The sequence below is a fragment of the Perognathus longimembris genome, chromosome 28 (genome assembly GCF_023159225.1).
Source record: "Perognathus longimembris pacificus isolate PPM17 chromosome 28, ASM2315922v1, whole genome shotgun sequence".
In the NCBI taxonomy this organism is placed as follows: Eukaryota; Metazoa; Chordata; class Mammalia; order Rodentia; family Heteromyidae; genus Perognathus; species Perognathus longimembris.
Window position 1 is genome coordinate 14,544,376 of NC_063188.1, and position 144,179 is coordinate 14,688,554.

The 144,179-nt window shown below is 44.0% G+C and overlaps 1 protein-coding gene and 2 long non-coding RNA genes across 3 annotated transcripts; 1 reads left to right on the forward strand and 2 right to left on the reverse strand.

Moving 5' to 3' along the window:
• Window positions 1–293: 293 nt before the first annotated feature.
• LOC125344143 lies at window positions 294–22,894 on the reverse strand. Its single transcript, XR_007209415.1, has 3 exons — window positions 22,017–22,894; window positions 17,330–17,333; window positions 294–303 (listed from the first exon to the last, which is right to left on the reverse strand). It is a non-coding gene; the product is annotated as an uncharacterized LOC125344143 (long non-coding RNA).
• Window positions 1,651–115,890, forward strand: Gpc4 (glypican 4). The gene is made up of 9 exons (XM_048336749.1): window positions 1,651–2,414; window positions 69,426–69,584; window positions 90,214–90,605; window positions 103,242–103,407; window positions 110,365–110,495; window positions 110,594–110,740; window positions 112,517–112,653; window positions 113,130–113,305; window positions 113,801–115,890. The coding sequence occupies exons 1-9, from the start codon at window positions 2,255–2,257 to the stop codon at window positions 114,001–114,003; spliced, it is 1,671 nt and encodes a 556-aa protein (XP_048192706.1). The 5' UTR covers window positions 1,651–2,254; the 3' UTR covers window positions 114,004–115,890.
• LOC125344144 lies at window positions 61,821–89,727 on the reverse strand. The gene is made up of 3 exons (XR_007209416.1): window positions 89,684–89,727; window positions 81,313–81,323; window positions 61,821–62,082 (listed from the first exon to the last, which is right to left on the reverse strand). It is a non-coding gene; the product is annotated as an uncharacterized LOC125344144 (long non-coding RNA).
• Window positions 115,891–144,179: the final 28,289 nt, after the last annotated feature.

Here is a 144,179-nt window from a genome sequence, read left to right on the forward strand (position 1 = left end):
TGCTTCTTCATGTTGGTTTCATCATGGATCTAGTCTCCTTGGGGAAGAGGATGTGGAAGTCAATGAAGTGATGATATTTCAAAGGCTGGGCTCAGCCTTTGCTACACCATCAGGACCTCCTGATTCATCAGCAGTTTAGGGCCAACGTGGGCTATTTGAAGGTTCCTTGAAAGATGGCAGGGAATTCAGTGGCCGTTGAGTTTTCCTATGGAGAAACACTGCTGTCTTTGTGTCTGAATTCTATGCTTTGCCAATGCCACCGAAATGGGCAGCGCTGGTTCTAAGCAGGTCGCCATCCATCTGCTTGTGGTCTGCTGCTGATCTTCAAGCAGCTAGACAATGCTGAGGGGTCTGTGAGCATTCAGAACAACAGCTGCTGGTTTGTACAGTTCCTCAGCGCCACCCCCAAGTCAATGTCATTTACAAACAACAGTGGAGGAAGTCTCAACAAACCCTCAGAGGGTGATAATTGTAATGATGCTTCATATCTTCTCCCTATGTAATTTTATGGGAATTGACAGTCTAGCCAAATAATAAGTTCCAGTCCTTTTCATCTGCCCAGTTCCCAGCACACTGCGAGGTGTCTGAGGCCCTTGTCTCTCACCCTAAACTCTCAAAGTCCATCTTAACACTAACAGTCGTAAAGAGAAAATTCCTAATGGGCACTGTGGCCTTCATTGAAGAAGCTCTTGGAACCTTCCAAACAGTCGCTAATGGAATGTGACAAAGCTTGCAAGGAAAGTTGCCCATTCCTAGTTTTGGGGTGGCTAAGTGGACTGTGGGTCTCAGAGGGGTATCCATGTGTCTGAGGACACTTGAGGAAGAAGGGGGGTTGATTGTCCAGTGTTACCCCATGGCTATCTCTGCGAGGCACAGTTCTTGCAAACCATTGCCAGGGCCTCTCCTCCTCAATCCTCCTGGAGGTTGGGGGTGTTTGTCTTGCTTGGGGGCTCGGTGGGACTTGTTGCAGCATAGGATCGAAATGTGGTGAGTGAGTTCCATGGAGGGGGGCGGGGAATCGGGGAGAAGTTGGTGCAGCCCCCTCTCTGATGGGAAGAGCAGGTGTTAGACAAGGCAGGTGAGACTTGTGGGTTGCACAGGTGAGTAATGTGGGTGCCGATCCCCGGGTGCGGGGTGGCAGCGGTGGCTGGAGGGGTGGGGGGAGGGAGAGATCTTGGCAAGAGCACTAGACGTGGCTTTGGATGGTGGACAGCAGATCAGGTGTCTGCATGTAGGCTTTAAGGACTAAGTCGTGGGCCCAAGGACAAGTCCCAGGCTGCCTGCTTTCCTCGGGGACTTGGGCCCTGAAGCCCAGAAAAACTGGCCTCGCTTCCCTAGGTGCAGGGGGGGGGGGGAGCGGGAGGCGGGCCGCTTGCCCGCCTCCCAGGAGGAGGGGGGGAGGGAGGAGCCCGACAGGGCGTGTCCCACGAGGGAGCGCCCAGCGCCCCGGTGCGGAGAGCCCCCCCCCACCCCCTAGGAAGTGGATTTGGCTGTTCCGGATCCAAACCCAGCTTCCAGGTTTTCTCCCGGGCCCGGGGCCTGCGTGCTCCCGCCTGTCTTCAACCCTCCCCCCTCCTCCCCGGCCGCCCGCCCCCCTCCGCCTCCCCCCCCCCCCCACCCCCTGTGCCGCGCCGCTTGGCCAAGTTTGTGGAGCGTCGCCGCGCAAGCCGGCCAGTCAATCAGCGGCGGAGCTGAGAAGGGCACAGCCCCGGGGCTGAGGGCAGCAGACTCCAGCCGAGCCCTGCTGAGTCCGGCGGAGCCGAGCTGAGTGCGCCGCAGGGGGAAGCAGCGCCCAAGGGGGCAACCGGAGCAGCCACGCCAACCCGAGCGCCCACCGGACATCACCCACACCGCTCCGCGAGCTTGCGGGGCGCGCCTGCCACCTTCCCTGCCCTCTTCGCGTGCCTGCCCGCAGCCGGGCAAGCCAGCTGGCCGCGATCGATCGCTGCCCCGTGGAACCCCGAGGTCAGCGCGGCCAGTGCGCGGCTCTGCTCCGTTGGGCTTCCGCGCTGCTTCCACGCCGACCTCCTCCCTTCCAGCCGGGCGCCTTGGCACCCAAGGACCGTTGCCTGATCAAGGCCCAGCTGTACTTCCCCCCCCCCCCCCCCATCTTCTCCAGCCAGTCCAATTCTGATCTCGAGAGCCATTCCTTGGCCCGCTCCGGAGCGTCGCTTCCTAAATCACCCGCCCCCCCGACTCCCCGAGTGATCGCGTCCCAAAGGTGGGAGCGCGTCCGTCCGCCCCGGCCCGCACCATGGCACGGTTCGCCTTGCCCGCGCTTCTTTGCACCCTCGCGGTGCTGAGCGCCACGCTCCTGGCTGCCGAGCTCAAGTCGAAAAGTTGCTCGGAAGTGCGACGTCTCTATGTGGCCAAGGGCTTCAACAAGAACGATGCCCCCCTCCACGAGATCAACGGTAGGTTTGGGGGGGGGACCCCCTCTCCCGGCTGCTAGGCAGGGACATGACCAAGCTCTTGGCGCCCCTGCATGGGACCAGGTACCTCAGAGGCACAAATAGGCAAGAGAAAGAAAGCGATCAAGAAGCAGTCCCAACTGGGGGGTGGGGGGGAGTGCCGCGCGGCCCTGGGGAGTGTGAGGAAGAGGGGGTGCTGCGACTTGCCGGGGTTCCCCAGTGCCACTCCCGTGCTCTAGTCCCCTCCATCCCCCTTGCGATCGCCGGACTCTGGGCCCTCCAAGTAAGTGCTTGTCACCAAGCTGCCTTGCCTTTTCCGGGTTGAACTTAACTGGGCGCCCCGCTTTGTTGTAGTATGGGTGACTGAAGAGAGAGGGTAACGGTGGGAGAGCGGGATTGGGGGGGGTCCTGCAAAATGTACAATTGGAATGGATGCCTCCTTGATGTTCTTTTAATACACTCTTCCCTCCTCTCCCTTGCCCCTCTTACCGCGTACCAGGATTAAGAGTTTGAGTAGCTGCAAGGGCTTTAGAAGTCGCCTTTTAAAACACTGAACGCCTCCCCTTGCTTCCCCTCACCAAAGCCTGACTTTTTGGAAACTCTTGCTTTCCAGGACGGTGGGACCAGAAGGGGATCCCCCCCCCACCCCGCCACTCTTTCTTTTTTTTTTTTCTCACCTCATTTTAAGGGTTAATTGCACATTCAATTACAGACCTTTGAAAGAACTGATTACGGGAAACCTGACTCTCACTTTGGAGATGGTAGTGTAAATGAAGAGGGCTTTGCCTCTGAAAAAGTTTTTTTTTGGAGGAAGGGGGATTTGTATGCCGGGAGGTGACTTGGGGGTGTTTGTGAATGCCCTTCTTGCAGCTTTGGGGTGTGGAGAGCACACCTAGATGTGGAAGCTGGAACCATTGGGACGAAGCCACTCGGGCTTCGTTGGCTTCTTTGCTGTGGCCAACTGTTGAGCTGCAGCTCGGGACACCAGGCTGCACCCCCCCCCACCCCCAGACCATTCAGGTAGCCTGTTGGCCCCCAGGGGCTCAAAAACAGCCTGGATCTGGCCTGGCGGGTAGCCAGCACACCCTAATGGGGGAGTGAAAGTTTCAAGCTCCTGAGGCCAAGCCTCCATTCCACACCTTTCATGGAAGAGAGCAAGCTGAGCAAGCGGAGTCTTTGCTTGGCGTTGCTGGTTGCCGGGGTGGGGTAGGGAGCCCCCCCCAAGAAAATATTGTAATTTTAACCAAGCACTTCCAAAGCCTTAGGAAGACTTGGAGGAGGGAGGGGAGCACGTTTTTTTTTTTTTTGGGGGGGGAAGGACTATGGATAACGTGAGAGATTAAGTGCAGTCATCAATTCTGTGGAAATCACAAAGGTAATTGAGGGAAGTTGCTGGTCTCTTTCGGAGTGTAACTGGCATGTATCTAGAAATAGAAGTGAAGAAATTGCTGGAGTAGTCCGGGCCTCCATTGCACCTTGCCAGTTATCAAATAACTCGCACACTACTGATTAAAGTCTGTTTGCCCTTCAGCTGCCTGTCTTTGGGGAACTCAACTATGTCCTCACAGCTGCAGAGGTTTATTGGTTGTAGAGCCCTGAAAAGCCCTTTCTTTTCCTCTCTTCCTCTCACCCAGCCAGAAAAAAATGAAGGGAACCCTCAGCTACTGAAGCTTGGGGGCTTTAGCAGGCCAGATTGGGTGTGTGTGTATGGAGGGGGGGGTCTTTGTGCCTTCACAGTTTGGGCCTGGGTACCCTAGAGGTGATTGGCGTGAAGGTTACCATTGTCATTCCCACATTTTGAAGCGATCTATACAGCTAGGCACTTAACTGGGAAAAATGACAAGTTTTCATCTTCTGCTCATGCAAACAATTTATGCCTTTGACATAGACAGAAAGCATTCAGGCAGTGAGCTGGGAAAGGCCGCCCCCTCTCCCCCCAACTACCACCCACTCTCTCTAACTTTGCTCCTTGCCTTCCCTAGAAATGGCAGGACATCTTTAAGGTGTCGCTTCTGAACATCTCAGCGCGCCCAGGAAAGAGGGAAAGCTGCTCAGTCAGGGATCCCACACTCTAGGTGTTCCCGTTGTCATCACCCCCCCCCCCGGAAAAAAAACACCTGAGAGGCCAATTTGCATACACGTCAATCATCTAGGCCCCTTCCCCAAAGATGGGGGGGTCTTTATTAGTGACCAGCCACAGGAAATGGAAGCTAATGTGCTCACACCCAAAACATTTGATTCTTTTTGTCTTGTCCTTCATCTCCGTCCCAGGGCTGCTGCTTTTATTTCCCCCTTTCAATGACCTACTGGACAGCATTCTCCTGAAGAACAAAGGAAGTGCCTTTTTAGCTGCAGTCCCTGCAAGACCACCAGGGATTGGAGCTCATGCAGTGCAATTTCGCACCACTTTCAACAATCACAAAAATGCATGACTCCATGGCTCAAAAATGTGGGGTGTTAGAGGCATTTATTGGACGGTAGGATGCCGTCACAACACCATAGACCCAATCAAATACCTTTAGATGCCAGTAGAGAGCCAGAGGTGATCTTTACCATTGAGCCGCTCACCACAGGCCTGAAGCAGCCCCACTCAAATTTTGGTCATTTGGGGGAGCACGGTCAACCTAGTCACTGTTTGCAGTGTTGATCTGAATGAATTAGTTGCCAGGCACTTTTCCTGAGGAGGGGGTTATTATATGTTATGTATGTGTATTTATTATAATACAGTGTATGCAAATACTTGCATATATTATAAAAATATATACCTGCATTATATACTATATGTTATATACGCATACGTTATGCATTGATGTGCTAATATATAGTAAAACTGTGTATGTTATATATTAGAATATAATGTATATTGTAACATAACATGTATGTATATTTGTATACACACATAAAGTATGTGTATATTTCTCAATACAAAAACATCAAGGATTGATATTTTTTTTAAGGCAAAGAGTCACAATGTCTGAGTGCCTAGTTCATTGAGCCCTAGGCATAGTCCAAGTTTAAGATTTTATTCTTTTTGTGTGCATGTCTTTGTGTGTGTGTGTCGGTCCTGGAGCTTGAACTCAAGGCCCAGGCTCTGTCCATGAGCTCTTTTGCTCACGGCTAGCACTCTACCACTTTGACCCATCCTACTTGCAGTTTAATAGTGGTTCACGGGAGGTATGAGTCTCATGGACTTGCCTGCCTAGGGTAGCTTCAAACTCAGATCCTCAGCTTCCTGAGTAGTTTAGGATCACAGGTGTGAGCCACTGGTGCCCAGCATAAAGTTTTATTCATTTATTTATTTCAAAAAACAACCCAACAATCTCATTTCGATTTCCTGGAATTCATTTTGGTAAATATTCTTTTAGAGAATCAGAAGCACAGAGGCATTGAGCCTTTGTGCTTTTTCCTCCCCTAAGAGTAGCTTGCCAAGTTTTTCTTCTTGATGGTCTTTGTAGACCGGCTTTGTAGAGGTCTGAACAGGCTTCAGGAAGACTTCACAGTCAGAAGTCTCATTCCTAGATTGGAATTAGGATTATCCATGATGTGACATGGTAATATGTATATCAGGCAGACAGCATTTGTAAATGAGGTCTTGCATTGCCTGTTACTTGACTCCTGTACTTCTCAAATAATCGGGAGTCCAAAGACTTTAACGGGAAGCATACATTTTTCTCTAACTTTCATTAACTATATATTTTTGGAGTGCCTACTATATACATATTCCTTCTTCTGCATCATTGAGGCAGCAAGAACAAGAGGAGCCTCCCCCACCAGGCCCTTGCCTGGTGGTAGGGAGATAAGGCATGCAGATTGGAATACACCACAGGGTGTGATAAATGCCGTAAGAGATGGGGGGCCCTGAGAGCACTATATTGTGAAGTCCACTAGAGCAGGCAGGAGGCCCTGGCTTCAATCTCTGGTACAAGAAAACCCCCAAAACACAAGGGGCAAAGATATTTTAGACTAGACTCTTGGGGAAGGCGATAGTAGTTCAGTAATTCATAATCTGTTTTCCTTGAGGATAAAAAAATATGCAACAATTTCCTGTGTGTGTGTGTGCGTGTGCATGTGCGTGTGTGCACATGCGCATGCGCGTACGCATCTTGTGGCTTGAACTCAGGGCCTGGGTGCTGTCCCTGAGCTTTTTCAGTCAAGGCTAGTGCTTAAGCTCACTTCCAGCTTTCTGTTGGTTAATGGGAGATAAGAGTCACATGGGCTTTCCTGCCTAGCCTGGCTTTGAACTGTGATCCTCAGATTGCAATCTCCTGAGTAGTTAGGATTACAGGGATGAGCCACTGGGGCCCAACTTGAGTTTTTGTTTCTTATTTTCATTTATAAGCTATGTACCTGTGAGTGTTTTTCTTTTCTTTTTTTTTTTTTTTTGCCAGTCCTGGGCCTTGAACTCAGGGCCTGAGCACTGTCCCTGGCTTCTTTTTGCTCAAGGCTAGCACTCTGCCACTTGAGCCACAGCGCCACTTCTGGCCGTTTTCTATATATGTGGTGCTGGGGAATTGAACTTCATGTATACGAGGCAAGCACTCTTGCCACTAGGCCATATCCCCAGCCTCCTGTGAGTGTTTTTCTGTGTATACATACACCTATATACATGTGTATTCCTCAGAGAGCTCTGGGACTCACATACAAGCTATGTTGTTAGGATGTCATGGGGAAGGGAGATGGAGGAGTAATGATATTTTCCTCCAATATTGTGCCATATGTTTGCAAGTTTTATAGTCCCCTCTCTTCCACTTTTGTTAGCTGGGTCGGATTATCCTATTGGAATAGAGCATTTGAGTCTACCTTAAAAAGTTATTATTTTGTTTATGTGATACTGAGGAATCGAACCCAGGGCCTCATGCATGCTAGGCAAGCTCTCTACCACTAAGCCACATTCCCAGCCTCTGCTTTTTTTTTTCCTATTTGGAACAGATCATAGATGTCTGTGATCTATTCTACTGCAGTCATCTGTTTGACTTCCTGTGAGAGTCTAATTGAGTCCCACGACGTACCACTTTAGAAATGGTCTCAAGTGTTTTAGGAGCTGCCTCCTGGACATGCCCAAAAAAGAACTTAGTAAACGTGCTGGCTTATGCAGTTTAGTCTCTAGTTCGAGCATACAAATATAAAATGTTTGATTCGGAATAATCACTATTTTCCTTTTTATATTTGTTTCACATCGGGTTGCATGCAATTTCGGGATTAGCTGGAGACGTGACTGAGGAATGAAAAGGAAGTATGTTGTTATCTGTACAAGAGACACAACACCACTGTGAATCCGAGACAGTTGGAAATGCCTCTTGTTAGCTGCCTGGTAACATTCCTTGTTTTAGCACTATGGCCTGTTTTCATAAGGTTTATCAAAAGTGCATTTTTTGGCTTTATGATCAGAGTTGGTTATGGTTCTGAGCACATATTAAAGATTTTGTGTTGTTTAAAGCCCCCAACTATCATAGCATCATTCTTATTTTATAGACAAAGAAACAGAGAGTCAAAGGAATGAAATATATTCACAGCCCTATAGCTAGGGATAGAGGTAAGATTTGAACCCAGGTCTTAACTTGACCCAGAATTATCATTTGTGCTATGTCCTACAGATGGGAAGACAAGGTCCCTTCTCTGCTGTTATAGAGGTCTTAGTAAGTTTTGGCCTAGCTTTCAAGTAACTAGTAAACACCATCTTCTCGGTAGTAGAGAAGAGCCAGTCATATCGTCTACAGGAACATATAGTGTAAATAGTAGAAGGAATGTAAATCCTATTTCCTGGACCCTGGGGAGCCAATGAGGGTTTCAGAGGAGGAAAATGTCATTAGTCAGGTTGTTTCAAGAAAGATTATTGACAGATCTGTTAGGAGGCAGACTTAACTCATTTTTACTGATCTACTTGCTTCCTGTCTAGTGGCTGGTCATTCCATTCTGAGTGTTGCCAGCTTCATTTCCTTACGTGTGTGTGTGTGTGTGTGTGTGTGTGTGTGTGTGTGTGTGTGTGTGTGTGTGTGTGTCAGTACTAGGGCTTGAACTCAGGGCCTGGGCACAGTCACTGAGCTTTTTCCACTCAAGTCTAGCACTCTGCCCCTTGAGCCACAGCTCCACTTCAGCTTTTTGATGATTCATTGGGGATAAGCTCGGATTACAGGCCTCAGCCACTATCACCTACCTAATGTCCTGAGCTTTTGGTAAGGTTAACATTCTGCTGCTCGATCCACAGTTCCACTTCTGACTTTTTTTAGTTAATTGGAGATTACAGATTCAGGGACTTTTTTGCCCAGGCCGGCTACAAACTGTGATTCTCTCATCTCAGCCTTCTGAGTAGCTGGGATTATGGTGTAAGCCACCAGTGTCCAGCTACTCGGAGACTATTACCTCCAACTAACTATCAAAAAGCCAGAAATGGAGCTGTGACTCAAGTGGTAGAGTCAACCTTGACTAGAGGGACAGCACTTAGGCCTTGGCTTCAAGCCCCACTATAGACATTTTTTTTTTTTTTGCCAGTCCTGGGGCTTGGACTCGGGCCTGAGCACTGTCCCTGGCTTCTTTTTGCTCAAGGCTAGCACTCTGCCACTTGAGCCACAGCACCACTTCTGGCCATTTTCTGTATATGTGGTGCTGGGGAATTGAACCCAGGGCTTCAGGTATACGAGGCAAGCACTCTTTGCCACTAGGCTATATCCCCAGCCCCACTATAGACATTTTTTAAAAATAAAGATTCTTTTTTCAGGGAAGTTCAGAATTCTATTTTACTTTATATATTGAGATAAACTTCTCAATATGTAAGGAACAGACGGAATTAGGCAATTTAGAGTACAGTTTTTTGTGGGTTTTTTTGCCAGTCTTGGGGCCTGAACTCAGGGCCTGAGCACTGTCCCTGGCTTCTTTTTGCTCAAGGCTAGCACTCTACCACTTGAGCAACAGTACCACTTCTGGCTTTTTCTATGTATGTGGTACTGAGGAGTCGAACCCAGGGCTTCATGTATACAAGGCAAGCACTCTTGCCATTAGGCCATATCCCCAGCCCTAGAGTACAGTTTGAAGAATAATTTTCTATATTCTCTGCACACGGATGACCTTTTTTCCAGAAGGAAAACCTTAAATTTTCTCTTTACCAAATGTTAAGGATATTTCCCAAGTATTAAGTATTTTTGAATCAAAGATATCAGAATATTTTATAGAAATAAGCAGACAGACTAAAATTCCAACAAGGTAAGAACTCTCATTTTCAATTGCATTTGCTTAAACATTTGCTGCTTACCAGAATTCATGAAGTGATTTCATCTGAGAGGTAATTTGAAATATCCTATTTCACTTCTGTTGCTTTTAATTCAGCAATGTGGTAGGAGAGGGGAAAATATCAAAGAAATCCATCAGCCAGGTATTCAAGTTTTGCAAAAGAAACTCTAACAAATGTTAGAAATTAGGAAAAACATGGAATGCAAATGTTAAAGAAAAAGTCAAGAACCTTGAGGAAGCCTGGAAACTATGTAAAAACATCTTATTGGGAGTTCAGATAAATGTGTGCTAGACATCAAAAAGACCAGCTGCTCAGAGGGAGAAAACATGACCCCAGCGTGAGTAAATGGCAGAGTCAAAGAGGCTGTTTCAGGGGAAAAGACACCTTTCATGAAAGGCAGGTACAAACTCCAAATTAAACACACTGAAAAAAAGCAACCAATGTGTGAGAGGTTTGAAAGAACCAGCTAGATGCCTGGTGCTTCACACCGCTACTCCTAGCTACTCAGGAAGCTGAGATCTATGGATCTCATTTTGAAGCCAGCCCAGGCAGGAAAGTCCATGAATGAGCCTCTTATCTCCAGTGAACCACCTAGAAATTGGAAGTCCACCTGTGGCTCAAGTGGTAGGGTGCTAGCTAAGGGACAGTGCCCAGGTCCTGAGTTCAAGCCCCAGGACCAAGACAAAAGAAAACGCATGTATATGTAAGGGAATAGACATAACCTGGTCTGTTTTGTTTTTTTTTTTTTTTTCCTCTCTTTAAAATCATGCAGTGGGATTCCAAGGCAAAAACTATTTAGAAAATGCATTTCCTTTGGAGTATGTAGGAATGTTGGCCTGCTGTTATTGAGGATTGAAAAATTACTAAGAGCGAGAAGGAAGAAAGTCCACTGCTTTAGATGATGTAATTACACAGAAAAGAAAAGGACATGATTTCTTGGAATGAATCGTTCGGGCTTCATTGTGGGACAAGCTAGTTGGCTGATTTTTTTTTCTTGGAACTAGTCTGGGGCTTGAGCACAGGGCCTGGGTGCTGTTCTTTATTTAGCTTTTTCTCTCAAGACTGGCACTCTACCACTTGAGCCAAATCTCCACTTTCCACTTCCGGCTTTTTTGGGGGTATAGTTTTAGTGGCGATTACTCTCAGAATTTCCTGCCCAGGCTGGCTTCAAACTACAATCCTTAGAGCTTAGCCTCCTGAGTAGCTAGGATAACACCTGGCTCGTTTAGTACTTTTGATGAAGTTCTCCCAACTTGGCAAATGAGGTTGAGGACGGTGTTAAGAATGCTGGATTATAGAACGTGGTTCACTGTTTGGGTAGTGAACATGTTAATACTGGGGTAGCACCCCAAATCAATGAATCCATACCTTCTGAGAGGGTAGCAGTAGGTAGGAGGTGATAGTATTTCTTTCAAAGCTCCCAAGTGGAGCTGAAGCTTTGCCACCATTGACAATCCTTGCCCTAGCTGTTGTCTTCATCCCTGTGATTCTGTTATTCGAAATTTCCACGAAATCCATCACAAAAACATTGGCTCAGATAGGAGTTCTCATTTAGACAGCATGAATGTTTGTTGCAATTTTGGCTAACTTGGGTTTAAGAGAAGATCCATCAAACAGGAGGAAAGATATTTTTAAATCAAGATACAAGTCTAAACCCCAAGCAGCAATCCAAGTCCTTTGAAGAGAATTAGGATAGAACCCAGCCTGGCTGTCATTTATTGATTAAATGTCAGCAAATTTAGTGATCCTTCTTTTTCTCTTTATTGGGGAAAAAAAAATTTAAATCTCTTTATCCCTTACCTTAATGTGCTCTTTGCCATGTGTTTATTCTCTTCAAGTATCTTATCAGGAAATAGAAGTACAGCAAATCCCTAGGCTTCTGCTCAGCGCAACCATGCAGAACACAGCTGGGAATGTGGAAGCCGGTGGAAAAACTAAATGATGGACACAGCTGCCCTAAGCCTTCTGCATTCTATTGGAAGAGAAGGCCTATGGAAAGTCTTCTGGCAGCCATCATGGAGGAGGGCTGTAGGTTGGGTGTTGGACATTGCAAAAGGTGTAAAGCAGGATTCAAGTCTTGAGTGTTTGTATTCAAATTAGGTAGCTAGCAAGTGTTGGGAGGGGATGGGGAGGAGGAGGCGATAAAGGGCTTTGGTTATCTGGCTTTGCAGTCCTTGGCTGATTAGTAGTGGCAAGTGGTGTGGGCTGGGGGGTGGGGGAGGGGCCGAGTGGCCCAGTGAGAGACCAGAAGGGATAGTTTTGGGTGGTTTGTGGGTTTTTTTTGGTAGCAAGTAAGACTTCTGGCTGAAATGATAGAGGAGGGTGAAATGGTGGGTCGCTGAGACGCAGCTCATCTGCAACCTGCTGATCCTTGAGCTATTGCTTTGAGGATTGGGTGAAGGCATCGAGGTGCTTTGGCAACATTTATGGGCATTGGTGGATTCCAGGGCAGATTCGGTATTGTGACATAAACGTTCTGGAAGCGTGTTTGAGCAAGAGTCCCATGGGAGCTCTTTGGAATAGGAAAGACAATTCTTACCAAGGGAAAGGTTCCGTTCATTTTGACTTTTACCTGTTGAGAGCATCTACTTTCCCAACAGTACTGAATCAATAAGGGCTCATTCAGTGTGTCAGTTTGTCGTGTGTGTGTGTGTGTGTGTGTGTGTGTGTGTGTGTGTGTGTGTGTGTGTGTGACTGATGCTGAAGTCAGAGTTTTGTGTATGTTAGGCAGACTTCCACCATGGATTCAGGTCTCTCTAGCTGCCTTCCTACTCCTCTTCTTCCTCCTTCTTTTCTTTGTGGTCCTCCTCCCCCTCCTTCCTCCTCTTTCGCCTATTCCTTCTCCCCCTCCTCCTCTTCCCCATCCTCCTTCTCTTCCTCCTCCTCCTCTTCCCCCTCTTCTTTCTTTTGACTCAAGATGTCCTTTTCTAGCCCAGGTTGGCCTCAAACTCAAATTTCTGACCATTCTTCCTCAGCATCAGTGCTCAGATGGCAAGGGGGTCACGTCACCCTGCCCAGCTGACTCGATGTTTGATTAAAAAAACTGATGTTGGGCTGGGGATATGGCCTAGTGGCAAGAGTGCCTGCCTCATATACATGAGGCCCTGGGTTCGATTCCCCAGCACCACATATACAGAAAATGGCCAGAAGTGGCGCTGTGGCTCAAGTGGCAGAGTGCTAGCCTTGAGCAAAAAGAAGCCAGGGACAGTGCTCAGGCCCTGAGTCCAAGCCCCAGGACTGGCAAAAAAAAAAAACAAAAAACTGATGTTGAGCCAGGCATTGGTGGCTCATACCTATAATATTAGCTCTTCAAGAGGCTGAGATCTGAAGATCATGGTTTGAGGCCAGCTCAGGCAGGGAAGTCCAGGAGACTCCTATGACCATTTAATGATGAGAAAGTCAGTAGTGGAGCTGTAGCTCAAGGGGTCGAATGCTAGCCTGGATTGGACAAAGCTCAGGAACAGCTGCCAGGCCTTGAGTTGAAGCCTTAGGACCAGCGCAAAGATAGATAGATAGATAGATAGATAGATAGATAGATAGATAGATAGATAGATAGATGATAGATCATCTATGTTAAAAGGCTGGGATGTATCCCAGTGGTAAATTGCTAGCCCAGCAGTACAAGGCTGTGAGTTCCATCCCCAGCTCCACCCTCAAGTAGATTAAAGACTGTATATGATTAATGTAGTGGATTATTCACTTGAGAGCTTTTGGCTTACGATTTTGTTCCTCTTCACTTTTTCTTCTAAGCCCTTTGGAACATTCTAGTTAGGAGATTTGTCTGCTGTGCTCAGCTTGGCAAGCTGACATTTTAACCTAGAATCATAAGAGAGCCAACTCTTGAGGGGGGGAAGGGAAGGGGAAGGTGACAGGTTTACATATTGGATATTGGTTTCATTTACGAAACAAAGTAAATGTATAATGATAAGAAATGTTAGAGCAAGAGCTGGTAATCCTAGTTACTCAGGAGGCTGAGATCTGAGGATCGAGGTTCAAAGCCAGAAAAGTCTGTGAGACTCTTATCTCCAATGAACCACTACAAAGCTGGAGGTGAATCTGTGGCTCCAGTGGTAAAGTAGCTCAGGGACAGTGCCCAGGCCCAGAGTTCAAGCCCCATGATTGACCAAAAAAATTAAAAAGCTAATATTAGAATCTAAAGCTAGTCTCTGAGCAGGTAGCAACCACCTTTGCCTTTGCTGGGTCTGATCTGAGAGATGATATATCCAATTCCTGCCACACTGTGCATGGTAGGTGACATGGAAGGTAATCCTTGAAAACAATTTTTTTTTTTGCCAGTCCTGCATCTTGGGACTCAGGGCCTGAGCACTGTCCCTGGCTTCTTTTTGCTCAAGGCTAGCACTCTGCCACTTGAGCCACAGCGCCCCTTCCTCTAAGAATCATTTTTGAAGCCAAGTGCCACTTTCTTTCCCCTTTAATCCTAGCTACTGAGGAGGCTGAGATCTATAGAATCCATGCTTTCAGACCAGCCTAGGCAGAAAAGTTCACTTGACGCCATCTCCAAAATAATGACCACAAGGCTAGACTCGAATGATGATTCAAGTAGCAGAGTGCCAGTCTAACAATCATGAGGCCCTGAATGCAAAACTTAGGGCTGAAAAAAATTCTTTTGACTTTCTGTTCATATATCCTTCCTTCCTTCCTTCCTTCCTTCCTTCCTTCCTTCCTTCCTTCCTTCCTTCCTTCCTCCCTCCCTCCTTTCCTCCCTCCCTTCCTTTCTCCCTTCTTCCCTTCCTTCTTTCCTTCCTTCCCTCCCCTCCCTCCCACCCTTCCTTTGTGCTTTGCAGTGTTGAGGGTGAAAATCCAGGCTTTCATGCCCATTAGGCAAGATTTCCTGCAGCTTGTACTGTAGGAATGGACATTTTTACTCTTTCTTGCTGTAGTCTGAATATTTCTATCTCCTTCCCAGTTCCTATGTTGAACTCCCTGCACCCAGTATGCTGATGGGCGTCTGGGAAGCGAGCCTGTGAATAGGATTAGTGCCTTGTGAAAGAAGTCCCAGGAAGCTCTCTTGACCTTTGTGCCACGTGCAAGGAACAATGAGGAGACTGCTCTGAGTAAACGGGACAGAATCTGCCCAGCACCTGATCCAGAACAGGGAGGAAAATATTTCCACCATTTCCAAACCATTCAGCCTGTGGGAGCAGCCTGAAGTAGCTAACATTTTCAATTTAAGCTATTTTCTTTAAAAAACAAAAAGAAAGAAAGAAAGAAAGAAAAACAACTTTAATTTCCACTAAATCTAGACCTCGATGCCTAAATTAAAAAAAAAAAAAAGAGAAGGAAAGTATGGTTTTGTTCACCTAGAACACAGCAGATTTCTTGGCTTGCTGGGAGTGAGTGTTCTATGTGGTCTGTTTTAATCCAGGTAGATTTCATGTGTGTATATGTGTGCATGTGTGTGTGTGTGTGTGTGTGTGTGTGCACGCGCACCAGCCAGTCTTGGGTCTTAAACTCAGGGTCTGGATGCTGTCCCTGAGCTCTTTGTGTTCAAGGCTAGTACTCTACCACTTTGAGCCACAGCGCCACTTCCAATTTTCTGGTGTTTCATTGGAGATGAGAGTCTCATGGACTTTCTTGCCCTGGCTGGCTTCAAACCGCCATCCTCAGATCTCAGCCTCCTGAGGAGCTAGGATTGCAGGCGTGAGCTGTTTCAGACATTAACCAGAACTCAGCTGTGCCACAACAGCCCTGACAAACACAGGTACTTTGGTACCAGCACACATCTATCCTTTTATTTTCTCATGAACACTTGGCTGAGGCCTGGGTCTCCATTGCAGCCTAGCCATTCTTTTCCTGCCAGTCCTCTGCTTCCAGCTACTTTTGTCAGTTTGTCTTTTCAAGCCTCTTAAAGCCTAGCTTCATCCTTAAAGGCCTGGCTCCTGTCTCCAGGAGCCCCTGGAAGTGTTTTCTTTTGCACTGCTGAGATTTCCTTCGTTCATTAAACCCTTGATGTTGGCTGCTCAGCAAGCATTAAGCCTTCTGAAGAGTTGTTGTTGTTGTTATTTTTTTTTCCTCCTTTAGTTATTGTTTCTCTCCCACCACGCATTTGTCTCCATTGAGTTTGCAGTCTGGTGTTTGGTTAGAGATGAAAACAAAGCACTATGTCCTCGCAGACGACAGCGCAAAGCATGTGGTTAGCAGTTACTACTTGCAATGGTCCAGTGTGGTCGGAGTATCATTTTTCTTGGCAGTCACTTCACACACAGGCTTGTTTTTTTGGTGCCAAAATAAGCAGTCATTACATTCCTTACAATTTATAGTCAAATTATTATCTACTATTGTCAAAATTGCTTTAATTATAGAATATTTCCCCATGCGAACATTTTAAAGAAATGCCAAACAAGCCGGGTGCCTGGTGGCTCACGCCTGGTATCCTAGCTACTCAGGAGGCTGAGATCTGAGGATCACGGTTCGAGGCCAGCCCAGACAGGAAAATCTGTGAGACTTGTATCTTCCAGTTAACCATCAGAAAACTGAAAGTAGAGCTGTGGCTCAAAGTGATAGAGTGCTAGCCTTGAGCAAAAGAGCTCTGGGACAGGGCTCTAGGCCCTGAGTTCAAGCCCCACAACTGATGAGAGAGAGAGAGAGAGGAGGGAGGGAGGGAGGGAGAGAAAGAGGAGGGAGGGAGGCAGGGAGGGAGGGAGAGAGAGGAGGGGGGGAAGGGAGGGAGAGAGGAAGGAAGGAAGGAAGGAAGGAAGGAAGGAAGGAAGGAAGGAAGGCAAACAAGTCAAAAGCCAACAAGACAGCTTTTCAACAAGTGTGCTTTAGAAATAGTCCTTCAAAATTGTCTTTCCCCATGATATTGGAGGCTATGATGAGGATATTTGTTCTTGTTTAAGGAGTTCAACTGTGAGTGTATGTATATGTGTGTGTGAAAGTAAGTATTGGGGCTGAACTCCATGCTTTGAACTGCAGTACTCAAGTCTTGCTTGGCTTTTCCTTCCTGCTTACAACTTTTTCTGTCATAGCTGGCACTCTACTTACTACTGGAGCTATACCTCTCCTTCCTGATTTTTGCTAGTTAATTGAGGAGAAAAGTCTGGAGGATTTTTCTGCCTAGACTGGCTTTAAAATGCCACAACCTCTCTGTACATCAGTTTGATAATAAAAATTTGAAAAAAAATTAGAGAGAGAGAGAGAAAAAAAATAAAATGCCATTCTCAGATCTCAGCCTCTCCTGAGTAGCTAGGATGATAAGATGAGAGCCACTAAGGCCTGGCTAAAACAAAGTGACTTTAAAATGAGTTTAAGGGGTTGGTAATGTAAGCCCTGGGTTCAATTCCTCTGCACCACATATATAGAAAAGGCCAGAGAGAAGTGGCGCTGTGGCTCAAGTGGCAGAGTGCTAGCCTTGAGCAAAAGAAGCCAGGGTCAGTGCTCAGGCCCTGAGTTCAAGCCCCAGGACTGGCAAAAAAAAAAGAGTTTAGGGCTGGGGATATAGCCTAGTGGCAAGAGTGCCTGCCTCGGATACACGAGGCTCTAGGTTCGATTCCCCAGCACCACATATACAGAAAACGGCCAGAAGCGGCGCTGTGGCTCAAGTGGCAGAGTGCTAGCCTTGAGCGGGAAGAAGCCAGGGACAGTGCTCAGGCCCTGAGTCCAAGGCCCAGGACTGGCCAAAAAAAAAAAAAAAAGAGTTTAAATAAAATACTCCCTCCACCCCCCAATCTACCTGGCTGTTTGGTTAATATTATGCCTGGATATTTTCCCCGACTTTGGAACTCTCTTTGCTCTGCCTATTCAGGTCCAGTGATTCTTGTTGAACGCTGGGAGGCTCTTGTGGTGGACGGGCAATTGATCATTAAGCAGTGCGATAATCTGAGACCATGTCCTATCTTCAGGTTCAAGGGCAAAGGGAAAACCAACAGCCTTCCAAAATAAGGGCCTCTGCATCTGTTTTCTGGGATCTGAGCACAGATCGGATGTCCTTCAGCTTAGCCGGTCTTCAGTCATCTCTGCCTTTGGGTCATGCTTTCTAGATGTCCCTAGACCGTGCCCTTTCCTTAAGCACTCAACAGCTGCCATCCTCATCTCCGTGCCCAACACCTCTTAACTCGGCTTGATACACTTGCCTATAAGCAGCCTCCCCCGCTCTGCCTCTCTGGCTCTTGTTCTCAGCACAGCAGCCAGTGTGATCATATTCCAATGGCTCTCAACTACCCAGAATGCAATGCAGAGCTTTTGAGGCCTGCCAGGACCCGTCCACTGGCTCTGTCTCTTGATTTCCCTCTCTTCTCTCATGTCCCTAACTGACTTCACTGTAGCCACAGTGTCTTTTTCTTCCAGGCACGGTTCAGGGCCTTTGCGCTTCCTCTCCCAGGCCCTCAGAAGGGCTGGACATAGGAGCTCTATCAACATCTACCCTTCTTATTCTCAGCACCTAAAACCAAACACCCTGCTGCCACTCACAGCAGGCCCTGTAGCTTCCTTCCTTATGTGAGTCGAGACTTGGATTACTTCTCACTTTCCTAGAGAAGCGTCTTTTGATTTCTGTATAAAATAGAACACCTCCCAGACACATCCTCTCCCTACCCCCCACCCCCAGCCTGGCCAGGGACTTTGGTCCCTCTGTTTCAGGCCCTCAGGCCCCCATACGCCATGTCTAGCACATTGTCCGACACTGGCACTGGGTATGTGTTAAATGAAGGCATGAATGGGGGCCCTCCTGGCAAATAGATTGCTCTTCAGAGAAAACGTTCAGAAATCCTAGTTGATTCTAGGACAAATGAGTCTCAGACCACACCTGTGAGTTCCCATCTGTACAACACAGGTACCTAGACTAAAGAGTCTGTCATGCAGGAAATTTTGAGTGTCTGTTCATTTCCAGCCACTGAGGTTAAAGCAGTGACAAGGTGTCCTATTCAGAATGCTCAAAGACGCATCCTGCAAGTCAGTATGTAGTTGGAGTTGTGATCATGGCTTCCAAGAACAATCTTTTGCAATTGGATATAGAGTGGGGATACAGGATCAGGGCAAGGCACAGCTTTTTTTTTTTGGTGCTAGTCCTGAGGCTTGAACTCAGGGCGTAGGCACTGTCCCTGAGCTCTCCCCCCCCCCCCCAATGCTAGTGCTCTACCATGTGAGCCACAATTCCACTTCTGCATTTTTTGGGTGACTAATTGAAGATAAAAGTCTCACAGATTTTCCTCCCTGGGCAGGCTTCCAATCTTGATCCTTAGATCTCAGCCTCCTGAGTAGCTAGGATTAAAACTGGTGAGCCAGCAGTGCCTGGCTTCTTTACTTTAGACTAGAAACTTGCTGTCTTTTGCTGTAACTGTATCCTTCATGTGTATGAGTTCCTATTTCTCTGTCTCCTTATAAGTACCAATCAATATCCTGTTGACGGCAATAATAATCTGTACAATGGCTAGAATTCCAGAAGGAGCTGCACATAGGAACATAAAGCTACTTTATAGCTCTCTCTCTCTCTCTCTCTCTCTCTCTCTCTCTCTCTCTCTCTCTCTCTCTCTCTCTCATCCTATAATTTCTTTTTTCTTTTGCAGGGCTGGGGATGGAATTGAGAAGGGCCTCATGCATGCTAGGCAAGTGCTCTACCACTCTCATACACCCCGACCTTGTTACTTGCGATCTTGGCAGTGAAATAATTTGGGGGATTCAGGCAGCATCTTTGCTTCCTCTGCTCTCCCTCCCCCCTCCTTTCCTTGATTAATAATTATGCTCTCAGTCAGGACTTTGTACCTAGCACTTAGAGTTGTCACCGTGCTGTTTGGCCTCTGGAGATTATGGTTTATGGTAAGTCAGATGTGTTCCAATTGAACAGATGATAAAATACCAACTGTAAAGTGTTTTTTGAAAAAAATATATGTATACATACACACATTTTCATATCAAGGTCCAATTCCTGTTCAGATACATAAGAAAAAAGGGGAAAATGTGAATGAAAGGGAATTTTGCATGGTTTAAATTACAGTATATACATTTGGTACATCTACTATTTTTAACATAAGGCTATAAAAACAGTTCTATGGTTCTGTACAGGTGAAAATTCAAATGACTATAAATAATGTTCTTTTAAGTGTTCACTATTAAATGGATTCTTTTTTTTTCTGGAAGTGGAATGCAGAGTCTCTTTATATTCTGAGCAAGTGGCCTGCCACTGAGCTCCAACCCAGGTCTTTGGTTTTAAGCTAGAATCCAGCAACAGTCATCTGCATTGCTGCATATATGGCTTTTCTTAATAATTTCCTCAATTTCAAGTTTGCAGTATATAAATTTCTTCTTTTTTACTTTTTTTCCCCCTAATCCTGGGGCTTGAACTTGGCCTGGCTGCTGTCCTTGAGCCTTTCTGTGCTCAAGGCTAGTACTCTACCACTTGAGCCACAGCACCACTTCCAGCTTTTTTTTTCCTGAGTACTTTATTGGAGACAAGAGTCTTTTCTGCCCTGGCTGACTTTGAACCAGGATTCTCAGATCTCAGCCTCCTGAGTAGGTAGTTTTATAGGCAGGAGCTACCAGTGCCCTGTTCCTACAGGATCTTATTTCCACTTAACCAGCCGAAAGGCAGAAGTGGGGGCATGGCTCACGTGGTAGAGCATCACCCTTGAGAAAAAAAATGCCAAGCAAGATTTTGAGGCCCTGAGTTCAAGCCTTAGCACTAGCACAACAAACAAATCGTTTGAAGGGATGGAACCGCATTCTCTGGTTCTTCTGTCCTTTGGAAAACAGCTTCTCACATGTCTTGTGCCTTACATTTACACAGGAGGGGTGGAACGAAAACTTTCTACCACATTTGTCAGGAACACAACTTCCTAGAAAGCAGTGCTATTGTTCCTTAAAAAAGGGGCTCATCATAATCTTCCACCCTTGGACCTCTTCTATTTTTTTTTCTTTTTTAACAATGCAATGATTCTCTATTAGTTGTGAAATGGCCTAAGTCAACTTTGCATTCTTTGTTCCAAATAACTTTGCTCTGCCTCATGTCAGTGTCTGGTCAAAGGGCGTTTCCTGTGTCCTTGGCTTCCACTGTTTGTCTTAGTTCAGCTTTGAGATCCAGAGGGTACAGTCTTGCCTTTTAAATCATCTACTGCATCTTTTATCTTTCAACAGGTCCTGGAAAGAAATCATCGAATGACTTCTTTCCAGCATCAGGTTTTGAAAGATCCGAGGCTGGCTTTATTTTGACAGGTGGCTGGTGAAAGAGTTGCTTACAGGGGAGGAAGGGAGGAAGGGCAGATGTGTAGAAGGGAGAGCAAAGACGGTAGCCATTTTTCTTTGGGATTGTCCAGCAAATAGGGGGTGATTTAGTTGCTCTTCTTTTCCTTCCTGGACCCTTAAGGATTTGCTAGTTACAGCCCAGGAAAGCTATTGGAAGACAGCTGTGTCATTTAAGGACCATATTTAGATCTGTTCCTTAGGAGGCTAGGAGACTTCCTGTGGAAACAGAATCAAGATGTACAAGATGCACCTGTACACATGAGTGTTCCTCTAATGAGCAAAGAGTGGTAAGCCCTGTTCTTATCAGTAGGTGTGGATGGGTTGGGGAGTGTAGGCCAGCATGCTGTCTCTGGTCAGCCCCGATGGAACCTTGGGTTGAGGGATTGCTCCCAGTGGCCTGATTTGCTGTAGCCATGTCTTATTTACTTTACACCATAGCTGGGGATAGCAAATTGTCTGTTCACTGCCTCCTCGATGAGCTAGTGCTTTTCTTTGTTGAAGTTGACTAGAATTCCTCACTTCTTTTAACCTTTGATGGTTGTCTTCTTCCCTAGATTGTCCCTGGATTATTGGCACTTCTGTGGTTACTGGGCCTTGGTGGCACTGTAAACAGGAGAGCCATGTTTGTCTCTTTCAATCTTCTCTCCTCTCTCGTCATTCCCAGCCTCCATCATTCCACCTTGCCTGGCTGAGCCTTCAGTATAGTTTGTATCTTTCTTCATCCACCCAGTGCAGAATTATATAATGATATTCTAGGTGGTTTGCAGAAAAGTAGGAGCCATTTGTTTTTCTGCTTTCCATGCCCCCTTCTGCTGCTCATAAAACACTTTTTTTTTTTGAGTACTGTGGACTCCAGTACATTTAACAGATTAGAGCTTGTTAATAATTAAGAACAATATGTAAGGTTCAAATTGATTTAAAGAATTAACCAGCAGAAACCAGTGAAGCTACAACAATAAAGAACTAAAAGGATTTGGGATCCAGACAATTCTTTGCCAGACGCTCTATTTTTTTTTTTTCTTGGTCCATTCCCAGTTCCGGCTTTCTGAGTGGTCTCTTGGAACTAAAGGAAGCAGTCAGGAAGGGTAGAAATGGGAAGCAGAAAGCAAGTCTACATTGGTGTTGTTGTTGTTTTTTGTATTAGAACTGTGGCAACAAAGCCTTTTTTTTTTCCTTCCAAGAACGGCCAAGAGCGTGTTCTGTCAGGAAGCCTGTTTTCAAAATTCACTGTCACTTATAGACCTCTTGCTCTTAAATGAAGACGGATGACACCAACTAAATTGAGAATGAAAAAGTCTCAACATTTGACCACATGCATTCTCTTTCCTGACCTTTTCATAAGTTCTAAGATTATACCTTCTTGTTTGAGGTTATCAAGTTTCAGTGTTTACCTTTGACTCTAGGACCTTTTTTTCCCCATACGGCTAAGTGGACACAAACTCTAACATCAGCATGACATCATATCACTTAGCAGGTATAAGAAAGAGCCCTTGCATGGAGAATCAGGAAGCTACCGTGCTATTCTTTGCCTAGCCATTGGCTGCCTGGAGGATGGGCGTGCCACAGGGTGTCCTATCAGGGCCTTCTTCCTGGTGCTCATGAAATGGGAATTGAAGTCAGTGCTTATGAAGATCCTTGGCAGCTATGGTATTTTTCTTGTCTCGCTGCATGTGTGTTGAGAGCTGATGAGCTGATGTGGAAAGATAGGGGGGAATAAGAGGGAAACCTCCTCATTGCATATGGATTCTTGAATACAACAAAACCTTGAAATGAACTGTTCTGGGTAACTGAGCTTTCTGAATAGTTTTTGTCCCTTTCCCTGCTGTCAGCTGTCATTCTGTACTGCTGTTAGCATGCTTGCTTTTAGCAACTCCTGGCTCTCCCTTTTTGGCTGCTTTGCTTGTCTTTGGAACCATAGCAATAGCTCATCAAAATTCTGTGGCAAGTGGAGAAGAGGGGTCTTCTTTCATGAGTTCAGCTCGTGGACTTTAGTGATGTGCTACTATGGCCCTATTATAGGCTAGACGTTGGTGTCACTTATTAGGGACTTAAAAAGGCAGAAGACAAATGTAATCCTCGTTACTCAGGAGGCTGAGATCTGAGGATCATGGGTCAAAGCCAGCCCGGGCAGGAAAGTCCAGGATACTCTTATCTCCAATGAGCCACTAGAATACTGGAAGTGGAGCTGTGGCTCAAAGTGATAGAGCACTAGCCTTGAGCAAAAAGTGCTCAGGGACAGCTCCCAGGCCCCGTGTTCAAACCCTAAGACTGGAAAAAAAAAAAAAAAAAGCAAAAATTGGCTGCTGGTTTTACTATCTCTACAGGTGCATGAACTCTTTAAAGTGGGGTACTTTGACTTGTTAACTTTACAATCCCCCATCATGCCTTGCATGTAATAGGACTTAGTGAATGTTGATTAACTTGGTTTGAGGAATGCTCAGTTTGTTTTGCATTAAATTAAAAAAAAGGTTTATGAAACCAAGCATCATCTTTGCTCTAGTGCTTTGATCTAGGAGCATTGGGAACGACAGGCCTTTTAGGCTTTGAAGCCCATTGTCCCCTCCCTGTAAAGTGGACTGAAAACACCCAGGGTTATAACCTGTCACTGGCAGGTACAGGAAAGGTTTCTCTCTCTCTCTGAAGCTTCAAAAGTAAGGACTTCTGATCATTGCTGCTCTCAGGTAAGTGCCTCTGTCTTGTGCTGGGCAGAGTTGTTTCAGCAACAAACTTGTTGAGTGTATTGGCAAGATTTGATACTATCTCTAGCAGAAGAGTTGGCTCCAGAAGGATAAACACAGGACTGTTTGGGAAAATGTCTTCTGATCATGAGGCTCTTAGGTTCACATCTGGAAGGAAATTAGGGATGGTTTGGACTGGGTCTAAATGGTAGACCCTCAAGAACTCAGTTCAAGCGGGAACTCAACAGACGCATTTAAGCCTTTATGTATCAGTCTGTACTAGACTGAGTAAGATAAGAAGCGATAGCTTCACAGAGGCGATGTATGTGTGATTAATAATCAACACACACTTTGAAGTATGATTATAAAATTAAATGCAAGCTCTCGTCTACAGGAAACCCTGCCTCTAGTACAAATTATAGACTTAATAGGTTTTTCTGGCAATGCCTGTCTTTTAAGTGCAGTATAATTATTCCTAAACCTTTCAGGAAAGAATTCGAGAATAATATTTTTCACCCGTAAGCTATAATTCCCTAACAAGGTGGAAATCCCATTTTGTCTTCTGTGTACTTCCTTTCTTCTTTTCTGTCCCTCCCTCCCTCCCTTCTTCCCTCCCTCCATCCCTCCCTCCCTTCCTTCCTTCCTTCCTTCCTTCTTTCCTTCCACTTCTCCCCTCGTTCTTCCTCTCCCTATTTCTCTCTCCTCCTTCCTTCCGTTTCTCTCTTCCTCCCCTCCTTTCCTTGCTGGTTTCTTCCCCTCCCTCCTGTCCTCTCTATGTTCTGTTCTTTCTCTTCTCTTTTGTGATTGTTTCCTTCCGTCCCTCCTTTCCACTCCATTAATTAAAATTAATTATTGTCCCAGTCCTGGGGCTTGAACTCAGGGCCTAAGCATTGTCTCTGAGCTTCTTTGCTCAAGGCTAGTGCTCTACCATTTGAGCCACTTCCAGCTTATTTTTTGGTAGTTTAGTGGAGATCAGTGTCTCACAGTCTTTTCCTGCCCAGGCTGGCTTTGAACCGTGATCTTCCAATTCCTTTCCTTCCTTCCTGCATCGCTGCAGTAAAAGGGAATTAAACACTAGGAGAGCAAAGTAGAATCCCTGAGCCCATCGCAAGGACAACTGCTAGCCTTGCTTCACAAAGCTACTTTGCTTCTAACCCACGTGTGCCATAGCCAAGTAAGATTTAGAAGCTAGGTGAACAGAGGAACCTGTCAGAGCCCAGCAGATGAGAACTGAGTGTACACTGAAACACCTGCTCCGTACCCGCACAAATCCCTCCCACATGTTCTCATGGAGATTGCATACAATTCCCTAATTCACCCCTCAACAAGAAGGCTGGCATGGGGGAGGGGTGTTATAACAGAACCAGGTCCCTAATGGCCCCAAGAATTTGCTTGGGGATCCAAAAACACCAGGTGGATTTAACGTGTGTGTGTGTGTGTGTGTGTGTGTGTGTGTGTGTGTGTGTGTGTTTTCCTTCCCCTAAAATCTAATTCTGTATAAAATCGGTGCTGGTCTGGAAAACAAACTTAAAGGGGTTGGAAATTGGGGGTGGGGTGAAAGTCTTTTGTACTCAGAGAATAGGTACTTTTCCTTCAAGTGTGTCAGAGAGAATTAGGACTATTAGTGCCTTAAGAGCACACTGCAAGTTATTGAGCCAGTCCTTAAAACAAGGGAGGCTGAGGGGGAATCTCAATGGACAGATCTCTGATTTAATAGCCACTTCTCAGGTTGTTCTTTAGTCTCTGAGAATATGCACCTGCCTCTCATTTCCATTACTGTCAGTAGGAGCTGCTTGCCTTATGTAATACAGGATCATCGAGGTCTTTATGGCTGCTCTTTGAAAGGGAATAAAATCATGTCCCTTTCATTCTCTCAGACACATTACTTATTAAAATTAAGAGCCCTTGTGTGTTGCCCAATTACTTTCCAGATCAAGTTTTCCCCGATAATGCGCCAAGTGTAATTTTAATTTAAACAAGCAAATACATAGTCTTTGTTTAAATAAATTTTTTTTGGGTTCATTTGTGTCCCTTGTGGAATCATTTGAAAGGACAGCTTAAAAGTTGGAACAAAAGAGTTTAAGGGCCTCCAGTGTTCTTACAACTGTTTAAGACACCCCTCCCACTAATGCCCTCACATTGAAAATCTTCTGAGCCTAAATCCCCGTGTCACCCCAAAGAGGGTCTAGAGAATGTCCTTTCATTACCTAACAAGACGCATAGATGTATAAAGCACCAACTAATGAAACTTTTTTTGGTGCCATCCTGGGGCTTGAACGCAGAGCCTGGGTACTGTCCCTGAGTTGTTTTTTTTCTCTTAAGCCTAGTGCACTACAACTTGAGCCACAGTTCCACTTGGGGCCTGTTAGTAGGTTATTGGAGATAAGAGTCTCACAAACTTTGATGCCTGGGCTGACTTTGAATTGTGAATCTCATATCTCAGCCTGAGTAGCTGGGATTACAGGCGTGAGCCACCAGGGCCTGGTTCACTTTGGTATTTTAATGTGGACAGCAGACAGAACCTAGCAGTTCTGTATTGCACTTTTTACTGGAGTGTGTGTTCTGCCTTCGCCTTAAAATCAGAAACACTTAAGTACTGTAAGAGTTGTGGGGCGGTGGGTTCTTGTAATCAGTACTTCCCAGCAAGGTTAAGCATTATGTAACGAGGGTCTGAATTTGCCAGGGTTTCCCAGCCTCACCACCAGCATAGATGTTGTTATTTTCATTAGAGCTTGTAGCCGATCACAGTGGGAATTGCCAGCTGCTAAGAAAGTGGCAGGGCCCATGATGCAAAGATCTGTGCTCGATTTCTCTTTCCTGTTTCTTCTGAGGTTCCCTGGATGACAACTCTGTGTAGTCTGTCAGGTCCCAGGTTGTACCTGCAGCTTTACAATCCAGTGCCCGGAGCCTGGCTTTAGCTGAGGCTCTCACTCCTACTCAGGTTATTGTACATTCTTGTGTAACCTTTCAAACCCAACTCATCCATTTAGAGCAAGCCGAAGTTCCCCTCACCTGTCTCTTTTGTCCTTTCAAAGTTGGAGCTGTAAAGATCATGCACTGGTGGCTCACTGCTATAATCCTAGCTACTCAAGAGGCTGAGCTCTGAGGATCACGGTTCAAAGCCAGCCTCGGCAAGAAAGTTTGTGATACTCTTATCACCAATGAAGTACCCCAAAGCTGGAAGTGAAGCTGTGTGGCTCAAGTGGTAGAGTGGTAGTCTTGAGCAAAAAAAAAAAAAAGCTCAGGACCCTGAGTTCAAGCCACCAGAAGCAACACACACACACACACACACACACACCACACACACACCACACACACACACCACACACACACACACACACCACACACACACACACCACACACACACACACCACACACACACACCACACACACACACCACACACACACACACCACACACACACACACCACACACACACCACACACACACACACACACACACACACCACACACACACACACACACACACACACACACACGGAAAGAAAAAGAAATGATTTTTACTGCAGGTTTTAACAACAGGGTCTGGCCCCTCTCCTGTCTCTTCAATGGAAACATGTGGCTTTGTTTGGTGGAGATCCTTGAGACTTATTAACTCTTGAAAAATCGATAGCACTAGGCCTTCTAGGAAAGAAAAAGAGCGTGTGACTCCTTTTTATTGTCAGAATTAGTTAAGCCTTTTACATTTTATCTTGTGCATGGCCATTTGTTCAGGGTAGAGAGGATTGTCTAGTTCATTTAAACACATTAAAGGGTGTTTCTGTGTTCATTTGCAATTCCCCAAAGAAAATTCTCATGTTGCATTGTTATAATAACAAGCACAAATGATTTTGAAAAGGCTTTTGAACTTTGATTGAACAGTTAGTCTTAATATTTTTTTAAATAGACCTTATTGGAGAGCAGTTTTATGCTCACTTTTAAGTTGAGTGGAAAAGTCGAAAGTTCCCATAAATTCCTATGCCGTGTCTCTGCACAGCTTGTGCAATGCCCACATACCGGGTTATACCACACGAAGTTTATTGTTTACATGACAGATCTCTCTTTACAGTATAGATTCTATGAGTTGGGACAAATATATGACAGATATCTACCATTACAGTATCATAGAAAATACTTTCTATTTATTGATTGATTTGATGGGTTGATTGTGTGGGGGTTACTGGGGCTTGAACTTAGGACCTGGATACCGTCTCTTAACTGTTTTTATTCAAGGCTCTACCACTTGAGCCTCAGTTCTCCTCCTGTCTTTTTGGTGGTCAGTTGGAGATACAAATCTTACTGGCTTCGAACATCAATCCTCACATCTCAGTCCCTGAATAGCTAAGATTACAAGGCATGCGCTAGCAGCATCTGCCTTATGTTTTATTTTGTAAGAAACTTCCAAATTGTCTTTCAAATTTTTCTATTCCACTTGGCATTTCTCACGTGCAATGACAGCCTCTACTTTCTTACATCCTTTAGCATTTGGAGTTGTCATGTTTTACATTTTGGCCATTTTTTTTTTTTTTTTTTTGGCCAGTCCTGGGCTTTGGACTCAGGGCCTGAGCACTGTCCCTGGCTTCTTCCCGCTCAAGGCTAGCACTCTGCCACTTGAGCCACAGCGCCAACTCTGGCCATTTTCTATATATGTGGTGCTGAGGAATCGAACCCAGGGCTTCGTGTATACGAGGCAAGCACTCTTGCCACTAGGCCATATTCCCACCCCCATTTTGGCCATTTTAATAAAGGAACAATAGTATCTCATTGTTGCTTCAATTTGGAGTTCCTTAATGATATATGATGTTGAATAGTTTTGCTATTCAATATACTTAGACTTTTTGCCTGTTTTTTAATTGAGTTGTTGATTTCCTTAGTAGTTTTAATACTTTTCCCCCATCCTATGACAAATATCAACTTGGTCTTTATAACCAATACCTGAACATTTTGATTTTGGCTATATAGTTCACTTAGGCATGTAGGACTTAAGTCAGATTTTTCCTCGTATACGTTCCTCTGGTTGATAAAGTATTCACTTTTGTTAACAAGTCTTGTCAAAGGGAGAATATAGATGCCAGTGCACCTAATGAATGTATAGATCTTGCTGCAAAATAATCAACAGTATACTCAGAAAACCCAGGGGCTACTGGAGGTGTGGCTCAAGTGGTAGAGCACCAGGCTTGAGAGGGAAAAGCTAAGCAAGTAAGACCCTGATTACTGCAAGGAAAGAAGGGAGGGAGGGAGGGAGGGAAGTTTGAAGTTTTTTTTTTTTTTTTTTTTTTTTGGCCAGTCCTGGGCCCTGGACTCAGGGCCTGAGCACCGTCCCTGGCTTCTTCCCGCTCAAGGCTAGCACTCTGCCACTTGAGCCACAGCGCCGCTTCTGGCCGTTTTCTGTATATGTGGTGCTGGGGAATCGAACCTAGGGCCTCGTGTATCCGAGGCAGGCACTCTTGCCACTAGGCTATATCCCCAGCCTGAAGTTTTTTTTTTTTAAAGAGGCCAGATGTCAGTGGTTCACACCTATAATTCTAACTGCTCAGGATGCTGAGATCCGAGGATTACAGTTTGTGGCCAGTCAAGAAAAAGTCAGATTTATTATTATTATTATTTTTTTTTTTTGCCAGTCCTGGGCCTTGAACTCAGGGCCTGAGCACTGTCCCTGGCTTCTTTTTGCTCAAGGCTAGCACTCTGCCACTTGAGCCACAGCACCACTTCTGGCAGTTTTCTGTATATGTGGTGCTGGGGACTCGAACCCAGGGCTTCATGTATTAGAGGCAAGCACTCTTGCCACTAGGCCATATCCCCAGCCCAAAAGTCATATTTTTATTTTCAATTAACCACTAAAAAAAAAAGCTGGAGCCAGGCGCTGGTGGTTCACACTTATAATCCTAGCTACCCTGGAGCCTGAAATCTGAGGATTGAGGTTCAAAGCCAGCCCAGGCAAGAAAGTCTGTGAGACTCTTATCTCTAATTAACTACCAAAAAAAGGTGGAAGTTGGAGCTGTGGCTCACGTGGTAGAGCACTAGCCTTGAGTATGAAAATACTCAGGGCTAGCACCCAGGTCCTGAGTTCAAGCCCCAGGACACCCTCCCCCCCCCCAAAAAAAAGCCATCCAACATAATAAGGTCTACAATAACTGGCCATTTCCACTGGATTATTGGGGAATAGTGTAGGGTTATCTGGAGTCAGATGGGAAGATGCGGCTCTAACTGGACAGGATCAGCTCCCACTACACAGTGCACAAAGGCGCTGGTGGATATTGACTGTGTGCTTTGTGTTCTCTTCCATGGCTGAGTCCAGCTGGTTGCAGTTTTTTGCATTCACGTCATGTTTCTCACAGACACAATCCTGCATAAGCAAATGTGAAATTTGCATTATGCTCAAATTGTTCCCCAATACTTCAATTGCATTTAGACAAATTCACATTTTCAAACTCAATGTTAGAGCACAATGCACCAGAATTAATATCCTTTGCTGCATTCTTGAGCATGTGTGCCTTTCATTCTCATAGTAGCTTCTCACATAACCTCTTTTGTAAGCACCACTCAGAATTGTTAGTATTTAAGGTCCACTGAGTAGGGATTCATTTATTTCCTTCCTTCCTTCCTTCCTTCCTTCCTTCCTTCCTTCCTTCCTTCCTTCCTTCCTTCCTTCCTTCCTTCCTTCCTTCCTTCCTTCGCCCATCCTGGGGCTTGAACTCAGGGCCTGGGCACTGTCCCTGACCCTCTTTGTTTGCAAGGCTAGCACTCTACCACTTGAGCCATAGTGCCATAGAGCCATAGTGCTCTGGCTTTTCCTGAGTAGATTGTTGGAGATAAGAGTCTCACAGATTTTCCTGCCTGGGCTGTCTTCAAACTACAGTCTTCAAATCTCAGCCTCCTGAGTAGCTAGGATTATAGGCGTGAACCACCAGCACCCTGCTAGGGTTTCATTTCTTAACACTCTGTCCCTCTGGCCCTGGGCTTCTTGGGCTAATTGTTATGGCAGGAAGTATGTAAGGAACACACTAATGGTTTTACATTGAGGAAGAACTGAGTTGTTATAAAGGACTTAAAAGCATATTGGAAGTTGGGTGTTGGGAGTTCATGCCTATAATCCAAGCCACTCAGGAGGCTGAGATCTGAGGATCGTGGTTCAAAGCCAGTCCACACAGGACAGTCTGTGAGATTCTTATCTCCAATGAAGTGCCAAAATATCTGGAAATGAAGCTGGGGCTCAAGTGGCAGAGTGCTAGCCTGGAGCAAAATAGCTCCAGGTTAGTGTACCCAGTCCTTGAGTTCAAGTCCTAGGCCTGGCATTAAAAAAAAAAATGCCCACCATATTAGGGATGAGTTGATCCCTCACACCTGTAATCCTAGCTTTTTGGGAGATTGAGATGTGCGGATCATGGTTCAAAGCTAGCCCGGGCAGAAGTAACACATGAGCCTCTTACCTCCAATTAACTACCAGAAAGCTGGAAGATCAGCTGTAGTTCAAGCGATAGAGTGCCAACCTTGGGTAAAAAAGTTGTCCAGTACTGGCACATGCGCATGCGTGTGCACTGCCCGCCCCACCCATATAGGAAGCCAGTGTCCCCAGTCTTAGCAGGGCTGTGTCATTGTCTACATGTCCTTTCTATGTACTTTGCCCCTTACTGACTACAGAAACCGTTTCTTCTTCCTAGCATTCAGATATGCCGAAGACATGTTTTCAAAGGGAAAACACCACCTTGGGAGGGAGGCATTGATTTTCCAAAATAGATGCAAAATTCACATTGCATATAAATAATATAGGTAAGCGCTCCAGCAGCAACAAAATGTTGCCCTTCTGTTCAGGGACATAAATAGGATATTTTTAGTTTTTTGAGTTCTATACAATGATTTCCAGTTCAGAGAGATGGAGGCTTCTCAAAACGAGAATGTTCTGTTCCATGTATATACTTACTTCCTGTATTCCCCCTCACTCCAGATGCTTTGACAGTCTTGGGGCTTGAACTCAGGGCCTGAGCACTGTCCCTGGCTTCTTTTGCTCAAGGCTAGCACTCTACCACTTGAGCTACAACACTACTTTTGGCTTTTTCTCTGTATGTGGTGCTGAGGAATCGAACCCAGGGCTTCATGCATGCTAGGCAAGCACTCTTACCTCTAAGCCACATTCCCTGCCCCACTTTTTTGACTTTGGTTGTGGTGGGGCTTGAACTCAGGGCCTGGGTGCCGACCCTGAGCTTTTTTCTTAAAAGCTCAAAACTAGCACTCTACCACCTTAAGCCACAGCTTCACTTCTGGTTTTCTGAGTAGTTAATCGGAGATAGGAATCTTACAGACTGTCCGACCTGGTTAGCTTTGAACCATGATCCTAATATCTCTGCCTCCTGAGTAGGTGAGGTTCCAGCACCCTGCTTCATAGAATAGTTTTGAAGTACCAAAGGATCGATAATGTTTATGGAAATAAGTCGAATTCCTCTTAAAATTTTAAGTTGTTCCACCCTTTTGTCCAGGGAAATGACTGATGCAGGACATAGTCATGAAGGAATAATCAGGATAGTACCAGGAAATGAGGTTGTAGAGGACTGCGGGGCACACTGAAAGGCTAGAAAATGCCCAGTTAGTATTGCTATGGGGGAGGAAATTGTATTAAAAAGGCTGCTCAGCCCTTCCTGACAACAGATGTGGCCAAGTCCTAGGTAGACTCTGAGCTCCAGGGCCTCTGACCCCCTTGCCATTGTCTCTGCCTGCTCTGACCGCCAAGGATCCCACATTTGGTGCAGTGCTGCTGCACATTCGCATCCTTGGGTGTGGTTTTCTCCGGCTCCCACCTCCAGGGTGCGGGGGAACTCGAGGTAGGCGCTTCTGTGCGGATTGACCCTAGCAGCTATCCAAAGAGAAGTGGAGGGAAACACTGGGACTGGATGGAAGGGAGGAGGACTGGGAAAGAGAAGGAATACAAGATGGAGCTGTACCCCTTGCTCTCAGTCTGAAGGTGCTGCAAAGGAAGCCATCCCAAGCTTGTGTGTATTTGGGGGAGGCTCCAGGCAGTGAGTGAGTATGTCCTATTTGTGGGGAGATGGTAGAGGATAAAAGCACCTTTTCCTCTCCCGGGCTAGGGCCTAGATGAGACTGAACCCCACAAAGCACATGAAGAGACTGAAGGATACCAAGGGTGTTGAAATGCCCAGGCAATATGATCCCTACTTTGTGGATGTCGGTCCTGGGGCTTGAACTCAGGGTGTGGGTGCTGTCCATGAGCTCTTTGTACTCTCTAGTACTCTACCACTTTGAGCCAGAGCACCACTTCCAGTTTTCTGGTGGTTCATTGGAGATAAGTGTCTCCCAGACTTTCCTGTCTGGGCTGCCTTTGAACCACGATCCTCAGATCTCAGCCTCCTGAATGGCTAGGATTATAGGCGTGAGCCACCAGGCCTGGCCTGGCTCCTACTTTCTATCTATGGCATACTTTACTTGTTCTTTCTACATCTCGTTTCAGTAACTTGGTGCAGTCTGTGAGCTGGTTCTATTTTATAGCACCCCAGAGGTATCAGCATGTGAAGTCATTTGTCACCAAGAGACTCCTCACCCTCCATGTCTGCTTCTGTGAGGAAGTTTGTGTTGGATTCCATCCTGACAGCTCCAAGTACACACGTGTGCATACATGTGACTCCATAGTCATTGTCACACCGGGACATGAATTGCCTGATGTGTAGGGAGTGTGAAATCTTACTTGCCATGGTAGCAACTTGGTGATCCTCGCTGTACAAGGGAACCTGAAGGGTTTGTGTCCAGCCCCTCCCCACCCCCCTCCGCAGGCCACTGCCTGTCCATCAGTGCACTGGGCTCTTCTTGGCTTTGAGCCAGTGGCAGAGCTGGGAGCCTGTGACTTTGAGACTTGGCCCTTTTCAGTCCTCTTTGTTCCCACACACAAAAAAGTCGCATCCTAGCTCTCTCTTCACTGGCTGCTGAGGATTAAGAGAAAACCCAGGGAGACTTGGCTCTAGGACAACTCTCAAAGCACCACTGGGAAATTTGCAGAAGGTCTTGTCGCTCTGATTTCCACTTATATTCTTCTCTCCCTTCCTAAAGGAGTTTTGTTTTGTTTTGCAACTGTTAAACTCCTTGTGCCAATAATCCCCTCGTGTACTTGGGTAATTCTGCAGCTCTGGCAGGGTTGAGACCAATATCTCAACCAATCAAAGATGTTAAGGACCATTGGGATGGACATTATGAAGGAAAATTCAGATCATAAACGTTCACTTTTAACAGTTAACGCCCATTGTCACCACTTCTTGCTTCCTGGGTTGGCATTTTATAAACCAGGAGCTGGCAAAGGAAAAGAAGGCTTGCCTCTTCTGCAAAGAGCCTGAGAACTGGCCTATTCCATGGCAAAAGGCCTGTATTCCCAACTACAAGGAGTCCATTTGCAAAACAAAATGTGCCCCTACTTGTAGTTTCTTCAGTGTACCATCATTTACCAGTGGAAATTGCCAGAATTGTAAACTAGTTTGCTTGATTTTTTAGTGTTGATTCTAGATTTTTGTCTTTTAAAAATACTTGTTTTTTAAAAATGCTGGTCCTGGGGATTGTACTGTCCCTTAGCTTTTTCACTCAAGGCTGGAGTTCTACCTTGTAAGCCACAGCTTTGCTTCCAGCTTTTTGGTGGGTCATTGGAGATAGAGTCTCATGGACTTTTCTTCCTGGGTTGGCTTTAAAGAACTATGGATCCTTAGATCTCAGCCTCCTGAGCAGCCAAGATTACAAGTGTGAGCCACCTGTGCCCAGCTTCCGTGTGTGTGTGTGTGTGTGTGTGTGTGTGTGTGTGTGTGTGTGTGTGTGTGTGTAGGGTATTATGTAGGGAACTGTGGTTTAAACTCAGTGCCTGGATACTGTCTTAATGCATTTTTACTCAACACTAGCACTTTACCACTCGAGCCAAAGCTCCATTTTGGCCTGGAACCAGGATCTTGATCTTGGCCTCCTGATCAGCTAAGATTACAAGTGTAAGCCATTGGTGCCTGGTTGAAAATACTATATTCCAGAAGGTGTAAAAACTGGGAGAGAGTGAGAGAAGGGGTGATATTGTCCAAAAAAGAATAAACAAATTGATTTTGAGACTTTGGTTATATTACAACAAACAAGCTGATTATTGCAGTTTCCATACATTTATTTAAATCTACAAAAATGCCTTTCTTCATGCTGTTCCTGTATGTATGTTAGTACTTGGAGTAAATTTGACTGTGAACTGCTTCCATTCAATTATTTCCCTGAGTACATATTACCAAATCAAAAAGCTGTAGGCCAGTACTCCTTATCTACATACGGGCATAGTTCAGTTTCTATAATCTCACAAAACACAAATGTTAGCAGAATTTCAGTGATTGTATTATTCTGGTGAGCTACTTTGTCACAGTGATAGATGATATTTTACACATGGAGGTCTGATATGGTGAGAAGCTTTGAAGAAAGCTGGGCACTGGTGGCTCACACCTGTAATCCTAGCTATTCAGGAGGCTGACATATGAGGATCGCTGTTCAAAGCTAGCCCGGGCAGGAAAATCTACAAGACTCTTATCTCTGAAGAACCACCAGGAAACCGGAAGTGGTTCTGTGGCTCAAAGTAATAGAGCGCTTGAGTGAAAAAGCTCAGGGACAGTGCTTAGGCCCTGAGTTCAAGCCCTACAATGGAGCAAAAAGAAAAAAAAACAGCTTTGAAGATGCTTTCTTACACAGAATGTAGAAGTGTTTATATTATATTGCTTCTTTTTAGCCCACATTGACCAAATAGGCAACAACAACAAAATACACAGCAATCATAGTAAACTGCACTGATATCATTACAAACCCCAAGACTGCTAAGAAGTTTCTGTAGCCCAGAGCTACAAGGTTCTAAGTCTTAAAACCCCTGGAGACAACAAACGACAACAAAAACCTCTGGGTACAGATGGAGGCAGGCAAAAAACCTGGGAGAGGGCGAGGGAATGAGGAACATAGTTCAAAAAGAAATGTACCCCAAAAGAAATGTGCCCTTCACCTGACTCACGGAACTGTAACCTCTGTGTACCTCACCTTTACAATAACAATAAAATATATTTTAAAGCACACAAAAACCCCTGGAGCATTCTGGTGGCCATGCTGGGAAAGGGTAGTTCATTTAAATATCTTCCACAAAGGAGCTGACTGGCCTGCTTAGTGAACTTTGGTATTGGGGACTCCAAATGGAATCTGATAGGCTTGCTGTGCGGAGCTCCTGCTTCTTTAAAGCTTCCCTTGATTAATCAGAGAGGATTGGAGCATAATTGAGAATCATATTGCACTTGAAGACTGGGATGTAGCAGCCCCAAGAAGGGGTCACTCTGTTCTCAAGTTCATTGAGTCAGATTGCCTTACTAGGCCCCGTTTCCTTTCTTGTGTGCCAGGCTGGAGGTTGCTTGTGCCCTCCCCCTCCCAATTGAATACTTTGAAGTTTTTAAAGGCTTCCATAATTAAAGGCATTCTTGTTCACCCTGCCCATTCTCTTTGTGACTGCACACTTCCCATTTTTTCCCCCACCTACCTTCTACCTTGAGCTTGTTTTCCCTTCATGGACTTTTTCTTTTCCTTCCTTCCTTCCTTCCTTCCTTCCTTCCTTCCTTCCTTCCTTCCTTCCTTCCTTCCTTCCTTCCTTCCTTCCTTTCTTTTTCTTTTTCTTTCTTTTTGCTATCCTTCTATAGAACTTTCCTTTACAGTGTCTGTGAGTTTTAGAATAGCATGTGGTATTCTAGGGGACAAGCAATCACCCTACTGTATAAAGAAGAGGCCTTTTGCCAGGTGCTGGTGGCTCACACCTGTCATCCTAGCTACTCAGGAGGGTGAGATCTGAGGATCACGGTTCAAAGCCAGCCTGGGCAGGAAAGTCCATGAGGCTCCTATCTCCAATGGACCACCAAAAAAGAGCCAGAAGTGGAGCTGTAGCTCAAAATGGTAGTGCTCGTTTTGAGCAAAAGAACCTCACGGACAGCACCCAGGCCTTGAGTTCAAACCCCAGGACTAGCACCAAAAAATAAAATAAAATAAAAAAGACTTCTTTTATTCCTTTGGTGACTATGGGAGGGTTTTTTGTTTTCTCAAACTTTGGTCCCAACTACTTGTAACCACTGTAATAGAATGGATTGCAGTCATTTTGCTAGCATTATTTATGCACTGTAAATTTCCCCTAAGAGTCACATAGCTGTTTCTTGCTCACCTTAATAGGTCGGCTTGAGTTTTGCCTTTTCTCCCTCGTTAGCTTGATAGGTCATTAACAACATTAAAATACAGTACTGTGAGAGACAGATTTTCTCTGTACTTTCATTCCTACTCTAGAGACTTTGAAAAGGACTGTGGTCCTCCTGTAGTTCAACTCCTTTCTGATGTCTTTCCGCAGTACAGTTGCATTTGTGCTAGAGAATTACCTACCCTTTGCCTATGGTACCTGGAGAAATCCTAAGACCAGAGCAGGAATTTGGCTATCCTGTCATGGAGCCCAACACCTACCAGTTCAGCAGACCCTAACTATCCATCAACTAAGTGAACTTAGGAACTAAAAGTAGAAAGTAAACCTGGGCTCTGTGGCTCATGCCTGTGATCCTAGCTACTCAGAAAACAGATCTGAGGATCGTGGTTCAGTCACCCTGGCTAGGAAAGTCTGTAAGACTCTTACATCCAGTTAGCCACCAGAAAAGGCCAGAAGTGGGGCTGTGGCTCAAGTGCTAGAGTGCTAGCCTTGAGCAAAAAAAAGCTCAGGGACAGTGCTCAAACCCAAAGCTCAAGCTCCAGGACTGGCATAAAAAAAAGGAAAAAATTCCCTCAAGAGCAGAAATTTGAAAATTGCTTTGAACTTTCCAAGCTTGTGGCTATGTACAGAGCCCTGGCAACTTTCACAAAGCTTCTGATAAGCAGCAAGGGCAGCGGGTTGTGAGCAATGTGCTTGCTTTTAAGCAAATGTCTAAAATGCTCCTAATTTGTACCAGAGACCTTATCAAAGGGCTTTGCCAAACTTCCAGTTAGGCAATTATGAGTATTAGCTGAGCTTAACCTCGGAGCCACAGGGTGAGGAGGGGAAGGGGTGGTCCATTCTACTTTCAGTCATCATGGCAGACGACCATTTCAAGACTGGATGTCTGGTGAGTGGAAAAGGATGAGGAAAGCAGATCCTCAGCTGGTGGCTCACGCATGTCATCCAAGCTGCTCAGGAGGCTGCGACCTAACGATCACAGTTCCAAGCCAGCCCTGGCAGGAAAGTGCATGAGACACTTATCTCCAATGAACCACCAGGAAACCGGAAGTGGAGCTGTGGCTCAAAGTGATAGAGCATTAGCCTTGAGGGAAAAAGCACAGGAACAGCGCCCAGGCCCCCAGTTCAAGCCCCAGAACTGGCATAAAAACAAAAACAAGCAAACAAAAAAACCAAATTGCATTGCTTGTCATTCCTTAGGTGGTGGAACTTGCAGCTATCCCCCTGGTCCCTTTTATTTATTATTTTTAATGGTTCAGAAGAAAAAGTCCATATGTTGAGGTCAAGTGCACATATTTGAGTGTCTTGGCCTTTAAGCCAAAACCTGTTTTCATAGAAATGGGATGTGTATTTCTTCAGAAGTTCTTTTGTTTTGCCGGTTATAGGGCTCGAACTCAGGGCTTGAGCACTGTCCCTGGCTTCTTTTTGCTCAAGGCTAGCCACAGCGCCACTTCTGGCTTTTTCTATATATCTGGTGCTGAGCAATCAAACCCAGGGCTTCATGTATGGGAGGCAATCACTCTACCCCTAGGCCATATTCCCAGCCCTCTTGTTATTTAGTTTTAAACCAATAAATGGAGACCATAGCTGTTTTTCTCAAAAGTGTGGCAATGGAGTAAAGTAAAGCTAATTTTTACTATATTATCAACTATATATAAATATGTATTATAAGTTATATAAAGTATAATATGTTTATAAACTATAAGTGTGTGTGAGTGTGTGTATGTGTGTTTCTGTGGCTCAAAGTGGAAGAACACTAGCTCTGAGTGAAAGAGCTCAGTGACAGCACCCAAAGTCCTGAGTTCAACTTTGAGGACTGGCACCAAAAAACGGTGGGGGTGCAGGCTGCAAGCATATTTGATGAGCTTGTTTAGATGACAGAATTCAAGCCATGTTTTAGCATGTAGATGAGGATGCAGGCTGCTAATTATCTCCCTCCACCCAGAAGACGAGTGGTTTGAGACCAGTGGTTTGAGTAAAGCAAAAGGGCTTGTATCCTAACCCTGGAAGTAATAAACATCAGAAGGGAAAGGACTGTCTATTTGCCTTAAGAATATAGGATAGGCTGGGAATGTGGCTTAGTGGTAGAGTGCTTGCCTAGCATGCATGAAGCCTTGGGTTCGATTCCTCAGTACCATATAAACAGAAAAAGTGGGAAGTGGCGCTGTGGCTCAAGTGGTAGAGTGCTTGCCTTGAGCAAAAGAAGCTCAGGGACAGTGCTCAGGCCCTGAGTTCGAGCCCCAGGACTGGCAAAAAAGAAAGGTTATATGATAATAAATTGCTTTTTCATAATTTGTACTTCTACTCTTTCTTATTTTTTCCATTGGTTATGACAAACAGAAATATGAAGTGGTTTTAGGCCTAGAAAGTCAAGGACTTTCAGTTAATAATTTTAAACTTTGAGAGTTTCCAATTCCATTTATATTTGAATGAGAAGGCGGCTTAGGGCTCCTCTTAATTTCCTCATTGTCCTCATAGAACAATAGTGAATGGGAATTTGCTTAAAGACTAATTTCATATGTGTCTATATACACACAGGCAGAGTCATAGAGCAACTAAATTGGGGTGCTGTAGTGTGATGAATTTCTCAGCTATTTTAGCTTCTGGATCACTTATAAAACAAAAGCATTCAAGGATTGCTTGTCATAGCTAATAATTTGCTTGGCTCTCACTTAATTTTTCTGCTTCACTTCACAAAGTAATTGAAACTTCCTTTTTGCTACAAGCTCACTGCCCCCCCCCCAAAAGCTACAGTTTTAAAAGAACATCTCTTGGTTAGAAATTCTGTGGATTTTTTTTTTCTGAATGTAGAAATAGGTACTTAAATAGTTACTAAACTACTGTTTTTCAATCCTTAGTCGGGAAATCAGTTAAATCTGCCAGTGGCTTCTGAAAGCTAAAGAACATACAGGGAGGAAAACACAAAGGCTTATTCTAATTGGAGCATTTCAAGTATCACTTGTGTAAGATTAGAAATGTAACCCAGGTTGAAAAGGAGAAATGCTGGAACTGTCCTGCTAGGAGAAGAACAACAGGAAAAAAATGAGTTGTAGCTGGGTGCTGGTGGCTCACGCCTGTAATCCCAGCTACTCAGGAGGCTGAGATCTGAAGATAGTGGTTCAAAGCCAGCTGGGGCAGGAAAGGCCCTGAGACTCTTACCTCCAATTAATCACCAAAGAACCAGAAGTGGTGCTGTGACTCAAAGTGGTAGAGTGCTAGCCTTGAGCAAAAGAGCTCAGAGATAGTTCCCAGGCCGAGTTTAAACACACACACACACACACACACACACACACACACACACACACACACACACACACACACACACTCTTCTAACCCCAAAGTCAGCCCAACAAGAACCCAGAAGAATTCTAGGTACAGAACTTTGTCAGTAGAGGTAGATTAGCTAAAAGGATGCGGTTTTTCTGTGCTCTTTTATTCCAAGTGATTCTCGAAACCTCTTTTTCTCCATCAAATAACAGGACCTCAGAACCCTAAGCAACTCTTGCACAATAACTCTCCCTCCCTTCCTTCCCTCCAGCCATGTGTTATTTCTTGGGGTTAACTTTACCAGAAAATTTTGGGGGCAGATTTTTACTGTTGTTGCTTCTGACGTGAACAAAACCACACATTGGATATCTTCTATTCTCGGGGCAAAAAAAAAAAAAATCTTTATTTTTAGAGCGATGTGGGTGGGTTTTGAGGAGCTCTTCTGTTTTTGTTTTAAAGCATTTGGTAAGAAGACACTTGACTTTGAAATTTTATTTTCATATGTCCTGACTCGTGGGAGCTGACCTCTCCACCTCTATTCAATCTACCTTGTCAACTTCCATTTCTAACTAAGTCATCAGCTCGTTGACAGAACTTGCTTATTTTTAAAGCAATCATATGGGAGTGATTTAGCCTTCAGTGGTTTTTTTTATATCAAGTTGAGTGTTAATTATTTTGATATTTTTGGTTGTTAATAGTGATATGACTCACTATTAGACTGCAAGAGTTACAGCAGATTCCTTGCTTAGCTGTTTCATAGGCCTCGAAACAATTTTTGGATGAAAAAGATTACTTTAAACCTTGATTTTTAAACATTTTCAAATTTGTTACATTTTTTTCTGAATAATTACTTATTTATTGTCAAAGGGATGTACAGAGGGGTTACAGTTTCATACATAAGGCAGTGGGGACATTTCTTGTACAATTTGTTAAAATTTGTTACGTAATTTTGTGCCAGTCCTGGGCTTTGAACTCAGGCTTTGGGCACTGTCCCTGGGCTTTTTTTTTTGCTCAAGGCTCGTATGCTACCACTTAAACCACAGCTCTACTTCCAGCTTTTTTTGGGGGGTTGCTTAAATGGAGATTAAGAATGTCATGGCTTTTCCTGCCCGTGGTGGCTTCGAACCTTGTTCATTAAGATCTCAGCCTCCCGAGTGGCTAAGATTACAGGTGTGAGCCACTTGCACCCAGCTTAAAACCTCTTTCTTAACCTGTTGCTTCCCATAACCCCTTAGAATAATTCAGAGCCCTCTGCTGTACCTTTAATTGGTTCCTTGCTGTTCTCAAAAATCCTCACTTAAGGGGCTGGGGATATGGCCTAGTGGCAAGAGTGCTTGCCTCGTATACATGAAGCCCTGGGTTCAATTCCCCAGCACCACATATATAGAAAATGGCCAGAAGTGGCGCTGTGGCTCAAGTGGCAGAGTGCTAGCCTTGAGCAAAAAGAAGCCAGGGACAGTGCTCAGGCCCTGAGTCCAAGCCCAGGACTGGCAAAAAAAAAAAAATCCTCACTTAAACGATCATATATACACAAGCCATGATTTATCCTGGAAACAACGCTTTGTGAATACTACATTGTTTTATGACATTTAAATTCATTTGGAAGAGAATGATACTATGGCTACCTGATAATTTGCTGTGTGCATACAGTTGTTTAAGAAATATTTTGATACCTGTAACTTGGGTTTTCACATCACTCTATCAAATGCATTGTAATGTGATACTAGATTGCTTGGCTCATAGCAACGAATGGGGAAAAGCTCAGTGGCATTCAACGTTAACTTTAGTTATGTCATTTAAGTCATACATTATGGGACCAGGGTCAAAAGCCCCACAGGTCATATAAAGGTCATAACCTCTGAGAGATATATTAGGTGTTTTTTGTTTTTTGCTATTGTTCTTTTCCACCTGTCCCGGGGCTTGAACATAGGAGCCTGGGTCCTGTTCCTGAGCTTCTTTTTCTCACAGCTAGCACTCTACAGTGCCACTTCAGCTTTTTCTGCGTAGTTTATTGGAGATAAGAGTCTCCTAGACTTTCCTGCCTGGGCTGGCCTCAAACCACAATCCTCAGATCCTCAGATGTCAGCCTCCTATGTTGCTAGGATTAAAGGTGTGAGCCACCAGTACCTAGCTAAGGACACATTAGTTTTTTGTGTGATTTTTTTTTTTTGCCAGTGCTGGGCTTGAACTCAGGGCCTGAGCACTGTCTCTGGCTTCTCTTTGCTCAAGGCTAGCACTCTACCACTTGAGCCACAGCGCCACTTCTGGCCATTTTCTATATATGTGGTGCTGGGGAATCGAACCCAGCGCTTCATGTATATGAGGCAAGCACTCTTGCCACTAGGCCATATTCCCAGCCCCACACATTAGTTTTTAAAGGGTGCTTCAGTACATCAAAGAATGCAGTCACAAGATTTTAAAGCATACATATGCCATTAAGAAGGGTTAAATCAATTGTGTGTCCTACATTGGAAGAGATTAAAGGAATAATTTTATATTTAATTATTAATTTGAGGTAGAATAAGAGTATTTCCTTGCTCTTGTCACTACGTTTAAAAGGAGATCTATATACTTTGATATCTGAACAAAATTAAGAAGCCATGTCAATGAATGAACACGTCATTCACTCATTATTATATTGAAGTAATTTCCCCAGATTTTCTTAGTAAAATGACCATATACTTATAAAAAAAAATCTTAAAAAGAATGCAAATGGCCAGCCACCAGTAACCCTAGCTACTTAGGAGGCTGAGATGGGGATCACAATTCAACAAAGCCCATTGAGAGCCAGCCTGGACTCTTATCTCCAATGAACCACCAGAAGTGCCACTGTTGCTCCAAGTGGTTGGTAGAGAGCTAGCTAGCCTTGAACAAAAGAGCTTAGAGATGGTGCCCAGGTCCTGAGCTCAAGTCCCAGGACTGGCACAAAAATATAACATTTTTTCACAAATTGTACAAGAAATGTACCTACTGCCTTATGTATGAAACTGTAACCCCTGTGTACATCACTTTGACAATAAATAAGTCATAAGTAACTGGCTAGTCGGGGTGGACTCTGGGGGTCATGAGAAATGTGCTGTGGCACGGTGTACATGAGGGTGTCTTCTTGTAGGAGGCCAAATCCTAGTGAAAGTTCTAGATTGCTGCTCCTCATAACCAAGGTTCAATTAAACTAATAAACACAATCTCTGTTTCTGTCTGTCTGCTTGTCTGTCTGTCTGTGTCATACACACACAGACACACACACACACACACACACATCTGTCTCTTATACTGGTTAAAAGTGGTTCATATTTTGAAGAGAGATGGCATGGTATTTAACAGGTGTGCATGTTCTTTTATTACTCTTTTTTTTCAAGAGATTGCACCCAATAGGTAACTTCTTAAAAGGGTTAAGAATCTGCTGGGCAGGGCTGGGAATATGGCCTAGTGGTAAAGTGCTCGCCTCGAATACATGAAGCCCTGGGTTCGATTCCTCAGCACCACATATATAGAAAAAGCCAGAAGTGGCGCTGTGGCTCGTGGTAGAGTGCTAGCCTTGAGCAAAAAGAAACCAGGGACCAGTGCTCAGGCCCTGAGTTCAAGCCCCAGGACTGGCAACAAAAACAAAACAAATAAACCCCACAACCTACAGAAACAAAAAACAAACCAAGACAAAACAAAAACCCCATAGAAGGGGAGCTATGGCTCAAGTGGTAAAGCACAAAACCTCAGGGACAGAGTCCAGGTCTTGAATTCAAGCCCCAGAACCCACACAGAAAAAAAAAAAAAAAAAGAATCTGCTGGGTACTCGTGGCTCAGGAGGCTGAGATCTGAGAATCATGGTTCAAAGCCAGCCCAGGCAGGAAAGGCCATGAGATTCTTTTATCTCCAGTGAACCACCTTGGATGTGGTGTTGTGGCTCAAAGTGGTAGAGTGTTAGCCTTGAGCAAAAAGAGCTCAGGGACAGTGTCCAGTCCCTTTGTGCAAACTTCATGACCAACAACAACAAAGAAATGTGGAAATCCTTGTTTTCGTCTACCAGTCCTGGGGCTTCAACTCAGGGCCTGGGCAGTGTCCCTGCACTTTTTTACTCAAGGTTAACCCTCTACCTTTTGAGTCACAGGTTTATTTCCCATCTCTTTTGGGTAAGGGGAGACTTTCTTGCCTGGGCTACCTGGGAACCATGATCCTCAAGTCTCAGCCTTCTGAATAGCTAGGATTACACTGGTGCCTTGGCACAGGCCCCCCCTTTATTTTGATCAGTAGTGGGGCTTGAACTCAGGACCGAGGCTCCGTCACTAAGCTTCGTTTGCTCAAGGCTAGCGCTCTACCACTTTGAGCCACAGCACTACTTCCAGTTTTCTGGTGGTTCCTTGGAAATAAGAGTCTCACAGACCTTCCTGCCTGGGCTTGCTTTGGACCATGATCCTCAGATCTCAGCCTCCTGAGTAGCTAGGATTATAGGTATGAGCCCCCAGGGCCCAGCCTACAGCATCATTTTTAATACCACTTCCTTTCATACTCTGGGGTATCCTGGTTTGGATTATAACTTAGGATCAGGTCACCTTGAGAACATAAAATACAGTAAAAAGCATGGTCAGTGCCAAGAGAACTTTATACTGTTTTGCTCGGTTATTACTTTTAGCATAGGTTGAAGAATGAGATTGCTGAAGTTGTTTGACTCCCCTGGCTTTTGCAGTTTACAGATTGCTGGAGAGCAGGGCTAAGAAAGACCCATAGACACGTTGATTATCCCTAATGGGAAAATTCCAACAGCTCCAGAATTAGAAAAGTTTTGAGTGCCAGCATTACTCCACAAGTGGAAAAACATCACACCTCAGTTCATGCGACAGGCCATAGACAGACACTGTAGAAAGTCATTTTCAGGCTCTGTGTATAATAGGTATATAATGGAACAAGTGGATTTTGTGTTTAGGCTTTTTGTGTGTATACTTGGGTTTTATCCCTCCCTAGATACCTCATTATATACATAAAAATATTCCAAAATCTGAAAAATAAATCTATATATGAAACACTTCTAGTCCTATGCATTTCGTAAAAGGAAAATGCCACCAGTGGTCCAGTATCAGTGGCTCACATCTGTAGTCCTAACTAATCAGGAGGCTGAGCTCTGAGGATAGTGGTTCAAAGCCAGCCTGAGCAGGAAAGTTCGTGTAATTTTTTAAACACACACACACACACACACACACACACAGCTAGAAGTGAAGCTGTGGCTTAAGTGGTAGAACAAAAGCCTTCAATGAAAAAGCTCAGGAACAGTGCCCAGGCCCTGAGTTCAAGCCCCCTGGACTGGAACCAAAAATAAACCAAAAGACAGATTGGAACTGATTATGATTCTTTTTGTGGTTGTTGTTGTTGTTTTGTTTTTTGCTAGTCCTGGGCCTTGGACTCAGGGCCTGAGCACTGTCCCTGGCTTCTTTTTGCTCAAGGCTGGCACTCTGCCACTTGAGCCACAGCGCCACTTCTGGCTGTTTTCTGTATATGTGGTGCTGAGGAATTGAACCCAGGGCTTCATGTATACGAGGCGAGCACTTTACCACTAGGCTACATTCTCAGGCCCCTGATTATGATTCTTGTAGCGCCTGATTATTATGAACACCACTTATCACTGCCCTGGCTGTGCGGGCGGATGCAGTATAAGGTAGGGCCATTGGCCCAGGTATGTCCCTCCCTCCCTTAGTATCATTCTTAAGCATGCAAGGTGAATGCAGAGTGTGCAAATCCATTCCTTCAAGGCTTGTCAATAGTTCCGTGTGTTTGTCTTCTTATATAACTGATAAAGTGAATCGTGACTCTTTGTGAATCTCTTTCTAGGGAGCCACAAAGGCAACAAAGAAGCAGTCTTTTCTTTTCTATTGGTGCATTTTTTTTCAGACTTGGTACGGTGCTAAAGTATGGATTATGGGTTTATGTCCAGTGATCAAAGACCTTCAGCCTAGGGAACATTCTAATCCCTAGGCTGTAGAGAAGTGTCCAAACAGTGATTGGAGCTGAGATTTATGAGTTTATGATTATGGCATAGTGGCTTAGTGGACTCAAGCTCTAGCACTGATTCCTGGACTCAGTAGAATGAATGACCTTGGGTAAGTCACTTAATCCATCGGTGCCTTAGTTTCGCCCCCCCCTCCTTTTTTTTTTAACTTATGGAGGTTTAACAAAGCCACAAGAAATTTGCTCTTGGGTTAAAGAGAGATAGATTTAGTCCCTCCCCTAGCTTTGGGACTTGATAAGCTGGGAGAGGTCCTGGAAGGTTTTATTAGGGCCTTCAGCTCCAATCCTTGCCCCTGAGCATTCTGGGAGTGAGGATGTGGAGGGAGTTCTTTGGCAAGAATGTGCAATCTAAGTCTAGAGGGGAGGTAAGGCGCCTCAACTTTATCCTCCCACAGGGACTTGGCCAGCATGCTGGCCTGTGTGGGTTATTTTTAGATCCAGGGGCTTTCGGGTGGGTCTACTTCCTTTCCAGGGCAGTGTGCTACACTGCAGCATTGAATGCCAGGGGCTGCTGGGTAAGTGTTGAGTTGGGCCAGCATGGCAATCCAGGCAGCCCTGGCTTAGTATATTAAGGAAATCTTAGCCCTGTTTGCAGTTAAGCCAACTAGTAGAATATTACAGTCAACATAACTGAAACTTTTAGCAACTGGTCATTTTATTTTTAGTTATTTTGGTACTGGTCTTGAACTTGAACTCGGGCCTGGGCACTGTCCCTGAGCATGTTTTGCAAAAAGGCTAGCACTTTGCCACTTGGAGCCACAGGGCCACTTCTGGTTTTCTGGTGGTTCATTGGAGATAAGAATCTTCACGGGGCTGGGAACATGGCTTAGCGGTAGAGTGCTTGCCTTGCATGCATGAGCCCTGGGTTCGATTCCTTGGCACCACATAAACAGAAAAGGCCGGAAGTGGCGCTGTGGCTCAAGTGGTAGAGTGCTAGCCTTGAGCAAAAAAGAAGCCAGGGACAGTGCGCAGGCCCTGAGTCCACGCCCCAGGACTGGCACACACACAAAAAAAGTCTTCACAAATTTTCCTGCCCTGGCTGGCTTTGAACCATGATCCTCAGATCTCAGCCTCCTGAGTAGCTAGGATGACAGGCGTGAGCCACAAGACGTGAGCAATGTAAGTGGCAAAAAGGAAACCATCGCCAGGATGGTCATCATAGAAAGTTCTGAGTTGGTACCTGCGAGTTTCTGGAGCTCTAAGTGATCTACAAGCCGATGTGGGATTCGATATCCATCAGTGCTGCTTTCACACATGAGGTGTCTGAGAAACAGAAATCAGGGGAGCATTGATGCTCACAGCTCCTATGAATATCACCAATCAGTCATTTTCCACATGAGGTCATTGCAGTATATTTGGTTTGGTGTCTTATGGTGACCATTTCCGGAGGAGGCTTCACTGTCTTACACTATGAATTTAGGAATATTTCTTTAATACACACTAGCTCACAGAGGTTTCCAGGGCCGTTTTTCTGCTTTCCACAGTGTCACACCCTGTGTGGCCTGTGTGGTTGAGTCCTTGAAGAAGGCATGCGCAGTCATGTTCATTCTTGGCTGTAATGCATCCGCCCTTTTGCGGTCCGAAACCCATGGTGTTACCACATTGGTGAGATGGTATTCAGTGCGCAGAAAGCACTTGGCAGGCCTACAATCCACACACGGGTGGAAATACCACTACTGTCCAACTGCTAAGAACCAATGAAGTGACCCATTGAGAGTGTGCGTGCTGTTAGGCAACACGAACCTTTGAAATGTGATCTTGGAACTTGATAACTATGATGGTAAATGCTTGCATCCTTAAATCATCTCAGTATGTCCCTGCTTTGGGCTTGCACTCTTGACTAGTAAAATCCATCAGGCTCCTAAAGGCCATGAAAAGACTGTTGGTAGGGTGTACATTCTTGGCAACTGTTCTGCTACACTAGTTTGTGTTCTAGAAAGAACAGTTCCTGAGGACTTGATTACTATCCAGACATTTAACATGTCTGATCTTACTCTATAAAGCATACATCTTCCAGACTGGGCATTGGTGGCTTATACTTAGAATCCTAGGTTCTCAGGAGGCTGAGATTTGAGGATCGCCTTTCAAAGCCAGCTTGGGTAGGAAAGTCCATGAGACTTTTTATCTCCAACTAACCACCAGAAAACCGGAAGTGGCACTGTGGCTCAAAATGTTACAGTGCTAGCCTTGAGCCAAAGAGCTTAGGGACAGTGCCCAGGCCCTGAGTTAAAGCCCCAAGACAGACAGACAGACAGACACACACACACACACACACACACACACACACACACACACACACACACACACACACCATCTTCAGGTTTCTGTCCTCCTCTACTTCACACCCCTCCCCAAATCTATCATCAGTAGTAGGTTTGGATGATCATTGAAAATAAACTCACGCTAACTTCTGTTTATTTAAGGGAGATGGGACTTCCTAAGACTTTAGTGTTCTGAAGAGATTTCCCTGTATCCAGCATGAGAATGAAAATCAAATAATTTGGGTAGTATTGATTTGTCAAAGTAGTGGTACTCTCCAACCCCACAGGTTCCCAAACATGTAATGTTCTAGAAGCTTGAAAATGTTTCATCCTACCTAATATGGAAATGGGTGAAATGGACAGTTGGTAGAAAGAGCCCTAGAAGACACAAAGCTTCTTAAGCAATGTGCTCACTTTTACACTTAGCATTTGGCCCCGTGCCTCACATATTTTACTTAAGACAATAAATGCTTGTTGAGTGATTAGAGAACAGGAAAAAAAAAAAAGGCTGGTGGAGATGTGGGAAAAAAGGCATGTGTGGTAATGGTGAAACGTTGATGACATTCCAATAAAAAGATGAAATTTTAAAAAATGAGGTGGAAAGCACTCACCACTGCTACAGTTGAAACAAAAGTGAGAAGAAAGAGAGAAATTTGGGAAGTTGTTAAAAAAAACACCATAAAAACTGGCTTGGCTTTGGGGCTAAAATTCCATAGCTGTATTCAGGACAAATGCTCTGCCCAGCAGCCTCAGTAATAAATAAAAAGAATTTTTTTTAATGAAAAGGCATCAACAAGTTCTGTGACTTTCCTCAGAAGACTAATGGCTGCTTCCCACCATTTTTTTTTTTGGCCCCAGTCCTGAGGCTTGAACTCAGGGCCTGGGCACTGACCCTGAAGTCTTCTGTTCAAGGCTAGCAGTTTACCACTTGAACCACAGTGCCACTTTGGGTTTTCTGGTCGTTAACTGGATGTAAGAATCTCAGGGACTTTCCCTCCTGGTCTGGCTTTGAACTTCGATCCTCAGGTCTCAGCCTCCTAAGTAGCTAGGATTATAGGTGTGAGCTACTGTTTCCCAGCTCACTATCTTTTGACACTTGAGGACATTTACCCACTCATTCCAAGCTCCTAAAAATAAGTTGATAATGTTTGCAGTCACGGTATTAGTAAAACGTCTTGATCTAGACGGAGCCTGTCTTGAATTTCTGAGTTCCAGAGACGCACATTTTTTAACTGTGTTCAGGACTGTGGGTATTCTTAGATTTTTCAGGAAACATTCATGTCTAGATGTCTTTTAGGGGGTGAAATTTGGGTTCTGATCCTAAGAGGTGATTATGTGTTCCTTTTACCATTTTTGAAAGATATAATTCACAGGAAAGTTATTAAAGAAGGGAGGCTCCCTGATTCCTATTTACTATTTCATTCTGCTTTTATAATGATGTTTGTGTATTGAAGTTCAGTATGCCCTGTCTAAATTTTAGGTTGAAAACAGGAAGGAGTGACTAAATTTAAGTGTGTTTCCTCATTGGAGGAATTAAATCCCTTGTTTTGGAGTTTGTTTTGTTTTGCTCATCACTCCCAAATTTAAACAGCATTGTTCCTGGTGCCCTGAGCTGTAGCAAACAGCTTGTTCAGAGCAATATCTTGTGTTAAATCATTCCAGATAGAGTCCTTTGCTCCAAAATCCCTGTGGATAGCAACTTCTTGCAAAGCTCCATATAGATTTTACTCTGAAGAACTTTCTTGATCAACATACATTAAGTATTAGAATAAAAATAATATAATGCATATTGTAAACACGTTCATAGCAGCATAATGTATAGTCACTAAAAAGTAGAAGCAACCTGTATGTGTGTGTGTGTGTGTGTGTGTGTGAGCTGATAAAATGGCTCAATAAAATGACACTTCCATCGTGACAGAATATTATACAGCTCTAAAGAAGACTAAGGTGCAACTTGGATGACCCTTGAAAATATTAAGCTTTGGGGCAGAGCTGAGCCAGGTCAGGAAGACTATAATATATAATATATACAATATACACGATTACTTCTTTAAGAAATGTCCAGAATGGGCAAATCTAAAAAGGCAGAAAAGACTTAAGTGCTTGCCTGTGGCTGGTGTGTGTGTGTGTGTGTGTGTGTGTGTGTGTGTGTGTGTGTGTGTGTGTGTGTGTGTGTGTGTAGTGACAAACCTGGGATTAGCTAGTGAGGATGGGTATACAGCCCTGTGAGTGTATTAAATTTCACTGCCTTGTACACTTTCGTTGGGACAATTGGATGGTCAGTGCATTCAATTTGAGCACGTTGCTCTCCCCAAATGGCAGCTTTGAAATGTCTAGCCACGGGTCTGCCTGGCTGACCAGGGATGAAAAGTTCGTGGGTGGAACCATAGGATGTGACATTCTCCTATGACTCAAGAGACTCTCACCATGCAGTGCCAAACAATCTCATTACATTTGCACCATGGCTTCTTTCCTCCTCCTCCTCCTCCCCACCCCTCTCAGAAAAAAGTAGTGTTGAAATCTGAACTTCCTGCCATTGCATACTCAACAGCAAAATGACCATTGACTTACACACAAGCCTGCTTTCTGCCTCAGCATAGGAAAGTGATATTTGCGGGGGGGGGGCGGGGGGAGCGTATAGCCTCTCCCCAATTAAAGCATTGAGGATGCTTCAGGGAGGGCAAGGCATCAAGGACCGATGTCTTCACATGAAACAAACAAGTAAATAAGTAGAATAAATTAAATAAAATAAAAAAATCTTCCTGGCCTTGGTGAATAAGGACAGACACATGTGTATGGTTAATTCCTCTTACTGAACCAAACAGGGTATCAATAGTGAGTTATCTGTACTCCTCCACCCCAGTGCTATGTCATGATTCCTAACTAAACACTGCACACATTTGCCTTCATTTCACAACACCCCCCCCTTTTTTTTTTTGTCTTTTGTGGGGTTGAACTCAGGGCCTGGGAACTGCCCTTGACCTCTTTTTGCTTAAGGCTAGTGCTCTACCACTTTGAGCCACAGCTCCACTTCAGTTTTCCGGGGTTTATTGGAGATTAAAGTCTCATGGACTTTCCTGCCAGGGCTGGCTTTGAACCACGATCTTCAGATGTCAGCCTCCCAGGTGGCTAGAATGACAGGTGTGACCCGCTGGTGTCTGCTCCTTTGCCCATCCTGTCAATAAAGCCTGGGTTTCCTATTCTGGGTGGCTGTGTAGTGAGTCCTGTGAATCTTGTAGGGTGTAAGGACCCCTGTGAGGCTTCTGCCTGCACTTATTTACCCTGCACAGAGGAAACAAGGAGTTTACAAGCTTTCACTGAACAGTCATCATTGTGTGGATTTTCATGAAATCAATATTGTGTGCCATGACAGAGAGCTGTTGTGAAGACAGCTCGCAACAGTGGATGTTTGTTCCTTCCAGAAACGCTGGCAAGATGGGAAGCTTTTCATCCTTTCTTTAGCAAGGCATTTCTCCAGAGGGTTTAGCATCTGAGCCTGGCTAAAGAAGTAAGCAATGTGAAGAGGGCATTTTTCTAAAGAAATGATCTGCAAAGATCACTGCTAAGTGCCATCTTTGACCACACACATGTTCATTTATAAAATGCTTTACGAGACTGACAGTAGCGATGCCTTTATATCCGACGTTAATCTCCCAGTCAAGACCATTTAAAGTTGTAGAACTGGCTGTAATTGGTTCTTTGAGATGGAGACTGTTTCTATTGTGTTTATATTACATGTAGAGTACAGATATGGCACGTCGTCAATAGGACAGGTGGCATTGTAAAGTGGCCTGCTGGTTTCTTGCCTGCCAATACCTTTCTCTTTCCTGTCAATATTTTTTTTTTTAATGTGGGTCATGGGGTTTGAACTCAGGGCCTAGGCACTACCCCTGAGCTTTTGTGCTCAAAGCTACTGCTCTACTACTTTGAGCCATAGCCTGCACTTCTGGTTTTCTGGTGGCTCATTGGAGATAAGAGCCTCAGGGCATTTCCTACCCAGGCTGGCTTCGAACAGCAATCCTCAGATCTCAGCCTCTTGAGTAGCTAGGATGACAGGCGTGAGTGAAGTATCACTACCTGTCTTGCTGTCCATATTCATTCTAAGTATTTGTTGCCATGATTGTATTTAATTTGTTTTGGGGGAGTCATTTCCTTTCTCAAGATTCTGCCTTATTTTCCTCTTTTGAAGCAGAAGAGCAATTTTTATGATGGCGCACTCTAATGCAGAGGAAAATGAATAATGTAATTTATGCAACTCTTTTTTTTCCCCAGAGAACTGTTATTTCTGGTCTTCAATGTTATCCAGATTTTGTTCCATTTCTTTCCCCTGAAGCACTCAATGCATTTATGAGGAAACTAGCGACGGCGCTGCTGGGCTGTATACAGTGGGGTTTGTTCCTAAGGCATGTGGTTTGAGGGTTGACTGTACTTTAAGCATTGTATTTATTGTGTTCATTGTGGATATTTCAGATCACTTACATCCACCACACTCAAACTGTCTTCAGAGAAATGGATTTAGCCGGGCAATGTGTATTTAGCAGTGTCTTTCTTCTGTCCAGTTAAAAAAAAGGTGTTTAAAGAAATAAATGAACCTTTTCCAATAAATAAACATTCATTCATTATTCATCCATCTCCAGTATGGTACTTCAACTCAGGACTTCACCTTCTCCCTTGTCTATTTTGCTCAAGAGTTTTGTTCTACTACTATAGTCACACCTCTACTTTTAGCTTTTTATTCCAGTTAACTAGAGATTCGTGGGCTTTTCTGGTTTGGCCCCAAACGTGGATTCTCAAATCTTGGCCTCCTGAAAAGCTGGGATAATGCAAACATGAGCCCCCGGCAACTGGCAGTATTTTAATACACTTAACTCTTCTCAGTCTCCATTGAGCTCTTCATTTAACTTTTCTCAATCTTCCGGTATTAATATTTCTAGTAATAGGAGCCAGCTAAGTTGTTTGGCCTTTGAAAGGAATGTTTTATAAGTGCATACGAAACAATTTCCCTTAAAAAAATCTCCTCATAGGCTTATCTCTAAATACATTTAGAACTTTTCTGTACCTCTTGGCTTTTCCCAATAGTTGCCCAATAGTTACCCTTGTTTGTGCCTTTCAACATAATGTTTTGTTGGATGCCAGTGGCTCACGCCTGTAATCCTAGCTACTCAAGAGGCTGAGATCTGAAGATCACGGTTCAAAGCCAGTGCAGACAGAAAAGTCTGGGAGATTCTGTCTCTAATGAACTAACAAAAGGCTAGAAGTGGAGCTGTAGCTCAAGTGGTAGAGTGCTAGCACTGAGTAAAAAAAGAAAACAAAACATTCAAGGACAGCGAGGCCCTGGGTTCAAGCTGCCAAAAAGAAAAAAAAAAAAAAACTTCTTAGTTACCTTGCTCCATTTGAAAAGGAAATAATTTGAGTAAGAGATTTTTCCAGAAGAATTACCCTTTTACATACAAACTATTTTAACCATTTCAATGAAAAGATTTCTCAACTATTTATTCTTCTGCCGTATTCAACAAAAGGATGTATAGAAACAGCAATTAGTTGGAGAAGATTTAAGGTTGGCATTAGGAAAGTCATTTCATATCCTCCTTCCCCAAAAGCAGTCATGGCTTTAGAGCTCTTTGAAGGATGAAGAACTATTTGCTCCTAAGCTAAATGGCCTCAGACTGCTTTCCCTACAGTCAGTCGCCTCTGCCCTTCTTTTCAGTTGTCACTTCTGTTGTCATGGATTTGGGTTCACTCTTTGTTCCTTTTAAACTCTTGGGCAGAACTGACTGTAGAAATCATCCAGCAACCAGCGTTTGGTTAAATGGGCAACTGTAGTATTTGTGTGCAAAATTAAGGTTACCACGGACCGTCGAGAGGGTGTAAACTTCACAGGTTAAATGCTCCCTTTTTGTTTTCTTCTCGTTTTTCCTCTTGGGGAAGGCGGTAGGTCAAGATTTCCCTTGCTTATTGCATGGTCCCCACGCATGAAGCATTGCCTAAGCATGAGCTAGTGCTGTATTTCTGGGGTTGTTTATTGTGTAACTTTAATAGATCAGAGGTAACAGAAGGTGCTATTTCAAAGCCGCTTCATGTGGTTGGTTAAAAGACATAATATTCCACTCTCAACTTGAGTTTATTTTTTATTTATTTTGGGGGCTACTACTACTGGGGCCCTCTTGCTTGGCATTGTTTCTTGTTTTTTTTTTTTCCTCAAGGCTGGCACTCTTATCATTTGAGCCATACCATCATTTCTGGGTTTTTTTTGTGGGTTTTTTTTGGTGTTTAATTGGAAATAAGACTCTCACAGACTTTACTGCCTAGGTTGGCTTCAAACCCTGATTCTCAGATCTCAACCTCCTGAGTAGCTGCTATTACAGGTGTGAGCCACCAGATAGTGTTCTGTTCTTTGTGAGCCCATCCCTTCCACCTGGTTTTGTAATAGTTTCATACCCGAATGCAGGAAAACCTATGTAATCACTTTTGGCTGTTTCTTTTCCTCTCGCATTGTAATAAGATGATAAATCACAGAAGCCACATTTTGAAGGATTGAATCTTGGAGTCTTATTAGAAGGCTAGCAGTCTGCAAGCAGCCAATTGTTACGAAGGCCTGCAGCCCGCAGATACACTTTATACTGTTGGGAAACAGGCCAGAGAGGAAAGATAGAAAAAAACCATACCAACAAACCAATCCAGCTCCAATAGAGATCTGACATGGGATGCCATGGTGCTTGGAGACAGGATGTGAACACAGAGACATGTGGCATGGCATAGTGATACCAGACTCACAGGAAGCTCCCAGTCCTAAGCACTTGACTGACAGGTTCAGTAACCTATAGGCCAAGTGCCCACCCCTGTTTCCAGGGATTCGGGCACAGCCACCTCCTGGGGTGGGACTTCCCTTCCTCCACCATGGAGACAAGATGCCAGACCCAACCATCCACCATGTGGCCAAGATGGCACTGGCCAGACCTGACCTCCTTACTTCAATATCAATGTTGTTGAGTTTACCTGTGCTGTGATCACTATTGCATGTTTATTTATTCCATGCTTCCTTGGTGCTCTAAATTCTATGAATCTAGGTGGATGGGGTACTGTTTCTTCATCTTGCCTGTTAGCTTCCCCATCCACCAATGTCGAAAAGTACGTGTTGGAGATTCACTTGGCTTTTCTCCAAATCTTACCTGCTTGCGTGGCACTTAAGCACTATACTAGGGATATTTATTTTTCTCTCATTCACACCTTGAATCTGAGATCTGAGGAACATAGTTCAAAGCCAGCCTGGGCAGGAAAGTCATAAGGTTCATCTCTAAGGAACCTCCAAAAAATTGGAAGTGGCACTGTAACTCAAAGTGGTAGAACGCTAGCCTTGAGCACAAAAGCTCAGGGACAGTGCCTCAGCCCTGAGTTCAAACCCTAGGACTGGCACACAAAAATGTTGAGAAATAAGGGAGGGAAAATCTAGGTATCAGTGTAAACTGAATAGAGCAACAGCCCTACCCCATTTGAGAGAGCTAGTTAAAATATAAAGTAAGTATTAGGAGGTTGAGGGGGTGATAAACTGACAGACACTCTGGGGTCAATAGACTCCCATCAGCAACATCAAAAAAATCAGGGCTGTCATTGCCATCTTTGTTCTTTCTTCCTTTGATGTGCTAGGGACCAAACTCCCTTCATCTGATGGTAGATTTTTTTTCAAGTTTGTAGTTGACATATTTATCCTTAAACAAGTCTAACTTTCACAGCCTTCTGCCTTTATTTCACAGGCCAGAAGGATTGGCTACTAAGGAAGATCTGGATCCTTTGTTAAGACAAAGCAATAGTTTCCTCACAAAGACATGCTGAAGTCTATATGAAATGACGAATCATTTCATCTGTTTGACCTAAACGAATGGCAGTTGCCCAAGACTCAACCTTTACACTATATTGTCTGTCATGTCATCTCAAAGCTCCTAACAGCTGTTGAAAAACTAACGATTTTCTAGGCTGTAATCCTAAAGCAATATGATAGACGCTCACTTTCATCAAGGGACCATTTTGTTTTGGAGAAAGCTAGGTTGTCATTTGGTCTGTAATGGTCAGAAATGATCGCTTTCCTAAGACTAGTAATAGTGATGGTAATAATAGTGGCACTGAAAACCCAAAATACTTCCTTTGGCTAAATATAGCAGAGTCCTGAAGGACAGAATGGATATCCCTTTTTAGTAGATAAAGTACCCTCTTATGTGAATATTCATAATAATGGCCACTGCTTTGGGGCTGGTGTCAAATATGCTAAGAAAATGCTCTACCACGAAGCTACACCCCCCAGCCTATAGCTGCCAATGACTATAAGTTATATAGATGTAATGGTTCCAACAGCTGTATTCTTGTCCCCCTTTTACACAAGATAAAGTAGTTTCAGTGAAGACCAGAGACTTGGTCCAAAGTCACATCTGGTAAGCAGTAGAACAAAGCCACACTTAAGCCTTTATATTTTCCCTACAACATGGCCCCTCCCTGGCTTAAAGACATCAAACAGAAAGCCTGCAATCAGTGGCGCTTTGCCTACCTTATTTTAAATATGTAGACCTTGTGTAGTTAGGTAGCAAATTATGTTCCAGAGAAGCTTTTCTTTCTTTCTGAGTTTCTAGCTTGTTTTCTTTTTGTCAGTTGTGTGGCTTGAACTCAAGGCTTAAGCACTGTCCCTGAACTCTTCTTCAAGACTAGCGCTCTACCACTTTGAGCCACAGCCACTTCCGGTTTTCTGGTGGTTCAATGGAGATAAGAGTCTCACAGGCACTTTCTTGCCCAGGCTAGCTTTGAACTGTGATCCTCAGATCTCAGTCTTCTGAGTAGCTAGGATTAGAGGCCTGAGCCACCAGCACCTGGCTTGTCTTTGTTCTGCACTGGGCTCTTCAGATTGAGGGTTCTTGGTGATGTTAAGTGAATTCAAGCTGTTGATCCATACACAATCTGACTTTTCCTTTGTTGCTATTCATTGGTAGGATAAAAGCAAGTTTGGGTTCTATACTCTATCCTAAGGCTACAAATGTGGCAAGGCTTTTTAGAAGAGTTTTAACCATTCAGCAAAGTTCCTTGTGATTATATTTATTTGGTTTTTGATCCTGGAGACTAAATCCAGGGCTCTACACATGATAAGTCCACTGAGCTTAGATCCATGTGATAATGTTGTTTTTTTTTTTTTATCATAGGCTCATGTTCTAATCATCCCTGATAAGATTTCTTTGCTGTGAGAAATTATAAAATTATGAAAGTTCCTCTCATTATAATGAAATAGTGCCATTTTATAAGATGTACTTATTTACTCATACCTTTTCCTCTCGGGGTGTGTGTGTGTGTGTGTGTGTGTGTGTGTGTGTGTGTGTGTATACACACCTGTACATGCCTGTACTGGTGCTTGAATTCAAGGCATTGTCCAGGCTTAGGTTTTCAGCTCAACACTTGTGCCCTACCACCTGAGCCACAGCTCCACTCCTGGTTTTTTGGTGATTAATTGGAGACAAGAGTCTCATGGACTTTCCTGCCCCAGCTAGCTTTGAACTGTGATCCTCAGATCTCAGCCTCCTAAGTAGCTAGGATTATTACGGGCTGAAGGTATCAGTGCTTGGGTTGATTATGCTCTTTTGACTTATATTAAAACAGAAAATTAGGTAGACAAAAAAATAAGGACCACATAGTTTATGATCCCTTGTAGTGAATAAAGTCAGCTATTCTGTTCTTTCATACTTGTACTCCTCCCCACCCCCTTTTTTTGGAGCCAGTCCTGGGTCTTGAACTCAGGGTCTATGCTGTCTCTCTGCTTTGGGGCTCAAAGCTATGCTCTACCACTGGAGTCACAACTCCACTTCCAGCTTTTTGGTGGTTAATTGGTGATAAGAACCTCACACACCTTATGCCTAGGCTGGCTTTGAACCATGATCCTCAGACCTCAGCCTCCTGAGTAGCTAGAATTACAGGCACAAGCTGTCAGTGTCTGCCTTACTGATATTTTCTAAGATATACTATACTGTTTCCTAGTTCAAACAGATAAGCATGGCACTGCCAACAAGACCGCCATTTAATTCAGTTGTCAATTGGTCACAGGCTGAAAGCACTTTTTAAAAATTACCCCTTGTTGGTTACTATGAGGTCAGGGAAAAACTAGGAGCTTGTGTAAATATGAATGTTGTGTAAACATACTTGTGTCTGCAGGAGGTTACTTTATTTTTTATTTTCCTTTGAAGTCTCTTTAAGTGTACTCTCAAAATCAATCTTGAACTACATGCCATTATTCATCTTCCACATAGGATATAACATCTTCAAGGAAAACAGCCAATAGCAAGTACATTAAAGTGACTTATTATTATTATTATTACTATTCTGGCAGAAGGTCCTGGTACAAAATTGGATCCTTGAGTTTTCCAAATGAGGCTGTATTTATTGCCCTTCTTCCCTAAGAAGGGCCATTTTAATAATTTTTGTGATCACATCAAAGACTCTTCATGATAATTATAGTCAAAAATTGCTGTAGTAATGCTGTATGCCATCTGCAAACTCCATCCCTCTTGTGAGGAGTTGCCATGGTAACTGAGGCCCTGGTACCCAAGGCCCTGGTACCCATCCCCATGAGTATCCATTGTAAGTGGTCCTCCCACGAAGGCCACTTCCCTGTTCTCTCCCTTAGCCCATTTCTCCCCATTCTTTCACTCACTATTCAAGAGGCTAAGATAAGGATGATCATGATTTAAAGCTAGCTCAGGCAGAACAGTCTGGAAGAATGTTATCTCCAATGATGGGGAGCAATTCCAGAAAGGGAGGTATGGCTCAAGTGGTGGAGTTCCAGCTTAAAGCAAACAAGCCAAGCGAGAGCATAAGGCTGAGAATGGGGTTCCTTAAAGATTATTTAGAAATAACAAGAAAACCCACTCATGTTGGTCAGCCTCCTGAGGCAGGAAGCAGGAAAGGAGTGTCTTCCGGTGTCTACCAGATATCTTCTTTCTCTTTCTCTGAGGACATCTGTAATGGCACAGGATACGGTCACCAAATTGCCAAACAAGGCCAAGATGCTGGTAGCCAGGTTGTCGTCGTTCCCCCCGTCCCCCCATATTGAGAGTCCATTTTTGACCTATGAAAGAAGAATGGTTCAGGGCTTGGGGGCCCCTGGTCCACAAATACTAATGGGCACCAATGATATAGTGGTAGCCATTGGTGTTTCTTTGCTAGGTTGCTTTGTGTATGTGGTTGAATGTGTCATATAAAATGAAAACCTTCAGGGACGAGGAATAAAGAAGGAAGATGAAAACAACTAACAAGAAAGACAGAGGAGAATTGTAGAAATCTTCATTTCATGGACTCTATGTAAGAAAATGGCCTTGAAGCCTTTGTATTTTGCTTTTGCTCCCTCTTCAAAAGCTTGAAATTGACCTGTGGCTCCTTCAAATCCACTTGTAGGATTGTGAACCCCATAAAGGAATTTGAGATCATTTGTTCATCCACAGACATTCTGTGAAAAACGAGCCCGTTGAAAATGAGAAGATCATATTTGAGTGAAATTTAGAATGGATGCTACCAAGATTTGTGCACTGAAATCATTGCCTGCCCCAACCCATTCCGTAAGGACATACCCCGCCCATACAGTGCCAGGAGCCTTTTATGAATACTGACTCTTTAGCAATAGCAGCTTGAACATTTTTTTTTTTTTTTTTTTGCCAGTCTTGGGGCTTGGACTCAGGGCCTGAGCGCTGTCCCTGGCTTCTTTTTGCTCAAGGTTAGCGCTCTGCCACTTGAGCCACAGCGCCACTTCTGGCCTTTTCTACATGTGTGGTACTAAGGACTCGAACCCAGGGCTTCATGTCTATGAGGCAAGCACTCTTGCCACAAGGCCATATTCCCAGCTCCAGCTTGAGCAATTATCTACTGTTATGATTCCTGTCAAGTCTTGGGGGTAGTGATTGCAAGTGTGCAGAAGAGATGGGGAGATGTGATGGTAACATGGGGTCACCGAAAGCGAAATGCTCAGCTTAAGGTCAGCGAGATTGTGTATGTGCCTTCAAGCCCTGTTTGCCTCTGTTCAACTTGGTTTGCCTTTGGCATAGCATTGGTTTGGTGGGCCTTGCTTTTAGTCACTTCTTTTGGGGAGTGCAGTTAAAATAGGGGCCTAAGATGGTCTGAAATTGAGTTTATAATAATTCACTTATCTCCCCCACCCTCCCAGGTTGTGGGGCTTGAATTCAGGGTCTGATCATGTCCCTGAACTCTTTTGCTCAAGGCTAGTGCTCTACTACTTTGAGCCACAGCGCCACTTCCGGTTTGCTGGTTGTTCTTTGGAGGTAAGAGCCTCACTGACTTTCCTGCCTAGGATGTTTCCCAAGCACGCTCCTTAGATCTCAGCCTCTTGAGTAACTTGGATTCCAGGCGTGAGCCACCAGTACCAGGCTCACTTACTATTTTAAGAAGGAACAAGAAGCCTGGCCTGATTTCTGTCTGTGCCGTGCAAGGCAATGTTGTAAGCTCCCTGAAATGATCTTACAACATTGTAGGATTTTTCAAGGAACAGCTCTAAACTCTTCCAACTACACTGACACAAAGTTATTCTTTGAAAAAAAAAAGTATAATAAAAATGAGTTTGAAATGTATGTATTTCTGATTGGCTTTCTGCTCATGGCTTGTAAGATTAGTGGACCTGAAAATAATTGGCAGCCTTAAGTCCTCTTATAGCTGTATTTTGGCAAGGTTCTGCAAAATGCTAACTAGCTGTGTTTCTCCTACTGATTGGTAGGTGATCTCAAATCATACATCTGCATAATGACTGCAATTTATGTGCTTTATTATTAAGGTTTAGGTCAAATGACTTTAGGCTTTCAACGTGCATCGCACATTGTATTCAGTCGTTTTATTCTTTTTGGAAGGGAGATGGATGGATTAATGTATACATTGTCCCACCCCCATCCCCTAGGATTATTTAAAAAAAAACAAAAAAAAACCATTAGAGATTTTCTTTCTTGACTCCCATGAAGCAGATCATTGTGTGTGCTTCTTGGGGTTCACAGGTAGCTTTGAGGGGCTGGGGGGGTCCTATAGCAACCTGCATTTTAGCTTGCTTTGGAGCGACATGCATTAAGACCTAAGAAATGAAATGAAACTATTTTGGTAATGCTTTAGACGAACAGCAAGGGAATTGTTTTACTTTCACAATAAATAAAAATTAGAAAAAGGATAAAGTAGCAATTGAGGGATTAGGAAAATTGCCCCAGCAAGTAATGGCTTAATGTAACTTTCCGATATTAGAATTACATCAAGTATTTCTATTTTTTATAAGCATAGTGAAAGCCCACCCCCCCAGCCACATGTTTTTATTACACACACACACACACACACACACACACACACACACACACACACACTATTTGTATTTATTTTAATTTTTGGTGTTGGTCCTGGGGCTTGAACTCTTAGCCTGGGTGCTATCCTTGAGCTTTTTCCTCTTTTTTCTCCTCAAGGCTAGCACTCTACCATTTGAGCCACAGCTCTACTTCTGGCTTTTTTTCATACTTCATTGGAGATGAGAGTCTCAAGGAACTTCCTGCCCAGGCTGCCTGGGAACTGCGATCCTCAGATGTCTGCCATTTGAGTAGGCAGGATTTAGACAAGAGCCACGGGCTCATCTGCTTCTACCTTTTCTTCTAATATTTACTTGTTATGAAAGTAAAATGTTTCCCTTGCTTTTTAGTCTAGCGGGGTGGGGAACCTATTCTCCACCAAAGGCCATTTGGATATTTATAACATCATTTGTAGATCATACAAAATTAGCAATACAGGCAGATGGCCTCAGGCTAATATTACCAAATAGTTGTGTTTTGTTTTGTTCTTATGGTCATGGGGCTTGAACTCAGGGCCTGGGCACTGTTCCTGAGCGCTTTTGCTTGACTAGTGCTCTACCACTTGGAGCCACAGCACCACTTCGAGTTTTCTGGTGGTTCATTGGAAATAAGAGTCTCTGGGATTTTTCATGCCCAGGCTGGCTTTGAACTGTGATCCTCAGATCTCAGCCTCCTGAGTAGCAAGGATTATATAGGTATGAGCCACCAGCACCTGGCTCATTACCAAAATTTCCAGGCCTTGTATATCCTGAGGCCAGATGTTAGCCTCTCCTACAAAGCATTCACAAAAGAATCTTAGTTACAGGTATATACTACTACACTTGGCCTTAATGTATGGTTGTCAACGCAAGTTCATACTTCAGTTTGATTGCATTTGGTTTTCCTCTTGTGAAAAGTTTGAGTGAGATAATTCATAGAACAAATGCTTCACCCATTTCTAGTGTACAGTAGTTTTGGATATGCTCTCTGGTGTGCACCCATCTCCAAAATCAATTTTAGATCACTGCAGAAAGAGACCCTATGCCTTTTAGCTATTAATAATCCCCTCACAGATAACCCCCCCAAATTAAAGCCTCTAATTACTTAATCTACTTTTATGTAGATGTACTAATATTGGGCTTGTTGCAGAAATAGAATCGTGCAATGTGAAATTCGATAACTAGTTCATTTTAGTTACCAAGGTTTTTAACATTTAGCTACCAAGTCACAGTCATTAAAATGTTATTTCTGGGCTGGAAATGTGGCTTAGTGGTAGAGTGCTTGCGTAGCATGCATGAAGCCCTGGGTTTGATTCCTCAGTGCTACCTACACAGAAAAAGCCAGAAGTGGCGCTGTGGCTCAAGTGGCAGAGTGCTAGCCTTGAGCAATAAGAAGCCAGGGTCAGTGCTCAGGCCCTGAGTCCAAGCCCCAGAACTGGCAAAAAAAAATGTTATTCTTTCTTAGGACTAAGTAATATTTCTAAACACATTGGTTTAGCAGTTCCTTTAGTAACTGAAATTTGGCTATTCGCAATGGCACTGCTGTGGAAACATTTGCAGACACATTATTTTGTGGTTTTTCTTAGATTTGCCCCCTAATATCATTGTTGTCTAAATATCCCATTTAGGGGCACACACTTTTTGCTCTTTCTTTTCTTTTTGTGTGTGTGTGCGTGTGTGTGCACATGTGTTCCATGCATGTATATGCTGGTCCTAGGGCTTGAACTCGGGTACTGGGTGTGGTCCTTGAGTTCTTTGCTTAAGGCTAGTGCTTGAGCACAGCTCCACTTGCAGTTTTCTAGTGAATTGTAGTGAATTGGAGATAAGAGTGTCATGCACCGTGATTTCCAGATCTCAGCCTCCTAAGTAGCAAGGATGACAGGTGTGAGCCAGCCGTGCCTCGCTGGCTTTGCTTTTCATGACACATTAAATGTCTGGCCTTGGCTACCTTGTTCAGTCGCCACTCATCTACTCGGCATGTCTTTCCTCCCCATCTCTATATCCTCTTCAGATCACCCAGAACTTCGACCCAAGTGAGGCACTAGAGATAGAAAACCATTAATCTCTTAGGTGTGCAACAGTGTGTCCAGTTTGTTCTTAAATATTTCCAATGGCAGCCCTTCCCTTTAGGCCCAATTTATATCACTTGTATTTCCCAAAGGTGTTCGGTTGCTTGCTTAAAAAATAATCAGTCTGGGCACAGGGCCTATGTGCTTTCCAAATCACACTGGTGCAGGCAAGCCTGGAATCTCTGGCAGTGTCTTAAAATGACTTCTGGCTGCCATTTCCTCCATTTCAGATAGAGGAGGAGCAGCAATCCCTACAGATGTACTCTGTTTTGTGCAAGGAAGCGGGGGCGGGGGCGGGGAAGCTTCCTACCTTAGTGGATTCTATGAACCATTCCTCTAGAAGCCTATCATCCTCCCCTTGAAAAGTAGAAGGTTTGGAGAGAACTATTGGGGGGTGGAGGTAGGAGGTGAGGTGGTGGCATTTAGTTGGATTTGCAAAGGAAAAAAAGATTTTGAGAATACTACTACATAGAAACCGAACTATGGTTGAGAATAGTCAGTCATGAATAAGCTGAAGGCTACCCTGAGAAAGTAGCCACGATGTGGAAGAACCCACCTGAAAATACACGAATGCTACCTGTACTTCATTGTCTTCAAAGACATAAAACCAGCCTTGGGTGACAGGGGCAAATGAAAGCTAGAATGAAGAACCCACAGCCTTAAAGGATCCAATGGATTTCTCATAATATTCAATGCCGCCTTCTTTAACCTTTGTTTTTAAGTGCTTAAAAAAAGAAGAAAGGGGGGAAATCAGTATACACGGGGCAGTAGTAATTTATTGTGATTGGCTTTGTCCACCTTTCAAAACTACGGCATTGATATTAAGAACTAAAGAGAAATTACATAGAGCTGCTGTGATTGAAAAAAAAAAGTTTGGTTCTTTCTATTGATTTTTTTTTTTTTTGGTTTTGTTTTGTTTTAAATGCCATAGAGTTAAAGCTTTAGAAGCACGCTTCATTGAATCTTACCCAAATCTCCTAGGACAGGCCTAGGGACTTTTTTTTTCCTATTGAGGGCCACTGACCCACAAAGAAAAGAGAAGAAAAAAAAACTAATCAAGGGCCATGTGTAAAAAGCAACTTAATTTACGTGCTCCCTTAGAAAACCATAAAGGCCTCACTTTACCTGCTTTTTAAATTAAGAACATGGAACTCTGAATGTGTAGAACAAATAAAAACCCGTCCGTTTCATATTATGTTCAGTTAAGAGGGGGAGTGGGTTTTGTTTTTTTTAAAGACAATTGGCAGTGTGAAAAGAGAATGGGAAGCAAGTGAGAGGATTTGAAGGGAGTAGCAGAGATAGAGACAGGAAAAGTATGTGTGTTCACGGTCATACTTGCAGGGAATAATTGACAATTATACATCCTAAGTGTTGTGTAGCGAGCTGCTCTATTGACTGGTGAATTGCCATTCCCAACAGTCTGTGGCTGGAATCCTGAGGCCTGTCCAAGAATTTTCTGTGGGGGAGCATGGGGCTTTGAACTCAATGCCTGGTCCTATAGGACCCTCACCCCTATCCCCGAGGCTGGCAGTCTATCATTTGAACCACAGCAATACTTCCAGGGTGTTTGGGGTGGACTTTCCTGCCCAGGGTGGATTCAAACTGATGTTCAGATCTCTACCACCTGACTAGCTAGGATTACAGGCATGAGACACTGGTGCTTGACTAACAATAATTCGTGTGTGTGTGTGTGTGTGTGTGTGTGTGTGTGTGTGCCCATGCACGTGTGTGTGTGTGTACGTGCTCTGGTCCTGGGGCTCAAATTTAGGGCTTAAGTTCTGTCCCTAAGCTTTTGTGCTGAGTTATTACCCTACCACTTGAGCCACAGAACCACTTTGGGCTTTTTCTGTGGTGCTGAGGAATCGAACCCAGGGCTTCATGCATACCAAGGCAAGCACTCTACCACTAAGCCACATTCGAAGCCCTGTGGCATAATAATCATTTTTTTTAGTTTATTTATTTATTTATTTATTTTGGTGCCAGTCCTGGGCCTTGGACTCAGGGCCTGAGCACTGTCCCTGGCTTCTTTCTGCTCAAGGCTAGCACTCTGCCACTTGAGCCACAGCACCACTTCTGGCTGTTTTCTATATAAGTGGTGCTGAGGAATCGAACCCAGGGCTTCATGTATATGAGGTGAGCACTCTTGCCACGAGGCCATATTCCCAGCCCCATAATAATAATCATTCTTTTTTTTTTTTTTTGGCCAGTCCTGGGCCTTGGACTCAGGGCCTGAGCACTGTCCCTGGCTTCTTCCCGCTCAAGGCTAGCACTCTGCCACTTGAGCCACAGTGCCGCTTCTGGCCGTTTTCTGCATATGTGGTGCTGGGGAATCGAACCTAGGGCCTCGCGTATCCGAGGCAGGCACTCTTGCCACTAGGCTATATCCCCAGCCCATAATAATCATTCTTAATGAATGAAGGATGTGGATTCAAGAAGTTCTCATATCAGCCCTGGGATATAACTCAGGAGCAAAGCATTTATCTAACAAGTACAACTTCCTGGGTTCTATCCCTAGTACCAAAGTAAAAAAGTGTTCTTATATCTAGTGCTACCTCATAGTCGCTGTGGACCTGTCCCAACTCCATTGTGTTCTCCTTTAGTTCAACTCAGCTGCAAGGAAAAGCTGTGTCCTCTCTCATAAATCAGCAGTGTAGAAGATCACCAGGCTTAAGAAAAGAGGTCTCTAGAAAGAAGGGAAAAGAAGAAGAAAAGAAAAAACACGTCGCCTTTACACACTGCATTTTAGAAGCAATATAAAACACACAAAGGAGAATGCCTTTCAAATAATATGTATTCCTTGGTTTTCAAAAGAAACCATTTGGGTGATTAAAGTAGAAATATTCTCCAAGGTCTTCATTTTAAGCGTGTTCCTCTTTGTGGTGCTGGAGCTGGTAAACCAGGGCCTCACACATGCCCAACAGTGCTCTACCATCCAGCCGCACACCCTGCCCTGAAATATTCAAGTGGGAAAAAGAAAAGGGGGGAAAAAAAGAGCAAACTAAAGTTGCTCAAGTTCTGAGATTGTTAGTAGAAGCCAGATGTCATGGGAAGTTCAAATGTAAGTCTGTGCCACTTTGCCTCTTTGTACTTCTCATTGACATGAAGTGATTGTGGCATTGAATCCCCAGTGCACAGTAAGTATGTCTTGGGATTTCATTCACAAGCTTGTCTTAACGCTGCCTGTGTCTTGGGGCTTTGGGGGAGGGGAGGGGAAGAAGAAAAAGATCAAATTCCATTTTCAAGGAAGGCTATTTATAAATGCAGGCAGAAGAAGGGATGTGTTCAAGGCTGTGTGGCCCAGGGTGTAGGATGCTTGAAGTGAGAGAATCTTCTAGAAGAAGAAGATGGCATTGCCAGCAGAAACATTAGCTAAGGATCACCCCTGTGTTCTTCCTTTACCCGGGGCAAGCCTTTCATCACTGCACTTAACTCTTCCTGGAAAGAGCTTTTCCCTAAGATGAAAGTGTACACTTTGCCTTTTTTTTTTCCTTTAACATTTTTTTATTAGGTATTGCCAAAACAAAGATACACTCTTATAAGCAGGTCTTAGTGAGATTGGACTGAAGATCCCAGTTGATGGTTTATGGGTGGAGATCGCAGCCATGCTGGGCTTTGTCCATGTGCCAGGATAAACGGGCCCTGATTCTTTTCGGCAGGATAGCAGTAAAACTTTGGATTACTCTTACCCGATTTTTGAAGGGTGTATCCTCAGTGTAAAATTCCTGTGGGTAACATTTAAACCTCACAACGTCCAATGCCTTTTTTTCAATGGAGTAAATGATTCTTCACTGCTTTCTTGGTATTTTCTAGCTTCCAAACTGGGGGCGGGGGGCGGAAAGCAGTCAATGTACATGTGTCCATGCGTGAGGCTTCGCATGCGCACTGGAGAGGGGGGCAAGAGGCAGGCTTTTTCCTAAGAAATGTATTTTTTTTTTTTTTTTGGCCAGTCCTGGGCCTTGGACTCAGGGCCTGAGCACTGTCCCTGGCTTCTTCCCGCTCAAGGCTAGCACTCCGCCACTTGAGCCACAGCGCCGCTTCTGGCCGTTTTCTGTATATGTGGTGCTGGGGAATCGAACCTAGGGCCTCGTGTATCTGAGGCAGGCACTCTTGCCACTAGGCCATATCCCCAGCCCCTAAGAAATGTATTTTGATCACATGTAGTAACAGACCTTTTTATATTCATGGACCTCGTTAAAACAAGACGAACAAAGTCATGAATGATTTTGCCTTGGATATTCAGTGCAGATCACAGCAGCATTTGTAGGACTGTGACAGACAGTCTAAATGATCATGAATTTTTGTAGCCTCTGACAATCTAAAAGAAACAAACATCTGCCTAGGTATGGGTGGCTCACACCTATCATCCTACCTACTTAGAAGGCTGAGATCTGAGGATCAGGGTTCAAAGCCAGCCCGAGCAAGAACGTGCTTAAGACTCTCTTATCTGCAATGAACCATCAAAAAGTCTGAAGTGGAGCTGTGGTTCAACTGATAGAGAGCCAGCGTTCAAAAAATGCCCAGGGACAGCGCCCAGGCCCTGCCATTGTAAGGGGAGAGGTATTACAATTTTTGCTTGGTGACAGAGGACCAAGGTACTTTCTAGAAGAACCCATTCGTTCACTCACTTGCAAATCACAAGCAGAATGCACTTTGATGTAGGGAAGGACATTGTCATGGGTTCGGCTGCTGGGGAAATGTGTCTCTTCTGTTTGTCTCACTACGTAAAGAGTACATCTATTTGTCTGGGAATGTGGCTTAGTGGTACAGCGCTTGCCTAGCATGCACGAAGCCCTGGGTTCAATTCCTCACTATCACATACCCAGAAAAAGCTAGAAGTATTGCTGTGGCTCAAGTGGTAGCGTGTTATCCTTGAACAAAAGAAGCTCAGGGATAGTGCCCAGGAGCCCTGAGTTCAAGTCCCAGGACTAGCAATAAAAAAAAAGATGACAACTTTTTTTTTTTTTTTTTTTGGCCAGTCCTGGGCCTTGGACTCAGGGCCTGAGCACTGTCCTTGGCTTCTTTTTGCTCAAGGCTAGCACTGTACCACTTGAGCCACAGTGCCACTTCTGGCCATTTTCTGTATATGTGGTGCTGAGGAATCGAACCCAGGGCCTCATGTATACGAGGCAAGCACTCTTGCCACTAGGCCATATTCCTAGCCCCTATGATTTGTTCTTTTAAGGACAGTCTTTCCTGGAGTGTAAACTCCCAAATATAGAAAACCTATAGATTTATAAACACAAACCATAGCTGGGCACTGCTGGCTCACATCTGCAATCCTAGCTACTTCAGGAGGCTGAGATGTGCGGTTCACAGTTTGAAGTCTGCCCAGGGAAAAAAGTCCTGGTGTGACTCTTTTATCCAACCAACTAGATAGAAAAAGCTGGAAATAGCTCTAGTGGTAGAGCACAATGAAACTCAGCGCCCAGGCTCTGAGTTCGAGCCATGGGACCATCACCAAAAACAAAAAAGATGAAAAAAAAACAAACCCAGACTGGGTTTCATACTGAAAGGGGCTGCTTTTATTGACCACACTGATTTTCCTGTGTTCTAATCATCTCCTGATGAGAAAGGTCTTTGCGTTTCTCATTTTCTCCCCTCCCCCGCCCCAGGAGACTCAATGTGTTTAGATACTATGACACATTTTGGATACATGGGGTATCTGGGTCTTTATAGCACTCTCACTGAAATGAAGCAGAGTGTGTACACTCTAGTCAAACCGTTTCCTTTTATACTTGATGAATGATCATAGAGGTTGACAATCCTACTTTTTATCTCCCTAGGTGATCATCTGAAGATCTGTCCCCAGGGCTATACCTGTTGCTCTCAAGAGATGGAGGAGAAGTACAGCCTACAAAGTAAAGATGATTTCAAAAGTGTGGTGAGCGAACAGTGCAATCATTTGCAAGCCATCTTTGCTTCCCGGTACAAGAAGTTTGATGGTATGTGCTTAAGCCTTATTTCAGAGCTGAGTATCGTGGCACTGTCTATATAAGCCCAGCTAGCTACTCAGGACACAGAGGTAGAAGGATCACTGTCTGGGGCCCAATTGGGCCTCATAAACACACTAAAGGGAAAGGGCTTGGCTCAAGCTCCTTTGTTGTAGCTTTGGGTAAGTCTTCTACTAAAAGGTTTTCTTACTGGCTACCATAAGGCAACTGGACCACATGGCTTTGTTGCTAGAATTTGTTTTTGTGTTTTGCACTTGCATCTATATTATAGACATTATTGAAACGTGGTCAACAGGAATAATTTTTTTTAAAAAGACTAGATTAGTTTCATTTAAATGTTTTTCCTTCCCCCATTCCCCACCCCTTGGCTGAATGCAACATAATATAGTTAATGCAAGCCATGGGGGCTAGAGGCAGGGGACACCTAAAACTTCCTAATGAAAAGCAGGCATCTGCAAGCTGCCTTAGTTGAAAACACAGAGATTCTGCAGATGCTGGACTTCAAATTAAATTTCAAACGGGATTCTCAAAGACAAGTCGAATTCCTCAAAGCTCTACAGAACACAGGATGAAAGCTCAGTTGTGGAAGAGCTTTGCAGCCCTAACCAGCAAGTGGCTCCCTTTCGAGGCTCCTTCCTAACGGGAGCTTGGTGTAATCTTGCTATGGAAAAGCCACAGTGGACTCCATTCGAATTCATCATGTTATTAGATGTGGCCTCTCACGGATACACCTTCATGTCCTTAGTCAAGAAATAACCAACCTGGGTGTCATGGCTCACACCTGTAATTCTAGCTACTCAGGACGCTGAGATCTGAGAAGCATGGTTCAAAGCCTGCCAGGCAGGAAAGTCTGTTGAGACTTTGCTTCCAGCTAACCAACAGAAAACCACAAATGGTGCTGTGGCTCAAAGTGGGAAAGTGTTAGCCTTGAGCATAAAAGCTCAGGAACAGCACTCAGGCCCTGAGTTCCAGCCCTACAACCAACCAAAAAATAAAGAGAAGAAAAGAAAAAGAAAGAAAGCTGAAGCTACATTACAGATAACAGACTTTAAAAAAAAGAGAACATAAGGCCAGTTACTGGTGACTCACATGAGTAATCATCTCTACTTGAGACTGTGATCTGAGGACCATGGTTCAAAGCTAGCCTGGTCAGAAACCCCATGAAACTCTTAATTCCAATTCACCAGAAAACTGCAAGTGGCGCTGTGGCTCAAGTGGTAGAGCACTAGCCTTGAGCAAAAAAGCATAGGGACAGCACCCAGGCCCTGAGTTCAAGCCCCAGGACTAGTGCACACACACACACACACACACACACACACACACACACACACACACACACCCATGAGGTCCAAACACCTTAGCATTCCCCCCCCCCCCCCCCGTATGAAGATGGCTGTGAGTAGATTTAATTTTCATCAGAATGATTTCCTTTGTGCCTGTTTTAAAAGGCCATTCTAATTACATAGTACCTTTGAAGCATGCTTTTCTTGACATTATGTGTGGCGAAGAAGTACCAGGCAAGTTTTCTAGATGTGAAATGTCTTTGAGTATTTCTGCAAAGGGCTGGTTACCATGGTGAGCAGTGAAGACTAAATTAGATTTGGCATAGCTGATAAGGCACAACTCCATTATTACAACAGGTTGCATTTCAAAGGTTCCTTTTGAGATTTGCTATTTAAAACTTATAAGTCATTTAATTAAGTGTTACACAGGGTTCCAGGCTAGACGACAACTGCATTTTTTTTTTTTTTTTGGTCTGTAGTGGGGCTTGAACTCTGGGCCTAGTCTCTGTCCCTGAGCCTAGAGCCAGTACTCTATCACTTGAGCCACAGCACCACTTCTGGTTTTCTGGTAGTTTATTGGAGATAAGAGTCTCATGGACTTTTCTGCCCCAGCTGGCTTTGAACCACCATCCTCAGTTCTCAGCCTCCTGAGTAGCTAGGATTATAGGCATAGGCTACCCGTGCCTGGTTAGCATTTTTAATATATAATGAACTTGAACTGTAAAATACTGTCTATGTATTTTACCATAGACCACTGACCCTGCCTGATTTTTCAAACTGTGCATACATCTGTTTGACCTTTTTGCAGTAGCAGAGATTCGAACCAAGGCCCTGCACATGCTAGCTATAGCTCCATCCATTCTCTACTACTGAGCTAACCCTTTACCTATTTGTTCTTCATTTTGTTTCCTTTGCCCTGAGTAAGTGTAAATAAATTAATATCTCTCTATATCTATTAACTTCAATATGCATGTTATACCTGTTAGATTATTAGCAATATACTAACACCACAGGAAACAGTTGTTGACAAAGTCATTGTTATTGTCTCTGCTTCCCAACTCTTATTATTTCTGTTGAAAAGCATATTTTCTTTTCCTCCTCCTTTCCCTCACCCTATCATTATAGTTTGGAGGGCCTGGACCTTGCTTTGTATTCCAGGCTGACCTAGAACTTGTGATCCTTCTGTCTCAGCCTCCGGAGGACTAGGCTTACAGGCGTGCACTACCTTACCTGGCAAGAATGATGTCCTTGTCTCTATAACATTTCTCATTCAAGATAAGAACTTAAATGTTTCCTTTCACCCTGGGGAGGAAATGTAGCAAGATCATTAGATGGACATCTTTGAAAACTTGAAATAGTGGTACTTAAAAATGACAACACAGAGACTTCGTGAAATTCACATGGGAACATAAAATCGTGTTCTTTAGTAATGGCTCTTCTGTTAGCAGGACAATGGGGTAGACATAAAGCTATTTCCAAGGCTCAAGACCACCTCCTTCAAAGCACCCTGCTTCTTATTAGATGTGTCAGTTTGTGGAGTAGAAACAGCAGTGGTTACCCATAGGCCTGCTGGTTTAGCTATTTTTTCCCCTTCCTGTTCTCCATGGTTTTATTTCAGTACTCCTGTGATCCCAATGTGTTGTGTTCTTTTTTTTTTTTTTTAAGAAAGCCATACAGAGAAACTTTATCAGTAAGTGTTAGCATACATTGTTTTTGGTTTTGTTTTTAAAGGGAAACAATTCCTCTTGACCTTCTTTACCAGGCCTCACATTCAATAACTTTTTTTTTGGCCAGTTCTGGGCTTGGACTCAGGGCCTGAGCACTGTCCCTGGCTTCTTTTTGCTCAAGGCTAGCACTCTGCCACTTGAGCCACAGTGCCACTTCTGGCCGTTTTCCATATATGTGGTGCTGGGGAATCGAACCCAGGGCTTAATGTATAAGAAGCAAGCACTCTTGCCACTAGGCCATATTCCCAGCCCTAACTTTTTTGTTTTTTTGTCAGTCCTGGGGCTTGGACTCAGGGCCTGAGCACTGTCCCTGGCTTCTCCACAGCGCCATCTCTGGCCTTTTCTATATATGTGGTGCTGAGGAATCGAACCCAGGGCTTCAGATATACGAGGCAAGCACTCTTGCCACTAGGCTATATTCCCAGCCCCCTCACATTCAATAAATACATTATAATTGTACCTTTATCACTTTCCAACCATAGGAGACCACATGACAATAAAACTCCAGTTTCTTTCTTTTCCCCCTTCTTATCTTGAAGTAGTTATACAAAGAGGTTGCCAATTTACAAAGCAGTTTATGAATACAATATATCTTAATCAATATCACTTCCTTCAACATTCTCACCCATCCCTCTCAACCCACCTGTCCCTCATTCTTCTCTTCTCATTTTGTAGGGTATACATCCAGTTTCTTCTCACTACAGATTAAGACAGCATAGACAATGAAGTTAATGAGCACCAATTAACCTTTGTGTGTGTGTGTGAAGCTGAAATGTCTTTGGGGATCTGAACAGCTGGAATTCTTTGAAATTTTTGTTTGTTTGTTTGGTTTTGGTTTTTTTTAGTTGGTAGTGGGGCTTGAACGCAAGACCTGGGTGCTGTCCCTGAGCTCTTTTGCTCGAGGCTAGCACACAGCTCCACTTCTGGTTTGCTGGTGGTTCACTGGAGACAAAGAGTCTCATGGACTCTCCTCCTCAGGCTGGCTTTGAACCACTGATTCTCAGATGTCAGCCTCCACAGTAGCTAAGATTACAGGAGTAAGCTTCTGGCACCCTGACATTAATCAGTTGATTTTTAAGACTACTATCACCTTGCCAACACTCTCAAGATCTAAAATCAAGTATGAAGAGTAAAAGTGCTTTAACCGCGGGTGTCTCAAGTCTCAGAAATGCAAATTCATTGGTAGGTGCTGTTGTCAAGGAATTGGTCACTTATAAAAGCAAAGGGAAGACAGGAAGGGTTGGAGGGAGCAACAAGATGGCGGCCGAGGAACCAAGTAGGCAGCCAAAGTTGCACAAAGACAGCCAGGGACCTTCAGTGAGGAAATCGATGACACAGAAATATATTAGAGCCAAGTATTGGTGGTTCACGTACCTGTAATCCTCGCTACTCAGGAGGCTGAGATCTGAGGATCACAATTCAAGGCTAGCCCCAGCAGGAAAGTCCATGGAGTCTTATCTCCATGAACCAGGAGAAAGCCAGAAGTGGAGATGTACCTCTTAAGTGGTAGAGCACCACCAACCTTGAGCCAAAAAGGCAAACAAGCATGTGAGGCCCTGAGTTCACGGCCTAGGCCCAGCAGAAGAATAAACCACTGGAGCAAGCAGCATCTAAGGTGCACTTCCTAAGGCAAGGGTGCTGACATTATCATAAGCCTCTTACTTTCTGGGCTTGCTTGCCATTACCAGAAATTATTCTAGATGATCCGATTCTCATGCCAGCTCTGGGCTTTGAAAACTGGACATTAAAACCAACAGATTTGAGGAGCAAATCCTTCTTCCAGCTCCTTTATGATTATATGTATGTGTGCACGTGTGTGTTCAGAGCTAGGTGAAATAACAAGAGAATACTTTTTTCCCCCATTATCTTCCTATCTCCTCTTACAAATTTCCCGTGTTTCCTGTGCTTTCAATAGGTGCCTCTGAATTTAAGGCCTTGCTTCTATGTTTTTCTACAGTACACTGTTTTTGAAATCCATTGTTAATTTAGAATGAAGAGACATATACAGCCAGGGCTTGATGGTCACAGAGCTAGCTGCTCCCCCCTATTGGCCAGTAGTGGAATTTTTGGGTAGTAAAACTTCTAATTAACTTAGCTGAATGGGTTGGCTCATGAATATGCTAATGAGGCAAAAGTCTGTTAAGGGGGGGGTTGGGGGGAGAATTACTTGGCAAAAGAAATACAAATAATAGAAGTGGGACATAATCTGGTTTGGGAGGAATCACTGCCTAAACACCCACCCCCAAAATGTTTGGCATTTTGTAAGAGACTTAATTGTTTTGTTTTTTAAAGAAGCATAGTGATATTCAAAAACCCAAATAAGGTTAAGCGAGTTAGAGCCACTGTGTGAAATAGGTTTCTGAATTGCATAATAAAAATGATGTTACATCTAGAAGAACTAAACAACCCCCTTTAATCAAATCATTTGCTAGATATTTTGTAAGGTAAAAGCAATCTTAATGTAATAAAACTGTTTGAAGTCTGTCTGTTGAGCAGAGTCTTCAAACTTGTCCTTTAGGAGCAAATTGAGTACCCTTCGGTTAGAGACAGAACAATGAATTGTCAGCCAGGTTCTGTAGCGACTTTCTGTGGCTCAGAGGCAAATGAAGTGGATCTCAGTTTTCCCATCACTAAAATGACTGGGTTGAGCTGGATGTCTCTGTAAAAACCCTTTCAATTCTAAAAATTCTGTGAGCCTTTCAAACCAGCTGCTTTCGTGAAAGGTCTTCCAAGATGATAATTAGCCATCTGTATGTAGGATAGCCTCTATTTTCTCCTATCATTTCTTAACCCTCAGCTACTTGCACTAGGTCTTTGAAAACCCACCCATGAGCCTACAGCTTGTTAGCTTCAATAATAGCAGACATTTTCAGCATTCACTGAAGATGCAAATAAAAGAAATCATTGTCCATCCTGTCTCTCAACATGGCTATGTAAAGCAGAGGACCTAGCCTTCTCTTAAGCCCTCAAACTCTCTTGTTTCCTAGCGTCTCACAGACTTAGCTGATGGAAAGTGTTTTGTTTGATGTTTATATTGGTCATCGCTTCTTTAAGCTGGTAGGAGAATGCCTTGTGGAGAGGAGACTCAATGAGCCAACTGCATTGGACCCCATAGTCTCACGAATGATAGTGGGCACACACATTCTGCTTAGCTTAAAGGACAAATAAGGCTGGAGTCTGGTGGCCCATGCCTGTCATCCTAGCCACTCAGGAGTCTGAGATCTGAGGATCACAGTTCAAAGCCAGTCAGGGAAGGAAAGTTTGTGAGACTCTACTCTCCAATGAACCACCAGAAAACCAGAAATGGTGCTGTAACTAAACGTGGTAGAGGAATAGGCTTGAGCAAAAGAGCCCTGAGTTCAAGCCCCATGACTGACCAAAACAAAAGAGAGAGGGGGAACTGTATGTACTTTTTGTTGAGCTCTTGATTTGATTACTGTAAGTTGTGATTCTTATCAAGTTTCATAAGAATGCTAACAAAATACCCATGCTTTTCAGTCTTTTTCATATATGAGGAAAACAAGATTCAATTGTAGGAGGAAATAACAACTAAATCCAAAACCATTCACACGATTTAGAAGGATGTTGCATGGCTTTTCTCTGGACTTCAGTAGTACTCTGACAGCGAGTTACTGTCTAGCGTTCTGTAGCCACACAATTCGTACAATGCCTCAATGGGAGAAATCCAAGAGACCAATTCACACCAGGTGCCATTGGCTCATGCCTGTAATTATAGCTGAAATCTGAAGATCCCTGTTTGAAGACATCTTGGGCAGGAAAGTCCATGAGACTCCTCTCTCTGATTAACCACCAAATAGCTGAAAGTAGAGGTATGAAAAAGCAAAGGGAGGGCTGGGAATATGGCCTAGTGGCAAGAGTGCTTGCCTCATATACATGAAGCCCTGAGTTCAATTCCCCAGCATCACATATACAGAAAACGGCCAGAAGTGGCGCTGTGACTCAAGTGGTAGAGTGCTAGCCTTGAGCAAAAAGAAGCCAGGGACAGTGCTCAGGCCCTGAGTCCAAGGCCCAGGACTGGCAAAAAAGGGGGAGGGGGGGACAGTGCCAAGAAACCAATCCATACTATGCATTTCTGTGACATACTTTCTAGCTGCACACCTCCAACGAGGCCTTTATTAATTATGGCTATGCAAAAAGATAATACATCCATGCAGTTAAATAATACTTATGGTCAGGCATCAGGAGAATTCAAGATAATTTGGCTTACTTGTTGACCATAAAACTAACCTTTCTTTTCTTTATGAGCTGGTACTAAGGCCTGGCCACAGGGCCAGGGTAATGTCCCTTCCCTGTTTTGCTCAAGGCTGATCCTTTACCACTTGAGTCACAGCTCCACTTCTAGCTTTTTGGTGGTTCACTGGGAGATGAGTCTCAGAGTTTCCAGCCAGGATTAGCTTTGAACCAGGATCCTCAGATCTCTACCTGCTGAGTAGCTGGGATTATAGGCCTGAGCCACCAGTGCATGACTTGTCTTCTTTTTGTTGTTGTTTTTGGTCTTGGGGCTTGAACTCAGGGTCTAGGTGCTGTCCCTGAGCTCTTTTGCTGAAGGCTATCAGTCTACCACTTGAACCACAGTGCTACTTCTGGATTTTTTCTGAGTAGTTTGCTGGAGATAAGAGTCTTACGGACTTTCTGGCCTGGGCTGGCTTCCAACTGGGACCCTCAGATCTCAGCCTCCTGAGTAGCTAGGATTATAGGCGTGAGCCTCTGGCGCCTGACTTGGTTCTCTTCTTGAGTTGCCTGAAGTGTGACCAATCATGGCTCTGGCAGTGGCTATCTGGTTGGTGGAGGGAGCTCTAAGCACTTTTCATCCAGGCAGTGAAAGGGTTTATTTGATCTAGCATAGAGTGCAACTGATGGAGTAAGGTTTTTCAAGCCTTTCTTATCTTATCATTCCTACCCATTTCTTTCTTTCTTTTTTTTTTTTTTTTGGCCAGTCCTGGGCCTTGGACTCAGGGCCTGAGCACTGTCCCTGGCCTCTTCTTGCTCAAGGCCAGCACTCTACCACCTGAGCCACAGCGCCCCCTCTGGCCGTTTCCCATATATGTGGTGCTGGGGAATCCAACTGAGAGCTTCATGTGTAGGAGGCAAGCACTCTTGCCACTAGGCCATACTCCCAGCCCCCTACCCATTTTTTTCTTTTTTTAAGTAATTTTATTATTACTTTTTTATTTATGTGGTACTAAGGAATCGAACTGAGGGCCTTATGCATGCTAGGAAAGCATTCTACCACTAAGCCACACTCCGAGCCCCTTCCACCCATTTCTACCATCCCTCTTGCAAGAATCAGCAGAACAATAAGAATGGTAGAAATAAATATGGCTTAGACACAAGGGGAGACCAGGGGCAAGTAACTGCAAAGTGTCAGAAGTTTGGAATATGTTCATACCGTTTGATTCAATAACTCTACTTGCAGATATGTAACCTAAGGAGAGAAAGATCTGCCTAAAGACTTATATTAAATATTATTTGGGTGTTCATCACAGCTTTATTTATCATAGTAAAAAATTGGAAATAAGTCTAAATGCCCCACAATGATGATTGAATTGTGACTTGATCATATGATGTCATAGCATGCAGTTATTTAAAATGATGTGTTTAGCTAGGCACTGGTGGCCCATGCATGCCTATAATCCTAGCTACCCAGGAGGCTGAGATCTGAGGATCATGGTTCAAAGCCATCCCAAGCAAGAAAATCTGTAAGACTCTGATCTCCAACAAACACACTGTGATTCAAGTGGTAGACTGATAGCCTTGAGCCAAAGACTGCAGGGACAGCACCCAGGCCCTGAGTCCCTGGCCCCTTGGATCTCATTACTCTCCCACCCCCAACGACAGCTAAAACAATGGTAATCATATAGGAAATACTGTGTCTTATGTGAAGAAGCAATGTAAATACAGTTTGATGTCAGTGATGTGACAATATATATTTTTATAGGAACTAGATGGGAAGGAAATTAATAAGGTATTGGTGCTTACAGCTGTGGAATTATGGGTAGTTTCTTCCTACCTGTCATTTTTCAGTTGCTACAGTAAGGAATACATTTTAGAAAAACATTGTACTTTTTTATTTAAAAAATGCAGGAATCACTTTGGTGTTTAAAAAAATAACATTTTTATTAAGTGTCACTATTCATGGTAGACAGCTTGGAAAAGGCAGTAAAGTACATTGTGGCCTCCAATGATTGTACTGAATATTGGGAAATAAGATTTCTTTAAGAGCATGAAGAAATATTATTTTTCTTCCTATAGCATGTCATTATGGAGAAAGAAAAACCTTTATTAGCCTAGCCATTGGGGAAAAACGATATGGAGTTTTCTCCTCAAATTAAAAATGTGCCATAAGACCTAGTGGTCCCACTGCTGGGTGTATACTATAGGTAATAAAATCAATGTGTCAGACACTGGCACACACATATCCGTCACTGTATTATCCACAATAGCCATTCATATATGGGACTCCACTGTAAGTGTCCATCAATTGATGCACAGACAAAGGAAACAGACCTTGGAATACTGTTCAGCCATAGAAATGGATGAAATCTGTCATTTGTTTTTTGGGTGGTTTTTTTGGTTTGCTTGTTTTGGTTTTGGTTTTGGTGGCCATGAAACTTGAACTTAGGGCCTGGGCAAAGTCCCTGAGCTTTTTCCACTCAAGACTAGTTCTCTATCATTTTGAGCCATAGCACCACTTCCAGTTTTCTAGTGGTTCATTGGAGATAAGAGTCTCACAGATGTATCCTGCCTGGGCTGGCTTTGAACCACCATCCTCAGATCTTAGCTCCTGAGTAGGTAGGATTACAGGCATGAGTCACCTGAACCCGGCTTCAATCTTGTCTTTTGCGATATTATGGATTGACCTAGACAATATAGTAAGTGAAATTAGGCACAGAAAGACAAATACTGTATGCTCTTACTCACAAGTGGAATGCAAAAATGGTAGCCTTACCAGCCACCTGTGGCTCACACCTGTAATCCCTAACCTATTCAAGAGGCTGAGATCTGAGGATGGTAATTCGAAACCAGCCTGGACAAGAAAGTGCATGAGATTCTTATCCCCAATTAAGTACCCACAAAAGACAAGTGGAGCTGTTGCTCAAGTCGTAGACACTAGCCTTGAAAGAAAAAGTATAGAGACAGCACCCAGGCCCTGAGTTCAAGCCCCAGGACTGGCACTGTTGTAGGGAGTACAGCTGACTCCATCTTGATTATTAGGTCAACCTGACCCCCAAATTCTGCTTCTGTACATGGCTTGCTTAACTGGCCAGTCAGTTCGCTTTTTGCTTCCCCGATAAATCCATCTTTTTTGCCTGACACTGTCTCTGAGTGGTGGACTCTTGGAAGGACGTGGAATCTCCTCCCTCAAACCCTGTAACAGCACCCCACCCCCACCAAAAAAAAATTGCTCTTGATCCCCGGCACCATTGTATATGCCTCATCTTTTTTTGTAATAGCTATAGATACAACGTGTACTTATATGCAACTGAAATCCAGTCATAGATTCCCATATCATTCATGGAATCAATCATAATTGATTATGCAATTTGATATTCTGACCTTTTTCTTAATTTGAGGTCATGAACAGATAAGACTATGAGGAATTGTATATGTGAAGTCATCTGATAAATGCACACCAAGTTTAGCATTTGGAATATTAAGATGTCTTCCAATTTACTTTTCCCTATGCAGAGCTTTCCTGGGGTCTCACTAAACACCGAGACTGATTTTTCATTTGGAATGGATATCCTGAGCCCATTTCCCTTGAGAAGTAAACTTACTCAAAACTTATTCACTAGGCCAAATGCCGGGTGATTCACATGTGTAATCCTAGCTACTCAGGTGGCTGAGGTCTGAGGATCGCAGTTCAAAGCCAGCCTCAGCAAGGAAGTCCTTGAGACTCTTATCTTCAGTGAACCACCAGAAAACCAGAAGTGGTTCTGTGGCTCAAAGTCATGAGTTCAACATGACTAACAGAAAAAAAAAAAAAAGATAAGAGCATAACTCCTTCAGTTTTCCTAACAGGTTGAAGAGTATGATTTGTAGCTTGTGTAGAGATTTCTCAGGAATTTTGTTGTTATGGTGGTGACTGAATGTTTGCATGACATCTTAGGGCAGTGAAATGTGACATTTACAGTAAAGGAGAAATTCATCTTTATATATAAAAGAGCTACCTAATCATGTAAATCCAAGGTGATCACTAAGTAAATGCATTGAATTGAGAGGGCTTCCAGTCTGGTAAGACCAACACAATCCATTCTAGCCTGGCAATCAATAGGCAGTCAGTTGTTTATAAAGAAGCAACTAATGGCATTTAATAGCCAGACTGGAGGTCCTTTGTCCTTTTTCAAGAATTTTGAATGTTTATTGCATGGGAGACAAGTGTGGTGATAGAAATTCCAGAGGTACATGATGGTTTTTGGTGTGTGTGTGTGTGTGTGTGTGTATGTGTGTGTGTAAAGACAGGATCTTTATATAGAAGACTTTTATAAGGAATCACTTTGCCTTTTTACTCTAGCTTTTCCCATGTTGAGCCCTCTTTGCCCGGAGACTAATTACACTGTAGAGCTGGAAAATGCTTCCAGTCCTCTGGCTTACTCAGTGCATTGAGCTGCCTTCTGACAAATAAGGTAATATGCAAACAAGAGGCAAGGGCTGACCAACCTCAGTCCTTCTCTTATTTTTTTTTACTTTATTTTTTTCTTTATTGGGTCGCTAGAGGTCTGCAGGCTGGCCAGTTACAAAAACCTACAGCCGCATTCATTCTTGAAGTGTTTTCTAAGTGTCTGATGGAGATGGCGTTGTCTCTTTAGTGGAATGCAAGCTCTCTTCCCAGGGTTTAATGTTCCAGCATTCCTTACTTGTCACCCAGTAGTTGCTTCCAGGTTCCTAGATATTTAGGATATGATACAGCCTTGGAAGGTAGGAATCTTAGCATCTCCCTTGGAATAAAGAGCTCCCAGTTTTATTTTTTATTTTTTTTATTTTTTGCCAGTCCTGGGCCTTGGACTCAGGGCCTGAGCACTGTCCCTGGCTTCTTCCCGCTCAAGGCTAGCACTCTGCCACTTGAGCCACAGCGCCGCTTCTGGCCGTTTTCTGTATATGTGGTGCTGGGGAATCGAACCTAGGGCCTCGTGTATCGGAGGCAGGTACTCTTGCCACTAGGCTATATCCCCAGCCCAGCTCCCAGTTTTATAAGGCCTTAGCTGTACTTAGCAGACCTCTGGTAGCTTTGGCTTTATTTGTGTTTCCCCAGATGGATTATGTTTAACTCTAAGAGACGAGATAAATGCCAGTCTTAAAAGACTTTTACATGATTGTTAATATAAAGAAATACTAAACCCAGCCCAGGTGGTGGCTCACACCTATAATCCTGGCCACTGAGGAGGCTAAGATCCAAGGATCACAGTTCAAAGTCCATCCTAGCAGGAAAGTCTGTGTGACTCTTGAGATTCTTACCTCCAAGGAACCCACCAGAAAACCGGAAGTGGAGTTAGGGCTCAATGAGGTAGAGCGCTAGACTCGAGCAAAAAAAAACCTCAAGGGACAGTGCCTAGGCTCTGAGTTGAAGCCCCATGGCTAAGAAAGAAAACAGGGACTCTAAGTGTGACAATATCACTTCTTGTGTTATTGGTAGCACCTATGTATTGAGCATCTACTTGGTGCTAGGCATTGTCCAGTATTAGATGAGGGACAATAGCCTTGTTTTGTAAATGAGCAACAGAGACTCAAATAAGTTAGACCTTTTGCCTAATCCTGGTCTTATAGCTACTAAATAAACATCATGCTTTTCCCACTGTGCCACCATCCCTTAGTTAAATGGCCAGTCAGAAGCTCAGTTGTTTGACACTTACAAGCTGTGTATTTAAGTCTGCACAATGAAAATTGTAAGGGGAAATAAACCGTGATCATAAACCCTGTATTACAAATGCTTGTTACCTACTTTTCTCTCTGACTTTGTTTCAAACTCCAATGGCTTCACTAAAGACTCTGAGCAGCATTTTTTTTTTCATGAATACAAGCAATTGTTGCAAAGGCAATGAACTCAGCTTCTGATCAGTTGTGCAACTCGGACTTGCACTACTCTTGGCCTATCTCCCTTAGTGATCATGTATATTGATTTCAGGCATAATAGGATGGATGATTGCTAGGTGTCTCAACTTAGAAAAGTCTTCTTTAGCTGTTAGGATTTAGCCCTGATCCTGAGATACAAGAATAGGAGGGAGAAATCATCCAGAACCAGATAAATCCTCATCATAGCAAGAAAAGAGGGAACAGCCAGGCAGGCGCTAGTGGCTCACGCCTATGAGTAGCCTAGTGGCTACTCAGGAAGCTGAGTTCTGAGGATCATGGTTCAAAGTCAGCCCAGGCAGGAAAGTCCATGACACTGTTTTCTCCAATGAACCACCAGAAAACTGAAAGTGGCGCTGTGGCTCATGTGGTAGAGTGCTAGCCTGGAGTAAAAAGAGCCCTGAGTTCCAGCCCCAGTACTGACTGTTATGGGGTTTGAGGGAGGAGACAGAGTTCACTACTCAGAGACAGTCTCAAGCAAAAAGATGGATTTATTGGGGAAGCAAAAAGCGAACTGACGGGCTGGGGATATGGCCTAGTGGCAAGAGCGCTTGCCTCGTATACATGAGGCCCTGGGTTCGATTCCTCAGCACCACATATACAGAAAATGGCCAGAAGTGGCGCTGTGGCTCAGGTGGCAGAGTGCTAGCCTTGAGCAAAAAGAAGCCAGGGACAGTGCTCAGGCCCTGAGTCCAAGCCCCAGGACTGGCAAAAAAAAAAGCGAACTGACTGGCCAGAGACGCAGCACCGACTTGGGAGCTGAAACTGTGACAGTAAAAAAGCAGGCTGACCGGCCAGGGACACAGTGCAGACTCGGGAGCTAATACTATGACAACTAACAGTCCTCAAGCTGGGGTTTATGAAGGTAAACGCATAGCACAGATGTAGGGGGTTGACACAGGGGGGTAGAGCAAGCAACAAATGAGTTAAGCAAGCCATTTACAGAAGCAGAATTTGGGGGTCAGGTTGACCTAATATTTTACTTCATTTTAACATTTGCTACCATGTTTCCCTAATCAAGATGGAGTCAGCTCTGCTTCCTACAACAGTGACCAAAAAAAAAAAAAAAAAAAAAAGAAAAAGAAAAGAAAAAAGGAAGGAGCAGTAGAAATGGGGAAGAATTGTGTAAGAACATGCAAAAATTGCTACTTTACTAGAAAGTACAGAAGCAAAATGGTTATTCCCCCCGCTTTTCCTAATATGAAATTTTTACACTATGATTGATATTGTACCTAATTGGTACAGATTTCTGAATGCATGTTATGCCTGCAATCCTGATGAGATCCCTTTGAGGTTGAAAAAAAAGAAAAAAAAACTATTGGTAGGAATAGTCTCATTTTGGGGCTGGGGATATGGCCTAGTGGCAAGAGAGCTTGCCTCATATACATGAGGCCCTGGGTTCCATTCCCCAGCACCACATATACAGAAAACGGCCAGAAGTGGCGCTGTGGCTCAAGTGGCCGAGTGCTAGCCTTGAGCGGGAAGAAGCCAGGGACAGTGCTCAGGCCCTGAGTCCAAGGCCCAGGACTGGCCAAAAAAAAAGGAATAGTCTCATTTAACTGGGCCAGTAAAAATAAGCCTAAGGAGAAGTGAATTGGCCCTTCTTGGTCCTTAGTATCTGTAACTTAATATGGCCACCCTAGAGAACATTTTAAAAAGGAAAGGAAATAAATTTCTGGATAATGAAATGAATTATATCTATAGTAGTATATAACTATATTACTGTAAAGTACATACATTATACTACATACTATATAATACCAGGTATACTATATATTGTATACTATGCTATTATATATATATATATGAGAAACACCAACTGAATCTCTTGAAGTACAAACTAACATAAACACCCACATTCACACCCACATACATAAATAGATGCTAAATTTTTCCTAGCCAGAATCCTGTGAATCACTGGAACTAATGTGACGTTCATGGTAGTGTTGGGCACGTGTGAATTTCAAAACCAGTCTCCTCTTCATTAGATCACTTCTTCTATATTCCCAAGTAAGCTATTTTTTATTATATGCAGCTGTATCAACCAGTAAAGCTCCTCATTAGGACGAAGAACTCTAAGAATGTTGTATTTTTTTCCATAGAGTTTTTAATGTCTTAGCCTTTGTTTGGCTAATAGCACTTGGAAGCCTAAAGGACGAACAGGGACATTTTTTTTCAGAAGTTTTAAAGTAGCTTGGTGGGCCAGGCCCCAGCAATCAAGACTGTAGGTGCCATACATTGAAAATGCAAGTGAGTATTGAGAGCCACTTTGAAATGAGTATGAAAGTTCCAGTCAAACAATTTTTAACACCCATGTCTTCTACTGTGTACTAGTTTTATGAGCAATATAATAAAAATCTAATTTAGGGAAGGACCTGTGGTTACTTTTGGAATTTGCTCTGTTAGGTCATGAAATATTAACTACACTGTGTTGACACAAAGCTTGCGTATTATATTCTCAAAGATCAGGCTTTCTTTTTCTTTCCTTCCTTTTTAACTTTCCTTTTTCTTTTCGTTGTTTGTCTGTTTACTGGCTCTGGGGCTTGAACTCACACTTCCTTGGCTTTCTTGCCCAGGAATATGTTACCACTTGAGCCATATTTATAGTCCAGCATTTTGGGGGACTGGAGATGGGAGTATGGAGGATTTGTCTGCCTGGGCTGGCTTCGAACCACAATCCTCGGATCTCAGCCCCCTGAGTAGTTAGGATTACAGGCGTGCGCCACCTGTACCTGGCTTTTTTCATCGGCATCTTTTATACCCTGATCAACCAGGACCATTTAGCTTTGCAGCCAGTGTCTGCACTTCGGGTGATTGCTGAAAAAGTGAGTTGGAAGAAGATTCATCATTTCTAACTTTAGCTTACCACAGGATCATACATAGCTGGGCACACTCCTAAAGTTTGTGGTTCAGTGAGTTGGATGGGGCCAAGAATTTAGGGTGTGTGTGTGTGTGTGTGTGTGTGTGTGTGTGTGTGTGTGACACTACTGAGACTTGAACTGCCGGGCCTGGGCACTGTCCCTGAGCCTTTTGCTCACACTCTACCACTTGAGCCACAGCTGTACTTCCAAGCTTTCAGTAGTTTATTGGAAATACGAGTCTCAGACTTTCCCACCTGGCATGGCTTCCAATCCTGATCTTCGGAGCTCAGCCTCCTGAGTAGCTAGGAATTACAGGCACGATTACCTGCGCCCAGCCTGAACTGCAATTTCTAACTAGTGTCTGAGTGATGTTGATGGAGTTGTCACCTGACCTGGGCTTGGAGCGCTCCTCCTGGCATGGTGGAAATATTATAAGGCTTTCCTATGTGGTTGACTGGTAGCAAGGTTCTTCTCATTCCCGTGGGATAGTCACCAATGTGGATTGAAGGATGCCCAGAAAATGAGTAAATCATCTTTCAGGGTGAACTTCAGAAGACTGGGCCTGTCAGTCAATGAACTGAGCCAAAAAGGAAGACTTGCCCTTCCCCCGGGCAGCCCCATTCAACAAGAATAGAGGCCACAATGGAATGGCAGGACAAAGGAAAGGGGGAAGCTGGCTTTCCCTGAGGCACACACTTGACCTTGTCAAGGGGCTGCATTTCCTGCTGTTGTAGTCCCTGGGCATCACACACCACATTCTTCCAAGTTTGAACACAGACTGGCAGGAGCTGCTCTGCAGGGAGCGCTTGGGTCTTTGACTGTGGCCAGTGGTTACAGCACCGGCTCGCCTCGCTCAGCCGGAGTCTCCTGTGTTCTGGCACTGAGCACCTTAGGCGTTCGTTTCCTTGCCTCTCAGGCAGGCCTGCAGATGGCTAGTGAGAGACTTTTCAACTTCTGTGACTGTGTGAGCCAATCTAATATAGAGATCTATATTAGAAAATTATACATAACATATTAGATAATTATATATAATATGTGCACACTATATATAACGAGAGGAAAGGAGGAGATGAGAGGTTTTGTCTGAGGAAACGTGACAATTTCGCTATGCCTTTGTGCTTCTCCACCCCCCCTCCATCAATTTAAGGGGAGGACTTTGGTTTGGTTGGGTTTTTTTTTTTTTAAACCCAAATGGAGATAATTTGACCTATCCATTGGTTTCCTCCATAAAGGAAGTCCAATTTCTTTCTGTGAAGAACGCCCTAAGGGGAAAACAAACAGCAGAGAGAGAGAGAGAGAGAGAGAGAGAGAGAGAGAAGCAATGCACAGAATTTGAAAATGTAGGAACACAAGGGACTATGGACTTTTAGCTCTGGAGAAAGCACAGAGAGATCCATTAGAGTCCTAAGAGACATAAATACGGAATCTTATGGCATGAAAGGAAAACCACACACATAGATCTCCTCCTCAAAGGCTCCACTGGGTCCAGGTTTTTGGAAAGAAGGCTCTGGAATGATTGCTGTCAGCCTGTGATTTGGCCTTGCAGCGTGGGAAGAGAAGGTTCTGTGGCACTGCTGCATTTTGATAAGCTTGCCAGCATTCTGGCTTTGAAGTCAGTGTCACATTTGCTGTCGGCTCCCTGTTCACTTTGAGGCCGTTTCTTATTTGATGTGGTCCTTACAGTTGGCTCTGGTATTTCTTCTATTTCCTGCTTATAAACTTGATATCATGAGGTGTTTACTTTGATATCATGCAAGGAATTCTTTAAGAATGAATTAGTAGCCCAGTGCCAGTAGCTCACGCCTGTCATCCTAGCTACTCAGGAGGTGAAATCTGAGGATCACAGTTCAAAGCCAGCCCAGGTAGGAAATTCTGTGAGACTCTTATCTCCCGTAAACTACTCAAAAAAAAAGCCTGTGGCTCGAGTAGTACCTGTTGGCCTTGAGCAAAAGAAGCTCGGGACAGTGCCCAGGCCCAGAGCTCAAGCCCCGGGGTGGGGGGTGGGGGGAATAAATTGTTACCATTAGATAACTCTGTGAGCTCATCTTCTCACTGAAACATCCTTAGAAAAGCTTGAGGAGAAAATGAATTTATTATTTGCACTTAGGATATGAAAATCTTTCACACTTAGCCTATGGCTCTGTGGTATAATATGAAATAATCTGATCTTTCCATTTGTATTTTTTTGGTCACTTGCCTTCCATGCCACCTTACAATGTTCCCAAAGCTAGGGTTGGGATCATTCTCTCTTTTCCCTCCCCCCCACTCCTGTGTACTGTCCATCAGAAAAAAACACTAGAAAGTCTCACGATGCTTTAGTATGGGTCTTTTAGGAAGCAAAAGTCAACCTAGATACCCCCAAATTTATACTAATGTCACTGAAAACACCCATAAATTGATCTTCAGGAAGTCTATGCTTGCTTCTAAGAGTATTTCATTATGGTTTTTTTTGGGGGGGGGATGGGGGGAAAGACAATCATGGGGTTTGAATTCAGGGCCTGAGCAATGTCCCGGAGCTCTTTTACTCAAGGCTAGTACTCTACCATTTTGAGCCACAGTGCCACTTCTGGTTTTCTGGTGGTTCATTGGAGATAACAGTCTCTTGGAGGCTGGCCAAGAGTGGGTCATGTCTGTAATCCTAGCTACTCAGGAGGCTGAGATCTGAGAATCCCGGTTCAAAGCCAGCCTAGGCAGGAAAGTCCATGAACCACTTATCTCCAATTAACCACCAGAAAAGAACAAAACAAAACTGGAAGTGGTGGGCTGGGAATATGGCCTAGCAGTAGAGTGCTTGTTTCGCATACATGAAGCCCTGGGTTTGATTCCTCAGCACCACATATATAGAAAAAGCCAGAAGTGGTGCTGTGGCTCAAGTGGTAGTGTTGGCCTTGAGCAAAAAGAAACCAAGGACAGTGCTCAGGCACTGAGCTCAAGCCCCAAGACTGGCAAAAAAAAAAAAAAAAAACCAACAAAATAACAAAAAGAAAAACAGAAATGGTTGTTAGCAAACACAGAACTTTAAACACTTTGCCATTGGTTCTTTACCTGTTCATTGCCTGTCATGTCTGAGGCCTGCAATACTAACATACAAGGTTTAGGAGTCAAAACAAAACAGGAAGGGTCAGGGACAGGTGTGTGTAAATAACCCAAACCCACTTCTGCCAAAAAGTTAGAGAAAATCTTCCACCCATCCACGGAACTTGGGGTCCACACTGCCACAGCAATGCCCATTCACAGCGGAGTGGAATGCAATAGCACCCCAACCAGGCTTGTAGTGAGCTTCTTGCAGCCCAGGAGGTATTTTGGTGGCACATAATCCTATTGATCTACCTTGGAGAAATAACAGAAAATTAGAGTTTGGTCAGTCTAATATCAGGCAACATGCCTCTGTGATGTGTCATCCAATTCTGCATTTATTCTCTTTTAAAAACAAAAACTGAGTCATACATTCTACACTGAAAGTATTTTTGCTGACCAGGCATGATAGCTAATGGACAGTATTAAGAAAGATTCATTAAAAGGGGGAAAAAATACAAACAACCCTCCCACCCACCCAACTATATGTAACATGCTAAACATCCCTTTTACCCACCCACCCTTGCCTGCATTGATGTTAGGAGAAAAGGAAAAAAAAAGTTTCTTATGACGCTAAAAGCAAGAAAATCCAATAAATGAAAAATGTCTTCCTTTGAAGAAAGAGAACTACACAGACTGCAAGAAAGAGAATGATTCCAGAACTGATGATTTCAAGAAAGTAAAAAACTTTTTTTTAAAGAGTCTCATGGACTTTCCTGCCCTGGCTGGCTTCAAGCTGCGATCCTCAGATCTCAGCCTCCTGAGTAGCTAGGATTTCAGGTGTGAGCCACCAGTGCCCGGCTCATTATGGTGTTTTTGATCGCACACATGTTCCAGGCATGCCATGTGGATAAAAAGAGGGGCGGGGGGAGAAGAAACCTCATGCCCACATAAAATAACAATTGTTGAAAACATCTGTCTTTATCTTAGGTTATAATTAAGGGACAGGATTCACTTTGCTTTAGTAAAATACTGTGGAAAACCTCTTATTTTAGACTCCTGGACCCATTTGTACCGTCTTTTTCTTTTTTTAATGGTAGTGGGTATAGCTCTACTTTTTCTTTTTGCCAGTCCTGGGGCTTGAACTCAGGGCCTGAGCACTGTCTCTGGTTTCTTTTTGCTCAAGGCCAGCACTGTACCACTTGAGGCACAGCACCACTTCCAGCCTTTTCTGTTTATGTGGTGCTGAGGAATCGAACCCAGGGCTTTGTGCATGCTAGGCAAGCACTCTACCGCTAAGCCACATTCCCAGCCCAGCTCTACTGTTCTCAAGAGCTTGTGGCTTTTGCTTTTTTCTCTTTTCTTAGGTATAATGTGGCCCGTAGTGTGTATTTGTGCCATAGTTTTCTTTATATTGCCAAATAATCTGAGATCCCCAGATTCCCAGAGTAAATCCACTCTATCCAGATCAGTTTTGCAATTTAATTTCAGGAGTTGATTTTTGTTTTTTCATCTTCAAATTGACCTCCCAAAGCACTCCATTGTTTTCATAACTAAGGGTGTGTGGGGGGGAACCTCAACAATCCCTTCTTTTCTTTCCTCTTATTTTTAACTATTTTTTTTTCGTTTTTGATGTTGTTTGTAGAATTCTTCAAAGAACTCCTTGAAAATGCAGAGAAATCGCTGAATGATATGTTTGTGAAGACCTATGGCCACTTATACACGCAGAATGCAGAGCTCTTTAAGGATCTGTTTGTGGAGTTGAAGCGTTACTACGTGGCGGGGAACGTGAACCTGGAGGAAATGCTCAATGACTTCTGGGCTCGCCTTCTGGAGCGCATGTTCCGCCTGGTGAATTCTCAGTACCACTTCACCGATGAGTATCTGGAATGTGTGAGCAAGTACACGGAGCAGCTGAAGCCCTTTGGGGACGTGCCCCGGAAATTAAAGCTTCAGGTCACTCGTGCTTTCGTGGCAGCCCGTACTTTTGCTCAAGGCTTAGCTGTGGCAAGAGATGTTGTGGGCAAAGTCTCGGTGGTAAGTGCTGTTGGCATTCTCTGCCTTGGATTCGGTTTGCCTTGGGATCCCTGTAAGAGAAAGTTTGTAAAAGATTAAAAACAGGGCTGGGGATATGGCCTAGTGGTAGAGCGCTCGCCTTGTATACATGAAGCCCTGGGTTCAATTCCCCAGCACCACGTATACAGAAAAAGCCAGAAGTGGCGCTGTGGCTCAAGTGGCAGAGTGCTAGCCTTGAGCAAAAAGAAGCCAGGGACAGTGCTCAGGCCCTGAGTCCAAGCCCCATGACCAACCAAAAAAATTACTAGAATTTCATTGATTGAATACCTATCTCTTTCTTCTTTCTCACATTTTTTCCTTATATTAGATACCTTTTATAGTTGATAGCACTATGTTGAATGTCTTTGTATCATTGCTGTTCTTTTCTCTGCATTCCTTCCTGGTCATTCTTAGAAGTGAGATGGATATTCACTTTGGACTCTTTATTCCCTTTATTATTGCTATTGTTGTTATTGTTATTCTTATTAGTGTATGTATATACTGGACCTGGGATTTGAACTTGGGTACTGAGCATGATCCCTGAGCTTTTGGCTCAAGGCTAGCAACACTCTACTACTTGAACCACAACTCCAACTTACAGCTTTTTGGTAGTTAATTAGAGATAAGTGTCTCACGGACATTTCTGCCCAGGCTGGCTTTGAACTATTATCCTCAAATCTCAGCCTCCTGAGTAGCTAGGATGACGGCATAAGCCACTGGCACCAAGTTCTGGACTCTTAATTTTAAAAATGGGTTCTAAAAATTCTCTCTCCTTTTTGCTTTTATTCTACTTCTGGCAAAATGAACACACAGCCTCCACATGTGGTTATTGTGCCTACTAGGTGTAGTCTAGAAACTTCTTAATACCCAGAAGCATACATTTCCTTATTGTACAGTGTGATTTGAGTACATAATGATAAGCAATTTCCATGATAATGTACCCAATCATGCTCTTGACTTTGCTTGTTTATAGGATTACTGACCCAGAAACGAATACTGTAATATGTGAGCAGGAGCTGCTCAAATATACCCGTTTACTTATTTATAAATAAAGCAAACTGGGCTAGACGGGTGCCTTGCAGTGTTCCATGGAAGGAGAAGTCTGTACATCCGGGCCTTCATCTCTTGGGTGTACTTAGCAAAGCTTTGCTCTCCCTGGTTTCCTACAGTAAGATTTTGTGCAAGATTTCAAAGTGAAAGGGTTCTCCTTCAAAGAAAAAAACCAGATTGCTGCACACTGCTGGCTCACACCCATAATCCTAGCTACTCAGGAGGCTGACATGAAGATCACAGTTTACACCCAGCCAAGGACAGAAAGTCTGTGAGACTTTTATCTCCAAGGAACCACCAGGAAACCAGAAGTGGTGCTGTGGCTCAAAGTGGTAGAGCACTAGCCTTGAGCACAAAAGCTCAGGGACAGCACTCAGGCCCTGAGTTCAAGCCCACCAGGGACAAAAAAAGAAAAGCCAAATCGTAGGCCATTGTTACAGAGCCTTGATACACAAGGAACAGTGGCTTCTGCTGAGGTCATTTAGTTGTTTTGTGGACTAGATGCAAGGTCTAGATGAACCACAAGACAAACACTGAATACTCACCTGATTGCCTACCCGATAGCTCATCTCCAGTAAGAAAGACCATTATCTAAACCCGCAACACTTACTGTCTAACCCATGAGGTGCTTATTAATTCAAGCCAGACAGCAGGTGCCACTAATTGTTAATAAGCACTCAGGACTGTCCAGTGGTTTGGAAGGAAACCTATGTTTACCAGAGTGAGGGGGGGAAAACACCTTTCTATAAAATAATAGACAAGATTGGAAAAAATCTGTGCTTATATGATTTTCATATTAGAATTAGGTGAGAAGAAGGATTCTTTGGTTATAATTATTATTGCTGTGTTAACTGGTTTTCTCTGTCATCTTCAAACTGTAGATTGTCAGACAATACTTCTTTCCAATTATGTTTCTGTTCATTTTTCCCCTTCTGATATTTTCCCTTATAAATTATTGGAGTGTATGAAGCTAGGATAAGGAGATCCTTGCTCTTCATTGTCAAGTTCAACCATCATCATTAATCTTGGTCAAAGTCCCTAAAAGAGTACACAGGCTGAGAATGTGGCTCAGTAGTAGAGTGCTTGCCTAGTATGCATGAGGCCCTGGGTTCTAGTCCTCGGTACCACATAAGCAAATATGACTTTTTAAAAGATACACAGGCTGGGAATATGGCCTAATGGCAAGAGTGCTTGCCTCATATACATGAAGCCCTGGGTTCGATTCCCCAGCACCACATATGTAGAAAATGACACCACATATATAGAAAATGCTCAAGTGGCAGAGTCCTAGCCTTGAGCAAAAAGAAGCCAGGGACAGTGCTCAGGCCCTGCGTCCAAGCCCCAGGACTGGCAAAAAAAAAATACACAATTAATCTACATGCATTGCAATTCACCTAACATATTTGCCTTCTTGTACCAATTCCTTTCAGCAATCCTCAGCTGAATAAACAGAAAGGTGGCACTACTGCTGTGCACACTGAAGCGGTTTTAATTTGGGGTGGTACTAGGGATTGAACTAAGGGCCTCTCGCTTGCTCAGCAGGAGCTACACCTGCAATCTACCAGTCCCTTTTTATGTTGCTTATTTTTAAGATAAAATCTTGTTTTATGCTCCAGCTAATCTGGACTGTGGTCCTCCTGTTTGTGCTTCTCTTTCTTTTCCTTTTCTTTTTTCTTTTGGTAGGTACTGGGGGTTAAATGCAGGGCTTGAGTGCTGTCTCTGAGCTTTTCTGCTCAGGACTAGCATTCTCCCATTTTGAGCCACAGCACCTCTCCTGGTTTTCTGGTGGTTTATTGAAGATGAGTCTCACGGACTTTCCTGTCTGGACTGGCTTTGAAGTGTGATCCTGAGATCTCAGCCTCCTGAGTAGCTAGGATTACGGGCACTAACCACTAGCGCCTGGCCTAGGTTCATGCCACTGTACCCAGCCATTGATTAGAGTCCTTTAAACATTTATGCTCCAGCTGGCCTTGAATTGCCATCTCCACATAGTCTGCCTCCCAGATAGCTCGGATTACAGGCTTGAGCCACCACACTTGGCAAGTTTTTCCCCTACCTATATGTGAATTCTTACTCCTGCTAAGCTACTGTGCACTTCAGTTTAAAGCGCACTTTAAAGAACAATCCAGGCTGGGAATATGGCCGAGTGGCAAGAGTGCTTGCCTCGTATACATGAGGCCCTGGGTTTGATTCCTCAGCACCACATATACAGAAAATGGCCAGAAGTGGTGTTGTGGTTCAAGTGGCAGAGTGCTAGCCTTGAGCAAAAAAGAAGCCAGGGACAGTGCTCAGACCCTGAGTCCAAGCCCCAGGACTGGCCAAAAAAAAGAACAATCCAAGAAATGAACATACTATGCCTTGGCTCCTAATTCAGTTAGTTGCTTTGACCCTAAAATACAGGGGGCCCTTCAGAGCAGTGACTATTACATACGTGTTCCAGGGTTACTGATTGAATAGTTAACTCAGAGATATTTCTCTTTATGAGCGGACAGCCTTCTTTTCCAGTTTACTTTTGGAACAGAAGGGTTGCAGTTACAAATTGAGCAATGATTTGATCACCGTTAGGCCTTTAAAAATCCATTAGCAGCAAGCAGCAAACTTGCCTTCCTTCAAGAGATAGGCACTATTTAGTTGAAGTAACGTTGCCTTGTTTTAGTCTTTGTGGGCAGAAACATCCAATGATTTCCGTTCACTCCATTGAGCTTTACCATTAAAACTTCAGAAAAGTCCCCTAATTAGTAGCAGATGGTTCAAGAATACTGTGGTGTCAAAAGCCTTTGTATTACTTCTTGTCATGGTCCCTGATACATGTCTTAGTTACCTGCTTGGCAGTAGCCATTTTGCCAGGAAGGGTGAAGTTTGCTGTGCTCTTTGAGACATGCACAATTGATTACATGCACCATGAAAATTAATAGCTCCTGTCCCGAAGAGGTACACTTGTGATTTCAATTAGCATTGACATAATGGGACCATATACTTGCGCTCACGCGCGCGCGCGCGCGCGCACACACACACACACACACACACACACTCTACAGAGGCTATAATTAGAGGTGGTACCTTTCCACGGAGGTGTCTAAATGGCTGTCCTGCCTTGAAAACAATTTCCACTGACTTCCTTCACTTCTCTATTCATAAGGCCCTGACACAGGAGTACTAAAGAAATTAATAATTGGAGCTGGGAGTTGGTGGCTCACGTCTGTCATCCTAGCTACTTAGGAGGCTGAGATCTTAGGATTGCAGTTCAAAGCCAGCCCAGGCAGTAAAGTCTGTGAGAGTCTTTATCTCCAATGAACCACCAGAAAAAGGGGAAGTGGCTCTGTGGCTCAAAGTGGTAGTACACTAATCTTGAGCAAAAAGAGCTCAGGGACAGCTTGTAGGCCCTGAGTTCAAGCCCTGCTACTGACAAAAAAGAAAGAAAAGAAATTATATGGTTTTTCACTCATAATTGTAAAGACTAGAACTTCAGAGAGGGAGGTGTGGGGTTCAAGCTGTGTTGGAAAGAGAGGTGCTAGTTTGGAAGATTTGCCAAGGGCTGAATAACTCAAGATTATGCATATTGAAAACATCAGAGCTGCTGAGCGCTGGTAGCATATGTCTGTTATCCCAGCTACTCAGGAGGTTGAGTTCTGAGGATCATGGTTTGAAGCCAGCTTGAGTAGGAAAGTCTGTGTGACTCCAAAGCACAAGCCAGACATGGAGCTGTGGCTCAAGTGGTAGAGTCCTAGCCCTGAGCAAAACAAGGTCAAGGACAATAGCCAGGCCCTGAGTTCAAGTCCTAGTATTGGCACACATGCACACAAAAATAGAGTTTAACTCATACATGGATGCTTCAACTTAAAAGGCCATCACTGAGTTGAATCACTTCATTCCACAACAAGAAACCCTTTCAAGTATTCATACATCTTCAATTCTATCTACAACCCATCCACATGTATTTCTGAAAGAATTCTAGCGTATTCCCTATATTTTGTAATGCTTATGAAATTCTACTATCAGATAACTAATAAGGAATTTCTCATCCAAACACTGTTTTAGGAAATTGCTGAGTAAACACATCAAATTGGATCACAGAATGAATGTGGGTTCCCTATCTCGTTCTCTTACCATAATTTTGTGAACGATTTCCTGTTATTTTTATTGGGCGCTTATGTTACCAAGCAACCGATAACAATCTAGACCTTTTCTGTTTATTGGTACTATTGGCTGGGGAGGGGGAAAAACACAATTCTGCAATGAATGTATGTCAGGAGCTGGAATCAACTAAAAGGCAATGTGTTTCTAACTTCAGTGTAGCCTGTTGGCTGCCATTATGTGTAGCTTCAGGCTCGTTCTGAATTACTGAAATGAAATCCAGGCTGCATGAAGAGTCCTTCCGCATTTTTTTTTCTTTTTGTTTCTCAGTAGTTTTTAATGTGGTGTTGGGAATGTGCAGGTTATTTGGTTGTAAGGCTCAGTCTATGTTAAAAGACTCTTTGCAAAGGAGACTTTTCTGTAAAGGGTTTTTTTTTTTTATAGCAGATATGATGTGTAGGTGTTATATTATATGTATAAGCTCAGGCCTGCAAGAGGGGTTTAGTTTTTTGTTTTCTTTTTTCTGTTTTCTCATAGTGCTAGGGATGGAACACAGCCCACAATGAGGGTTATTGTTGGTTTTTGTTTTGGTTGTTATTTTGGTTTGATTTTTGTTTATTGTACCATTACTGAGTCTTGAAATCCAGTAATTGTTCCTTAGCTTTTCTTCTAAGGACTGGCACTGTACTACTTGAACCATGCCTTCCCTTTTGGCTTTTTTTGGTGACTAATTGGAGGTACGTCTCACTGACTTGACTTAAAAAGATTTAAAGGACCCAAAACAAGTCCTCAAAGAAACAACAAGTCAATTAGTAAATGGGCTAAAGATTTAAAGAGACTTCTCAAAAGAAAAACAGAAAAGAAGTAAGCATGGCTAATAGACACTTGAAGAAATGTTCAACATCTCTGGCCATAAAAGAAATGCTAATCAAAACAACACTGAGATTCTACTTCACCCCTGTTAGAATGGCCATTATCAAAAAAAGCAACTAGCAATAACAGATGCTGGCGGAGATGTGGCCAAAGGGAATGCTACTACGCTGTTGGTGGGAATGTAAACTTGGTCAACCACTCTGGAAAGCAGTGTGGAGGTTCCACCAAAGACTAAACATAGAAAAAAAGAAGATACAACGGAAATGAAGATTCTTTTTCCACTGACTCTGCACTGGGCTCTGCAAAATCTCAAATTTTTAAGACACTTTCTAGAGCTATCTTAAATATTTACAAAACACCTTTGGTCACTATTGAAGGATTTTTATAAGGCTTGGCAATAGTATGTATTCATGCATTTTCATTGTGGGCCAATAACTCAGATTGAGGGTTGTGTTTTTGTTTGGTTGGGTTTTTTTTTTTTTTGCCAGTCCTGGGCCTTGGACTCAGGGCCTGAGCACTGTCCCTGGCTTCTTCCCACTCAAGGCTAGCACTCTACCACTTGAGCCACAGCGCCACTTCTGGCCTTTTCTATATATGTGGTGCTGAGGAATCAAACCCAGGGCTTCATGTATATGAGGCAAGCACTCTACTGCTAGGCCATATTCCCAGCCCCTCAAATTGAGTTTGATATTTGAATTAATACAGAAGTCTGTAGTCCAGACAACATTCTCTTTCTATCCTACCACCTCCAAAATGTACAATATATCTTGATTAATGTTTCATCATCTTTTTTTTTTTTTTTTGCCAGTCCTAGGGCTTGAACTCAGGGCCTGGACATTGTCCCTGAGCTTTTTGCTCAAGGCTAGCACTCTAGTTCTTGGGCCACAGCGCCACTTCTGGCTTTTTTATGTGGTGCTGAGGAATCGAACCCAGGGTTTCATGCATGCTAGGCAAGCACTCTACCACTAAGCCACATTCGCAGCCCCTCAAGGTCTCATCTTCTATGTACAAGTTCCTCCCTTTTTTTTCCCTATAAATGAATCCTTTTTAGAAGCAGTTCTTTGACAATGTTAGCACTGTGATAAAATGTGAATTTTTGTTTGTTAGTTTAAGGGAGCTTTTTGTATGGGTATGGGTAGAAGCATGGAACCCAGGGCCCCACCATGCTAGGCAAGTATTTTCCAGCTAAGAGAATGCTTTTCTCCCTATGCCCAATAGTGTTTTCATGAACCCTTGAATTTTGTGAGCATGGGCTGGTGACTAATGCATTGTAATGATCTTTTCTTTCTTTCTTTTTGTTGTTGGTCATGGGACTAGAACTCAGGGCTTGGGCACTGTCCCTGAGCTTTTTCTCTGAAGGCTACCACTTTACCACTTGATCCACAGTGCCACTTCTAGTTTTCTGGTGGTTCATTGGAGATAAGTGTCTCACAGACTTCCCTGCCCAAGCTGGCTTTGAACCATGATCCTCAAATCTCAGCCTCCTAAGTAACTAGGATGAAATTAAAGAATATATCCTGTCATCTAAATCTAGTGACTATTCCTTTTTTTTTTTTTTTTTTTGGCCAGTCCTGGGCCTTGGACTCAGGGCCTGAGCACTGTCCCTGGCTTCTTCCCGCTCAAGGCTAGCACTCTGCCACTTGAGCCACAGCGCCGCTTCTGGCCGTTTTCTGTATATGTGGTGCTGGAGAATCGAACCTAGGGCCTCGTGTATCCGAGGCAGGCACTCTTGCCACTAGGCTATATCCCCAGCCCGTGACTATTCCTTTATAGAGAGCAATTATGTCCTAATTTTTTCCTCCCAAATAAGAATGAATTTATTTGGTCAATAAAACAATGGTCTCTAGCAAGCCAACCAGCTTCATAGCCGTGTTGAGTGCAATATAGAGATTTTACTGCTCCTGGTATGAAAGTTAGGAGAAGACCAGCACCATGACTCTCCTTCACACAGTGCTAAGAGTTTTTGCCTGGAATGCACAAAAATCCCAGCTTGGATCCTCAGTACCACACTGCAAAAGAAATATTAAATACTTATCAATGAAATCAAGTACACTGGAACATCCAACTATGTGGATTCAAACCTTGGCCATTTACTAGAAGCTCTTGTGTGAATTCCTTTATCTCTTTGGGCCTATTTCTACTTCACCTGTGAAATGAGATACTAATACTTGCCTCATACAATTATCTGGAGTCATGAATAAGTTCATACATGTAAGGTCCTTAGACTGGTGCCTAGAATACTAAATAGTCCATAAACACATCATATAAGTTAATAAAATCCAATATAAGCGACCTATAGTGACTGTCATGAAATAGAATCTTTTCCTCTTGAATCTTGACATCAAGGTTCTCCTAACCACGAAAACCATTAAAACAATCAAATAAGCATTTTTCTCCCTGAGAATGGCTTTACGTCATTCTTTTTTGCTCAGAAGTTTGGGAAAGAATAGAGTAGATGGCTTTCCTTTTTTTCCTGTTCTGTCTCCATTTGATTTTCAGAAATAACTACTACTTCTCTAAGAGAAGTCGGGGAGGGGGTGACTTTTGCAAAAATTCCGAACTTCCACCTTAATTCTTACCCTAGTTCCAAGAATTTTGAAAGTCACTGACACCTCGCTCAAAAAACCCTCTGTAAATAAAAGAACCACATCAAATAGTTCAGAGCTGTGTGCCCCAAAGTAACGATCAAATTGAACATTTTTAAGTGGCATTCTGGCTGTAGAGAATAAATACATAAATGCGGATTAAAGGAAGACCTTGGAGTCTAGTTACCCTTTTTGTTAATCCTCATGTGGCATGATTTACTACTTAATTTTGCTTTTCTTGAGTAAATCTCCTTTAGTGAAGTTTTAGAAGACTCAAAAAAGAACTTGATCTTGATGGCTGCCAAGGAATAAAATGTGAATGAACTTGAACTTGTCTTTATAACTAATAAAGCCCCAGAAGGAAGTATTAATGAGTCTGATTTCTTTTGGTCAGTCGCGGGACTTGAACTCAGGGTCTAGGTGCTGTCACCTTAGCTTTTCCAGTCTACCACGTTGAGCTACAGCACCACTTCCAGTTTTCTGGTGGATTATTAGAGATAAGAGTCCCACAGACTTTTCTGGCCAGGCTGGCTTTGAACCACGTGATCCTCAGATCTCAGCCTCCTGAGTAGCTAGGATTACAGGCTTGAGCCACTGGTGCTCCGCTAGGATTTCTTGATTTACTTATATATGAACAATTTGCTCATGAGTTAGTAATTTGTGGAAGATTCCTCAGCTACATGTCATATCTTACCACGTGACTGACTACAAGAGCCACCATTGGGTCAAGGACATCTTGGAATTGTGCTGGAAACTTCACAACATAATTGAATTTGAAGTACTCTGCACTGTTGTTGGGTTGGGTTTTTTTTTCTCCATAAGATTAGTTGGCACACCTTTGGCCCTTACCAACCTGCATTGCTTCTTACTGAGAAGCACTTGAAGATTCCAAGAAAAAGAGGCAGAATCATTTGACTTACCCAATGCAGACTCAACACAGAGCCAGTCCTTACCACTCTTGAACATCAGTAATCCTAGCTACTCAGAAAGCTGAGATCTGAGGGTGACAGTTCAAAGCCAGCCCAGGCAGGAAAGCCTGTGAGAGAGAGAGTCTTATCTCCAATGAACCACCAAAAAGCCAGACATGAAGCTGTGGCTCAAGTGTTGGAGGGCTAGCCTTGAGCAAAATGCTCAAGGACAATGCCCAGGTTCTGAGTTCAAGCCCCAGGACTGGCACCAAAAATTATTTTTAAACCAAAAACAAAACCCCTTTAATGGGGCTGCATCACCCCTAACAGAGTTGCTCCTAGATTCTGAATTCCTTCCATATGAACTGTTACATGGTGGTCTGATTAGTGATTTGTGAGATGAAAGCCAGATTTCTCTCTAACATTGGTATTTTATATGTCCTTTCTCATTGCAGTTTATTTTCTAATAACTTCTCCACTTCTCTTTCCAATTCTGGTATTATTTAATGTTCCCATACCATGTTCTAACTGAGTTCCTTGTGATAATTTTTAGTAGTTATACAACCAATGACGTGCAGAACATAACTCAGTACTTAGCCAAAGAATGAAATGGAGAAGCATTGCCAAACCCAGCTTCATAATCTTCCTTTAATAAAATTCTCCTGTGCCATTTCAGCTGGTGTCAGATTTTCAAACTTGAGACTTTGTGCACCTATTTTATTAGAGGAGGGCACTGTAAGGTTATTGTATAAATGATTTCATTTGCAGTTAAGCTAAGAATGCAACTCATTTCTAGCACTATCTGCCCCACCTCAAAAAACCAAATAGGATGGTAGGACAAAGGGCGAATAAATGCAGTATTGGCACTCACTGGACATTATTGGAAAATGACTGTGTAACCTGTGGGTGGAGACAGGAGGGAAAAACTGGGAGAGAGGGAGGGAAGTGGTGACCTTGTCCAAAATGAAATGTACTCTTGGGCTGGGAATATGGCCTAGTGGCAAGAGTGCTTGACTCATATACATGAAGCCCTGGGTTCAGTTCCCCAGCACCACATATATAGAAAACGGACAGAAGTGGCGCTGTGGCTCAAGTGGCAGAGTGCTAGCCTTGAGCAAAAAGAGGCCCAGGACTGGCAAAAAAAAAAAGCTTGAAATGTACTCTTGCCAGTCATAGTGGCTCATGCCTATAAGTCCTAGCTATTCAGGAAGCTGTGATCTGAGGATCACAGTTCAAAGCCAGCCAGGGCAGGAAAGTCCATGAGACTTATCTAAAGCGAACCACCAGAAAAGTAGAAGTGGCACTGTGGCTCAATGTGGTAGAGCACTAGCCTTGAGCAAAAGAGCTCAGGGGCAGCACCCAGGTCCTGAGTTCAAGCCCCAAGACTGACCAAAAAGAAAAAGAAATTTTTATTTGCTTTGCTACATAATATACATTCTGAGTTATCACTGCCACATAATAGGTGGTCAACAACTATTTGTGGACATGCTAGCTTTCTATTTTCTGGATAATATTCAAAAGTACCAAGTTCTCTGTGTTACCTTTCACTGTCTGTGTGCATGCGTACACGTGTGCACTTGTGCGCATGCACGTGTGTGTGTATGTGTGTATGTGTGTGTGTTGAGACAAGGTCTTACTAGATGGCTCAGGTCAGCCCACAGAGGAACTTGAGATCCTGTAGAACGCAACTAAATCTAAAGAAGAAAGTAATCAGTGCTTAAGAATAGCTTCCTAACTTGTTATTTTAAGAAAGCAGGGAAATGTGACCCACCTGGGAAAGCATTTTTCCCGCGTCACAAATGCTTGATTAGGTGCACTATAGCAGGAAGGCCGGGAGCAAGTTGCTTCAGCTCTGGCTTCCGGTTGCTTCTCTTTCAAATGTGAGAATAGCACTCAAGGATCCCTAAGGCCCCTTCCAACCCAGACTTCGGCGATCCTGCAGTTTCCCGCCTGCTTGTTCCTTGTAAATGAGTATCATAGTCCTAACAACATTATGATGGAAGGAATGGACATTTTGATACCCAGTTAGCCAAGATTTTACTGTACATGACTACATACATACTTAAGAGACTAATTTAATGCCTAGGAGAACATTTGGGGCTGGTGAGAAGCTGCGGAAAACTCCTAATTCTTTATGGAGTGGTGATTTTAGTATAGACAATTGCCATCTTGTTACCTGATTTTCTTAGGCTAGAGAGGGGGCTAGAGGGGGCAGAAGGGGTGTCCAAAGTGATACCCCAGAATATGCGAAGCACAAGGCCAGCCATTGCCCCTCGCAGCCTCTGTTCCTTCTGCTTATCCACTCTTGAATGAAGAGACTAGGAGAATGAGAATTATGGCAGGAACTTTTCAGTTCCTGGCCAGCATGGGCTCCCTAGCCATGAGCCTTTTTAAAGAAAGTATTCATGGAAACAAGGAACAGGATGTTCAGCCCAATGTCACTTTAGTATGGTTTTCATCCTTGCTATGTCTTGTCTCTCCCCGAAACATTGTGCCCCCAGTATATTGGGGGTATGCTTGGTTAGAAGCTTTGCCTGTGTTGTTAGCCTTATATTGTAAGGACCCTCGGAAGAGGCCATTGACAGGCCACGGGGCAGGTGGAGGGAAACGGTTTGCGCAGGTCATCTCAGGGCTGATCTTTAGACAGAGAGGTTATTTTGTAAAAAGGACTTTTAAAGTCATTGAGCAATGTTCAATGTCTATGTCGGGTGGGGGAAGGGAGAGAGGCAAAAAAAGCTTGGGTGACAGAGAAGGAGGGAGTTGGGAGCACTGGGAGTTTAAAAGGTGGGAGGTGCATAGAGCTTGTTTGTGTAAGGTCACGTGATCGTCTGGGAATGTAGCCTCCATGGACTGCTTGCCTAGCATGCACAAGGCCCCAGATTGCATTCTCAGCATATAAGAAGCAAAGGACCAGGCTCATCCTCTACTCCCTTTTTTGCCTCTCCACTACATGTGGCCTATTTATCTGCTCTTGATCTATCTTCTTCATTGGAGGCAGGCCAGGCACTGCTTTGTAGCTTCATGGCTGAATCTTCTGTAGCAGCTGAACAGATTTGCTATTCCTGTTTATGTTTTAGCCCTACCACTACTACAATTTTTTCCCCTTCTTTTTCTTCTCTTATTTGTAGGTGAACCCCACAGTCCATTGTACGCAAGCACTCTTGAAGATGATCTATTGTTCCCACTGCCGGGGGCTTGTGACTGTGAAACCTTGTTACAACTACTGCTCGAACATCATGAGAGGCTGCTTGGCGAACCAAGGGGATCTTGATTTCGAATGGAACAACTTCATAGGTGAGCCTTGGATGGATGTATTTCAACTGCTGCAGGTGGCTTAACCTCTGCACCACACAAGAAATGTTCTAGCTGGGCGCTGGTGGCTCACCCCTGTAATCCTAGCTACTCAGGAGGCTGAGATCTGAGGATCATGGTTCCAGTCTGGGCAGAGTCTGTGACTGTGAGCCTCTTATCTCCAAGGAACCACCAGAGAACTGGATGTGGCACTGTGACTCAAAGTGGTAGAGTGCCAGCCTGGGCCAAAAGAGCGCCTAGGCCCTGAGTTCAAACCCCAGGACTGGCAAGAAAAAGAAATACTGTCATTGCCAACTATCAAATCACTGTTCATTTTAGTGTTGATTACTTAGCGTTTTCCAGAGTCTCAACTCTGCTCCATACTTTGAAGTTGGTAAAATGATTAGTCTAAGTCAATGTTCCCTTAAACTAAGGGTAGCCTTTCTGAAGATGATTAGAGATAGTGACTACCAACTTTTAATTATGCTCAAATACCTTTTTTTTTTTTTTTGGCCAGTCCTGGGCCTTGGACTCAGGGCCTGAGCACTGTCCCTGGCTTCTTCCCGCTCAAGGCTAGCACTCTGCCACTTGAGCCACAGCGCCGCTTCTGGCCGTTTTCTGTATATGTGGTGCTGGGGAATCGAACCCAGGGCCTCGTGAATCTGAGGCAGGCACTCTTGCCACTAGGCCATATCCCCAGCCCTCAAATACCTTTTTGATATCTTATTGCCTGAAGCTCAGTTTTAGTTCCACTTCTGAGGTGACTGCTGGAGTACAAACTTTGCCACAGCAGTGAAAGTGGCTTTTCAAATGGAGCTACATTTTCCACAAAACCTGTTTATTCTTTCTTTGGATCAGGAGAACTCTATGGAAATTTAAGGAATTTATTTCTTAGGGGACTTAGCCATCATGGACTACTCTTGTGTGAGTAGGAGGACTTTTCTTCTGGTAATTTAAGAAATGATTCCGGGCTGAGAATATGGCCTAGTGGTAGAGTGCTTGTCTCATATACATGAAGCCCTGGGTTCGAGTCCCCAGCACCACATATATACAAAACGGCCAGAAGTGGCGCTGTGGCTCAAGTGGCAGAGTGCTAGCCTTGAGCAAAAAGAAGCCAGGGACAGTGCTCAGGCCCTGAGTTCAAGCCCCAGGACTGGCAAAAAAAAAAAAAGAAAGAAAGAAATGATTGCTAGCCAGGGGCCAGGGGCTCACGCCTCTATAATCTAATCTCTAATATAGCTCCTCAGGAAGCTGAGATCTGGGGATCATAATTTGAAGCCAGCCTGGGCTGGAAAGTCTGAGACTCTTATATCAATTAATCACTCAAGCTAAAAGTTGAGCTGTATTCCAAGTGGTAGAGCATTAGCTTTGAACAAAAATGCATAGAGATGGGGCCCAGGAACAAAAAAAAAAAACAAAACAAAACAAATACCTACATAAACCTTCCATCTAGAAAGCCATTACTGGAATTCACACAACACTGTAAGTGCTGTCCAGGTTCTGAGAGGATTAATTATGATTTTTTAGCCAAAGCACAATTAAGCCTAATTTAAACACCCAGCCACCAACTACTTGGCCTACTAAGTGCTATTAGTTCTGAGTCTTCAGTGACCAGTAGTATCAAAGCCTCCAATGTGGAATGTTAGAGGAATCTTGCACACATGCTAACAGCTTGCAAAAACAAACTCATTTTTCCCCATTCCCCCAGTGACATTTGCATAATTATGGACTTGGAGTGTCTTTATAGGAACCTATTTTTCACTTATTTGTCCACATCATGGGAACATGCATATAATTTGCATGGTTGTTTTTTTTTTTTGGTGGGATCGAATTGGGGTTGGAGAATGCTTTTTAGTTTGCACAAGAGCTAATTACCATATTAACTCTGTTTGAAAGTGCATCAGTAAATTGGCTCCAACAAATTCTTGAGAATACGGAGGGGGGGGGAGTGAATATTAAGCACTTCAACACAATTGTGTCCTAAATAGCTCAAAGCAAGGCAGCCTGGAAAAAAAAGTCTTTTACACACAGAAAAGAAGAATCCCATGAAAAGGAAGGCGCTCTCTCTTTCTCTTTCTCCCTTTCTCTCTCTCTTTCCCTCTCTCTGCCTCTCCCCTCCACCCCCCACCATGGCCTGAGCACAGAGACCCCCCTCAGGTTTAATAAAACCTGCCTGTCCCCACCCTCACCCAAAATTCAAGTTTAAAATGCACGTCCTATATTTGAGTTTTTATAATCCAGGAGGGCGGAGATTATGGGCATGAGCCCATCCACTTAATTAGATTGATGGTTTTTTTTTTTCTTTTTAATGGTAGTACTCAGGTTTGAACTTGGAACCATATGCTTGCTCAGTTGGCTCTCTACCACTTGATCCACACCTGCACCCTGGTTTTTGCTGGTTTATTTTAGAGACTAATTCTTCTATACTTCTCTGCTTGGACTGAGTTCAGACCTGTGTCCGCTCCTATTACAGGAATGAGCTACCAGCATCCAGCTAGATTGACCTTTCTTTAAAAAAAAAAAATTATGCAAGTCCTGGGGCTTGGACCCAGGGCCTGGGCACTGGCCCTGACCATTTTTGCACAAATCTACTGCTCTACCCCTTGAGCCATAGCTCTGAGGACATTTTTGGTAGTTAACTGCTGATGAAAGTCTCATGGACTTTCTTGCTCGGCTGCATTCAAACCACAAACGTCAGATCTCAGTCTCCAGAGTAGTCATGATTACAGGCATGAGCCACCAGCACCTGGCTAGATTGATTATTTGTTTTAAAGAAAGCACTGGGTTTTTTGCACTTTTGTCTATAATACTATTTTCTCCTGATAAAGGAATCGAATTTTCCATGTAGTACAAAACATGTGTGGTAATGGTGACTCAACTCTGCTCACTTTCTACATATATGGGGACATGCCACAAATCCAGAGACTGAGATCTGAGGCTCACGGTTCAAAGCCAGCCAGGGCAGGAAAGTCTATGAGACTCTTATCTCCAATGAACCACCAAAAAAATCCAAGAAGTGGAGCTGTGGCTCAAGTGGGATGGAGTACAAGCCTTGCACACACACACAGAAGCTTAGCAATAGTGTCTAGGCCCTGAGTTCAAACCCCACAAGCGGCATGTTAAAAAAAAAAAAAGTACAAATTTTTCATATTGTGTGAGACTTCAGATTGTTTAAATCATAACCATATTCAGCCATTTCCTGTACAAGGAGACCTTAAGTCACCACTGTTGTCTGTGTATTTTTAAAATTACATGTGCTATCTTTGCAAAACAAAATTAACCCCAAGGGGACATTGATTGGATTTCTGAATCAGTTTTCCCCAGCTGTTTTAAATAATACTCTTTTTGCAAGACTGAAGTATGTAATCATATCTAAACTTCATTTCTCATGGATATACACATCTTTATTTCTAATAAGCTGATATCAAAGACCATGAGTAATAGAAATTGTGAATCTCCTTTTTCATGAAGCTTTCACAAGGGCTTAACGAATCTGTTCTGTGGTTGTAGAATTATTCCCAATTAACATGCTTGGGCTGTATCTTTGCCCTTTAATTAAGTGTAATTAATGAGTGATCAAGGGATTTTTCCCCCGTCTTTCCTTTTTTTAATCTCTCTTTGGCAATACGGATGCTTGAACTCAGGGTACTGAACTTGCTAGAAAGGCACTCTACCACCTGAGCCATGCCCCATTTCCAGCCCCTGGTTGCATTGGTGATTTTCAGTGTAGGTTCTTGCATTATACCTAGGCAAGTCTGGGCTGGGACCCTCCGACTTGGGCCTCTCTGCATCACTGGGAACGACAGGTGTGCACTATAGCCATTGGTGGAGATTGAGTCTTGGGCAATTTTTCTGCCCTGACTGGCCTTAAACTGGGATGCCTTCATCTCAGCCTTTCAGAGTCACCAGGACTCTGATGTCTGATCATTGGCACCACAATGCCAAAGAAATGGCTTTGCCTGTGAGAAGGCCATGCATTGTTGATCCGGAATATCAGGATGGGTAACTCCGGTGTTCTAGACCCTTCAGTATAAGATGGATCGATTTTCCCAGTGTGCTTCTTGTCCCTGTGCCCTCCCTATCTGCCCTGACAACTTGCTCAGCAATGCTAACTGGGGAATTCTTTCAACTCTGACCAAGATAGGCTCAGTTAGTGAAAACAACTTGGGTATCAGGTTTTTTTTTTTTGGGGGGGGGGGAGAAGGGAGGTTCTGTGAATAGGAAGCCTTCAATTTGAAAAACAAACCAAATACCTCCCTCCTGCCAGTACCAAAAAGTTGGTTTCTGAGAAATCACAAATTATTCTCTCTTTTGTCGTTTATGGGGCTTGAACTCAAGGCCTGAGTGCTGTCCCTGAGCCCTTCTGCTACTACTTTGAGCCACAGCACCACTTCTGGTTTTCAGATGGTTCATTGGAGATGAGTTTCATTGGCTTTCCTGCCCTGGCTGGCTTTGAACTGCCATCTTCAAATGTCAGCCTCCCGAGTAGCTAGGATTATAGGCCTGAGCCTCCAGTGCCCAGCTTATCCTCCTTTGGGGGGGCTTGTTGCTGTTATGGAACAAATGGGGAGCCGATTGTGACTTCCTGCAGGGGTGAGAAGCAACTTTGGCTCCCAAACGATGGGCTGCTGGCAGAACACATCCTCAGTTGCATTCTTCAACCGTGCAACACACAGCACCATGGCACCAGCGCCAACAAAGGCCTGGCTTCGGTCTCCATTCCCAGGCCCTTGTGTATGGCTGGCTGGCTTTGAGTTTACAAAGACACCAAACAGCCAAAAGAAGCAGGGTTTATGTTTATGTTTTCTCTCAGTCTTTCACAAACACATTAGTGAGCTGGCTTTTCCTTATCACAAGAGGCATAAGTAGGTACAAAATGCACTGGGGTTTTTCTTTTCTTCTTTAAACCTCTGCATATGGGATGTTTATTATCTATCTCTTCATAATATTTTTAATGTGGAGCCAGCCATGGTCTTTTTGTTGTGCTTTCTGTTGGTAGCAGCGCTGATGCTTTTACAATGATGAACCCATTTAAGTTGTGTTCCAGTTGTTTACAAAAATCTTTCGCCAGCACATTGCTACCCTAGAGGAGATGGAAAATGCCTTTTGGTTTTGTTTTAAGAAAAATGGCAATTCCCAAAGAGTTCTCTGTAGCTTGTGACATCGAATTGAGAGTTGAGAGAAATGACCTTGTGCATTCAAATTGTGTAGCATCTCTCCTAGGTTGAAAGTAGAAGATTGGGGGCTGGGATGTAGCTCAGTGGCAAAGCGCTTGCCTAGCAAGTGTAACGTCCTGGGTTCGATCCTCAGTACCAAAAAAGAAAAAGACCAAAAAAGAAAAAAAAAAGAAGAAGAAAGTAGAAGATTTCTGTCCAAATTTGGTTTCAGTAATAGGCTGCAAAGGAGAAGGTACCCATGCTTGTGGAAAGTAATCTCCTTTGGAACTGTGATTCCCATATCTCAGCATCCTGAGTAGCTATGGTTACAGGTGTGCGCCACTGGCCCCTGGCTAAGAAGCATTTCTTAAATTACCAGAGGAAAAGCCCTCCTGTTCACACAATTATAGTCTATCATGGCTGAATCTCTTTCCTGCCCAGGCTGGCTTCTAACTGCAAGCCTCAGATGTCTGCCTCTTGAGTAGCTAGGATTACTAATGGTCAAATATGACAAGAAAACAAATAAGAGCACTTATGGTTTAAGGGAATTTTCGTTTTGTGGAAAACGCTGGAACTCTGAGTATACAAATGACAGTTGGGCGAGGACTGCGCATGCGCACTGTGAACAAGCAGTGTTTTGCATAGTCTTGTGGTATGTTTTGAATCTAAAGAGGTACATGAGGCCAGGCACCGTGGGTGACTCACACCTGCAATCCTAGCTACTCAGGAGGCTGAGATCTGAGGATTGCACTTCAAAGCCAACCCAAACACACCAGTCTGTGAGTGTCTTACCTCCAATGAACCACCAGAAAAATTGGAAGTGACACTGTGGCTCATAGTAGCAGAGTTCTAGCCTGAAGCAAAAAGAGCTCAGAGATAATGTCTAGGTCCTGATTTTCAGCCTCCTGACCGACAAAAAAGAACTTGTATCATTTAATATTTTGTTATTTGAAAAGTCACTACAATTTTTAGAATGCTTTCATTTATATTTTTTGAAGTATTTCCTTCAAGGCTCTTGATGGGAAAATAAACAATGGGTATACTGGGATTTCAATTGACTTCTGGTTTTGACTCAGAAATAGAAAAATCCTAGGCACACCCCAGGAGAACTTGCTTTAGCTTGTTGGTTACTCTAGTCCTCAACTTGTCAGCTGGGTGCCAGCTCAGAACCTTCTGCTGACAGCACTTACCCATGAAGAAATCCACAGAATGGAAGATTCACCATTGGGTTTCCTTGCTGTAGAGGAAAACACTTCACCTGGTCTTTTCATACTCTAAAGAATAAGGGCAGTTGGATGTCATAGAAATGTATATAAAACATAAATCAAACGATGGACTTTGCCTGGCAAGCAAGGCTCATGCCTATAATCCTAGCTTACTCTGGAGGCTGAGATGTGAGGACCACAGTTCAAGGCCAACCCAGGCAGAAATGTCCATGAGACACTTCTGTCTAATTAATCAGCAAAAAACCCACAAGTGGAGGTGTGGCTCAAGTGGTAGAGTATTAGCCTTGAATGAAAAACACAAGTGAGACCCACATACCCTATCAAGCCCCAGTACCAGCACAAAAATAAACAGACACGACTCCAGATAGAGCACCAGCATTCAGACAAAAATAAATACATCAAGCTAAGCTAGAACGGAGTCCCTAAGTTCAAACCCCAGTATGGGAGTAGTGGGGGCTTGAAAAAAATGTTTCTTAAGTACCAAAATTATAAATAATGAGAGTGATTACCCAAGGCTGCACTAACTAATAATGCGTTTCCTTTTTTGTGGTACTAATCTTCCCCAAACCTCACTGTAGATGCCATGCTGATGGTGGCCGAGAGGCTCGAGGGGCCGTTCAACATTGAGTCCGTCATGGATCCTATCGACGTGAAGATCTCCGACGCGATCATGAACATGCAGGACAATAGCGTGCAAGTTTCCCAGAAGGTAATGAAGACCGGAAGTTGGGACGGAAGAGGGAGGCCCCAGCCCGCCCCCCCTGCCATGTGACTTCCGTGATGCATCCATACTTCCCTTAAATGCAGGTTTTCCAGGGCTGTGGACCCCCCAAGCCCCTCCCAGCTGGACGAATTTCGCGTTCCATCTCCGAAAGTGCCTTCAGTGCTCGCTTCAGACCTTATCATCCAGAGCAACGCCCAACCACAGCAGCCGGCACTAGTTTGGACCGACTGGTGAGCACTTTGGCAGGGAATGACCATGTTTAATGGCAAAGAATGGGAAATATTTACTGGCAAAGTTTAAGGCTTTTTTTTTGCCAGTCCTGGGCCTTGGACTCAGGGCCTGAGCACTGTCCCTGGCTTCTTTTTGCTCAAGGCTAGCACTCTACCACTTGAGCCACAGCTCCCCTTCTGGCCATTTTCTATATATGTGGTACTGGGGAATCGAACCCAGGGCTTCATGTATAGTAGGCAAGCACTCTTGCCACTAGGCCATATTCCCAGCCCCCACTAGCAGTGTTAAGTTGGGAGGTTTAGATGGTATGGGTCTTGCAGGTGAGACTTCTCAAACAAATTGATATAGAGAGAGCAGAAATTGTAGCCCAGAAAATGCCTTTATATATCAAAGAAGTGGGATGTATTAAGCTTCATTTCTGGATTTCCCTTTACTTCCCCATACATTTCCTAAGCTATGTGTGCCTGTCACAGGGCTAGACACAGAAAGACTGGAGTGAAAGGGGTTCTTATTCTCAAAAACTCCAATAAAGGTTATGTGCTGGCAGCTCACGCCTGTACTTCTAGCTACTCAGGAAATGGCATTCTGAGGATCATGGTTCCAAACCAGCCTGGGCAGGACAATATAGGAGATTCTTAGCTCCAATTAACCATCAGAAAACCCGAAGTGGCACTGTGGCTCAAAGTTGTATAGTACTAGCGTTGAGGAAAAAGAGTTCATAGACAGAGCCCAGGCCTGTACCCTCCCTTCAAAAAACGTTTAATAAAGGGGAAGAGGCAAATGATCAGGGTTTCTTAATATGAGGCATTATGTGCTAAGAAAAGAAAACAGTAATAGAATATAGATATTACTTTGTTTACTGGGAGAGACCACGACAGGAGCCCCCAAAAAGACACTGGTGTCTTCTGCAGGAAGAGCCTTAATAGGCAAGTTTCCCAGATTGGATCATATATAAGCTTGATCCTGATTATACGAGCCTTGGGTGATTATAGAGACTGTCTTATCATTGTGTCTACTGGGCATTGGACCTGGTAAGCCTCAGGTGGTTTTTGAAATTAGGAGACAGAGTGGACTTCTGGTGCAGGCAACTCCTTCAGAGTTTCCATGTCAGCTATTAATGCCTTTATGTCATTCTGTATGTCTAAGTGCAATTGGGGGAGGGGCAGTAGGCACTCCTGAGGATTGAATTCAGGGCATCATGCTGTCCCTGAGCTTTGTTGTTGTTGTTGTTAAGACGATATATAGAGCGGTTACAATTTCATAAGTCAGGTAATAAGTACATTTCTTTTGTGACAATGTCCCCCCCCCTTCCCCCACCCCTCTTTTTTTTTTTTTTTTGCTCAAGGTTAGTTCTCTACCACTTGTGCCACAGCTCCACTTCTGGCTTGTTTTGTCACTAATTGGAGATAAAATTCTCAAGGACTTTCATGCCCCAGGCTGACTTTGAATCTTCATCCTCAAGTCTCAGCCTCCTGAGTAGCTAGGTTTATTGGCGTGAGCCACCAGTACCTGACTTCTGAGTAAAAATTTGGTCTGCATGTTTTATCTCTGACTACAGTTGACACTGAGTTGGATACCACTTATTGAGAAATAAATGATTGAAGGCTGGGAATGTGGCTTAGTGGGTAGAGTGCTTGCCTAGCGCTTTGAGGCCTTTGGTTTGATTCCTTGGTGTACCACATTAAATAAATAAAGATCAAGAGATTCTCAAAAAGCACTTGTCAAAGTGATTTTGTGTTGTTTTATATCCATGTTTTTCCTATTCTCTTCATTAGGTCACTGATGTCAAGGAGAAACTGAAACAGGCCAAAAAGTTCTGGTCATCTCTCCCTAGCAGCGTGTGTAACGATGAGACAATGGCTGCAGGAAATGGCAACGAAGATGACTGCTGGAACGGCAAAGGCAAAAGCAGGTCAGCTGGTGTTACGAGTATTTGCATCCACTCTCTTCCTAAGCTGGGTGACCAGTTGTCAGTGGAGGCCTTGAGAAGGAGAGTCATAAGAGGAAGCAATCACATGGAAGGCCTACAGATTTCGTAGGCCTGGGGTTTTATAGTACAAGGATCTCAAAGACCCCAGCTCCTTGTTGGCTTTCGTAACTCTGTAACTTTGGTAAGCACCCATTCTGAGACCTAGACTCTGCCCCTTCAATACCTCAAACAAGTTGGTTTTCAGAAAGGTCATGGCTAAATGAGACACAAGACACATGCGTAGGAAAAGGAGCCATTAGAGTTTGTTACAAATGGCAGCACTTCCGCTGAACTGTGCTCCATGGAAACAGTGGAATCTCTATGAACTCTATGAACTCTATGAACTCTATGAAAAAATCGCTTTTCCCTTTTCTTTTTGCTTTCTTAAATCATGTTCATGGGCTCATTTCTGCCTTCAGGTACCTGTTTGCAGTGACCGGAAATGGCTTAGCCAACCAGGGCAATAACCCGGAAGTTCAAGTGGATACCAGCAAGCCAGACATAGTAGTCCTCCGTCAAATCATGGCTCTGCGGGTTATGACGAGTAAAATGAAGAATGCTTATAATGGGAATGATGTGGACTTCTTTGATATCAGTAAGGCTTTACAGTTTTCAAGTATGAGCTTTATTGGTGGTGGTGGGGTTTTTCTTTTTTTTTGTGTGTGTGTGTGTGTGTGTGTATGTATGGTTTTATTGTGTTTGGTTGGTTGGTTGGATTTTTATTTTGCAGTCATCCTGAGACTTGAACTCGGGGCCCGGGTGCTGTCTAGCTTGACTTGGCTTTATTTATTTTTGTCTGAATGCTGGTGCACTTGAGCCACGGCTCCATTTTTGGCTATTTTGGTGGTTCATTAGCAATAAGAGTCTCACAAACTTTCCTGCCTAGGCTGGCTTTCAACCGTGATCCTCAGATCTCAGCCTCCACAGTAGCTAGGATGACAGGCGTGAGCCACTGCTTCCTGGTGGCTCACACACACATATGCACACGTGTGCATGTATATGTATATGTCTATCTGCACATATGTGTATATGTGCACACACACAGCAGAGCACATGGAATGAAATCTCGATTCTCTTTCTGTCCACACAGGTGATGAAAGCAGTGGAGAAGGAAGCGGAAGTGGGTGTGAATACCAGCAGTGCCCTTGGGAGCTGGAGTACAATGCCACTGATTTTGCGGGGAAGAATGCCAACGAGAAAGCCGACAGTGCTGGGGTCCGTGCCGGTGCCCAGCCCTACCTCCTCACTTTCTTCTGCATGTGTTTCCTAGTGATGCAGAGAGAGTGGAGATAATTCTCAAAATGCTGAGATTTAAAAAAGGGGGAGGGGCGTTCATTGTCAGAAAGTTAAAGGCACCGGATTTATCACTTTTCTACCATCCTAGTGACTTTGCTTTTTAAAAATGAATGGACAACAATGTACAGTTTTTACTATGTGGCCACTGGTTTTAAAAAAAATGCTTTTTTCTTTTCTTTCATTTAATGGGAGGGGAGCAGAAGGCACTCATACATAAAGATGTTTTCTGTCCCTCTGAATCACGTTAAATGTGGCTAACAGTTAGGTACAGAACTGTAGTTAGTTGTGCGTTTGTGACTTTATCACTATCGTTTGTTTGTTTGTTTGTTTTTTTCCTCATTTTGTTTGTGGGTGTTTTTTTCCCCCCAATTATGATCTCACCTTGTTTCTTACAAGAAAACCAGGGTCCTTTCTTGGCATGTAACATGTACGTATTTTTGAAATATTAAATAGCTGTACAGAAGCAGGTTTTATTTATCATGTTATTAAAAAGCCCAGCAAGCCGTAAAATGTCCATTTATCCCTGTTATTTTCCTAGCTGCCTTATCTGGAAAGAAGTGGAAGTGATACGGGGTTTTTATTGTTCCTAATTGAACACAGACTGTGAAGGTACAAATAGAGCCACTTGTACGTACAAGCTACACCACTTGTCAGACTGTAGCCCAACATCCATACAAGAAGGGTGTAACTTTATCACTGGTGATTGGAAGAGACTACATTTGGTTGAGTTGGATTCTAGCCGCTAAGAGCCTATGTTGCTCCATTTCTTAAACCTGCCTATACTTAAAGTGTACCTCCTCTGGAATAAAAGTCTTGACGCAGAGAGAAGGCATTTGGGATATACCCACTTTCACATGATTGTGCTTGCATTTCCGAATGCTTTGTGTTGTTTTGAAATCAGGCTAGTTAGCCAGCCACTGTGTATCCGTTTTCACATCCATACTGACCTGCTTTCAGTTTTGATCTCAGTGGTAGCACTGAGCGACCAGCAGTGTCATTTGCGTCTCTGTAGCAGAGTAAGGCTGATTTCAAACCCAGCCATATAAAGGGAGCTAGCTAGATGCTAGCCAGAATTGGGAATATAACTTCTGGGCTCAGGGAATCAGTATCCACATTCGAAGCAAAGTTTTGGTCTATTGTATGTGCATTGACATTGTTTCTACATCCCAGTTGGTTTGTTTTTTTTCTCCAAGAAATGTAAGGTGTCTAATTTGAGTCTTTTTCTTGCCCAGCCCACTCGGGTCAGGAAAGCAAAGGCCTTGCAGTGATTTGTAGGCGTGTGCTGCCTCTACCAGCCAATCAGCTCGTTGTGGGAGGGAGAGAACAAGGTGTCCAGATGTTTTCATTTATTAATGGGGGGGGGCAATGGGAGGAGATAGAGCTAAGAAGACCCATCTTATCGCTGAACTTAGCCACTTGCATGAACTGGCAAAGGCCCTATCTATTGTTCTAGGCCAAAGATTGACAATTGCCTTGCCCCTAACAACCCCTTTCTTTGTGTCCTTACCAAAAGACAGCTCATAAAATGAAGAGAATATAACAGATCACTTTAAAGGAGATTCTTCAGAAAGACTCAAATTCTGTAAGCTTCTTGTTCTGGACAGCCATGAAGATCCCAACCAATTTTATAGAACCAAAAAACCCCCAGAGAGGTTGTTTGTGTTATTGTTCACTTTTCAGTTGTAAGAGTAATTCTCTATTTTTATATTGAAACATAATTACTTGATAGCTCAGGGTCTACATTTCATTCACTTTTTTTTTACACCAAATTCTGCAGAATGGTCAAAATGGAATCTTGGGGGCTGTTGTAAACAGAGGCTTGATTTTATTAGAAGTAGCCAGTTATTTATTAAAGCATGATGTTAATAAAATAGGCATATTCTGGCTGGTGTGTGTAAGTGTTGTGTTTTTTTTTTTAAAGAAAAAACAAATCACAGAAGACATAAAATTGAGAAGGCACTCCATTTATGTATGAGGAAAAATCGATTGTAAATAGCTATGCTGCTTTGGAAATTTTGCTGATATTTACTAACTACCTCAGTTGTGAGGAATTTCCTTTTTAGCTTAGACGGCTATTATTTTTTACTTGGTAGAAATGAATCTAGTCTCCAAAATATGGGCTCAAAGAGGTCTCCCCATAGATCTTGTTAGATTGGTTTTAATTTAAATCCTTGAACTCTGCCCAGCTGTTTTCTTTCAGTCAAGTTCTCTAAACCAATAACATTTTCCGAATTAAAAAATTCTTGAAGGTTCTTCTGGGCTCTTACTGATTTGTTTTCTTTCTTTCTTTGCCTTTTTCCCCTCCTGTTACCCTCTTATTATTTAAATTATCTCTTGCTTTTGAACTTGAACTATGAAATAAACAAATCATAGATTTTTCCATTCAGGTCTCACTGAATAACTCTTGGCTTCTAACCAGCTGGCAGGCTTTTCTACCCCCCATTCCCCCCAAAAAGAATAAAGGCAAGTTGAATATTTTAAAACCTTTCGAGCTGGGATGTTGAGATAGAATAAAAGCCTTATTAGGAGACCTAACTTTTGCAAAATGAATAGCATGTGAAGGAGTTGTACTTTATAAAGTCCCTTATAGGTTCTTTTTCTTTCAAAAACTTTACCTACTTTTTGTGTCTTAAGACCTTTGAAGAATCTTATACTTTATTTAAAAATAGTAATTAGCATCTGTTAATTTGATAAAAGGAGAGCTGCAAAGAATTCAATTTCACTTTTAAGCTTTTTATTAGCGTATTAGATGCCTAACGATTCCCCTGACATGTAGTCATTCATGGTGATGACAGAACCCAAATTAAAATTGGTGGACTGTTTTACACAAAGTCTACTTCTTCCTTGGTGTTGATGTCTAGTTGCATAGCAAAAGGCCAATAAACTAATGACAGCATGTACTAGGAAAGGGCTATGTATGTGTAAAATGTGAAAATAGAGCTCTCTTGAGTGGGTGTGTTTGTGTCAGCACTGGGGCTTGAACTGCCTACCACTTGAGCCCCATACCTCAGGTGGTTAATTAGAGAAAGGAGTTTCACAGTCTTTCCTGTGCAGGCTGGCTTTGAACCATGTGATCCTCAGACTACTGAATAAATAGGATTACAGATGTGAGCCACCAGCTTGCAGGTTTATGTATTTATTTTATGAAATAGGCTCTTGATCTTTTTCTCAGGCTAGCCCTGAACTCCTAGGTTTATACTATTCTGCTTTGGTCTCCCAGGTAGCTGAGACTACAGTGTGCACCACCATGCATGGCTACTTAGTGTGAGTGTGTGTGTTACTGAAGATAGAACCCAGGGCCTTACACCACCCAGTCCTTTTTGTTTGTATTTATTTATTTTGCCAGTCCTGGGGCTTGAACTCAGGGCCTGAGCACTGTCCCTGGCTTCTTTTTGGTCAAGGCTAGCTACTCTACCACTTGAGCCACAGCGCCACTCCCGGCTTTTTCTGCATATGTGGTGCTGAGGAATCAAACCCAGGGCTTCATGTATATGAGGCAAGCACTCCACCACTAGGCCATATTCCCAGCCCCTTATGTGTTTTTTACATAGGGTCATATGGTTTTTCCTAAGGTAGCCTGGACTACAGCCCTACAGTCCTGGACTATAATAGCCAAGACTACAGTCCTACTATTTATACTTTCTACGTAGGTGGGGTGACAGGCATGTGTCATTATGCCTAAGTTACTGGTTGAAATACATAGGAGTCTCTGTAATGTTTGCCTGGCCAGGCCTCACACTGATTCTTCCAATCTCTGTCTCCTGAGTAGCTGGGATGGCACTAGTGAGCCACCATCCCCAGCCACTTTTGACATTTTTTGTGTATCCAGTGTTGGGCTGAAACCTAGGACCTCAAACATGCTAGGCATTCATTCTGCCATTGGGCTTCTAGCCCTGTTTTTGACACTTAAGGAATTGTTAGGTATTCTGAAAAATTCCCCTGCAGTACCCTGACGAGAGCAGTGAATAGTGCTGAGTACCTGGCCCAAGGCCAAGCTATCTATCCTTCAGGATAGAAACCATTCTGTGTTGTGGAAATCATTCTGTGTTACAAATGAGCAGAAGGTCTGCAAGTTAGGTAACTTGTCCAAGGAGGACAGATAAGAAAGAAATCCAAGGGCCAGCTGAGTGCCCGTAACTCATACCTGTAATCCAACTTACTCGGGTACCTGAGATCTGAGGATCATGATTCAAAGCCAGAGAAGGCAGGACAGTCTATGAGGTGCTTATCTCCAACTAACCACCAAGAAGCCAGACGTGGAGCTGTGGCTCAAGTGGTAGAGCACTAGCCTCAATAGCTCAAGGACAAAACCTAGGGCTTGGGTTCAAGCCCCAGGACTAGCACCAAAGGAACAAAAATCAAGGGCCTGATGGGGAACAGAAGTGGGCCAACCACCCACCCAAACCTGTTCATTTCCAATGCTACTTTCCCTCTCCTTCTCTCTCTCTGTCAGTCATGAGGCTTGAACTTGGCCTGGGCACTGTCCCTGAGCTCTTTTTGCCCAAAGCTAGTGCTCTGCTCTATCCCTTTGAGCCACCATACCACTTCCGGTTTTCTGGGGGTTCAGTGGAATCTTTTCTGCTCAGGCTGGCTTTGAACTGCGATCCTCAGATCTCCTCCTCCTGAGTAGCTAAGATTACAGGCGTGAGCCACTGGTGCCTGGCCCCCGTGTCTTAATCAGTATTCCATCTATAGCACTGTTGTGGCCCTGACACAAACCAGGACCTTGGTTTCCATGGCTAGCCTGTGCATAGATAGAAAACTCCAGGGCCGTCAGGAATCAACTCTTGATGGAATGGTTTGTGACATGTCACCTTGCACAGTAGTGCCTTGCTTCAGGGGCTTCCAAGCTGACAGAGCTTGTATGGATCCTCTGTGGTATTTAATGGACAATTCTTGGAGGGCTGGTATGAACTCAAATGACCTTAGGCACCCTTTCCAGGAAGGACAGCCTCCGATCCTGTGACCCTGTGGGAAAAGACCCAGTGTTGTTCACCCTCCTGAACACTTCAAGCAAATACAACCCGCTCAGATAAGCACCGTGGTTTATGGAGGGAAAAAAATCATTCCTGCTTTAATCAAAGGGGGCTGGGGGGCGGAGAAAATTACATCTTTGGTTATGTGAGGCCCAGTACATATAATCAGGCCTTAAAGAGTCCTCAACAATGGGGCTGGGGATATAGCCTAGTGGCAAGAGTGCCTGCCTCGGATACACGAGGCCCTAGGTTCGGTTCCCCAGCACCACATATACAGAAAACGGCCAGAAGGGGCGCTGTGGCTCAAGTGGCAGAGTGCTAGCCTTGAGCGGGAAGAAGCCAGGGACAGTGCTCAGGCCCTGAGTCCAAGGCCCAGGACTGGCCAAAAAAAAAAAAAAAAAAAAAGAGTCCTCAACAAGATTCCATTGTGAAAGCTACACCCAAGTCACAGATTGGATACAACAGATCACAGGTACTGCTGTACTTGAGATGAAGGGGTTCCTTGTGCTGGATTGATTTTACAGCACACTAGAAACAGGACAACTAAAGGACAAAAATCTGTTCTTGGGGAAGAAAAACTTTTGACTTGCCTTTGCCTAACCAAGAGCCCAAAGCTTTCATTGTTTCCTAATGCAACGGCATGCAATCCCAGCAGGTGCTGTGCAAAGTGAGAAAAGGATTTCTCTGGACTCTACTGTGCAAATTCCATCTTTTTTTGGTGGGGGGGGAGAGTTGGTGGTAGGGTTTGAACTCAGGACATAGGCATTGTTCCTGAGTTTTGCTCAAAGCTACTGCTCTCCCACTTTGAGCCACTGCTCCACTTCTGGTTTTTGAGTAGTTCATTGGAGACAAGAGTCTCACAGACTTTTCTGCCCTAGCTGGCTTTGAACCCAGATCCTCAGATCTCAGCCTCCTGAGTAGCTGGGATTATAGGCATGAGTTACCAGTGCCCAGCATTCAAACTCCATCTTGACACAGGGTCCAGGGCGAGCAGCATGGAGGACTCTGCCTACCTCCAAAGAGAAACTAAAAGACAGCCTATCACAGATCTGTCAAATCCAGGGGCTGAAGGAAGGGGCCCATACCTAGAACTTAAGACCTGCTGCTCCTTGAATGAGTTGAACAAAGAGGACTCTGCCTTACTCCGTGGGCAGTGACTCACACAAAGGGTCAAGCCTGCAGGCTGGTAGTGAGCAGACAATGGTGAAGAGTCCCTGGAGAACCTGATTCATGGGGGACTTTTGTTCCAGGATTAGAATCTTGGATTCCACTTCCGCACCTGAGGTGTCCCTCAGAGAAAGATGTGCGCTCATTAGTTCCCTTCAACCAAGCACTTGGCTCAAGAGCCTGCATCTAAGTCAGGACTATGGACCTCTAAGTGGCCCACATTGTGTAATTTGTGTCCAAGCAACTATTTTGAAAGGCCTTGTCATACGAAAGCAGTGTCAAGGTGACATACGCAGGGAACAGAGTCCTTGCTTAGCAGAGATGTGGCTCTGGTATGGGCCGCCAAATCCACATAGAACTTGAAACAGTACTCTGATTAGGACATGTCTTTACCTGCTCTCTGCTTGGGAAGGCAAGATGAAAGATGGAGTCTGTCTGCAGAAGCAAGCTACCCATTGCTAGGTCTCACTCCAGAGGTCCTGATCTAGCAGGTCTGAGTTAGAGGCAGAGATTTTGCCATTTCTACCATGCACCCAGGTGCTGCTATTGGCCACAAATCCATACTTAGTGAATCTTTGGTCTAATCAAAGGGATTTAGAGCCTAGCTTTTGGATTCGGGACCTGGATCTTGGCCAGGGCAGTCATTTGGGATTCTTCGAGAAAAAGACATGGAAGGAAGGCAGCAAGAGTGTCGTTTATAGTTCATCCAAAAGACTACCCAACCTGTGTTTGCATACCTCAAGGACACAGCTCACTGTATTTGGTACTGTATCTGTAGGTGGCTCTAAATATTAGAAAAGACTGTCCAGCCAGGCACTGGTGGCTCATGCCTGTCATCCTAGCTACTCAGGAGGCTGAGATCTGAGGATCATAATTCAAAGCCAGCCTGGGGAAGAAAAGTCCCCATGAGATCCTTATCTCCAATGAACCACTCAAACACTGGAAATGGCGCTGGGGCTGAAAGTGGTAGCGCACTAGCCTTGAGCAGAAGAGCTTAGGGTCAGTGCCCAGACTATGAGTTCAAGCCCCACAACCAACCACAACCAAAAAAAAAAAGACTGTATGCAGAGTACTAAATGTACACACAGGTTCTGTTTGGTCATTCCTTCGGTGACAGAGCCTTTGACATTGCCATTTCTACTAGACGTGTTTCCACTAGAAATGCAAGTTTTCAGAAGTGTCTAATGAAAATGTTCTTGTAGATTCATATATGTTGTCAAGACAAATACTTTTAAAAATTTTGGAAAAGAAATGGCTAGTCTACATTAAGATCTTCAGATACATGTTCCTGACTTTAAACCCACTTTTTATTTGAGTGCTTTATTTATTTGTGTGTTTACTTATTCTTTTTTTTTTTCAGTGCTAGGGATAGAGTCTAGGGTCTTGAGCCTGGTAGGCAAATGTTCTACCACCCAGCCAAATTCCCAGCCCCTGAATGTTTTAATGTATGTGTGTTGTGCACACGCTGGTCCTGGGGCTTGAACTTAGGGTTTGGGTGCTATCCCAGAGCTCTTTCTCTCAAAGCTAGCACTCTATCACTCGAGGTGACATTTTTGGTGCTTAATCTGACATAAAAGTCTCACAGACTTTTCCTGCCCAAGCTGACTTCAAACCCAAATCACAGATCTCAGCCTCCCTAGGATTAAAGACATGAGCCACCAGTGGCCAATGGCATTATTTTCTTAAGTAGCCCAAAAGTTAGTAGAGACTAAACCAATGACTTTGGCTAATAGATTCTGTCATCAACTCACCAGAGACGCCAAGTTCATCTTGAGGTTCCATGAGGCTCAACACAGGCAATTTTGCTGAGAAATGAGAAGTGATTATGAAAGGAAGAGAGGCACTTATGAAAGGAGGAGAGGCACTTTTTCACATGTATCAGAAATGGGTTGCTAGGGGGCTGGGAATATGGCCTAGTGGTAGAGTCCTTGCCTTGCATACATGAAGGCCTGGGTTCGATTCCTCAGCACCATTTTAGAAAATGGCTAGAAGGGGCGCTGTGGCTCAAGTAGCAGAGTGCTAGCCTTGAGCAGAAAGAAGCCAGGGACAGTGCTCAGGCCCTGAGTTCACGGCCTAGGACTGGCCAAAAAAAGAAATGGTTGCTTGCGAAGTGCTGGTGGCTCATTGGAATCCTAGCTACTCAAGAGGCTAAAATCTGAGGATCATAGTTCAAAGCCAGCCTGGCCAGGAAAGTCTGTGATTTGAGACTCTTATCTCCCAATGAACATCTCAATTGAAATTCTCTATTTTTCCAGAACTTTCGCTGATCACAGGTGTAGCATGGGGAAGGGTTTGGGGTAGGCCACAGGGTTTCAGACTCTGCCGAAGGATTGAATTCTAGTCAATAGCCGACACTGATGGCTCATGCCTGTAATCCTAGGAGGCAAGAGGGAGGAGGAAAGTCAGTGAGACTCTGATCTCCAATGAACCACCAGAAAACCGGAAGTGACACTGTGGCTCAAGTGGCAGAGCACTAGTCTTGAGCTGAAGAGCTCAGGGACAGTGCCCAGGCCCAGAGTTCAAAACTCGTGTTTGAAAAAAAAAAGTTAAAAGTTTGCTTAGAAGTTCCTGAGCTTGGCCTGGATAATATTGAGCCTGGGAGTAGAGCTAAATAAATTATCTTATCTCCAAGTATCTGAAACTGCAGCAGAACTGCTTGTACATTTCAGATTGAAAACCAATTCATTCATAGATAAGGCTGATATAGGGATGGCTTGAGATGTCTTCAAAATATAAGAAGGAAACATCTGTGACATACTTATGGCATTGCATGTGAAAAAATAATGAAGAAACTCAGCTGGAGACTCGTGGCTCATACTTGTAATCTTAGTGACCCAGGAGGCTGAAATCCAAAGGCAGGCCGAGCAGAAAAGTGTGCAGGACTCCTCCAATTAACCAGCAAAAAGCCAGACAGAGCCAGACCGCCCTGAGTAACCAATCTAAGCAAGTACAAGTTCCTGAGTTCAAGCTCTGATACCACCACCACCACCACCCCCCCAAGAAAGGAAGGAAGGACTTTTATGTCATTATGAATATGTAAGAAAATGTATTTACATACCAGCAGTTGAGTACAAGCAATAACGTATTACATGCTACCCCTCTTAGTTCATGCCCAGGCAGGAAAGCTCCAATAAAACACCAAAAAGAAATAGAGCTGTGACTCAAGTGATATAGAGCACTAGTGTCAGGACAATGCTCAGGCCCTAAGTTCAATCCCGAGGCTCCTATAACTTCAAGCCTGGTCTTTTTGAGTGCATTCTACCAAGAAATCTCTGTATTAAATACAAATGTCAATCATTCCAGAATGTTTGTCTGTGATTATGTTTGAAGATGGCATGTGAGATTTCATCTCTCACAAGTGTTCAGGGGGTGCTGATGTTGCTGGTCTGAGGACTCCCCACTTTCAAGGTTATAGACTATAGTATTATAATATCCTGAATTTCATCAGTTGTGTCAGATCCAGCATTAACTCTGGAAAAACATGCCAGGAAAGCCAGGTTTGTCTTCAGCCTCCTCCCTTAGCCCTGCCTGCATACTGTAGAGACCGTGAAAGTCTGCTTTTCTCTGGATTCTTTTGACAGGAAGCAAAGCTCTACGTTGAAGCAATTGTCGCTTGAGCATAAGGGAAGGAGGCTTTGGGATTGCTTCAAAGAAGAGGCTCAAAGCATTGATTAGCTCTGAAGCGCGCACACACACACACACACACACACACACACACACACACACACACACCAGCCATGGGACTGGACTGTGTTGCATCCTCAAGCAAAGGTGGCATCAAGATGTGACTTCCGTTGAGTCTAGCCTGTCAGCTCTCCCCATGAGCAAAGACATGGCTCCTTGCATTCAGTGCATTAATAACAGGCAAGAGCCAGCTTGGAAACCTGGCCAGACTTGTTGAGAAGCTATTTGGAGAGCAGATAAGCTTGGTGAACACTCAAGACAGAGGACAACAGAAGTGGCTGCCAGCCAGGCCACCATGGCCTAGCTAAGCCGATTATCCAGGTAGATCTTCCTCTGCAAAGGTCTGGGTGAGCAGGGAACTGGAGTCTGGTTCAGCATGTAGCCTAATGGGAAGCCTAAGTGAAACTGTATTTGAGAATGGAGACACTCCTATCGGAACAGGTGCAACAGTGTCCAATGTCTCAGCCCTTCTGTGAGTTTGGATTGTTCCTAAGGGACACCACCTTTCAGCCTCCATTCTCTAGGGGATTCCCTGAGGTGCACGGGAGGGACAGTTGGGGTGGAATTACAGGCCTCGCCCAGGTGTGAAGTACAGGAAAAAGAACGGGACAACAAGAAGTTCGTTTTCCAGCCTCACTGCACCTGGGGCCCTAAACTTCATGGAAAGCAAGTTACTAAGCAGCTGCAGAATTTACTCTCTACCTCAATCCCGTGCCAGGCACTTTGTGGGCTTGTGAGAGAGATCTAGCTGGGATTTCCATGCTGAGACATAAAATATACACAAAAATGATCGCAGAAGGCAATACCACTATCAATCAAGTGGTCAGAGAGTAGGGTTTTCCAGACTGTTCTCTAAGAGCTAATTACTGTATCACAAGGGAGGCTACTTTATAAGTAGATTTGATTTATTTGTTTATTCCTTAGAACATGTATTCATCCCATCTATAAATTCTTCCATGGAGAGAGAAGCCAATCAGATAAGAATGTAGGTTTATTTGGTTTTCAGGGGAGGTCTACTTTAAAAATTGTTTTTTCAACGCATTTTTTTCTTTTTTTTCTCTGAGAACTCGATTCTTGTGTTTAGCCTGTAGTTGATTTCTCAAATACAGTCAACACTAAAGCCAGAAAGTGATGTGTTCAAAGGTTGCTATTTATAAGCCAACTTTATTCCATTCGTATGCCTGATGAGACACAATGCCCTCTGCAAAGCTGTGACTTAAGTTTTGATCATTTGTCATTGTTACTTTTGACAAATCCAACACTCGCCATTCTGCCTTGCTAAGTACTGGGTCAAGGCAAGGCTTGAGTGAAGTTTTGTGGGCTCTGGTGGCTCACACCTGCAATCCCAGCTACTCAGGAGGCCTGGGAGCAGAGGATCATGGTTAGAAATGCCTGACTCTCTGGTGTCAGAAATGGAGACACACAAGAGATATAGGAGAGTTTGTCAAGACAATTCACTTTTGTGCAAAAAAGTGCAATGCCATTACTCAGACCTAGGCAGGCACACTGTGCAGGGCAGTTTACTAGGCTTTGTTTGTTTGGTTGTTGCTGGTCCTGGGGCTTGAATTTAGGGCCTCAACGCTGTCCCTGAGTTTCTTTTGCTCAGGGCTAGCACTCTACCACTTGGAGCCACAGTGCTACTTCCTGTTTTCTGGTGGTTCAGTGGAGACACGAGTCTCATGGACTTTCCTGCCCAGGCTGGCTTTGAACAGTGATCCTCAAATCTCAGAATACTGTGTAGCTAGGATTACAGGCATGAGCCACCAGCACCCAGCTTCTTAGCCTTTTTTTTTTTTGCCAGTCCTGGGCCTTGAACTCAGGGCCTGAGCACTGTCCCTGGCTTCTTTTTGCTCAAGGCTAGCACTCTACCACTTGAACCACAGTGCCACTTCTGGCTTTTTTTTTTATATATGTGGTGCTGAGGAATCGAACCCAGGGCTTCATGTATACGAGGCAAGCACTCTTGCCACTAGGCCATATTCTCAGGCCTCCTTAGGCTTTTATCCCAACCCAAACTGTCTCTTCTCCTTGTCCAGGAGAAGTACAATTAATTAAGTACACTAAGTATAATTAATTACCAAGGTTAGAAAGGGGGCCATTCCTTAATTCCTGTCAGAGGCTTACTTTTCTTTCTTTTTTTCACTTAGCAATTACAATTTATTATTTTAACTTTTTTCAACACAAGGTTTATCTTCCTAACATGGCTAACTGGCAACAAGCAGTACATATAATAGTTAAAATTGAAGTAAATAAAGCAAACAATTTCAGGAAGTATTAATACACAATACCAAATACACTTTAGTTTCACAGAAAAGAATACTTTTTCTCACACAGTTCAAAGCCAGCTAGGGCAGAAAAGTCTGTGAGACTCTTATTACCAATGAACCACCAGAAAACCAGAGTGGAGCTGTGGCTCAAAGTGGCAAAGCATGAGCCTTGAACAAAAGAGCTCAAGGACAGAGCCTGAATTCAAAAGAAAGAAACAAAGAGAGAGAAAGAAAAAAAAGAGAGAGAGAAAGAAAGAAAGAAGGAAGGAAGGAAGGAAGGAAGGAAGGAAGGAAGGAAGGAAGGAAGGAAGGAAGGAAGGAAGGAAGGAAAGAAAGAAAGAAAGAAAGAAAGAAAGAAAGAAAGAAAGAAAGAAAGAAAGAAAGAAAAGAAAAGAAAAGAAAAGACTCGATGGATTCTATTAATTCTGCCTGGTTGAGTAGGGGTAGCTAGAAGGCTAAAGTGTAAACATTCTTGTTAGTATTATTTTAATGGGGTTTATTATTTTTTTCAAAGCCTTGAATAAAATGAAGAGAATACATTTACCAGGAGGTATTTCCACTGTGTTGGGCCCCATTTGGCTCTCTGTTGGGATTGCTGAATTGATTGTAAGAGTTATTGGTCTCCAATGTTTACTAGAACTCTATGGCCATGGAATTGTTTGCATGTACCAATCCTGAACCATTGGCAGGTGTCTAGGCACATTTTTCAATTTAATTCTAAACACCAGGCATTCCCCCCCCCCCCCAACCCTTGGTTTCATGCAAAAATTGAGGCAAACCCAGAGTGGCTTCTGAGTTCCCTTCAAAATCTACCCTTCTGTCTGTGTACTGTACAGGCCTGAGCCTGGAGTTGAACAGCATAGTTGTATAGCCACAGGGCAGCTGGGATTGGAGGCCATTTACTTTATGATCATTTGGGGGGCCTTCAATGCTCATGAAGCTGAATGAGTCTTTTGAATTTTGTTGCTGAGTTAGTTGGGTAATTGCTTTAAATTCCATTTTTGCTCTGGCTGGGGACTTGTGCTCTTGTTTCTCTTGGGGGAACAGTACTTGATTTTCTCACTTGGATTTTATAAAGGTTGTAAGAAAAGAAAGATGAACTCAACACAAAACCCCCACAAAACCACACTTTTTTGTGCCAGTCCTGGGGCTTGAACTCAGAGCCTAGGTGCTATCCCTGAGCTGCCTTTGCTCAAGGCTGGTGTTCTACTACTTGAGCCCCCAGCTCCGCTCTGGCTTGTGGTTGTTGTTTGGTAGTTTAGTAGAGATAGGAATCTCGCAGATTTTTTTCAGATCTCAACCTCCTGAGTAGCTAGGATTACAGGCATGAGCCACAGCACCGGGCTTCCCAGAATCTTTGAATGCTATAGATACCTCTGTACTATGTTTTCTCACAGTGCTCACTTGGAGTGAGAATAGAGCATCTATAGAAGTGTGCACACACTCTTTTTCATTGGCATAGAAATTAAGCAGAGAAGAGCCAGGGGTTTCCCCCCAGCACACTCTCCTTCACAACACTGTAAATGGCTCAATTCTCCCAGCCCTTGACCTTCCAATGTTTAGGTCAATGGTTCAATTGAGGACTTAATGTGTATTTATGTATAGAATTCGAAAAGCTACTTCTCTTCACATGCATCTTGATGCTGTCATTAATTGATCCTCTGGGTATAATGGTGTCCCACCAATGGGCCTCCTTCTGAAAGGAGAGTAAATACCCCAAGTGTCATCATTTTTACCACAGAGTAGCTTCAAACATAACCCAGCTTTAATCAATACAACTTAATTTGCAAACAAAGAAGTGTTTTATCTTACTAGACTATCTGGAGAAGAGTCAGCTGCATTGTGAGGAAAGAAAGGCCTTAAAAAATAATCAACGGGGCTGGGAATATGGCCTAGTGGCAAGAGTGCTTGCCTTATATACATGAAGCCCTGGGTTCTATTCCTCAGCACCACATATATAGAAAACAGCTAGCAGTGGTGCTGTGGCTCAAGTGGCAGAGTGCTAGCCTTGAGCAAAAAAGAAGCCAAGGACAGTGCTCAGGCCCTGAGTTCAAGGCCCAGGACTGGCAAAAAAATAATAATCAATAGAGCCAAGCATTGGTAGTACACGCCTATAATTCCAGCTAGTCAGGAGGCAGAGATAGGAGGATTACAGTCCAAGGACAAGGCTGGGCAGACCTTATCTGAAAAATAAACTCAGTGCAAAAACAGGCTGAAGAGGCGTATGACCTTGTAAAGGGCTTGCTAAACTCAAGGCACTCATTCAGTTCCCAGTAGGGAAAAAGATAAAATGGAGACACCAGAAAATTCTGGTGCATTTATTTGAGCAAACAAAGATTCATGGACTGGGCATCTTCCAACCAAAAGTGGTTCAGAAGCTCCGGTGAGAGAACACGAGGGGAAGGCCTTTATTGCATGAAGAAAAGTAAAGCAAAGGAAATATTTGGGTACAATCATCCAGTTGACTTCTTTGGCCCTTAGTTATATAATTTTACTACTTCTGGTTGGGTAACATAAATTCTGGGTTTCTTTGCAAGAGAGAGTGCAAAGTTAAGCCTTGCTTATTGTTTGCAATTTAAAGTAGGTGAAGGTACCTTAATAAGACCTAACTAACTTTGTCTGTTCTAACGTTCTTCAAGCCTGGAATCTATTTTAACATAGAGAGCAGTATTAGCAACTCATGATAAACTATCTTAGGTTGTCATTTGCATTTTTGTTCAAGTTGACTATTGCAAAATACAATCGCAGCTGTTATTCAGTCCTCCTGAAATCTTTTATTGTCCTCATGATATTCTCATTTAACACCTCCTCCATGTACTTTTAAAGAAGCAAGAGAGTAAGGCACTGGTGGCTCATGCCTATAATCTCAGCTACTCAGGAGGCTGAGATCTGAGGATCACAGTTCAGAGCCAACCTGGGCAGACAAAATCTGAGTAACCCTTATCTCCAATTAACTAGCAAAAAGCTAGAAGTGCAGGCCTGACTCAAATGATGAAGTTCCCAGCCATGAGTGGAAAAAGCTGAGTTCAAGGCCTTGAGTTCAAGTCCCAGAACCAGAACAAATTAAAAAAAAAAAGAGTTCCCTGGTCCCTCCCTCTTGCACATAATCAAGTTGCCTTCTTGACCTGAGCTGCTCAGACATTTCCTCTTTAACTATTTCAAGCCCAACAGTGTATGGGCTTTACATTCTTTTCTGAACAGGTAGCAAAGCCACCTGCTTAAAAATACAGCCGAGAGGGGCTGGGAATGTGGCCTAGTGGCAAGAGTGCTTGCCTCCCATACATGAAGCCCTGGGTTCAATTCCCCAGCACCACATATATAGAAAATGGCCAGAAGTGGCACTGTGGCTCAAGTGGCAGAAGGCTAGCCTTGAGCAAAAAGAAGCCAGGGACAGTGCTCAGACCCTGAGTCCAAGGCCCAGGACTGGCAAAAATAAATAAATAAAATAAAAAAACAGATATATATATTTTATATATATACATATATATGACCGAGAATTGTACTGGAGCTCTGTGTCAGGCTCACTGTTTTGCAATTTCCAGAATCCACCCATTGGCATATTTATATTTAGTTGCCACCACCAATATTTTCCTTCTCTTGCATGTTTAGCCAACTTGTGGGGGGGGGGGGGGGCTTTGACCTCATAGCAAAGTTCAAAGCATGCATGGGGCCTGAAATAAAGAATTCAAGAATCACCTGTTCCTGGAAGTCAGTAATAACCTCTTCAACCTAGTTCCTTTCAGCTGTGGCTGAGACCATGTTGGGCCAAGTAGAGGAAAAGACACCTCTTCTATCTGATGGATTGGCATTGCTCAGTGGTTTGAGGATGTGCTTGGCATGTTTTCTCTCGGCAGAATTGCGCATCTACTGACGCACAGCAAAGCTTTGTTCTTGCTGGGAGCGGTGGGGGTAAGGACTGCTTATGAATGTCTGGAATACAGAATTAGAGAGTGCTTCAGATAGGTGACAAGCTCTCTTTCCCCTGTTTAAAAGTAAGAGGTGATTGAATTGTGTAAGTATTTCTTGGTGAATAATGTCCTCAAGAACAATCTGCTGAAAATGGACATCCAGAAAGAGGAGTTATTATAAAAGGTGAGCTATGGCATGGGCACGATGATACGTGCTTGGAATCCCAGCAATTCCGGAAGTAGCTGTGGGGAAGATCACGGTCTGCAATGGCACTGGGCAAAAGCAGGAGACCCTATCTGAAAATGAAAAGAACTAGGAGTGTGGCCCAAATAGTAAAGCTTCTGCTTAGTATGGGCAAAGTCCTAAATTCAATCCCTACAACCTGGAGGAAAGATTAGCTTTTAGGGGAGAGAATATGGAGAGAAGGGCCTAAGGATGAATCCTAGGACCGTGGGGATCTTAGCTTTTGTACTGACTATCTATGCAGATGAACCATCATACATTAACATGCAGTGCAGTAGCCGCCTGTTTAAGAGGCAGAGTCAGCAAGTATGAAATACAGCGGGGAGGGGTGGGCTGGGCGGAGAAGTTGTAATTTCTACAAAGGGCACATGCCTATTGTAGCTCCAGGGCTCCAAACAATACCTAGCCTAGAGGAGAAACTCCATAAGTACTTGGTTTTGGTTTTTTATTTTTGGTGCCAGTCCTGAGGCTTGAACTCACCGTGTGGGCACTGTCCCTGAGGTTTTTGGTTCAAAGCTAGTGCTCTACCACTTGAGCCACAGTTGTAGTCTCACTCCAAGTGAGCTCGGTGAGAAAACATAGTACAAAGATATCTACAGTATTCAGAGATTCTGGGAAGCCCAGTGCTGTGGCTCATGCCTGTAATCCTAGCTACTCAGGAGGTTGAGATCTGAAAAAAAAAATCTGTGAGACTCTTATCGCTCCCCATTTGGTGGTTAATGGGAAATAAAGTCTCCTGGACTTTCCTGCCCATGCTGACTCTGAACAATGATCCTCACATCTCAGCCTCTTGATTTGCTAGGAGTACAGGTGTGAGCCACTGGTACCCAGACTCCAGAAGCATTTGTTGATGAAGGATGGGAGGTTGAAAGGGAAGAGCAGAGTTTAACAAGCATTCTTGTGCTTGGGGATTAGCCCAAGCCACCGGAAAGCAGGAGTAATTTTAGTTCCCACCTGTTAGTAGGAATCCGGCTCCAAATATTCTTCCAGGCTTGATTTGAATGAATGTATGCTCCATTTCAAAGCTGCATAGGAAGCTCGGGAGAACACAAGCTATGTTTGCCATTATTGGCTTTTGAATTCCCAAGTGTCGAGGAACCATCGTCAGGGCGATAACATATTTAACTGAGCATGGAGATCTCAGTTCTCACCCAGCTTCGGCCTTAAATTTGCTGTCAAGCAGGCAAAGAATTAGTCCGGCTTGAACTTGGGGCCTGAGTGTTATCCCTGAGCCCTTTTGTTTAAGGCTACTGGCCTACCACTTTGAGCCACAACTCCACTCCATATTCTTTTGGTGGTTCATTGGAGACAAGAGACTCAGATTTTTCTTCCCTGGGCTGCCTTTGAACTGTGATCTACATCTTAGCCTCCTGAGTAGCTAGGATTACAGGTGTGAACCACGAGTACCCGGCCCTTCTCTGGCTTTCTATTTGTTTCCCCCTCAAAAGAAGTTGCTGGCAAGTCACCTTCTACTCTACATATGCTGTGATTAGCAAAGAAGCCTCTCTTGTTTCTGACAGTACTGAGCAAGACAAATCAGCTGTATCCACAGGATGTATTGACCTAGCACGTGTACTAGGAGAAAGGGGGGCACATTGACTCAGAAGTATTTCAACTTGCTAGTTACCCCTCCAATACCCACACCCCCCAATCCCACCCTATCCTCAGGAACTGGATTTGGGCCTCCAATTGCTAGGGAGCCAAGTGAACCAGCTGAAGCTCTTGACCCAAAAGGAAGGCCTTACTCAAAGCTGATTGGGTTCAAGTGTTGACTTAGAGCGTGTCTAGGTCAGTGGGATGTTCTCCACCATCCCAGCTTTCTGGGTCTTAGAAACAGTGGAACTCCTCAAGAAGGACAAGGCCTGATGTTCCTTTTTGTGGGAACAGCTCCACCCCTACCCCACCCTGTCCCTGCCGCTGCGTGTCAGTCTGAAGCCACTCTCTATAGGGAGGGGGCGGCCACAGCTGGAGGAGGAGAAGACAGTGGTTGGAGTAGACTTCTGGAGAGAGCAACTCAAGCGCAGGCTTAGTCAAGGTGGGTCCCTACATCACTCTGTAAAAACAAGACAAAACTGTCTTCCTTTTTTCTTGCCAGTCTTGGGACTTGAACTCTGGGCCTGGGCAATGTCCCTGAGCTTCTTTGTACTTAAGGCTAGTGCTCTACCAATTGAGCTACAGCTCTACTTGCAGCTTTTTCTGGAGTTCCTTGGACACAAGAGTCTCACCGACTTTCCTGCCTGGGCTAGCTTTGAACCGTGCTCCACTGATCTCTAAGCCTCCTGAGTAGTTAGGACCTTCTGGTTTGGCAAAATGGTGCTGGTTTTGAACTCAATTCTTTCCTCATTTGCTTCATTATCCTGTGGTTTCTGCGCCTGTCTCTCCTCCCCAAAGGCTCAGCGTGGCAGGCACGTTTCTTTCCTAGTTATTTTTCAAAGCAGGGCCATTTTGGAAAGCCGTTTGCACACTGCTGGGGTTGTGCTTACTGAACCATTCAATCCGACAAGTATTTATGGGGGACCTGTGTGCATGACTCTGGGGGGCTCCAAAAGAGAGAAAGGCTGTCTCAGTCCTTTCCCGCCCCCCCCCCCACTCCCCAGGGCCTTTAGGAACTTGAAAGGGTAGGAGAGAGCAAAAGTGAGATGAGAACCTCAGAACCAAAAGAGACGTGTGGCTATTAGGAACTCAGGAGCCCCCCACCCCCTAGAAAGGGCAAGGTGGAAGGACCCCTTAAGAAATCACTGCGCTTCTCAAACTGCGGTCCTCAGCCCCCCCATCCCCCCAAGGGGTTCTCTTGGGAGTCAATTTTTGTTTTGTTTTGTTTTGGCCAGTCCTGGGGCTTGGACTCAGGGCCTGAGCACTGTCCCTGGCTTCTTTTTGCTCAAGGCTAGCACTCTACCACTTGAGCCACAGTGCCACTTCTGGCCATTTTCTGTATATGTGGTGCTGGGGAATCGAACCCAGGGCCTCATGTATATGAAGCAGGCACTCTTGCCACTAGGCTATATCCCCAGCCCCGAAAGGTGAAATCGTTTCTCTTTGGGTTCCAAAGGGTAGAGGAAGGGAGGAATGGATTGTTTGATTACCACAGATACCTTTGTATTCAAACAAGCACATAAGTGTTTTCAAATGGATACTTTTTTGGGTGGAAGCAAGCTCAAGTGCATTTTTTCAATGAAAAGCAAAGACTTTGACTGAAACCTGAGGCTTGTGACTGTGCCCTGAGCCAAGTTCCCTGCCCCCCCACCCCCCACCCCCCTTTCCTTGGCACTTGCCTGAGGTTTGGGTGAGATTTTGAGGAAAAGTTAGGAAGCGTTGTGATGTTGCTGCAAGCCCAATGCTCTCCTACAGCGCATGACACAACTGTGATTTAAGTTCTCTAGAATCAACATTCGAAGGGGAGAGGAGAAAAAGAAACAGGTAGTGCTAGTGTACATGCCCATGCGTGCCTATACTAGGACTTGAACTCAGGACCTGAGGGCTGCACCTGAGCTTTTTCATTCAAGGCTGACATTCTACACTTGAGTCACAGGGCCAACCATGTCTGGCTTTTTGTTGGTTAATTGGACATAAACATCTCTCGAGTGCCTAGTTTGTGATCTATTTCCTTGAACCCAAATAATCCAATATTATTATTTCACCTTGTTGCCAATATTTTAATAATTCTGAGCTATTTGAAATATACATGTGTGTATGTGTGTGTGTGTGTGTGTGTGTGTTCTGTGCTATGTTTGAAATCTGTGCATTTTGTTCTCATCATATCTGTCAAATCCAGACCCTGGGCCATATTTCCAGTACTTCATATGCTCTCCTGCTCACTACTAAAGCCCCACACTACTGTTCTAGTTTTTGATTTGCCTTCTTAAACTTTTTTTTTTGGTCTGCCATGGGGTTTGGACTCAGGGCTTGAGATCTATCCCTGAGCTCTTTTGCTCAAGGCTAGCACTCTACCACTTTGAGCCATTGTACCACTTCTGGTTTTACTGTGGTTAGTTACGGGTTAGAGTCTTAAGGATTTTCCTGTCCCGGATGGCTTTGAACCACAATCGTCAGATTTCGGCCTCCTTAATAGCTCGGATTACAGGCTTGAGCTATCAGCGCCTGGCTCTGCCTTCTTACACTTTTTCTCATGGAACTTGCTGTTTTGTGTGTGTACTGGTCATGTAGCTTGAACTCAGGGCCTGGGTACTGACCTTGAGTTGTTTTGTTCAACCTTAGCATTCTACCCTTGAGGCTACACCTTTCTTTTACATTTTTATTGCAGATGAGAGTGTCACAGACTTTCCTGCCTAGGCTGACTTTGAACTATGATCCTCAGATCTCATCATCCTGAGTAGCTAAGATTACAAGCATGAGCCACGGCCACCCCTACCCTTAGTTCATTTTGAACTTGGGGGCTTGGCCTGGGTTTTCCCCCTTTCCATTTTTTTGAAAGTCAGGCAGGTGAACACGCTTGTCCACATGGCATTTGTGAACAGGCTTCTGGAAACAGATCTTGCTTCCAAGTCTTGGAGTGGGACGTGTTCCCTGCGCAGCATACATGGAGTCGTGGGAAGCATCCTTTAATGGTGGGATTAAGCAGTGTGGATCATTGGGAGCACAGACAAGGAAACACAGGCTGGAAGGAAGGAGGGAGGGGCATGGCACACTCTCCATGCCAAACAGAAGCTATGTCACCTATGTCCTCCTAGATACTCGTGATGGCCCTGGTACACTTAGAGCATGTCAAGACACAAGCTGCGCACAAGATGCTCACAAGGAAACATCCCCCTCCCAGGAATCTCCCTTAAAAAAAAAAAGAAAATATAATGTTATTGTTATTAGTAAAGGTACTATACAGTGGGGTAACCCTTTCTTAAGTCAGGTAATGAGTGCATTTCTCTTTTTTTTTGGACAATGTCACTCCTTTTCTTTCTTTCTTCTTTCTTTTTTGTCTGTTCATGGGGCTTGAACTCTGGGCCTGGGCACTGTCCCTGAGCTCTTCAGCTCAAGGCTAGCGCTCTACCACTTGAGCCACAGTGCCACTTCGGGTTTTCTGGTGGTTCATTGGAGATAAGAGTCTCATAGACTTTCCTGCCTGGGGTGGCTTTGAACTTCCATCTTAAGTAGCTAGGATTACAGGCTAGGATTACAGGCGTGAGCACCAGCACCTGGCCAATGCCCTTCCTTTTGCTTTCCCTGTTTTCCCCTCCCATGTGTGTCTTCAAGTTGCATAGGTCATTTTCCACATAGTGTCTACTGATAAACATGATTGCATTTGGTCACTCTCTCTCCATTTCTGCACCCCAATCTCTCCCCTCTAATAAAAAAAGGAAAGAAAAGAAAGTGAAAACAAACCACCACCACTACCAACAAAACCCCCATGTTTCCATGTCTTGGAATTCATTTCAGTAAATAGTAAATGTTCAGAGAAATGAACAAGGAAACTACCACCAATCAGCTTGGGCAGCCGGGACAGGCGCTATCCTTTCCCTGTCACTGGCCAATTGAGCATGCGCATACAGCCTCCTCCCGCCCCCCCCCCCTTCCAGCAGGAAGTGTGGTGGCAGGGGCTGGTATTGTCCTCCTCAGAGACTGGGGCAGCCCGTGGGGGTTCCTTGACCTCAGTGGCCCCAGGCTGACCCCCTGCCACAGTCAAGGAGTCTGACTGCCAAGAATGCAGTGGCATCCTGCTGAGGCCTGGAGCCTGGATGGAGAAAATGCATGGAATGTCATTTGTTAAGACCCACTGGCCTTTGGCAGAATAGCTCTTTGGGCTTCCACAAAGGTGGGGTGCATTGTCTAAGGAGTAAGGGTCGGACCCAAGTTCACTTCAGTCTGTCTCAAAGGAAGGGCAGCAGCTCATTAACCACAAGGCCATGCAACAGCCGAGCTGCTGAGATGACTTGAACTTGACAAAGTTCCCACCCTGTCTCAATGTTGAGTCTCATGGTAAATGTGCTGGAAAACAACAATGGGTGGAATCGAAAGCCTGTGGACCAGCCCACTGGGAAGGATAGTGCAGGCAACAGCCATACAAGTGAATCTGTTAACTTTGATGTTGTGAAAATTTGTACTGGTATTGAGAAAAGAGTGTCATTATTTTTCACTGACTTTTTTTTGTAGCAATCCTGGAGCTTGAACTCAGGGCTTGAGCACTGTCCCTGAGCTGCTTTTGTTCAAGGCTAGTGCTTGAGTCATAGCTCTACTTCCCACTTTTTTGGGGTGGTTCATTGGAGATAAGAGTCTCACAGACTTTTCTGCCCTGGCTGGCTTTGAACTGCCATCCTCAGATCTCAGCCTCCTGAGTAGATAGGATTATAGGTAGAAGCCACCAGCTCCTGGCTAACAATTGGTAGACATTTTTAAGTTGTCTTCGTTTTCCTTTCTTTTTATTTATTATTAAATTTTGGTCTTTATTAAAAAGGTGATGAGCAGGGGGGTTATAGTTACATAAGTAAGGTAATGAGTACACTTGTTTTTAGACAGTGCTACCTCATCCTTCATTTTCTTCCACTTACCACCCCCCCCCCAAGTTGTGAGGTTGATATCCAATGTACCTTACATCCTGTATAAAAGATTATTCCACTAAGTGAAGGGAAAGGGAGTCACAAATACAGCAGGTCAAAGGATGAACTAATACAACAATGATACTCCTTTTTCTTAAAAGCAAAGGCCATGGTTTTAATAAACTGACATGTTAAATTGAAACCCTCATGGAGAATAATAAAAAGAACTATAAGCCTAGAGATCATCCTGGGGCTTGAAGTCAGGGCCTGGGTACTGTCTCTGAGCTTTAGTGCTCAAGAGTAGCACTCTACTAATGGAGCCACAAGTGCTACTTTGGGCTTTTTCTTTTTCTTTTTTGTAGTTAATTGGAGATGCGAGTCTCATGGTCTTTCTTGCCCAGGCTAGCTTTCAACCGCCATCCTGAGATCTTAGCCACCTGAGTAGCTAGGATGACAGGCATGAGCCGCTGGCGCCCAGCCTGGAGTTTATATATTTACATCGATGTCAGTAACCATAGTGGATGTGTACTGCTTAGTGCCAATGACTGTTGTAAGCAATTTGATGGTACATTTTAATGGGTAGTACTGGGGGTTTGGATTCAGTGCCTCACATTTTCTAAGCAGGTGCTCTACCACTGAGCTACACCTGCAGCCTCTGTTCGAAGCAATTTGAGTATATGATCTTATTATAGTAACCACAGTCATAAAGCTATTATTCTCCCATTTTAAATCTGAGAAATGTATAGCACAGAGAGGGTCACAATCTTGCCTCAAGTCACAGTTAATATGGGCGAGGGATTCTCAACTCCTAATCCCATTGCTGTCACCTTTTCTCATTCTCAGAATGAAAAGAAGATTTGTGAAATGCTGATACTGGGCCCCGCAAAGCTCTGTTATGTCATATCCCAGTCCCATATGGATTTTTTTCATCATTTATCACATGATTATTCTGTGTAGGATTATGTGGGGTGAGGGTATAGGAAGATGGTAGTAATGTGGGATAAAGAGATTTTTTATTGCCCTGAGGGACTGTCTCTGACATAAAAGAGAGTCTTAAAAATCAATATTAGCTGGGTGCTAGTGGCTGCCACCTAGAACCCTAGATACTCAGAAGGCTGAGATCTGAGGACTGCTGTTTGGAGCCAGCGCAGGCAGGAAAGCCCATGGACCACCAAAAAGCCAGAAATGGAGCTGGGACTTGAATGGTAAAGTGTTAGCCTTGAGCATAAAAGCTCAGGGACAGCACCTAGGCCCTGAGTTCAAGCCCCAGGACTGGAAGAAAGAAAACACCCCAAAATAAAAAACGAACTCAATGTTTGGCAGGAAGGAGTTGAATGGGGCCTGGCTCGACCTACTTAGTTTCAGATCATGCTGTATATGCATGTTATAAACTTTAGGGCTGCAGCACTCCTTGATGGTTTTCAAGGCAATCCTTAAAAGAGTTCTTCCTCCTCCCCTCCTAGTTCATGTTATTATTTGAGCTAAGGGTGCTTTGAATATATTGCAGCTGAGCATCTGGAAAGAAACTGGAAGGTTTTGAAACATGTGGACACCAGGGCCTATACTGGCCTTCCCCCAGGACGGTGGGCAGTACTGCCCACTGGCCACGCCTCCTACCAACCCTTATTTGGTGGCCCAAATGGAATAAGCCATTTCTCCCTCATATCCACTGCTCCTTCAGTGCCCCTAGCATGATTACATTCAATGCCATGACTTTGTTCTGAAGCCATTGACAGTGTGTTCCACACCTGAGAACAGTTTCTTTGTGGTTTGTTTTATATATATATATATATATATATATATATATATATATATATATATATATATATATAATTTAAAAAAATATATTTATATTTGTGCTGGTCCTGGGGGGCTTGAACTCAGGGCCAAGACAGTACACTTGGCCTTTATTTAGTTATTTTATTAATTGCTCAAGGCCAGAGCTCTACCACCTGAGCCACAGTCCCACTTCCGGCTTTTGGGTGGTTAATTGGAGAAGAGTCTCACAGCCTTTCCTGCCCATGCTAACTTTGAACCATGATCCTCAGATCTCAGCCTGCTGAGATTATGGATATGAGCCACCAGTGCCCAGCATGAGAATGATTTCTTTTTTAAAAGAAGGAAAGAAAAGCAAGAAGGAAAGAAGCCAGGCACCAGTGGCCCACACCAGTAATCCTAGCCATTTAAGAGACTGAGATCTGAGGATTGAGGTACAAACACAGGCCAGGCAGGAAAATCCATGAGATCCATCTCCGAGTAACCATCATGAAGCTGAAAGTGGCTCAAGTGGTAGAGTGCTACATTTCAGCACAAACACTCAAGGACAGTAGTAAGGCATGATTTACCATTTCTGCCCATTTTTAAGTGGAGAGTTCAGTAGTGTTAGGTACATTCACACCTGTGTTCAACTGATCACTAGGATTATTTTTTTCATCTTGCAAAAGCAAAACTCCACTTGTTATGTAAAACATCAGGCCTCCACCCCAACCCCAATCTCAGCCTTTTCTTTTAAAGGCTGACTAATATTCCACTGACGTTTTCTTTATCTGTATATAACTTTGAGATATGAACTCAGGAGAGGAATTGAAGGTTCATATAGTAGTTTTTTTTTTAATTTTGGGGGCTTCTTTGAGGTGTTTTCCATAGTAGTTGCACCATTTTGCATTTTTCCAGAAGTAAACCAAGTGTTCCCATTTTGTACTTATCATGCACAATATCTACAACTTCTGCTTTTTGCAAAACACTAAAACTAACATTTTTCTTTTTCTTTCTTTTTCCCTCCTTTTCTTCCTATTTTTCTCTCTCTCCCTCTCCCTTGGGGCTGGAACTCTGGTCCTAGGTGCTTGTCTCTGAGCTTTTTTTCTCAAGGCTAACATTCTACCACTTGAGCCACAGCTCCACTTCCAGTTTTCTTGTGGTTCATTGGAGATAAGAGTGTCACAGACCTTCCTGCCTAGTCTGGCTTTGACAGTGATCCTCAGATCTCCACCTCCTGAGTAGCTAGGATGACAGGCCTGAGCCACCAACTCCTGGTGACCCTGTGCTTTTTGCTTTTGCTTGTTATTTCTTTTTTTTTTTTTTTTTTTTTTTTTTGCCAGTCCTGGGCCTTGGACTCAGGGCCTGAGCACTGTCCCTGGCTTCTTTTTGCTCAAGGCTAGCACTCTGCCACCTGAGCCACAGCGCCACTTCTGGCCATTTTCTGTATATGTGGTGCTGGGGAATCGAACCGAGAGCTTCATGTGTAGGAGGCAAGCGCTCTTGCCACTAGGCCATATTCCCAGCCTCTGCTTGTTACTTTTGAGATAAGGTCTTGGGAAGTTTTCTGACTGAGTAAACCTCAAACTGTGACCTCCTCTCAGCTTCCCAAAGTAGGTAGGGTAGACAAAAGTCTAACACCTAGAAGAATATGAGTATATCATCTATATTTTTAGCAGGGCTTAGATTTGAACTTGGAGTCTTATACTTGCTAGGCTGGTGCTGTACCACTTGAGCCATATCCACAGCCTGTTTTCTCTTTTCATGACCACAGATAAGACTCATTCATTCTTTTTCTTTTCTTTTTTTTGGTGCTAGTCCTGGGGCTTGAACTTAAGGACTGGGTTCTGTCTCTTAGCTTTAGGCTAGCAATGTACCACTTGATCCACAGTTCCAGTTCTGGATTTCTTGCTGGTTAATTGGAGATAAGAGTCTCTTGGGCTTTCTTGCATAGGCTTACTTCGAACCACAACTATTAGATCTCAGCTTCTTCTCTCTCTTTTTTTTTTTTTTGGCCAGTCCTGGGGCTTGGACTCAGGGACTGAGCACTGTCCCTGGCTTCTTTTTGCTCAAGGCTAGCACTCTGCCACTTGAGCCACAGTGCCACTTCTGGCCTTTTCTATATATGTGGTGCTGAGGAATCGAACCCAGGGCTTCATGTATGGGAGGCAAACCCTCTTGCCACTAGGCCATATTCCCAGCCCCACAGATCTCAGCTTCTTGAGGAGCTAGGATTACAGGCATGAATCACCAGTGCCTGATTCCATATTGGTTTCTTCTCATCTTGTAAAGTTGCTGTAAATTCGTCTTCAATCAAATCTTTCTTATCTCTTCTATCCCAGGCACTACACAAACCACTAGGTGTTGAAGGGAAATCATAGGTAGCAAGGCACAGCTGTGAACCAGACAGGTAAGGTTGCTTATGCTAGGTAGTGAACATTCTAGTGAGGGGAAAAAGATAGTATCTTGATTTATTGGATAACTTCTGATTATTATAAATGCTCTGAAGGAAGCAAAAGATCATACAGTGGTAGAGTGTGAAGATGGATAGGTCCTTTCTGGAGGATCAGAAAATATCTTTCTGCAGTGATTGCTTTGCAGGTGTCTCTTGTGATCTGTAAAATGTTTGTTGAATGAATACATACATAACATATATACACAAATAAATGAGTTCTGACATGAAAATATGTTTGTGATTCCATAGCGTATATAGCTTTGTATAATAATACAATATATGAGCTGGGCACCAGTAGGTCATGTCTGTAATCTTAGCTACCCAGGAGGCTGAGATCTGAGGATGGTGTTTCAAAGCTAGCATGAGCAGGAAAGTCCGTGAGACTCATCTCCAATAAATCGCGGAAAAAAAAAAACAAAAGTGAAGCTGTTGCTCAAGTGGTAGAATTAGCTATTCAGGAGGGTAAGATCTGAGGATCATGCTTCAAAGCCAGCTTGGGAAGAAAAATCCATGAGAGACTATCTCCTAGTAATAACCAAAAAAAGCTAAAAGTAGAAAGAATCTCAGGGACATGGCCCTGTTCCTGAGTTCACGCCCTAGGAAAGGCATAAACACAAACAATAACAAAAACCAATCCAATATATGGCTCCCTAGAGAGAGCTAGCTATCCTCTGTGGACATGTGTTAAGATGCTTAAACAGCTCTCACTCCACAAGGGGCTCCTAGGAGGAAACTTAAACTGTCATGACTTTTGCTATTGGGTACTTTAGGGCTTTCAATACTTTCCCCTAAGGAGAAAGTTCGAGAAATGAGGTGCCGTGAGCTCTAGTAGGAAGAAACGTCCCCTGTTCTCCACTCCCTGGCATAGGCCATGACAGGAAGTGGACATGCCGAACAGGTTGACTTGTGAAGAAGGGCTGAAGAGCAAAGGGTGGAGTAAGGAAGAGCTGGGGTGACATCAGGTTTCTCCACAATGGGCCACCACTGGAGGCCACCTGTGTGCTGTGTGCTTGAGGCTCACTAAGCTGTGATGACTGTAATTAGGCATCCATCCCCTTCCCCCGCCAAAGGCAGGAATGGAACTAGGAAAGCCAATGGAGACAGTTACTATAGAAACGAATGACTGCATCCTCAGGACTCCTGCAGCCACAGAACCCTGTAGCTCTGGGGTTGAGTTGGTTACACCATAGAATGGCTTGTGGACTTCTTTTTAACTCCCCCCCACCCCCCTAAAAAGTGACAAGCGTTTTTGGCCAGAGATGAGACTTGTCCCTTGCTGAGGTCTTGTGTAAGCCAGTCACAGAGCCCATGGGGATTTGCTCGGGTCCTCGTGAGTCACTCAGTCACAAGGAACTCTCGTGTTTTCTCTGGCAATGCTAAGTAGAGATTGCATATCCATGCCTAGGAGTACACACACACACACACACACACACACACACACACCCTTGAAAGTACATCTCATAATTGTGGCTGCTTCAATACACTCACTTCTTCAGCAGGGCACTCGTGACTCACACCTGTTGTCCTAACTACTCTGGAGCCTGAGGATCATGGTTCGAAGCCAGCTTGGGCAGGAAAGTCCATGAGATGATCTCCAATGAACCACACACACATACTCATACACAAAAAATGGAAGTAGAGCTGTGGTTTAAGTGGTGGAGTACTAGGCTGAGGGGGAAAACAAAGCTCAAGGAAAGCTCCCAAGCTCTGACTTCAAACCCAAGGACTGGCACAAAACCCAAACCCAAACCAAAACCAAAACACTTGCTTCTAATCAGACATGCATGTCAACTGCATAATCTTGATGTATAGATCAGTAAATAACATAGATGGGGCGTTGGGAGTTTTGGCACTGGCCTATGATGGGTTAACACACCTCTTAGCCTCTCTGGGCAGCAGTTTTCTCTGCTGTGAAAGTAATGAGGCTGCAGGAAATGTCAATGGCCTGGTTGGGTGTGAGTCAATGGTTCTATGACTTTTATATGCGGAGATACTCCTGTGGGGCCCATTCCTACAAAACACAGAGGTCAAATGGGCCCCAATCCTCTTGGTTGAAAGGAATACACAGAGTATGCTAGTGATAAGATTCCTGAGCCTTACAAATGGTTGGGTTTGTCGAATATGCAATGAAGAAGAAAAGAAAACATGATTAAATATGAAGGACAAGAATAAAAGATCAGCCAGGTGCCAGTGGCTCACGGTGTAATCCTGGCTACTCAGGAGATCTGAGGATTGCAGTTCTAAGCCAGCCAAGGCAGGAAAGTCTATGAGACTCTTATCTCCAATGAACCAGCAAAAAACCCACAAGTAAAGCCATGGCTCAAGTGGTAAGAGTATTAGCCTTGAGCAAAAGAAAAAAAGGGCCTCTGGAGTGGCACAAAAAAAAGAATAAAGAAGAAGGAGGAGGAGGGGGAGGGGGAAGGTGAAGGGGAGGGGAGGGGAGGGGGAGGGGGATGGGGAAGGGGAGGGGAGGGGAGGGGGAGGAGGAGGGGGAGGAGGGGGAGGAGGGGGAGGAGGGGGAGGAGGAGGGGGAGGAGGGGGAGGAGGGGGAGGAGGAGGGGGAGGAGGGGGAGGAGGAGGGGGAGGAGGGGGAGGAGGGGGAGGAGGGGGAGGAGGGGGAGGAGGGGGAGGAGGAGGGGGAGGAGGGGGAGGAGGAGGAGACCAGAGGAGAAGGAAAAGGGAAAGGAGGAAGAGAAGGAGAAGAAAAGAGGAGTGTCGGGGTCCTTCGCCCCCAGCGCTCTCCTGGCCAGTTGGGGAGGCAGGGAGCGCACCCCAACGGGCAAGCCAAGAAAAGGTGAAGAGTTGGCGAACCGCCTGCACCCAGCCTACCTTAGGCGGGAGACAATCAGATCCGGGAGAAAGTTTCATGCAGTCTCGGTTTATTCACGGAGGAATCACACTTTTAACGGCCAGAGAGCGGCAGGAAGGGGAGGGGTGTAGCCACCTAGCTAGGGGCTATGAGAGGCGGCCTGAGCTGTCCATCAAGGGTGGAAGGCCGAGGGACCTCCCTAAGGGGCGGCCTAAGTCTACATCACAGCCCACAGGACCGCCTCCGGGTTCACCACCAGCCGCCATCTTGGCTACACGTGGTCCCGCGGCTGGGAGGCGGGGCCAGTTAGAGCCGCCTTTCCGGTTCCAGACCTGAAGGCAGGCGGGGCTAACAGCCGCACGGCCCCAAGGCTGGGAAAACAGGCTGTTAATGATGCAAGGCATCTGGGCGAGCATGCCCCAC

Bases quoted from the DNA above. Each gene is read 5' to 3' on its own strand.
- Gpc4 (XM_048336749.1), top strand. From the start codon at position 2,255: ATGGCACGGTTCGCCTTGCCCGCGCTTCTTTGCACCCTCGCGGTGCTG. The intron at 2,415-69,425 runs GTAGGTTTGGGG...TTATCTCCCTAG, and splicing joins CCCCCTCCACGAGATCAACG to GTGATCATCTGAAGATCTGT. The intron at 90,606-103,241 runs GTAAGTGCTGTT...TCTTATTTGTAG, and splicing joins TTGTGGGCAAAGTCTCGGTG to GTGAACCCCACAGTCCATTG.